Source organism: Kogia breviceps, chromosome 12 (genome assembly GCF_026419965.1).
Source record: "Kogia breviceps isolate mKogBre1 chromosome 12, mKogBre1 haplotype 1, whole genome shotgun sequence".
Lineage (NCBI taxonomy): Eukaryota > Metazoa > Chordata > Mammalia > Artiodactyla > Physeteridae > Kogia > Kogia breviceps.
In genome coordinates this window covers 95,619,636-95,757,756 of record NC_081321.1, presented here as the reverse complement: position 1 = coordinate 95,757,756, position 138,121 = coordinate 95,619,636, and the positions used below count along the sequence as shown (strand labels likewise).

General features: G+C 42.6%; 1 protein-coding gene, 1 non-coding gene and 1 pseudogene across 2 annotated transcripts; 2 read left to right on the top strand and 1 right to left on the bottom strand.

Annotated features, from left to right (window-relative positions):
• The first annotated feature begins 14,499 nt into the window (after window positions 1-14,499).
• Window positions 14,500-15,065, top strand: LOC131767293 (glycine cleavage system H protein, mitochondrial-like; annotated as a pseudogene).
• Window positions 15,066-32,848: 17,783 nt separating this feature from the next.
• Window positions 32,849-104,440, bottom strand: EP300 (E1A binding protein p300). The gene is made up of 31 exons (XM_059081018.2): window positions 103,802-104,440; window positions 82,269-82,906; window positions 75,932-76,108; window positions 74,209-74,470; window positions 72,746-72,859; window positions 71,575-71,820; window positions 67,481-67,574; window positions 66,773-66,910; window positions 65,010-65,127; window positions 64,174-64,348; window positions 61,709-61,786; window positions 61,136-61,245; window positions 59,644-59,781; window positions 58,753-59,190; window positions 57,147-57,326; window positions 56,781-56,925; window positions 54,758-54,876; window positions 53,322-53,561; window positions 52,813-52,901; window positions 50,645-50,725; window positions 48,661-48,717; window positions 47,980-48,057; window positions 44,045-44,112; window positions 42,724-42,874; window positions 42,457-42,603; window positions 41,680-41,793; window positions 40,533-40,698; window positions 39,575-39,739; window positions 37,818-37,979; window positions 35,363-35,644; window positions 32,849-35,149 (listed from the first exon to the last, which is right to left on the bottom strand). The coding sequence occupies exons 1-31, from the start codon at window positions 103,893-103,895 to the stop codon at window positions 32,942-32,944; spliced, it is 7,272 nt and encodes a 2,423-aa protein (XP_058937001.1). The 5' UTR covers window positions 103,896-104,440; the 3' UTR covers window positions 32,849-32,941.
• Window positions 104,441-137,032: 32,592 nt separating this feature from the next.
• LOC131767567 (U6 spliceosomal RNA) lies at window positions 137,033-137,135 on the top strand. The gene has a single exon (XR_009338771.1). It is a non-coding gene; the product is annotated as a U6 spliceosomal RNA (small nuclear RNA).
• The last annotated feature ends 986 nt before the right edge of the window (window positions 137,136-138,121 follow it).

The following is a 138,121-nucleotide window of genomic DNA, read 5'->3' as shown; positions in this document are numbered from 1 at the left end:
TCTAGAGAAGTTTATAAGATCAAGGAGCAGGGGCAGAGCATTAATGTTGAATAAATCAAAGGCTTGTAGGATAACTGCCTTGGATGAGCATAAAGCTCTGAAACTGAAACATCCTGTGACCTCATCTGAGCTCCTAGCTATTAGTTGGAAACAATACTTTTGCTGGATCTGCTTGCCCCTTCCCAACTCGCAACAACTGTGGCCCAGCAACCCAGATCACCAGGCCACAGCAGTTTTAACTCTTTATTTTTTAAATGGTTCTTGGTTTGGTCTAGACTATGAGGAATTCCTTAGGCGAAGTCAAAACCGGAGGTAGTCGGCTAGGGGGCGGCCTGAATTCTGAAAATTCCAACTGAATGTTTTGGGTTTTCTGAGCAACAATTATTTTGAGGGCATTGGTGATACATAATAATTTTTGTCCTTCCTATTGACAGGTTCACCTAGCAAATTACTGGAAGGAACATGAGAAATGTAAGTAGGGATTTTGAAATCTCAGTTAAAGGAACCGAAATTGTTTATTTGTAGAATAATGGCAGTTAATTTGGTGATACCATTTCTAGGTGTAGAGTTAATTGGCAGGTGCTTATCAAATGCCCTTTTTTGAGAGGTGTATTTACTAATACATGCAGTGAGGTCTAGGCAGGTGGCAGTCTGTCACCACAGACACTGACAGGTACCCTGAGAGATGCTATTTTTTTTTTTTTTTTTTTTTTTTTTGAGATGCTATTTTTGTTCAGTCCCCATTGGCCTGTGAAAGGGAAGAGGGGCCAAGTGTTTTCCACTGTCCGTGATGTGTGTCAGGTGTTTTCTGGGCTATGTCTTATCACCTATCATGTAACCTTGTTTTTCCTCACAGCAAACTTAAAAGGCAGGAGGGTTTTTTTTTTTTTTTTTGTCCTTTTAGAAATGAGAGTGAAGCTTAGGAAAGTTAAGTAAACCAGTCCTCTTGGTGCCGAAAAAACTTTTCACTAAACCACACTTTTCCCGTTGTTGATCGATCCGGGTTCAGAGTCTGTGAATATTTAATGAGAAGCTACTTTTGCCAGGTGCCTTTGAGTATTTTATTTAATCCTCATGACAACCCACCATGCTTTTTGCTCATTTCAGCTGATCACCTTAAAATCAATTAGGAAGCCTTCAAAAAAAAAAAAAAAAAGCCCAACCACACCTACAGGGCAGGAGATAAGCATTTATAAATCCATGGTGATGTTGTAGCCCCTCTTTCTAAATATAATGTGGTGCTCTGGAGACACCAACAGCAGTAATTCCTTTAATACAATCCTGACATCTCAAAAGGGGTGGTGCAAAACAAAGTGAATTGCAAGAGCACATTCTTCCACTGACAACAATTAAATCTGAAAATGTCACAGGTTTCCTGTGATAAGTGCACTCAATATTGATTAGTGGGACTAACCACTGATCTGACACTCGGACCAATTAGGTGTTACTTATGAAAAAACATCTGGTGGAGATTCCAGCATGTCCAGTAAGAAAGGTGATTGGTAGTTTGTTAAAAGGCCTTTGCCTTCAGGTGCTTAAATATGAACATAGAGGGAAATAGTGACAGAGGCCGCCTTCAGTATTTTAAAAAAATTTTTTGGCTGCGTTGGGTCTGTGTTGCCGTGTGCAGGCTTTCTCTAGTTGCGGTGAGCAGGGGCTACTCTTCGTTGTGGTGCGTGGGCTTCTCATTGTAGTGGCTCCTCTTGTTGCGGAGCACGGGCTCTAGGTGCGTGGGCTTCAGTAGTTGTGGCTCGCAGGCTCTAGAGCGCAGGCTCAGTAGTTGTGGTGCCCGGGCTTAGTTGCTCCGCGGCGTGTGGGATCTTCCCGGCCCAGGGCTCGAACCCATGTCCCCTGCATTGGCAGGCGGATTCTTAACAACTGCGCCTCCAGGGAAGTCCCAGCCTTAAGTCTTAACCCCCCTCAAACCAACCTCCACAACTCAGAGATTGTTTTAAAAATATAAATCTGATCAGGTCATTTTTTTTCTGCCTTTAGTGGAAAGGCACATTTTTTTGTTGTTATTGTTTTGTTTTTATTCATCCCGGACTTAAACAAATTTTTATTTTATTTTTTAATTTTAATTTTTTCGCAGTACGCGGGCCTCTCACTGTTGTGGCCTCTCCCGTTGCGGAGCACAGGCTCCGGACGCACAGGCTCAGCGGCCACGGCTCACGGGCCTAGCCGCTCCGCGGCATGTGGGATCTTCCCGGACCGGGGCACGAACCCGTGTCCCCTGCATCGGCAGGCGGGCTCTCAACCACTGCGCCACCAGGGAAGCCTCCACCCCCCAAAATTTTTTTATTGAAATATAATTGATTTACAATGTTGTGTTAGTTTCAGGTGTACAGCAGAGTGATTCAGTTATGCACATGTATACCTATTCTTTTTTAGATTCTTCTCCATTATAGATTATTACAAGATATTGACTATAGTTCCCTGTGCTATACAGTAGGACCTTGTTGTTTATTGGACATTTGTACAGCCAAGAAGTAGATCAGTGGTTGCCTGGGGTGGAAGTGGGAATAGGCATTGACTGCAAACAGCTAGGAGGGGTCTTTTGGGGTAACTGAGATCTAAAACTGGATTGTGGGGATGGTTATACTACTCCTTAAATTTGTTAAAAATCATTGAATTGTACACATAAAAGAGATGAATTTTTATAGCATGCAAATCATACTTCAATAAAACTGTTAAAAAAAACAACCCCTTTTTTGTTCCCCATGTCTTACCCAGTCAAGGCCCTGAATGCCTGGAAGTTGTCCACCCTCCAGCCTCTCCCGATGTGCCCGCCCTGTTCCTTGCATGTGAGCCATTCAGGGCTGATTGCAGGTCTTTGGATAAAGATTTGGTCATCTCAGGGCCTTTGCGCATGCTGCCCCTCAGCTGGCCTCTCCCCTCTGTCCTTATCTGCCTGGGAAACACTTTACTCTCTTCCTTCAAGACTCAGCTTGAGCATTTCCTCTGCCAGGAAGCTTTCTCTGATTTTTGCAAGCCAAACCAAGTAACACTGCTATTATTTTAAATTAAAAGTTGACACACCTGGTACCCTCACCAAACTGAGCCCTCTAACCATGATCTGTTCTTGTCTAGAGCCCAACAGGTGTGACACATAGAAAGATGGTTGAAGAAATACCTGTGTTGTCAAGGTCAGCCTTTAGCGCCTTTAGCGCCTACCGTATCCACATATACAGATGGGAGTGATCCGTTTGTCTGTTCATTCGTGAACATTTAGTGCCAAAGTACTTATCCCTCTGGATTCAAAAATGATTAAGATGAGACACTAGTCCTCAGGGAGTTCCCCATCCAAGTCCTGACCCTGCTCTGTCTAAACGGAGTGATCTCTGGCAGGTTACTTAATCTTATGTAAAACGGGTGTGGAGTAGTGCCTTCATCACAGGTGTGTTGAGAGGATTAGATGGGTTTTTACTGGTAAAGATCTTCAGGCAGGACCTGGCACAGTAAGTGCTCAGGGAATGTTAACTAGTCCTACAGGGCGTGGTGGGCTAAGGGGTCAGGGGACAGATTCCAGGGGAAGGTATCACCTGAGCTGGGTTGTGAAGAATAAGTAGAAATTACTTTACCCTGAAGCATGTTAAGTGAAGTTTTAGATACTTTGTTAAAAAAAAAAAAAAAAGACTCTCCGCTTTTTTGTTGACTGGGAAAGACATGGGGACAGACAGACAGGCTTAAGTCATTTGTACACACACAGGCAAAGATGAAGGACTCTGACCTTGGTGGTGGTACCCATTTTCATGGTTTGCCCCAGCCTCAATTTCCTAAGAAATCCTGTAGAAAAGTGTGGTGCAAACTGGAACTTATGTGCTGAATTCAGCCTGCAAAAGTGTTTTGTTTGGCTGGTACTGTGGTTATAAAATTTTTTGAAGTAATATTTAAATTTTGCAAAAAAAAAAAAATCTGGATTTCCAGCTTTTCTTTTTTAAAAAAATTAGAATATGTGGGGACACTGGTGCCTACACGGTGGGCAGCACTTGGCTGCGGCTGCTAGTTTTGTTTCCTTTAGACGGCATTTGTCCTCTCCAGCTTGCCAGTCTCCACTGTTTACAACATGCATGCATCTGTGCTGGCATCTGGCCACTGAAAGCATGTAAGTCTGTGACTGCTGGCTTGGAAGAAACTCTTGTTATGTATATAGTGTTCATCACTGAACAGAGCTACTGCCCCGGATACCTCTCTCCTTACTTTGTGGTTTAGAATGGACAGTCTAGGGCAAAGGATTCCTAAGAAACCATTTTCTTCTCCCAGTGTGCCAGCCCCCTGCTGACCAAGGCCGTACTTCTTCTTCTTCTTCTTCTTTTTTTTTTTTTTTTTTTTTACTGATTTACCAGTAAATCAGACAGACTTACTGATTTTGGCAGTGCCTTTTTTTTTTTGCTCACATTTTATTTTATTTATTTATTTTTTAATTGGAGTATAGTTGATTTTCAATGTTGTGTTAGGCCATACTTATTCTTTTTTTTTTTTTTGCGGTATGCGGGCCTCTCACTGTTGTGGCCTCTCCCGTTGCGGAGCACAGGCTCCGGACACGCAGGCCCAGCGGCCATGGCTCACGGGCTTAGTTGCTCCGCGGCATGTGGGATCTTCCCGGACCAGGGCACGAACCCGTGTCTCCTGCATCGGCAGGCGGATTCTCAACCACTGCACCACCAGGGAAGCCCCATACTTATTCTTAAACATGATGCATCTCTCCAGGGTTTGGGAGCATGTAAAAAACAATGGATATGGAGTAGAAAGCTTGGATCTGTTTTTTTGTTTGTTTTTTAAAAAATTTATTTATTTATGGCTACGTTGGGTCTTCGTTGCTGCATGCAGGCTTTCTCTAGCTGCAGCGAGCGGGGGCTACTCTTCGTTGTGGTGAGTGGGCTTCTCTTTGCGGTGGCTTCTCTTGTTGCAGAGCATGGGCTCTAGGCACGCGGGCTCAGTAGTTGCGGCTCGCGGGCTCAGTAGTTGCAGCTCGCGGGCTCTAGAGCACAGGCTTAGTAGTTGTGGCGCACGAGCTTAGTTGCTCTGAGGCATGTGAGATCTTCCCAGACCAGGGATCGAACCCATGTCCCCTGCATTGGCAGGCGGATTCTCAACCAGTGTACCACCAGGGAAGTCCCTTATTTTAAAAATTTTTAAAATTCTTCTCCCATGCCAGCGTGGCATGTGGGATCTTAGTTCCCCGACCAGGGATTGAACCTGAGCCCCCTGCAGTGGAAGCGTTGGAGTCTTAACCACTGGATCACCAGGGAAATCCCCGTTTTAAATTTTTATTATTAATTTTGCTATATCTTTATTTTTCTGATTTTCAAATAATACATAAAAATACATAACATGGAAATTTAGCCCCCCTCAAAATCTGTCCCCCTACACCCCATAATCACTATTAGCGGTCTGCTGTATTTTTTGCACGTTTTAAAAGCTGCTGTGTACTGAGTACTCAATGGATGGCCAGGCACTTGACTGAGCTCATTACATACGTTTCTTTTGCTCTTTGCAGCAACCCTGTGAGGTTATTATCATTCCATTTTACAGATGAAGACACAGATGAGGACCTAAGGTGAGTCTTAGGTTAAGTCATGTATTCAGGGTCGTGCAGTGAGGAGGCAGCGGAGCGCCCTCACTGTGTGTGTTCCAGCACATTTCCTTCCGATTCCAGAGCCCTTTCTCCTAACCAGCCCAGGGTGAAGCCTCCCTAAGAAGACCACCAACTAGGAACTAAACATACTCCCCTGGAGAAGTGTATTCATAAAAGTCTCCTCCTTCTGCGTTGTTCTCCGTTCATTAGATGTTTCCTGAATGGTGCTGTGCAGCGGTTTCAGAGGTGCTCTCGGTGCCTGCCCTCTGCGACTTCACAGGTGAAGATTATAGATCAATCTGTGAAGTATTGGAATTACGTGCAATTTACAGTGATAATAGAGAGGAGAGAGCAGTTCTCGGTTGGATGGGAAGGGAGGTGTCAGGATAAGTGATACTTAAGCTGTGCCCCGACAGATGAGTTATTGTTTAACAGGTGCATGGGGGTAAGAATACTTCGGCATAGACAAAAGCATGGTAAGTTGGAACAGTGGTTTATTTGGGGAACTGAAGTAACATAGCATGGCTGTAGGCTCGGACGTGGGAAGGGGCTGGTGGGGAGGCAGGCAGGATGCCGAGTGTGCAGGGCCTCTGGGTGTTGTTCTAAGACTTTGGGGTTTTGTCTGTAGGCAGGGGAGCCGTTGCAGTGATTCTGAAAGGGGAGTGACGTGACTGGTTTATGTCCGAGGTAAAGTCCTACAGCAGAGTGAGGCAGGGAGGCCAGGAAAAGAACAGGTGCAGTTGGTCCATTGGAATGAACGTGGAGATGTCCAGTAACTGAGCGCGGTGATAACCGCTGACGTTCCCTGAGCCCTTCCTGTGTGGTCAGATTCTGTGCGGAGTGCTCTGACTGGCTTCTCTCATTTAACCTGCACAGCTGCGCTTAAGCCAAGTGTCGTCCATCCCCCTTTCACAGGGGAGGAAGCTGCGAAGACGGCTTGTATAAGGTCACACAGTGGCTGTAGTGGTGGAGCCAGAATTCAAATCCACGACGGTCAGAATCTAAAGCCCTAAGGCTGCAAATCTGAATCTAAGCTGCAAATGTCAACACCTGTGACTAGTATGAGGCAGACTGTCCTGAGCTTTGTACAGCAGGACCTTTGTATGAAGTACAAGTCTAGTTGATTCTATATCTAAGACACATCCCAGATCTGTCCTCTTACCTCTGTCCCTCTCCTCAGATGCAGTCACCCTCATTTCTTGCCTGAAGTCCTCTTGTCCCTAAAACCTATTCATACAACTGCCAGACAGATCTCTTTAAAAAGTAAGTCAAACCACGCTGCCTTCCTCATTTAATCACTCCCTTGCTCCTCATCATTTTTTAAAAAAATATTTATTTATTTATGTATTTTGGCTGTGCTGGGTCTTAGTTGCGGCATGCGGGATCTTTGTTGTGGCATGCAGACGTCTTGGTTGCAGCATGCAAACTCTTAGTTGCGGTATGCACGTGGGATCTAGTTCCCTGACCTGGGATGGAACCAGGGCCCCCTGCGTCGGGAGTGTGGTGCCTTTTTTTTTTTTTTTTTTGGTGTGGGGAGCGTGGTGTCTTAACCACTGGACCACAAGAGAAGTCCCTCTCATTATTCTGAAATGAAATCTGATTCCTTACCCTGCTGACCTATAAGGGCCTACGTGATCTGTCAACTGCCTGCCTTGCCAGCTTCATTCTGCATCATTCTCTCCCTCTCTCACTGAATTCCAGCCCTACTGGCCTTCTTTCTGTCGCTGGAACATGCCAGATTTGTTCCTTGGGGAATTTGCTTTTGTTGTTTCTTTCTAGAATGTTCTTTTCCTGGATATTCTCATGTCTGGATCCTTCTTACCATTTAGGTCTTATTTTATTTTATTTCTTAAAGCAAATTTATTTTCGTTACTGGCTTTTTTATTTTAATTAATTAATTAGTTAATTAATTAATTTTGACCACACCGCATTGCTTGTGGGATCTTAGTTCTCTGACCAGGGATTGAACCTGGGCCCCTGGCAGTGAGAGTGCACAGTCCTAACTGCTGGATCACCAGGGAATTCCCCTAGGTCTCAGTTTAAATGTTATCTCCTCAGAAAGGCCTTTCCTGAGCCCCCAGTGTAAAGTGGTTCATGAAGCTCTCCATCACATCCCCCTTTTTGATTTTCTTCATTGAACTAACCACAATATAATATTCGGTGTTTGTTTATTTTCTGTCTCCTTCCACTAGGATAAAAGTTCCCTGAGTTGTAACAGCTAAAACTTACAGACTGCTTACTCTTGTTAGGCACTGTTATAAGTGCTGTAATACAGTAACTTTTTAAATCCTTATAGCAGTTCTAGGAGGTGGATAACTTTATTTTCCCCATTGTGCAGATAAGGAGACTGAGTCTTAGGTCGGGTAAGTAACTCGCCCAAAGTCACACAGCTACTAAGTGACAGAGCTGGAATTTGAGCCCAGGTGGTCTAGCTTTAGCATCCACACCCTCGTCAAGTGAAAGCGGGGACACTGTCTTTCCCACTTCTGTATCCCAACGCCTTGGACGTAGTATGGCATTTAGCAGGCTCTCACTAAAAATTGTGGAATGAAAGATTGTAGTCACAATAGAAATATAATTAATTATAAACAAAAACCTGGGAATTATCCTTGATTCTGCTCTCTCCCACTCACAGATCCATCCACAAGTTCTGACTGAACTACTTCTCACCACAAAACATATCCCGATATGTCCACTTTTCTGCATTCCCACTGCTACCATCCCGGTCCGGTTCACGACTGGCTTTCTCCCAAACTACTCCAACGACCTCCTAACTGCCTACCTAAATCGCTGGCCTAGGGTGACTCTTCTACCAAGTGATGGGTGTCTGCTGAAGCAAAGAGCCAGGTGTGTGATTAGGGCAGAAATGTTTATATATGCTGAGTGAAATTTTGCTAGCTGACTTATACCCTAGCAGTTACTGATCTGAGTGGGGAGTATTTCAGACCCTCTGTGTGTGGTTCTGCAGCTGTGTGTCGAGGTGCTCTGAGGCACGGCAGGGACCTCTCGGGTGCTGAGGGATGTTTTATTTTATTTATTTATTTATTTTTTTCTGAGGGATGTTTTAAAATCTTAGACGGAACTTAGTGTGTTGGTTTGCCGGGCTCCCCTGACAAATTACCACAGGCTGGATGGCTTAAACAACACAGTCCTGGAGGCTAGAAGTCCAAGATCAAGGTGTCAGCAAGTTTCATTTCTTCCAAAGCCTCTCTCTTTGGCTTGCAGATGGCTGTCTTCTTGCCGTATCTCACGTGGTCTTTCTTTTGTGTGGGCATATCCGTGTTCTAATCTCCTCTTATGAGGGCACCAGTCATACTGGATTAGGACCCGCCCATATGACCTCATTCTACCTTAATTACCTCCTTAATAGCCCTGTCTCCAAATACAGTCATAGTCGGAGGTCCTGGGGGTTAGGACTTCAACATGAATGAATTTGAAGAGGGGGCGCCATTCAGCATATAACACAGTGCTGCCTGACGCTACCCAGACTGCTAGCTTGAGGCAGTTCCAGCGCTGGCTCACACTGCATTCCTTCTGATAATGTCGTATCTTTGCCAAGCCAAGGTTTTGGAGGTGGTTGTGATAAAAAGCAAGTACTGTGTGTAAATCATATGTGGAAGCGGAAAAGAGTGGGGTGTCCAGTCTGATTCCGAGGTTTGAGACAGTGTGCGGCGCCCAAAAGGCACTAAATTGTTAGAACATAAATGCTTACTGAGTCTGGGGCTTCCCTGGTGGCGCAGTGGTTAAGAATCCGCCTGCCAGTGCAGGGGACATGGGTTCGAGCCCTGGTCCAGAAAGATCCCACATGCCGCGGAGCAACCAAGCCCATGCGCCACAACTACTGAGCCTGAGCTCTAGAGCCCACAAGCCACAACTACTGAGCCCACGTGCCACAACTACTGAAGTCTGCGCACCTAGAGCCCATGCTCTGCAACAAGAGAAGCCACAACAATGAGAAGCCCGCACACCGCAACGAAGAGTAGCCCCCACTCACCGCAACTAAAGAAAGCTCGTGCACAGCAACAAAGACCCAACACAGCCAAAAATAAATACATATATATTTTTTAAAAATACGTACTGAGTTTGTTTGGGCTTATCTACTTAATGACAGAACTATTAGGTATTTCTTTAGGCCTAGGGGCATCATGAAACAATTATTGAATCACTAAAGGCACATGAGTGGAGGAAATTTGGGAACCTTTATTCCAAATAAGTCAGTGGATCCTGGAGATCAAAAACACCAGCGTTAAGTTTTTAATTATACAGACTTCTCCAAGTGCTACCCCAAACTTACTGAAAAAACATTTGGGAGTTGAGCCCAGGATCCACTGGTTTAGCCTAACTCCTTTATTAAAGGCCCAGAAGGGGAAATCTCTTGCCAGAGGTCATACAGCAAGTTAGTGATCGAGCTGGGATTAGAATCCAAATTCTAATGGAATCTATCAGATTCTTCTCCCCTTCATCAGCATGTCTGAAGTCCATACCTACAAATGTTGTCACACCATCTGCTCCTTAAGCAGACATGGCCCTGACCTCAAAGGCAGATGGCAATTACATGGACAAACTCCATACTGAATACATCAGTGTGCGTACTAAAAATTTATATCATACAAGACCTACGTGAGGAAAACTACAAAACGCTGATGAAAGATACCAAAGAAAGATTAAATAGTTATTCCCTGTTTATGGATAGGAAGACTCATGATATCACGTCATGATATCAGTTCTTCCCAGCGTGATCTATAGATTCAATTCAATCCCAATCAAAATCCCACTAGGTTATTTTGTGGATATTGACAAACTCAATCTAAAGTTTGTAGGGAGAGGCAAAAGATCCAGAATTAGCCAACTCAAAACAAGAACAAAGTTGGAGGACTGACACTACCCAACTTTAAGACTTCCTATAAAGCTACAGTAAATCGAGACAGCGTAGTATTGGTTAAAGAATAGATCAATGAAACAGAATGGAGAGCCAGAAATAGACCCATATAAAAAGAGTCAAATGATACTTGGCCCAAGGAGCAAAGCCAATACAATGGAGCAAAGATAGTCTTTTCAACAAATGAACTGAAACATCTGGACATCACAGGCAAAAAAAAAAATGAATCTAGACAGACCATACACAGTTTGGAACGATTAGCTCAAAATGGATCATAGACCTAAATGTAAAACCGAAAACTATAAAACTCCTGGAAAGGACTTCCCTGGTGGTCCAGTGGTTAAGAATCCGCCTTCCAATGCAAGGGACGTGGGTTCTATCACTGGTCAGGGAACTAAGATCCTGCGTGCCACAGGGCAACTAAGCCCGCGCACCGCAACTGGAGAGAAGCCCACACGCCACAACGAAGAACCTGTGCGCTGCAACGAAAGATCCCGCATGGCACAACTAAGACCCCACACGGTCAAAAGTAAATAAAAACAAAAATAAACTCCTAGAAGATAGCATAGGAGAAAATCTAGATGATCTTGGGTTTGGCTATGACTTCCAAGATATAACACCAAAATCATGATCCTTGAAAGAAATAACTGGTAAGCTGGGCTTCCTTAAAATTAAAAACTTCTGCGCTGTCAGGAGAATGAAAAGGTAAGCCACAGGCTGGGAGAAAATATTTGCAGAAGACATATTTGATAAAGGACTGTTATCCAAATTATACAAAGGACTCTTAAAATGAAATAATAAGGAAATAACCTGATTATAAAGTGAGCCAAAGATCTTAACAGACATCTCTCCAAAGAACATATACAGATAGCAAATAAGCATATGAAAAGATGTTCCACAGCTTGTGTCACCAGGACAATGCAAATTAAAACGAGATACCACTGCACACCTATTGGAATGGCCAAAATCTGGAACACTGACAAAACCAAATGCTGACAAGGCTGTAGAGCAACAGGAACTTTGCTGATGGGAATGCAAAATGGTACAGCCACTTTGGAAGACAGATTGGCGGTTTCTCATAAAACTAAGCATAGGGGCTTGCCTGGTGCCACAGTGCTTGAGAGTCCGCCTGCTGATGCAGGGAACACTGGTTCGTGCCCCGGTCCGGGAAGATCCCACGTGCCGTGGAGCAGCTGGGCCTGTGCGTCCGGAGCCTGCGCTCTGCAATGGGAGAGGCCACAACAGTGAGAGGCCCGTGTACTGCAAAAAAAACCCAAAAAAACACAACAAAAAAAACCCTAAGCATAATCTCACCATATGATCCAGCAATTTCACTCCTTGGTATTTATACAAAGGAGTTGAAAACTCATGTTCACACAAAAACCTGCATACGATGTTTATAGCAGCTTTATTCATAATTGCCTAAACTTAGAAGCAACCAAGATTCCTTCAGTAGGTGAATGAATAAACAAACTGTGATCCATCCAGACAATGGAGTAGTATTCAGTGCCAAAAATAAATGAGCTATCAAGCCATGAAAAGACATGGAGGAATCTTAAATGCATTTTACCTAGTGAAAGAAACCAATCTGAAAAGTCTGCATACTGTGTAATTCCACCTATATGACATTCTGGAAAAGTCAAAACTATGGAGACAATAAAAAGGTCAGTGGTTGCCAGGGGTTGGGGGGAGCGAGGGACGAGTAGACAGAGCACAGAGGATTTTTAGGGCAGTGAAAATACTCTGTATGTTACTGTAATGGTTTTTTTTTTTGTTTTTTTTTTTAAATTTTGGCCACGCCGCATGGCTTGCAAAATCTCAGTTCCCCAACCAGGGATTGAACCCGGGCTTCTTTCCCTCAGCCTAATGCTTTTGAGATTCAGCCATGTCATATTTATCATAGTTTATTCCTTTTGATTGCTGAATAGTGATGCACTGAATGGATGGATCTCAGATTGGTTATATACTCACCATTTGTTGGGCTGTTTCCATGGTTTGGCTATTTTGAGTAAAGCTATCAACATTCACATGAAGGTCTAAAACTAAAAAATAAATTAAAAAAAAAAAACCAGGGCTTCCCTGGTGGCGCAGTGGTTGAGAATCTGCCAGCTAATGCAGGGGACACGGGTTCGAGCCCTGGTCTAGGAAGATCCCACATGCCGCGGAGCAACTGGGCCCGTGAGCCACAACTGCTGATCCTGTGCATCTGGAGCCTGTGCTCCGCAACAAGAGAGGCCGCGATAGTGAGAGGCCCGCGCACCGCGATGAAGAGTGGCCCCCGCTTGCCACAACTAGACAAAGCCCTCGCACAGAAACGAAGCCCCAACACAGCAAAAATAAATAAGTTAATTAATAAACTCCTACCCCCAACATCTTCTTAAAATAAATAAATAAATAAATAAATTTTAAAAATAAAAGGGAATCCCCTGGCAGTCCAGTAGTTAGGACTTGGTGCTTTCACTGTCGAGGGCCTGGGTTCGATCCCTGGTCAGAGAACTAAGATCCCACGAACATGCAGCGCAGCCAAGAAATGAAAAAACAAACAAACCAAAAAACCCCAACGTTCACATGAAGGTCTTTGTGTGCACATAGGTTTTTCTGTCTCTTGAGTAAATATCTAGAAGTGGGAGCCCTCAGTGGTGTGGTAAGTGTCTTTTAGAAAGAAAGAAACTGCCAAAGTGTTTATAGCATTTTACATTCCCACCAGCCGTGTGTGAGCGTGACTGTTTGCTCCATGGCCTTGACAATACTTGATCTTCTCAGTCCTTTTATTTTTATTTAAATTTTAAAAAAAAAAAATTTGGGTGACTTCCCTGGTGGCGCTGTGGTTAAGAATCCACCTGCCAATGCAGAAGACACGGGTTCAAGCCCTGGTCCGTGAAGATCCCACATGCTGTGGAGCAACTAAGCCCGTGCGCCACAACTACTGAGCCTGAGCTCTAGAGCCCGCGAACTACAACTACTGAGCCTGCGTGCTGCATCTACTGAAGCCCGTGCGCCTAAAGCCCGTGCTCCACAATGAGAGAAGCCACCGCAATGAGAAGCCCGTGCACCGCAACGAAGAGTAGCTGCTGCTCGCCACAACTAGAGAAAGCCTGCGCACAGCAACAAAGACCCAACACAGGCATAAATAAATAAATAAATTTATAAAAGAAAAAAAAAATTTTTTTGGCTGTGCCTGTGCAGTTTGTGAGATCTTAGTTCCCTGTCCAGAGCCTGAACCCCTACACTCAGCAGTGAAAGTACAGAGTCCTAACCACTGGACTGCCAGGGAATTCCCTTGTCAGTCCTTTTAATGTTGGCTATTCTGCTGGGTGTGTAGTGGAATCTCATAGTGGTTTTAATTTGCATTTCCAGAATTACTAACAATGTTGAGTATCTTTTAATGTGCTTATTGGGCATTTGTATACCTTCATGTGTGAAGTGTCCAAGTCTTTTGCCCATTTTTATAACTTGGGTTGTTGTCTTTTTTTTTTTATTACTGAGTTGTAGGAATTTTTAAAAGTGTAATCTGAATATAAGTCCTTTGTCATATATATGTGTTGTGAATATTTTTTCCCAATCTAAGATTTACCTTTTCTTTTCTTTTTTGAAGGGTATAAAATTTTAATATTGATGAAGTCCAGCTTATCAAGTTTTTCTTTTATGATTAGTGCTTTCTGTGTTTTAAGACATTTTTGTCTATCCTAAGTTTGCAAAGTTGAACCAACTTTGTATAACTGGTATAAACTCCATATGGATATGATTATCATTTTTATATATAGCTGGATTCAATTTGCTAATACTTTGTTTTACAACTCAGTAGTAATATTTTTTAATTTGCTAATTTTTTGTCTATGTTCATGAATGATATTACCTGCAATTTTCTTTTTATATAATGTCAGTTTTTTGTATCAGTTATGCTGGCCTCATAGAACAAGTTGGGAAGTGTTCCGTTCTCTTCTACTTTTGAAGGAGTTTATGTAAGATTGGTGTTTTATCTTCCTTAAATATTTGGTATGGCTCTGTATGCTGCGCGGAGACCCCCTGCACCGCTGCGAACATGGCGCTGCGAACACGGCGCTGCGAACACGGCGCTGCGAACACGGCGCTGCGAGCGGCGCGGAGCGTGCGGGCCGCGGTCTGCAGCCTGCGCGCGATCTCTGCGCCCAACGCGCCCTGCCCGCCGCGGCCCTGGGGACTGCGGGTGGGCGCCGGCCGGGCGCTGCGCGCGGGCCCCGCTCTGTTGTCGGGTCGTAAATTCACAGACAAAGATGAATGGGTAACAACAGAAAACGGTGTTGGACCTGTGGGAATCAGCAATTTTGCACAGGAAGCTTTGGGAGATGTTGTTTATAAACCATAGTCTGCCTGAAGTTGGGACAAAGTTGAACAAACGAGGAATTTGGTGCTTTGGAAAGTGTGAAAGCTGCTCGTGAACTCTCTTCTCCTCTATCAGGAGAAGTAACTGAAATTAATGAAGCTCTAGCAGAAAATCCAGGACTCGTCAACAAATCTTGTTATGAAGATGGTTGGCCCATCAAGATGACACTCAGTAACCCTTCAGAACGAGATGAACTAATGAGTGAAGAAGCATATGAGAAATACATAAAATCTATTGAGGAGTGAAAATGGAACCCCTAAGTAAACTAGTTTGAAACAACTTAATCTAGCACAGTTGTCTGAAATTAGTGGTGGCTAGATTTTTAAAAAGCAACTTTTAGCAGAAGAAACTACTTGCAACAATATTGCCTGAAAAAAATACTGCTTAACTTCCTAATGATCGCAGATAAACACTATACATCTTTTTCACAACACCCTGTGATATTTAGGCTAGTCTCCAGTTATAATACTCAGAATTCCTGAAATTATCTGTGATAAAACTAGTTATAAAAATTATGTAATTCAAGGATAACATTGTTATCTTAACCTTATATAATATTGTAACTTGCTTACAGCCATCCCTGGATTTGGGTCAAAATACTCAATGAACTTGCCACTGGAAATAAATGACAGTGGAGAAAAGTTTGTTAGTTATACAGTATCCAGTGAAGAACATTACTATCTTAATTTTGCAATATACTGTGTTTGCTGGTGCTATTTTTATACAGTGAAGCAACAGCCTTGCAGGAAAATAAGAAACAGTTTAATAATAAAATATTCAACTTCTTAAAAAAAAAAATTTTGTGTAATCACCAATGAAGCATCTGGGCCTGGAGTTTTCTAGTGGGAAGTTTGTTAATTATGAATTCAATTTCTTTATTATAGATCTTGAACTATTCATATATTTTATGTTTTTGTATGTTTTGGTAAATTATATTTTTCAAGAAATTTATCCATTACATTTAAGTTGTTAAACATATTGGCATAAGGTTATTCATAATTTTATCTTATTGTTCTGTAGGTTTTGTAGAGATGTCCTGTCTTTCATTACTGTTGTTGGTGATTTATGTTTTCTCTCTTTAATGAATCAAGAGATTCATCAGTTTTATTGGATGCTTATTCCATTTACCTTTAATGTAATTACTCATATGATTGGATTCCAGTCTGCCATCTTGATATTTGTTTTCTTTTTGTCCCCTCTGTTTTTTGTTCTTTTATTTCTCCGTTCCTGGATTGTTTGGGTTAGTTATTTTTAAGTAATTCGTTCTTTTCTTCTGTTGACGTTTTAGCTAGCTCTTTGATCATTTTTGTTTGTTTGTTTTCTGTACATGGGCCTCTCACTGTTGTGGCCTCTCCCGTTGCGGAGCACAGGCTCCGGATGTGCAGGCTCAGCGGCCATGGCTCACGGGCCCAGCCGCTCTGTGGCATGTGGGATCTTCCCGGACTGGGGCACGAACCCGTGTCCCCTGCATCGGCAGGCGGACTCTCAACCACTGCGCCACCAGGGAAGCCGTGATCATTTTTTAAGTGGTTACTTTAGGGATTACAGTATCCGTCCTTAATTTATCACAGCTGATTCACGTTTAATGAAACCTTACAATAGTATCGTTGTATTTACACCTTTATTGTCCTTTGTACTGTTGTCACTTATTTTACTTCTATAAATGATATAAACTTCGTGATCCACTATTTTTATTTTAAAAAGGCAATTGATTTTTTTTTAAACTTTTTTTAAAAAAAATATTTTTTAAATTTTGGCTGCATTGGGTCTTCGTTGCTGTGCGGGGGCTTTCTCTAGTTGCGGTGAGCAGGGGCTACTCTTCGTTGTGTTGCGTGGGCTTCTCATTGCAGTGGCTTCTCTTGTTGCGTGCAGAGCACAGGCTCTAGGCACACGGGCCTCAGTAGTTGTGGCATGCGGGCTCAGTAGTTGTGGCTCAGTAGTTGTGGCGCACGGGCTTAGTTGCTCCGAGGCATGTGGGATCTTCCTGCTCCAGGACTCAAACTCGTGTCCCCGGCATTGGCAGGTGGGTTTTTTTTTTTTTTCTGGTACGCAGGCCTCTCACTGTGTGGCCTCTCCCGTTGCGGAGCACAGGCTCTGGACGCGCAGGCTCAGCGGCCATGGCTCACGGGCCTAGCCGCTCCACGGCATGTGGGATCTTCCCAGACCGGGGCACGAACCTGTGTCCCATGCATCGGCAGGCGGACTCTCAACCACTGTGCCGCCAGGGAAGCCTGGCAATTGATTTTTTAAAAAAACTTAAGAAAAGAAAGAACAGTAGTTTTATTCACCCACATATTTGCCATTTTCAATGTGCTTCTTTCCTTTTTGTGGATCTGAATTGTTATCTCTCCCTCCAGCCTGAAGAATTTTCTGTAGCATTTCTTGCAGTAAGGGTCTGTTGGCTACAAATTATCCCGGCTTTTGCTTTTCTGAAAATGTCTTTGTTTCACTAAAAATTTTTGAAAATTGTGGCAAAAATACACATAAAATTTACCATTTAAAAAGATTACCATTTAATTTAATTTAAGTAATTTTTAAAAAATTTATTTTTTGGCTGCATTGGGTCTTCATTGCTGTGTGTGGGCTTTCTCTAGTTGCGGTGAGCAGGGGCTACTCTTTCTTGCGGTGCACGGGCTTCTCATTGCAGTGGCTTCTCTTGCGGAGCATGGGCTCTAGGCACACGGGCTTCAGTAGTTGCGGCATGTGGGTTCAGTAGTTGTGGCTCGTGGGCTCTAGAGCGCAGGCTCAGTGGCTGTGGCGCACGGGCTTGGTTGCTCTGTGGCACGTGGGATCTTCCCGGAATAGGGCTCAAACCCGTGTCCCCTGCATTAGCAGGTGGATTCTTAACCACTGCACCACCAGGGAAGGCCCAGATTTACCATTTTGAAGTGTCCAGTTCTGTGCCATTAAGTACCTTCACACTGCTGTGCAGCCATCACCACCATCTACCTCCAGAACTTTCTCATCTTCCCAAACTGAAACTCCATCCTCATTAGACAGAGTATGTATTGAATATGATCACATGAGTTTCAACAAGGATGCTAAGACCATTTTATGGGGAAAGAAGATTTTTCAACAAATAGTGCTGGAACACAGCATTGTAAATTAACTATACTCCAATAAAAATTAATTTAAATAAATAAAATTAAAAGAAAAAACAAATAGTGCTGGGAAAACTGGATCTCTACATACAAAAAAAAAATTAAGTTGGACCCTTACCTTTACGTCATACACAAAATTTAACTCAAAATGGACTAAAGAACTAAGAGACCTCAGAGATGTAACTATAAATACCTAAGTGATCTAATTATAAAGACCTAACAACTAAAACTATAAAACTCTTAGAAGAGGGCTTCCCGGGTGGCGCAGTGGTTGAGAATCCGCCTGCCGATGCAAGGGACACGGGTTCGTGCCCCGGTCTGGGAAGATCCCACATGCTGCGGAGCGGCTGGGCCCGTGAGCCATGGCCGCTGAGCCTGCGCGTCCGGAGCCTGTGCTCCGCAACGGGAGAGGCCACAACAGTGAGAGGCCCGCGTACTGCAAAAAAAAAAACCAAACAAAAAAACCCCCAAAAAACTCTTAGGAGAAAACTTCATGACATTGATTCAGCAATGATTTCTTGGATATAACACCAAAGCACAGGCAACAAAAGTAAAAATCCATTAATTGGACTACATCAAAATTAAAAACTTCTTTTCATCAAAGGACACAATCAACAGGCTGAAAAGGCAACCTATGGAAGAAAATATTTTCAAATCGTGGATCTGATAAGGGATTAATATTTCAGAATATGTAAAGAACTCTTACAACTCAACAAAAAACCCCCCAATTTGCCTGATTAAAAAATGGGCAACGGAGGGACTTACTTCCCTGGCAGTCCAGTAGTTAAGACTCCACACGTCCACTGCAGGGGGCACAGTTATGATCCCTGGTCGGGGAACTAAGGTCCCTAGCAAGACGCGTGGTGTGGCCAAAAAAATTAAAAAATTTTTAAAAGTTTAAAAAAAAATGGTCAAAAGACTTGAATAGATATTTCTCCAAAGAAGATATACAAATGGCCACAAGCACATGAAAGAGTACGCAACACCATCCTTAGGGGAGATGCAAATCAGAACCGCAAGAGGAAATAACAAGTGTTTCGGTTTTTTTTTTTTTTTTTTTTTTTTTTTTGCGGTACGCGGGCCTCTCACGGCTGTGGCCTCTCCCGTTGCGGAGCACAGGCTCCGGACGCGCAGGCTCAGCGGCCACGGCTCACAGGCCCAGCCGCTCCGCGGCGTGTGGGATCCTCCCGGACCGGGGCACGAACCCGCGTCCCCTGCATCGGCAGGCGGACTCTCAACCACTGCGCCACCATAGTGCAAAATAAAAATAGTAAAAAGAAAAAAAAGGAAAATAACAAGTGTTGGCGAGAGAATGGAGAAATTCAAACTCTTTTGCTCTGCTACTAGGAATGTGAAATGGGGGAACAGCCACTGTGGAAAACAGTATGGCAGTATTTCGAAAAACTAAAAGTTTCAGGGGACGTCCCTGGGCGTCCAGTGGTTAGGACTCTGCGCTTCCAATGCAGGGGGCTCGGGTTCGATCCCTGGTTGGGGAACTAAGATTCCACATGCTGTGTGCTGTGGCAAAAAAAACCCCAAAATGAAAACCCTAAAAGTTTCAGATTTGTGAGATGAAATGCGTTCTGCACGTTGGGTGCACAGCCGTGTGAATGTGTCTGACGCTGCTGAACGATAACACATACAAATGGTTAAGATGTTTAATTTTATGTTATGCATATTTTACCACATTTAAAAAATATTTGAGAGAGAAAAAAGTACACTAATTCCAATTTCCAGTTTTTGGTGATTATGAATAATGCTGCTGCTGCAGACATTCTCATACAGGTTTTTGTATGAACATATGTTTTCCTCTCTCTAGGGTAAGTATCTAGAAGTAGGATTGCTGAGTCATAAGGTAAGTGTATGTTTAACCTTAGAAGAAACTTGCGGAACTGTTTTTTGTAGTGGTTGTACATTTTGTCACACTAATGTGTGAAAGCTCCGATCGTTCCACATTGTCACCAGCACTTAGTATTGCCGTTTTTTCCGCTCTGTTCTAATGGGTGTGTAGTGATGATCTCATTGTGGTTTTAATTTGCATTTCTTAATGTCTAGTGATGTTGAATCTCTTTTCCTATGCTTATTTGCCATTTGTATGTCTTTTTTTGGTGAAGGGTCCAGATCGTCTACTCATTTTGAAAAATTGAGTTGTTTGCCTTGTTTCATTGAGTTTTGAGATACAAGTCCTTTATATACTGGATACCAGTTTTTATTGTGATATAATTGACATATAACAGTATATTAGTTTTAGACACATAAGAATTTGATGTAATGTATATATTGTGAAATAATCACCACCGTGATTCTAGTTAACATCCATCACCAACACGGAGTTATACATTTTTTTATTGTGATGAGAACTTTTAAGATCTGTTCTCTTAGCAACTTTCAAATATACAATATATAGTCACCCCACTACATGACAACCCCAGGACTTACTTATTTTATAACAGGAAGTTTGTACCTTTTGACCACCTTCACCCACCTTGCCCATTCCCCCCACCCCCATCTCTGGCAGCCACTAATCTGTTATTTGTATTTATGGGTGTTTTGCTTGTTTGTTTGTCTTAGATTCCACATCTAAGTGAGATCATAAAGTAATTGTCTTTCTCTGTCTATTTCATTTAGCACAATGCCCTCAAGGTCCACCCATATTGTCGCAAATGGCAGGATTCTCTTCTTTTTTAATGGCTAAACAATATTCAACTGTATACATATAACATATTTTCCTTATTCATTCATCCATCAGTGGATGGACACCTAGGTTGTTAATGTATCTTCACTGCTATAAATAATGCTGCAGTGAACATGGGGGTGCAGGTATCTTTTTGAGTTAGGGTTCATTGCTTCGGATAAATACCAGGAAGTGGAATTACTGGTTCATACAGTAGTTCTATTTTTATCTTTTTTAAGAACCTCTATACTGTTTTCCATAGTGACTGCACCGAGTTTACATCCCCATCAGTGGTGCACAAGGGCTCCCTTTTCTCCACCTCCTCGCCGACACTTGGTATCTCCTGTCTTTTGGATAACAGTCATTCTAACGGATGTGAGGTGATAACTCGTTGTTTTGGTTTGCATTTCCCTGGTGATTCGTGAGGCTGGGCATCTTTTCATGTGCCTCTTGGCCATCTGTATGTCTTCTTTGGAAAAATGTCTATTCAGATCCTCTGCCCATTTTTTAATTGGATTGTTGGCTTTTTGTTTTTGTTTTGCTGTTGAGTTGTATGAATTCTTTATATATTTTAGATCAAATATATGATCAAATATTTGATTTGGGAATATTTTTGACCCTTATCAAATATATGATTTGCGAATATTTTTTCCCATTTGGTAGGTTGCCTTTTCATTTTGTTGATGGTTTCCTTTGCTGTGTTGAAGCTTTTTAGTTTGATGTAATCCTACTTGTTTATTTTTGCTGTGTTTGTTTGGTTTTTGAATGCTGGTTTTTGTCGTATATGTGATTTACAGATATTTTCTTCAAATCTAAGGCTTGTTATTTCATTCTTTTTGCAAAGCAAGTTTTAAATCTTGATAAAGTCCAATTTATCATTTTTAAAGTCCTACTTACAGAGCTGTATCTAAGAATTGTTCACTTAACCCAAAGTCATGAAGATTTTCTCCTATATTTTCCTCTATGAGTCTTATAATTTTATGTTTTACAGTTACATCTGTGATCCAGTTTGTGTTAATTTTTGTGTTCAATGTGAGGTATAGGTTGAGGTGGTGGTGGTTGTTTTTGCATATGGGTGTTCAAATGTTCCAGCACAATTCATACTTTCTCCACTGAATAACCCCTTTGTGAAAAATCACTTGACCATGATCTATGTGTCTGTTCTTTGTCCAAAACCACACTGTCTTGATTACTGTAGTTTTCGTGTAAGTCTTAACATCAGGTAGTAAGAATCCTCCAATTTTGTTCTTTTTCAAAATTGTTGGTTTCTCTAGTTCCTTTGTCTTTCTACATATACTTTAAAAAAAATTATTTATTTATTTTTGGCTGCATTGGGTCTTGTTGCTGAGCACGGACAGGCTTTCTGTAGTTGCAGTGAGCAGGGGCTACTCTTTGTTGCGGTGTGTGGGCTTCTCATCGCGGTGGCTTCTCTTGTTGCGGAGCACGGGCTCTACAAGCACGGGCTTCAGTAGTTGTGGCACGTGGGCTCAGTAGTTGTGGCACATGGGCTTAGTTGCTCCGCGGCATGTGGGATCTTCCTGGACCAGGGCTCGAAGCCGTGTCCCCTGCATTGTCAGGTGGTTTCCTAACCACTGCGCCACCAGGGAAGTCCCATCATTTCTTTTCTGTGGTGGAAACAATTAAGAGCTTGTCTCTTAGTACCTTTGGAGTTTATAATACAGTGTTGTTGACTCTAATCACTAGCTGTGTGTTAGATCTCCAGGACCTGTTTATCTACTGGTTCCAAGTTTCTACCCTTAAACTACATCTCCCCAGTTCCCCTACCCACAAGCTTCTGGTAACTACCATTCTACTTTCTGCTCTTCAAGTTCAGTTTTTTTAGATTTTCTTCCTCCCTCCCTCCCTCCCTCCCTTCATGTAGTTGATTTACATTGTTGTATTAATGACTGCTGTACAGCAAAGTGATTCAGTTATAAAGATATATATACATTTTTAAAAATATTCTTTTTTTTTTGGCTGCCCCACGCAGCTTGGGAGTTCCCTGACCAGGGATCGAACCCATGCCCCCTGCAGTGGAAGCCCAGAGTCCTAACCACTGGACCGCCCGGGAAGTCCCTGATATTCTTTTCCATTATGGTTTATCATAGGATATTGAATATAGTTCCCTGTGCTCTATAGTAGGACCTTGTTGTTTATCCATCCTGTATATAAAAGCTGACATCTGCTCACCCCAACCTCCCACTCCATCCCTCCCCCAGCCCCCTTCCCCTTGGCAACCAGCAGTCTGTACTGTGTGTCCTTGATCCTGGTTCTGTGTCATAGGTAGGTTCATTTGTGTCATATTTTAGATTCCACATATAAGTGATATCATATGGTATTTGTCTTTCTCTTTCTGACTTACTTCACTTAGTATGGTAATCTCAAGTTGCATCCATAGATTTTAGATAAGTGATATCATAGAGTACTTGTCTTTCTCTGTCTGATTAATCTTACTAAGCATAAGTAAGCATAAATCAGATGGATCCTCAAGGTCTATCCGTGTTGTCAAAAATGGCAGGATTTCCCTCTTTCTTACGGCTCAATATTATTCCATCATATGTGTACACCACAACTTCTTTATTCATTCATCTGCTGGCAGACACTTAGATTGTTTCCTGAATCTTTTGATTTTATAGTTTATTCTGACTATCACTTCATTTTGTCTTTCTTAGTTCACCCTCTTTCTGTCTCAGTAGGCCTTCAATGCTTCATAAGTGGGCTATGACCAATGTCATGGTTAGGGTTATGAGTTGAGAGATGTTATTTGCTGCTTATTCTCACTTTTGGGTTAATTTCTGTATAGAGAGTAAGAAGGGTGATAAACTTCCCCCTCAAAAATGTCAGGCTTCGGTGAGATCATTGTATCACTACCGAACATTCATTCATAAAGTGAATTATCCAGTTTTTTTTCTTTCTATGTCTTTATCAAAAGATTGAAGGTGTGGGAACTCCCTGGTGGTCCAGGGGTTAGGACTCTGCGCTTTCACTGCCAAGGGCCCAGTTTCAGTCCCTTGTTGGGGAACTAAGATCCCACAAGCCTTGCAGCGTGGCAAAAAAAAAAAAAAAAAGATTGAAGGTGATCTTAGAGGTCTCTCAGTTTCTTCCGTTCTCAGTAGAAACTCACCACATCCTGAGGCAGCCCTACTTATCCTGGGACAAAGTTCGCTCGAGCCTACAACTAAGAACACGTCTTCCTCCTCTTACTGGCCCTTCAGACCCATCCTTTTGACTTCCCAGGCCTCCCACCTGAAGGCCAAGCTTCCCTAAACCTTCAGGTGGGGCCCTGGGGAGGTGGCCCCCGGCACAGCATCACCCTAGCTGGCCCTCCAGCTGGTCTGCGGGCTCTGTTTTGTTTAATTGTGATGTATAATTCACATACCATAAAATTGACCTTTTTAAAGCTTACGATTAAGTAGTTTTTAGTAGAGTCACAGATTTGTGCAACCACCACCAGTATTTCGCTTTCGTCACCCTAAAAAGAAGCCCCTACCTGTCAGCAGTCACCCCCCATCTTCCCTTCACCCAGCCGCCGGCAACCACTAGTCTACTTCCTGTCTCTCTGGATGTGCCTGTCCTGGACATTTCGTATGAATAGAATCATACAAATGTGGCCTTTTGTGTCTGGCTTTTCTCACTTGGCCTCATGTTTTCAAAGTTCACCCATGTTCTCACATAAATCAGTACTTCATTCCTTTTACTGGCTGAATAACAGTCCACTGTATGGATATCCATCCGTTGATGGACAGCTGAGTTACTTACTTATTATTTCAACTATTATCAATAATGCTGCTATGAACATTTGTGTACAGGTTCCTGAGTATGTGTTTTCAATTCTCTTGGGATATACCAAGGAGTGGAATTGCTAGGTCATGTGGAAACTCTATGTGTAACTTTAAAAAAATGTTATGGATAAATATTTATTGGGACAGATTTTCTGCAGTGTGCAAATCATTCGTATAAATACAAATGTTCAACTTTTTAGAGGAACTGCTATAGTTTTCCAAAGTGGCTGCATCATTGTACATAGCCACCAACAGTGTATAAGGCTTCCAGTTCCCCTGCATCCCAGCCAGCACTAGTTGTTGTCTGTCTTTTTGATTATAGCCATCCTAGTGGGTGTGAAGTGATAGCTCATTGTAGTTTTGATTTGCATTTCCCTAATGACTAGTGCTGTTGAGCATCTTTTCATATGCTTATTGGCCGTATTATATCATCTTTGAATAAGTAGCTATTCAAATCCTTTGCCTACTTTTTCATTGGATTATTTGTCTTTTTATTGTTGAGTGTCAGAGTTTTTATATCATCTGGATGCACAGACCCTTATCAGATATGATTTGTAAAACATGTTATCCTATTCTGTGGGTTGTCTTTTCACTTTCTTGCTAGTGTCCTTTGACGCACAAAAGTTTTAAATTTTGCTGAAGTCCAGTTTGTTTTTTGGGGGCAGTTGCTTGTGCTTTAGGTATCATATCTGAGTAACCTAATCCAAGATAATGGGGATTTATTCCTATGTTTTCTTCTATGATTTTTATAGCTTTAGCTCTATTTAGGTCTGTGATCTATTTTGAGTTAATTTTTGTATTTGGTGTGAGTTAGAGGTCTAACTTCACTCTTTTTTTTTTTTTAGGTTAAAAAAAAAAACTTATTTGGCTGTGCTGGGTCTTAGTTGCAGCACGTGAGATCTTTGTTGCTGTGTGTGAGATCTTTGTTGCAGCATGCAGGCTCTTTAGTTGTGGCATGCGAACTCTTAGTTGTAGCATGCATGTGGAATCTAGTTCCCCGACAAAGGTTGAACCTGGGCCCCCCTGCATTGGGAGCATGGAGTCTTAGCCACTGGACCACCAGGGAAGTCGCCTAACTTCATTCTTTTGAATGTGGATATCTAGTTGTCCCAGCACTATTTGTCGAAAAGCCTATTCTTTCTCCATTGAGTTGTCTTGGTATCCTTATTGAAAATCAGTTGACATGAAGTATATGGGTTTATTTCTGGACTCTCTATCCCATTGATCTAAATGTCTGTCCTTATACTACTACTATAGTCTTGATTACTGAATCTTTATAGTTTAAGTTTTGAAATTGGGAAGTGTTAGTCCTCCAAGTTTATACTTCTTTTTTAAGATTGTTGTGATTATTTTGGCTCCTTTGCATTTCCATATGCATTTTAGGATCAGCATGTCAATTTCTGCCAAAAAAAAAGCCAATAGATATTTTTGATAGGGATTGCATTGAATCTCTAGATCAGTTGGGGAGTAGTGCAGGCATACCTCAGGGATCTTGAGGTTTGGTTTCAGACCCACTGCAATGAAGTAAATATTGCCATTAAGCAAGTTACATGAATTGTTTTGTTTCCTAGTGCATGTAGAGTTATGTTTACACTGCACTGTAGTCTGTCAAGTGTGCAATAGCATTATGTCTAAAAAACAATGTACAGGGCTTCCCTGGTGGTGCAGTGGTTGAGAGTCCTCCTGCCGATGCGGGGGACGCGGATTCGTGCCCCGGTCTGGGAAGATCCCACGTGCTGCGGAGCGGCTGGGCCCGTGAGCCATGGCCGCTGAGCCTGCGCATCCGGAGCCTGTGCTCCGCAACGGGAGAGGCCACGGCAGTGAGAGGTCCGCGTACCGCAAAAAAACAAAACAAAACAATGTACATATATTAATTTAAAAATAATATATTGCTAAAAAATGCTAAGCCTTCCGTGAGTTGTAACCTTTTTGCTGGTGGAGAGTCTTGCCTCAATGTTGATGTGCAGACTGGTCAGGGTGGCTGGCGTGACTGGTAATTTCTTAAAATCGACAGCAATGAAGTTTGATACGTCAGTGACTCTTCCTTTCACAGAAGATCAGTTTCTTTCAAAATTGGAGTCAGTCCTCTGAACCCCTGCCACTGTTTTATCAACTACGTTTATGTAATATTCTAAATCCTTGTTGTCATTTCAACAATTTTCATAGCATCTTCACCAAGAGTAGATCCCATCTCAAGAAACCACTTTCTGGACTTCCCTGGTGGCGCAATGGTTAAGAATCCTCCTGCCAATGCAGGGGACACGGGTTCGAGCCCTGGTCCGGGAAGACCCCACATGCCGCGGAGCAACTAAGCCCGTGTGCCACAACTACTGAGCCTGCGCTCTAGAGCCCGCGAGCCACAACTACTGAGCCCAAGCGCCTAGAGCCTGTGCTCCGTAACAAGAGAAGCCACCACAATGAGAAGCCCGCGCACCACAACAAAGAGTAGCCCCTGCTCACGACGACTAGAGAAAGCCTGCCGCGCAACAGTGAAGACCCAATGCAGCCAAAACAAAAAAAACAAAAAAACCCCCACTTTCTTTGCTCATCCATAAGAAGCAACTCCTCACCAATTCAAATTTTATCATGAGATTGCAGCAATTCATTCACATCTTCAGGCTCCACTTCTAATTCTAGTTCTCTTGCTGTTTCCACCACATATGCAGTTCTTTCCTCCACTGAAGTTTTGTTTTGTTTTTAATTTTTGGCTGCATACGGTATTTGTTTTTCTCTTTTTGGCTGCATTTGGTCTTCCTTGCTGCACTCGGGCTTTCTCTAGTTGCAGCGAGCAGGGGCCACTTTTCGTTGCAGTGCACGAGCCTCTCACTGCGGTGGCCTCTCTTGTTGCGGAGCATGGGCTCTAGGCACGCAGGCTCAGTAGTTGTGGCGCGTGTGCCCAGCTGCTCCGCGGCATGTGGGATCCTCCCGTACCGGGGCTCGAACCCGAGTCTCCTGCATTGGCAGGTGGACTCTCAACCACTGCGCCACCAGGGAAGCCCCCCACTTAAGTCTTGAACGCTCAAAGTCATCCACGAGGGTTGGAATCAGTTTCTTCCAAACTCCTGTTAATGTTGATATTTTGACCTTTTGCCATGAATCTTACTGGCAGCTAGAGTGGTGAATCCTTTCCAGAAGGTTTTCAGTTTACCTTGCCTGGATCCATCAGAGGAATCACTGTCTTATGAAATGTAGTTCCTAAAAATCAGACTTGGAATTAGAAATTACTTCGTGATCCACAGGCTGCAGAGTGGGTGTGAGCAGGCATGACGACGTGAATCTCATTACGTCTCCATCAGAGCTCCTGGGTGACCAGGTGCGTTGCCAATGAGCAGTACTGTTTTGAAAGGGATCTTTTTGCTGAGCAGTATGTCTCAACTGTGGGCTTCAAATATTCAGTAAACTATGTTGTATACGGATGTGCTATCATCTAGGCTTTGTTTTTCCATTTATAGAGCACAGGCAGAGTAGATTTAGCCTAATTCTTAAGGGCCCTAGAATATCCAGAATGGTAAATGAGTGAGCATTGGCTTCAACTTCAAGTCGTCAGCTGCGTTATTCCCTGAGAAGGGAGTCAGCTTGACTTTTGAAGATGTGTAGCCAGGCACTGCACTGACTTCTCCTCTTTAGTTATGAAAATCCTAGATGGTGTCTTCATCCAATATAAGACTGTTTTATCTGCATTGAAAGTGTTTGGTGTAGCCATTTTCATTAATCATCTTAGCTAGGTCTTCTGGACAACTTGCTGCAGCTTCTACATCAGCGCTTGGTGTTTCACCTTGTACTTTTATGCCATGGAGGTGGCTTCTTTTCATTAAACCTCATGAACCAACCTCTGCCAGCTTCGGACTTTTCTTCTGCCGCTTTCACACCGCTCTCATCCTTCCTAGATCTTGCTCTGGATTAGACTTTGGCTTGAGGGAATGTTGTGGCTGGTTTGACCTTCTTTCCAGATCACTAAAACTTTTTTTTTTCACACCAGTAATAAGGCTGTTTCGCTTTCTTATCATTTGTGTGTTCATTGGAGTAGCACTTAGAAAATTTTTTTTTTTTTTTTTGGGGGGGGCTTCCCTGGTGGCGCAGTGGTTGAGAGTCCGCCTGCCGATGCAGGGGACACGGGTTCGTGCCCCGGTCTGGGAGGACCCCACATACCACGGAGTGGCTGGGCCCGTGAGCCATGGCCGCTGAGCCTGTGCGTCCGGAGCCTGTGCTCTGCAGCGGGAGAGGCCGCGACAGTGAAAGGCCCGCGTACCGCAAAAAAAAAAAAAAAAAAAAAAAAAAAAAAAAAATATATATATATATATATATATATATATATAATTTTTTTAAAAAATTTATTTATTTGGCTGCGTCAGGTCTTAGCTGCAGCATGCATGTGGGATCTAGTTCCCTGACTGGGGATTGAATCCGGGCCCCCTGCATTGGGAGTGCAGAGTCTTATCCGCTGGACCACCAGGGAAGTCCTTGGAGTAGCACTTTTTAATTTCCTTCAAGTATTTTTCCTTTGCATTCACAACTTGTCTGTTTGGTGCAAGAGGCCAGCTTTCAGCCTAATCTTAGTTTTTGTCATGTCTTCCTCGCTAAGCTCAATCATTTCTAGCTTTTGATTTAAAGTGAGAGATGTGCAACTCTTCCTTTCACTTGAATACTTAGAGGCCATCGTAGGGTTATTAATTGGCCTGATTTCAATATTGTTGTGTCTCAAGGAACACGGAGGCCTGAGGAGAGGGAGAGAGACGGGGGAACGGCCAGTCAGTGGAGCAGTCAGATGACAAACATTTATTAAGTTTGCCATCGTAGATGGGCGCCGTTCCTGGTTTCCCAAGACAGTTACAGTAGTAACATCAAAGATCACTGATCACAGATCACCATAGAAAAAATAATACTGAAAAAGTTTAAAATATTGGGAGAATTACCAATATGTGACACACAGAAATTAAGTGAGCAAATGCTGTTGGAAAAACGGTGCTGGTAGACTTGCTTGATGCGGGGTTGCCACAAACCTTCCGTTTGTAAAAAAAACGTCAGGGGCTTCCCTGGTTGTCCAGTGGTTCAGACTCAGTGCTTCCGATGCAGCGGGCCCTGGTTTGATCTCACGTGCCACACTAAGACCCCGTGTCGGTGTGGCAAAAAAACCCCAAACCGCCAATATCTGCAAAGTGCAATAAAGTGAAGCAAAATAAAACAAGGCAGGGGACTTCCCTGGCGGTCCAGCGGTTAAGACTCCACGCTTCCAATGCCAGGGACTCAGGTCCGATCGCTGGTCAGGGAACTAAGATCCCACATGCCACGTGGTGCAGCCAAAAAAAAAAAAAAAAAAAAAAAGAAATAACAAAAACCAAAGCATGCCTGTACTTTCTTAACAGTGTTAGGTCTTCCCAGTCTTCTTTTTAAAAAAATACTTATTTAATTTTGGCTGCGTTGGGTCTTCGTTGCTGCACACGGGCTTTCTCTAGTTGTGGCGAGTGGGGGCTACTCTTCGTTGCGGTGCGCGGGCTTGTCATTGCGGTGGCTTCTTTTGTTGTGGAGTGAGGGCTCCAGGCGCGTGGGCTTCAGTAGTTCTGGCATGCAGGTTCAGTAGCTGTGGCGCACGGGCCTGGTTGCTCTGTGGCACATGGAATCTTCCCAGACCAGGGCTCGAACCCGTGTCCCCTGCATTGGCAGGCGGATTCTTAACCCCTGCGCCACCAGTGTAGTCCCTTCCCAGTCGTCTGATCTGTGAACAAGGATGTCTTTTTATTTATTTAGGTCTTTAATTTCTTTCAGTTATGTTCTGTAGTTTTCAGTGTACAAGTCTTGCCCTTCTTTTGTTAAATTTATTCCTAAACATTTTATTCTTTTTGATGCTGGCCTGTGTGCTCTTTAAACAGGGTGACTTCATCATGAACATAACATTTCGGGAAACCATCTTTCTAGAGATTAGGTTCTTTGGTTGGAAAAGAAGCCTGGAACTTACCTTTATGATTCCCGTTTTTTCCCTTTCCGTTTTTAGTCTGTATTTTGAATTTGCTTGGAATAGGGCCCTGTGTCACAAGGGCTTCTCTACAGTGAGAGAGGGCAAGGATGCAGGGAAGGCAGGCTTTGGAATCCAGCAGACCTTTGGCTTTCTCTGGCTGTGTGACCTCGAGTACACATCTGAGCTGCCGTTTTCTCATTTGTCAGGCTTTGGAGCTGTTTTTGAGGTTTCAGTGAGCTAAGTAAATGGAAAAGCACCTGGCTGCTGCTTGGCCCCGCATTGGGCTCATTTCCTAGACTGATGTCTCAGAAACAGCCCAACTGGAAACTTGGGGCTCCTTTTAGCGCTTCTGAACTTTTCATTGTGATAATTTTCAAATACACATAAACATTGAAATCACCTTCCTGACTGTGGATTAATTCACATCTTCCCCCTCCTTAGCACCGCCTGTGGCCTGGCGAGGACAGCCTGTTTCCCCTCCCCATTTAATTATTCCTGCCCCCACTTCCTCCTTGCCACACTGGGGTGAAAACGTTAACACTTCAGTCCAGCTGTCTTTAGCCAAGGAGCCTAGGACTATGAACGCTGGGAATTTACTGCTTGGAAATGGGTTAGAATTCCCAATATTTCTCTTTTGAGGGCTCAGATCGACCCTGGGCCCCTAGTTGTGGGGACCATTATGGGGCCCTTTCTGTAACAGGCACTCAGCATCTTCTCTCTGGTCTCAGTCAAGTGGACCTGAAGCTGGTTTTCCCGCTAGGATCTGATTCTTCACTCCTCTGGGCAGGGTCCGTCCTCACCCCTCTCCACCTCTGCCCATTCATCTCCCCCGCGAGGTCCAGCTTCATGCGACCCTTCCCGGAAACTTCCCCGATCCCCACCAGCCAGAAGCTTTTACCCGCGCTCCCTATTTTATCTTGTTTAAGCATCATTCTGTCTTTTCTTCTAGCTCTTGAGCTGGCCAGCCTGAGGGAAGGGCTGCACCCTGTCCACGCGTGTTGTCTGGCCTGGCACAGGACATAGGTGTTGCATGTACATCTGCTGGACCACTGATCTGAGGCAGGTGGGCACCTGTTAACACTTTCTGGGGGTGGGTGCCAATTAATGCTGAGTGTGTGGGGAGCCCTGTAAGATGAGGGTGATTGGAAGACCATGAGGTTATCCACAGGGGACCACGGAAGAAGGACCCGTATCAAGCTGATAAAGGCCAATTAGTATCAATTCAATTGACAAAATTAACATTTAGCTGGTCTTTGTGTTTTCCCCTGAACTGTGGACAAATTTACCAGAATCTGTTTTTTTACATCTATTTTATCACAAAGTCACTTCACGTAATCGTTAGGGAGGGCTGTAAGCTAGTGCACGCCCCCCTCAACAACCTGGATCCCACACATCAGGCATTTAAACTGAGGCATTCTAAGATAAAGATGCAAGAAGTGAAACCAAGTCAGGTGTCTGTCTCACACAGTTTATTTAACAATAGGTAATAAGAAATCAAATTTAACAGTCTATACAGTGATCCAAAGTTCATATTTATAAGTAATCAACTTTAATCTCATGATTTACAAGTTGAGGGTTTTTGCTTTCTATTTTCAAGTTTTACAGAAAGTGTGTGTGTGTGTGTGTGTGTGTGTGTGTGTGTGTGTGTGTGTATGTGTGTGTTTTGGGGGTGGACAGGGTAAGGAGGAAGAAAGCAAGCAAAGGAGAAACCCCAGGGACATTTTGCATGTTAAAATCATCCCACTGGAATCGTTTCTTACCCTCTTTTTAATTTTTTCCTTTGTTAGATGTAAAAATAACGAAAAAAATTCTTTCAAGAAACAGAACCACAATATATAATACATCAATTTGGCAGCTGCCCCTGTATATTTTGAAAAAGTCATTTTTCTCTCTACATGTACAAATTACTTTAATACTTGAAGTTTTTACGATCAGACTTACGGAATAGAAAATTTTCTGGAGCACAAAAGTTGACTTGATGGGAGGAAAGGGGACTTTTTTTTCCTTTTTTTTTTTTTTTTTTTAAACATTTTTAAAAGAATGAACATCTTTGCACCCAGAGAAAAAAATTGGTATTTTAATATATATTTATATATATTTATATATATATAGAATGTAATTTTAAAGTAACATTAACCCCTTTTGTCCTCTGGTTTTAGAAATGTTCTTTTTTAACTCTTCCATAAAGTGAGGAAAATAGGGAAGAATGTCAACCATCTGCACCAGTAAATAATAACTATTAATATTACATATTTTCATTAATTTAAAAAAAATAATAAAACCTATTGGAGGTGCAAGGCAGGAGCATGTGGTTGGCTTCACAGACCTCAGCCTCCTCCCAGTGCACACTTGAACCAAACACACAAGGGAAAAAAAACCAAGCTGGTGGGGACCAGCCATAACAAAAATAGATTCTTTGTGTTCTATCAATCATCACCCCTCAGGTTCATTTCGCATGTTTGCTTTAAACCACAAACAGCTACCGCGCAGTTCTTGTGTGTTCCAAGGAAAATTGTCTTTTAGGCTAAGAAAGATTCAAAAAAATTGTTTTCAGTACAAAAAGTCTTAAGAGAAAATAATTTTTTTGCTCCCAAAATACTACAAGGTGTCTCTAGTGTATGTCTAGTGTACTCTGTGAGAGGTTTGAATTCAAGTCTGAGTTGTCGGTGCTGAGTCCCAGGTCCGTGGCGCTGGCACCATGGAGGTTTGCCATGCCTGGATTGCTAGTCAGCTGAGAGAGCATCGAATTCTGGTCCGGGCTGGCAAAATGCCCTTGTTCCATGGGGTTGCCCTGGGCAGCGACCAGTCCGGGATGTGGAGAACTGGTCTGTGGGGAAACGTGGTGTGGAGAAGGCTGAGGCTGCATCCGTGGGGAAGGGCTGGAGTGGGGGGGCTGGGACTGTGGCCGCGGAGAAGGAACAGGCTGGGGAGACCGCACTTGATTGGAGAGAGATGGGATCTGCTGGCCTGGAAGGTGCGGGGACTGAGCCTGACTCGGGAGCATATGCTGCTGGGGGCTCATGGGGTTGGGCTGAGCGGGTGACCCCATCTGTTGCTGAAGGAGTCGCTGCTGATAGGCCTGCAGACCGGCTCCTGCCTCTGGCCCCAGGGCCTGGGGGAGCTGGCCCAGCTGGCCCCCGCTCCCTTGCTGCAGGTGCTGCATGTGCTGCTGCATCCGGGGCGGCGGCGGCGGCGGCGGCGGCTGGGGGGCAGGGTAGCCCAGGCCCTGGGGCGGCTGGAACTGGCTGTGGCTGGCCAGCCCAGGCCCGACTCCCGGCCCCGCTCCCTGCTGCTGTTGCTGCTGCTGCTGCATCATCTGCTGCCGCCTCAGAATGTCTCGGAACTGCGCCGGCATGGTGCTGTGATTCATGCTCATCTGCTGAGCCTGGGGGCTCATCCCCCCCATGGGCGGTGGGAGCTGCTGCTGCGGCGCTTGCTGCTGGGGCAGGCCGGCCCTCTGGACGCCCGCCTGCATGGGATTCAAGTTCGGCATAGCGGGGCTGGAGTGGACCCCCTGCTGGCCCGGCATGGTGGGGGGCTGCAGCCCTGGCTGGCCCTGGGGCACGCCGGGCTGCCCGGGGAGGGGCTGCGGATTGGAGTTGGCGTACTTGGCAGCCCGCTGCTTGATGAACGCAGCCAACAGCTGGGGGTTGGCGTGAAGGATACTAAGCACCTGTTGCTGCTGCAGGGGGGAGCTGGGAGACCTGAGAGTCCGCAGAAGGTTTTGTAAGGCTTGTTGAGACACAGTGCCCGGTTTGAGAGGGCTCACACCTACCTGGCCCAATCCCGGTTGGGGAGCCATGTTCAGGGGCTGACCATGCTGTGACACTGACATCATGGCTGGCCTGGGCATCCCGGGCTGCAGGTGCTGGGGCTGAGGCAATCCTCCTTGGGCCCATGGTGGTGGCTGCTGCATCCCTGTGGGCCCCACCCCTGGCTCCAAATGCCCACCGGGACCTCTGGCCATGGGGGGTGCGTTCATACCCATGGGGGCCATCGGAGTCATTTGGGGCATCTGGTGCTGGATCGGCCTTTGAAAAATTTGCACATGGGCCATCTGGCGCTGCGTCTCGGCTGCCCTCTGAATCTGCATCGCCATTTCCACCGCTGCAGGCGGGGGTCCTGGAAGGGGTGGCTGAGCAGCCTGCGGAGGGGTCGGGGGGGTGACCTGGCCGGCCGCCTTGCCCTGGGACACCGGGCCAGCAGCCTGAGTCCTGGGCAAGTAGGGCGGCATGCTGGTGGGAGGGGTGGGCTGGGGCTGGGAGGGGGGCTGGGGCGTCTGCGGGGTGGTCGGCTGCTGGCCGGTGGGCGTGGTCGGGGTCGCAGGCGTCGGGGAGGGCAGGCCCTGCTGCTGCCCCACCACGCCAGCCCGCTGCATGCTGGCCATCCTCCTGCGGAGCATCTGGGCTTGCTGGAGCCGGTGCTGTAGCTGCTGCTGCCGGAGCTTCTGCTTGATGTTGAGGCAGAAGGGCACGGGGCACTTGTTCTCCTGGCAGTGCTTGGCGTGGTAGCAGCAGAGGGCAATGAGCTGCTTGCAGATGGGGCACCCTCCGTTGGTCTTCCGCTTGCAGCCCTTGGTGTGCTGCACAACCCGCTTCATCTTCTGGCAGGAGGGCAGGGAGCAGTTGGCATTTCGGCACTGGCAGGCGTGGACCAGAGACTGGATGCACCGCTGGATGCTCAGGCGGCGGGAGTCTCCCGGGCTCTGGCTGGCCGCGGCCTGCTGGTTGTTGCTCTCGTCATCTAACCCGAGACCGAGTTTCTCCATTTTGTGGTCATGGTTTTTAGTGTTATAGCAGGTGATACACAAATCATAATCCTGGGGGGAAGACACAGGTGCAGGTCAACTCTCCAGGATTAAAGTCATTCAAAAGTATTTACATACTCTGCTTGGACTAAAAAGCCCCGTTTTAGAAAAAGCCTCTAACCAACCACTCAGATTTGAGACCAGGCCCCGCCCACCCCGTCCTGTTATTCACCAGTGGCCCCGGAGCCCAGGAAGGCCCCCTGCCCCTCCCCCGCCGGGGCCTACCTCGCACACGGTGCAGTGCCAGCGCGTCTCCACGTGGTGCTTGCACTCGTTGCAGGTGTAGACGAAGCGGTCCTGGCTCTGGGTGTGCAGCTCCACCAGCATGCACATGGTGGACCACTGGGCTCTTCGGAGTGAGGAGAACTCCAGGTGCTTGTCCCTTGCGAGGGTGAGAAAGGCATCCCGCCCGTCCATCAGGTCGCAGGGGATGAGGGGGTCAGGGTCAACGATGGGAGGCAGGGAGTTGGCGGCGGGGCCGGCGATGAGACGGATCACGAAGAAGACCTGCAAAACAGACAGTCTCATCCTGACGCTGGCACTAGAGCACCACGGGGCACTGGAGCAGATGCCGCGGACGGGTTGGCCAGGCTGTGCACCTGGGGGGCCAGGATGCCTGGCTTAGTTCTAATGACCACCTCGCAAGGTCACATACACGTCATGGCCCTCTTTGTCCTGCTTCACTACCTCTGTGCTCTTCTCTGGGACTGTCTACGATGGGCTTAAAGAATCTACATCTTATGTTTTCTACCTCATTCAATAATTTCTTCAAAAGAAGACTGGTCGGGTACAGCACCGTACAGTGGACATTTTGCCTCAAAGTGGTCTACTTTCAAATGCAATCCATGGTTTAACCTGACTCTACTCATAAGGAAACAGAAAAATCCAAATTGAGGGACATTCTATAAAACAATTCGCCTGGAGTCTCCCACAAAATGCCCAGGTCATGTTAAGAAAATAAGGCCAGGAACTGAAACCTGGCAACTCGACATGGAGCAGGGGGGGCAGTCATGCGATGGCGGCAATGGGCGAAGTTCCCTGAGTGTGAAGCCACAGCACGCTTATGCGGAAGACGTCCTTCCTTCTTAGAAGGGACTTGCTGAAATAAAGGTAACGAAAATGTAGCAGAATGTTAACAGCTGGTAAATCTAAGTGAAGGCTATGAGAGGGCATCTTCTATATGACTTTCCTGTAAGTTTGGAGGAAAAAAAATGTTGGTAGGGGGGTAGGAAAATGAAAAGCAAAACCTCCTTCGTCCTTGCTCCAGTAATAGCACAAGTTGAAGCCTGTGCTGAGGACTCCGTGCTTCCACCGCAGGGGGTGGGGTCCCATCCCTGGCTGCGGAGCTATTAAGGCCCTGCATGCCACACAGTGTGGCCAAAAACAAAAACTTGAAAAAAAACAAAAAAAGAAAACATAGGACAAGAGTGCACACACTGACTAAAGACATAAAAACAGATGCCAAAAGTTAAAAACATCAAGGGAGGACTATGATGTGTGTCTGACCTTGTAATACTGGGTTTGATATTGTGGCTCAAAGAAAGCACTCATAAAGCAAGGAAGAGCATTTTGAAAATGTGATCACACACAGGCAAGTACTGGATCTAACAAGTAGGGAATGTCTGCAAAAGAGGGGCAGATAAAACCATCTGGTGACTCCCTAGGAAATCTTCACTATGGTCAACCATCCAGTAACAACCATTATGACTGATTCCACTGTATGTCACCCTAGAGCTAAGACAATACTTGAATTAACCTAAATTGACGACCTTAGATTCTAACTCCTAACAGGTGACTACTACCCACATCTTCTTCAGATGATGTATCCACAACTTAAGTCACACCTATTACGACATACGCTAAGGGCTTTTCCCAATTGCTGTTTGATAGAATTCTGTGACACTAGATATTGCTCAAAACAGCTGACAATCATTATCTAAGTGAGGCATCCACACCTTGAACCAAGCCTTCAAGTTCCCTCTCCACATAATGGGCTCTTCCTATAAGAACTTGACTATGATGTCTGAACAGAGTCAAACAGATGTTAAAAAAAAAAAAAAATCAAAAAACAAACTGACATGAATTACGCTTCAAGACTCCTCACCTTAGCAGTGATGACGCTGGGGGGAAGAAGTGCAACACACCCAGTTATATTCCCAAACTATCTACAACAATAAATAAACAATTTAAATAATGAAATAATTCGAAGTTTTAACTTTGCTGAGGTGTTACAGGTGCATATATCAAAGTTTCACTTTTCTTCAATTCTCTACACTTCCCAGTTCCCTTTCAGGAAGGCAAATATTCATTCGTTTTGCCTAAGTTCCATTAGAGTTCTAAGGAGCTTGGTCTAAAACAAAACAATAAAGATACCCAACAAGCCAATCTCCTGAACAGACAGAAATACAAACATAAAAGGATTACAAACAACAGGGTCAGACAAACTAAGCTTACACACCAGCTAGCGTTATAACAGCTACAAATCAAAGACGGCTTACCATTTCCTATTCTCACGACCCACTCTAGCCAGCAGCCTCTTTTTGCATTCTTTCCCCTCAAATGATTTTCTTCCTTCTGAATTTCAAATGGTCTGGTGCTCACGTCATAAATACCAACCACAGTGGGCATCCTTTGAGAACTGCCGCCCTGTGTTTTTCCACTCTCGGTGGCTGTAGCTTACCTCTTTATGCTTCTCCATGGTGGCATACAGTTTTTGCGAGAGGTCATTGGACACATTGGGCATGCCTGGCTTCTTCTTATTGCCCCTACTCAGGCTGCTCTTGTTTTTGCTAGTTTTCTTATTATTCTTCTTTTTAGCATTTTTGCTGTCTCCCTTTGTCACCTGCAGGTTAGCACAAGAGGACGAGAAAATGTTAACTATTTGTTAAGAGATTTAAGAAAAAATAATGGTAAAAAGACTCCATTTTTGAAACTAGAGATCATAACCTTCCACCTAACACCATCTGCTCTCTTCATTCATCCTCTCTTTTTTAAAGCTGTTATTTACAGTAAACTAAAGTTTACTAACGTTTTTGCACTTATTTTCTCCCAGTGAAGAATGTCTCCACTAATGTCTCTTCATTAAGACAATGGCAGCCTTAGCTTTTTGGCCAAAGAACCCTGCAGACCAAGGAGACACCTCAGGTGGACCAAGGCCGTCCCAGATGTGAGGACAAGAACAAGGAGTGAGTGGCAGCGTGGGGCAGTGAAGTGTGCATAGGAGTTAGGGAGCCAAAGGCCTTGGCTACATTTCCTTCCACCCACTTTCTAGAATTTTATGGGCCTACTATTCAAAAAAAACCTTGAAAAACATTCCATCAAGGAGTTTAAACTGCAGGCTGTAAAGGGTTCTTATTAGACTATTTAAGGGTGACTTTAATAGTTCAGACTCAGCAAGGGCAATCTAGATAAACTATGGGGAAATAAATGACAAGGAAAAGCACCTCAGATGATCCACCTACAACACAGGTTCTGTTTGGGGACTGGCAAACTCTGGCCCAGACCTGTTTTTTATGGCTAAGAATGATGGTTTTTATATCTATAAATGTTGTTTAAAGAAAAAAAGAAAAAGAAAAAGAAAAAAAAATGTGCTGGAGACAACATATGACCTGCAAGGCCCAAAACATTCATAATCTAGACCTCTGCAGGAAAAGTTTACCAACCCCATGCTCTAGATGGGTAATTTTCTCAGTCTTCCATTACTAGAAATCCAAGATTCCATTTAAAACTGAGGTCTGGTACTTCCCCGGTGGTCCAATGGCTAAGACTCCGCGCTCCCAATGCAGGGGGCCCGGGTTCGATCCCTGGTCAGGGAAGTAGGTCCCGCATGCCGTAACTAAGACTCTGCGGAGCCAAATAAATAAAATAAATAAATATTTTTAAAAAATGAGGTCTGGGAATTCCCTGGTGGCGCAGTGGTTGAGAATCCGCCTGCCAGTGCAGGGGACACGGGTTCAAGCCCTGGTCCAGGAAGATCCCACATGCCGTGGAGCAACTAAGCCCGTGCACCACAACTACTGAGCCTGCGCTCTACAGCCCGCGAGCCACAATTACTGAGCCTGCGAGCCACAACTACTGCAGCCCGCGTGCCTAGAGCCTGTACTCTGCAACAAAGAGAAGCCACCACAATGAGAAGCCCATGCACCGTAACAAAGAGTAGCCCCCGCTCACCGCAACTAGAGGAAGCCCGCACACAGCAATGAAGACCCCAAATCAGCCAATCAATCAATCAATCAATTTATATATTTAAAAAAAGAGGTCTGATGCTAAAAAAGGCTTAAGACCACTCAACTAGAACCACAGTAACTTATCTACGCTAATATTTCTTGCCCAACTTGAAGAGCTGAGAGCTTTAAGACCATGCTGAAAACTTAAGCTCACTTCTGTGTTATACATGAGAATAGGTAGAGGCTGGAAAGGGAAATGCAAAGCCCTCACATCTGTGCTTTCGTTGCTGGTGTTCTCCTCTCGCTTTCTCTCTTCCTCCTCTTGTTCCAGTTCCTTAATGCTCTCTTCCAGTACATTGGGCCAGAAATCACCTTCAAAGTAAGGCAATTCCTTTGCACTTGTTAATCGATCTTCAGTAGCTTGTTTAAAAATATCCTGTGAAAATATCCGTGTACAAATAGGAATTTATATAGTAAAAAAAAAAAAAAAACACCACATTTATTATACAGAAGCAGTCATAGCTAACGGATGCAAGAAACATGAAGAATCAGATGTGTCTTCTGGAAGATGGCAGAGATTTTATACCCAAGTCTGATGTCCGGGGAGACATTTAGTGTCACAAACAGTGAAGGGTCTGGTCTGAAATCAGTATTTCTGGTTCCTCTTTCCTCTACCCACAAGGACAGGGAAATTATCCGCCTTTACATAACCAAGTGGCAAACTATCCTGTCAGGAACAATGGCAAAGGCAGCATCATCCACACCGCGGCTTCTACCACTCGAGACAGAACGCAGTGTGACGGGAGGCACGCCCGCCTTGCACACACCCTTGAAGTACCAGCAGTTCCTACTGAGAAATATGTTCAAAACCATCCCGATTACAATTACTGGAAACCACATTGTTAAAGAATGATTTGCTGGGCTGCTTAGGAAAACACCCATTTCATGTTTCCTCCCCATGAGTAAAAACAGATAAGATATTTAGTAGTTCAAGTTTCTTATCATGAGATACCTACCCTACAATCACAAATGGCTATTAAATATTTTGCCAGATCCACTCATCTTAGTAATTCAGGAAAGAAAACACCTGCTATCAAATTAGCTTAATTTTACAAATTACATGGAAGAGGGAGAGCAAACAGAAGAGTTTTGTTAAGATAGTAAAAAGAGCAGAATACAGAGCAGCAGGGTTAGTCAAGCCACGGTTCTATCATCCCCCCACTCCTCACCTTGTAGTCGTGGACAATTCGCTCGGATACAGCCTTGTCAAGCATCTTTTTGTACCACTCCTGCAGTCGCTTGGGCTTAGGTATCTTCTGGTCGGGGGGGTGGCAATGGAAGATGTAGTCATCTCCCTCACTTGGGGGGCATGCCCAAATATGCCCCGTTGTATATCTAACAACACAAAGAGAAGGAACATTCAAGAGAAAGATCACCCATCCTAGAAAGAATGTTATACTTTATACTACAAAGTAGAGTCAGTACAGACACCAATGATTTCCCCAAGATAACACGAAGTGTGCAATCCACATCAAACCAAAAGTCTTAGTCCAGGACTTCCCTGGTGGCACAGTAGTTAAGAATCCACCTGCAAACGCAGGGGACGTGGGTTCGAACCCTGGTCCTAAAATATCCCACATGCCGTGGAGCCACTAAGCCCATGAACCACAACTACCGAGCCTGCGTGCAGCAACAAGAGAAGCCACCGTAATGAGAAGCCTGCACACCGCAACGCAAGAGTAGCCCCCGGTCGCAGCAACGAAGACCCAACGCAGGGAAAAAAAAAAAAAAGGTCTTCTAGGCCAGAACTAGGCATAAGCCTGGATCAAAAAAATCCCAAATTTGCATTTAAAGACCAAATAAAAGCTACAACGCAAAGGAAAATGAATCCATGTCAGCAGGAGGGCTAAATGAAATGCAAACTGTTAAGAGGAATAACCTGCAAGGTGAGGAGGTGAGGTGCTAAATATTCTCAAGTACACATGTACCTTGAAGGTAAGGAACCAGTCTGATGAATTTTTTTTATCTCCAGACCTTAGTGTGATTTTGGTTTTGATACTCAGGTGCAAAAGGACCAAGTGCAGGTTAAGGTTCTGGCCCTTCAAATCAAACTGTACCTAATAGCTTAACTGAACAAAATAAACTTAATCTGGGATGGGTGCAACTACTGTCAAAATATCCATTTCTTTCCCACTGGCAAAATTAACCAAAGGTCTCCAAATTATAGTTCCATTAGATGAAAGCCAAAGTTGAGGAAAAAAGACCAGAAGTCACATATTTGCATATATTATATCTCACCATAATATCACAGTGGTGATTAGTTTAAAACTAATTAAACAAGTTGTTTTTAAAACCAGCATTTATTTTTATGCTTACCCTAATTTCTTGACATATTCCAAATATCCAATTAGAATTTCATGATAGACTGCAGTCCTCAAGCATTTAGGACGGAAGAAGTGAACACTATCCAGGTATGATATGTATACCCTCCTATGCCAAACGAGGAGAAAGAAGCCAGGTCAAGTCACGCAACGAGTTCCTACTGATGTGGCTAAAAACACCTTCTCTCTTTTCTGTGCCCTTTGCTCACCCTGTCATTTTTAATGCTTATCACACAATATTAGTTATTTAGGTAAATGACTAGATTGTGAACCCGTTAGGGGGTTTTGTGGGCCTGTGGCTCTACTACAGTCTCAGCACCTAGCAGGGCCTGAGACACAGTATAATCAGTCAGTACTGAGCAATCCAAACATATTCTGGCAGCACTCTTATTCTGGCCTTTATACTATTTTGGAAATGGAGAATTCTAAACCATATTCTACCTCACTTGTAATGACATTCTTTCACGTACATCTCAGCAAGGTACTTGAAACAACCTAGACTTAATTACATTTTCTGAAAAGTCATTAGTTTGTTTCCTATTTTGTATTGTAGGCTGCTGTTCACATCCCTTTCCCTATTACTATGACCACACAAGAGCAGTATTGAGCAGTATTTTCTAGTTTTGTTTTTGTTTCACTTCAATATACACACTTGAAAACTTGCATTTCCAAAACAAGCACATCAAAGATTTTCTTGTCCATTATGCTTGTTTACCTTACTATAACTTCAAACTCCCACGCAAATTAGAAAGTAGCCACAGTAAAGTCTTACCTCTGGTTGGGCGGGGGGCAGTCAGAACCATACTCTTGAACGTGCATGCCAAAGAAACACAAGTCAACACCATCAATCTCCTCAAAGGCAAAGAGGGCTTTGGTTCGATACGGAAAGGATTCTGCCATCTCTCCACTATCTACAAACCTATACAATTCATGTTGGAAGGAAATACCACAACATTTCATTCAGATTAGATTCATCAACAGTAACTGTGTATGAGCAATTGTGGATCCACAGAGAAGAAAAGGAGAAATTATTAGGTACCTTGCTTTCATGCCTGGTTTGACTTCCACAGTTTTGTCAGAAGCATGAACTACTCTAACAGTGACCTCTCCTGACTCAGGGTGATTTTGTCGCCTCAGAAAGTCATTCACACGATTCTCCAGAAAGGTGCCAAGCCTGGTAGATGGCAACCCTAAGAATTTAAAAGTTAAAAAAGTTCAGTAGTATCTAAGGTGCAAATTTATTACTATCAGTCTTAAATACCAAATCTCATTTCTGCTTTTTCAATACTAACAAGATTACTTGCTAGATTTTGTTAAGTTAGCGATCTAGTCAATACTTAAAAAAAAAATTTAATGTGGAACACTTCACTAGTCTATCGTCCTTACAGAGCGCCATGCTTATCATCTCTCTATCATTCTGATTTCAGTATATGTGCAGTTAAAGCAAGCAGGGTAGTTAATACTTTTTAAATGTTATTTTCCCCAACTTTTTATTTTGAAAAATTTTCCTTTTCAGAAGAGTCAAAAAGAACAAACACTCACACGCACTTTGCCTCAATTGCAGTAATATTTAACAACTGTCAGGTGCTTTGATAAGCTTTACAGAGGATTAAAAGCAACCTGTAGATCAGCAAAAAACTGCAAAGGAATCATTCTACAAAACTAAAACTGACTGCCATCCCCACCCAACTGAAAAGATCAGACAGGTCTAAATGCAGTCCCGACTAAGGGTATACACAAAACTGAGGGAATCATTCATGAGATGGCAATTCTGGGCAAGTATTTCCACATCTGGCCTCCATCAACATACGTGTAGGAACAAGAAAAACACATATCCTCCTTTTTATAAATAACTAGGTCTAATGATTTTCACACCAAAAAGTACATTACAGTTCAACTTTAAGTACATCATGGAAAAATTATTTGGTTTTAACTTTGGTTAAATACTTCAAATAGGGGCTTCCCTGGTGGCGCAGTGGATAGGAATCTGCCTGCCAGCGCAGGGGACACGGGTTCGATCCCTGGTCTGGAAGATACCACATGCCGCCGAGCAACTAAGCCCATGCACCACAACTGCTGAGCCTGCGCTCCTAGAGCCCGCAAACCACAACTACTGAAGCCTGCGCGCCTGGAGCCCGTGCTCCGCAACAGGAGAGGCCACTGCAATAAGCCTGCGCACCACAATGAAGAATGGCCTCCACTCAGAAGCAAAAACCCAACGCAGCCAAAAAATAAACTAATTAAAAAAATTTTTTTATATTTCAAATAATGTTGAAACAAAATAATTCATTCTGGATGTTTATTTTTAACTATCCTTCAGTGAAGCTTTGCCAAATTTTACCTGTAAGAATGAAACTTACTTTTAGCAGAAAACTTATTTTCTTTTCTAGTTCGTGCAGTCTTCTTTAAACAGCCATCACAGACAAATCTAAAATGTAAACCAAGACTTTACTTAAACAACTTACACACCTGAAGAAACGTATGCTATAGGATCTATCTTATGTGTAAGGTTGAAATTTAAAAGACAATCTGGGAGCAATATTTCTAAATACATAACAAAGAGTTAATATAACCAATATACAAAGAGCTTTTAGAAAACATTTAGAGAAAAAGGATAAAAAACCTAATTGAGGACTTCCCTGGTGGCACAGTGGTTAAGAATCCACCTGCCAGTGCAGGGGACACAGGTTCGATCCCCGGTCCGGGAAGATCCCACATGCTGCAGAGCAACTAAGCCCGTGCACCACTACTGAGCCTGTGCTCTAGAGCCCGCGAGCCACAACTACTGAAGCCCGTGTGCCGCAACTACTGAAGCCCGCGCCTAGAGCCTGTGCTCCGCAACAAGAGAAGCCACCGCAAAGAGAAGCCCGTGCACCGCAGAGTAGTCTCCCACTCGCCACAACTAGAGAAAGCCCGCACGCAGCAATGAAGACCCAACACAGCCAAAAATGAAAATTAGAAACAAAACAAAACCTAACTGAGAAATAGACAAAAGACATGAAGAAATGTGAAGGGCATATAAATTAGCATACAAATGGGCATGCATGAGCAAAGACGTTGAAGAATCACAGATTAAAGCAGAAAATTTGTGTCACGGCCAATCACATTGGCAGCAGTCTATATGCTACCGGTGGGAATGTAAGTAAGTATGTTTTGAAAGCAGCACTAATATTTTTTTAAAAAAATATTTTTTGACTGCGCTGTGGGATCTTAGTTCCCTGACCAGAGATTGAACCTGCACCCCCTGCATTGGAAGCCCAGAGTCTTAACCACTGGACTGCCAGGGAAGTCCAGCACTAGTAGATTTTAAATGTATATTCTCTTTGTTCTTACAATTACAGAAGGATGTGTGCATAAGTAGAATTTCTTAGAAAAACTGGAAACTACATAAGTACTCATCAACCGGCTGGCTGATTTTCAGGTGCAAGGATTGCTGCAACTCCCTTAATTATCCTTACCCACTCCGTAATTAAGGAAAGCACTAAAAAGGCCTATCTAAAGACAAGCCAGGGCTTCCCTGGTGGCACAGTGGTTGAGAGTCTGTCTGCCGATACAGGGGACACGGGTTCGAGCCCCGGTCCAGGAAGATCCCACATGCCGCGGAGCGGCTGGGGCCGTGAGCCATGGCCGCTGCGCCTGCATGTCTGGGGCCTGTGCTCCACAACGGGAGAAGCCACAACAGTGAGAGGCCTGCCTACTGCACACAAAAAAATAAAGACAAGCCATATAAACATCAACTACTGCACTTTTCCTTAGTGTTTTTTTCTGGAAATTTGTTAATTAGCCTCTTCTTTCCTGTGACCTCCGAACTAGCATCAACTGTCAGTCCAGGGGACTTTCCTGGTGGTCCACTGGCTGAGACTCCACTATCCCAATGCAGGGGCCCCGTGTTCGATCTCTAGTCAGGGAATTAGATCCCACATGCTGAAACTAAAGATCCCGCAGCCAAAGTTCTTGCATGCTGCTACAAAGATCCCACGTGCCACAACTAAGACCTGGCGTAGCCAAATAAATGAATGAGTGAATGAATATTAAAAAAATAAAAATCACTGGAGGGAAAGCAACCTAGAAAATAAAGCTCTTAAAACAACAACTGTCCAGGAAAAGAGCAGAGAGAAGATATCCATTCTAATGAGTCACTTAATACACAGATACTCCCCCAACCCTTCCCTTGGAGCAGAGATGGGATCAGCCCCATTCCTGGAGAAAGAGAGGAAGCCCATAGCAGTAAACACGTTAAGTGTCACAATGGACAAAACTCCACTCACTGCCCACGAAAGGCACTGATGATGTGCACCCTGGGTAAATATGTGGAGAATATTCAGAAACAGCATGAGGCCCAAGAATACCTAGTTAATTGAAGGCTGTATCTAGTCATTTTCATGCAACTTTGCCTTTCACTGGACAACACCTAGTTAACTATTATCCAACTCCCCAAAAGATTTTATGTTTGCTTGCTTGCCTGCTTGTTTGTTTATTTATGGCTGCGTTGGGTCTTCGTTGCTGTGTGTGGGCTTTCTCTAGTTGTGGTGAGCGGGGGCTGCTCTTCGTTGTGGTGCACAGGTTTCTCACCGCGGTGGCTTCTCATTGCGAAGCACGGGCTCTAGGTGCGCGGGCTTCGGTAGTTGTGGCGTGTGGGCTCAGTAGTTGTGGTGCACAGGTTTAGTTGCTCCATGGCATGTGGGATCTTTCATGACCAGGGCTTGAACCCGTGTCCCCTGCACTGGTGGGCGGATTCTTAACCACTATGCCACCAGGGAAGTCCCCTGGTTAGGATGTGATTTTAAATCTTTTGGGGGACTCCCCTGGTGGCACGGGGACACAGCATTGATCCCTGGTCTGGGAAGATCCCATATGCCTCAGAGCAACTAAGCCCATGCGACAGGACTACTGAGCCTGTGCTCTAGAGCCCGCAAGTCACAACTACTGAGCCCACGTGCCACAAGTACTGAAGCCAGCGTACCTAGAGTCTGTGCTCCGCAACAAGAGAAGCCCCTGCTCGCCGCAACAAGAGAAAGCCCGCGCACAGCAACGAAGACCCAACGCAGCCAAAAAAACCCCATCCTAACCACGGTCACCATTCAGTATGCAGTTCAGTGCGATGTTCTCTCAGAGGCAGAAACAGAGATGGCTCCTTGGCAACCTGCATTATCCATACCATCTAGATTTTCTACTGCAATGTATGTAATGTTCAAAATCTAGCAGGTTTAATTCTGTCTAACACCTTGCTCATTTCCAGGTGCTACAGATTTCCTGTTACCCTCTATTGATAAATCTTTTGTATTTACTTTTTTTTTTTTTTTTTTTTTTGCGGTACGCGGGCCTCTCACTGTTGTGGCCTCTCCCGTTGTGGAGCACAGGCTCCAGAAGCGCAGGCTCAGCGGCCATGGCTAACGGGCCCAGCCGCTCCATGGCATGTGGGATCCTCCCGGACCGGGGCATGAACCCGTGTCCCCTGCATTGGCACGCGGACTCTCAACCACTGCGCCACCAGGGAAGTCCTGTGTTTACTTTTGATGCACAATGACCACCAAAGAATTTAAAGCAGAATAAAGTATTTGTATATGGATTAAAACAATGCAAATAAGAGAAATAGCTATATTTTTTGATTCTAGGTTAATATTTTAAAACTGGATTTTAATGATCTTTCCCCAAACCAGAATAATTCTAGGGACTTCCCTGGTGGCGCAGTGGTTAAGAATCCACCTGCCAATGCAGGGGACACAAGTTTGAGCCCTGGTCTGCGATTCCACATGCCGTGGAGCAACTAAGCCCGTGCGCCACAACTACTGAGCCCACGCAGCTAGAGCCCGTGCTCTGCAACAAGAGAAGCCACCGCAATGAGAACCCCACGCACCGCAACCAAGAGTAGCCCCCGCTCATTGCAACTAGAGAAAGCCCGCGCATAGCAACGAAGACCCAACACAGCCAAAAATAAATATTAAAAAAAAAAAAAAAAAAAAGAACCTGCCTTCCAACGCAGGGGCATGGGCTTGATCCCTGGTTGGGAAACTAAGATCCCATGTGCTGAGGGGCAACTAAGCCCACGTGCCACAACTAGAGAGCCTGTGTGCTGCAACTACTAAGCCCATGCCACAACTAGAGAGAAGCCTGCACACCACAGCAAAGAGCCCACCCACCGCTACTAATACCCGATGCAGCCAAAAATAAATAAACAAAAAAAAGAATAATTTCTAGAGACAGTAACTTTGAAGATAAAATATAATCATTATAGAAGAAAAACTTCCTAAAATTCACAACAAAGAAAAGTCTAGGGAAAATACTGATGTCTCACCCAGATGGCCAGATGATCTCATGATGAAGGACACAGATCTGATGCATCTTTCTTCCACACTCTGTACATTCAACAAATCTGGAAAGGAAAAGTCAAAATGTCAAGATTAAATCCAAAAATTTAACCAAATCAAAACTTCCAATATTTCCCCAATTTCTGACAATTCAAAAGATAGCCAAAATCACATCCAAAGAATTGAAGAATAGTTTTAAAAATCTCTTTGGTGTAACAGGTAGAGCAAATCTCAAAAGCAGTTTAGTCATGAAATATGAACTGTGACTATGGAATAAAAAGTGAAAGATCAAGGTGACTGCTGCTTAAACTTCCAAGTGAGTCTGACACCATCATATCCATTCCAGGAACGCCTAGAATACCAGTACATCTCTGTACCTCTGAAAGGCCTCACTATAAAGGAGGGGATTATGAACTCGTTTGAAAATACAGAGGAGGTAGCTTTGTGCTTCACTCAAGCCTATAAAACACCAAAATATTAGATAGATTTAGTGAAATGTAAATGAATACGAACCATATGTAAATTTTAGCATTGCTGCCATTTCTGTTAGATGTATGTTATAGATTTAGTCCAAGAATACAGAATCATCTCACTGGCTGTGCAAACCAAGAGAATGAAAGGAAGAAGGAAAATCCAAGTGTACTGACTACTCAAGGGGAACTACTTACAGTTCAGGGTCCAGAGTGTCATTTTTTCTCTTCGAAAATTGTTCTTTATTTATTGTACTAAGGAAAGAAGAGGGACACAATGAGAACAAGCAACACAGAAAGATTAGCAGTCTGACTACTGTTGTAATAACCAATGGACAAAAACCCCACCCTGTAAGTGGATTATTTAAATCTTAAGAATACACCAAGGATACAACAGTACATTCTTGGCTCCCACAAACTGCACATTTACATGCCTATGTTTTTGGAAAGGACTTTATAGTAAATCTGTTCCCATTTACGGGAAGAGGAGAACCCAGTAAGAACTAAAAACATGAACTTGTTCTTCTTTTCCTTTTAAAATCTTGCCTACTACTCTTAGTGTTAGATATTTACACCTAATAGCTTAATGTTCCTAGACTGAGCTACATATGAAAGATACTGTGTATAGAGGGAGTTAAACCACTATTTGTAAAAAATACTAAATTTTCAGGACAGTCTAGTCAAACTTTTTATATTAATAAAAAATTTCAATACTAAAAATACATATTTCAGATTAGAGTTAGCCAAAAAAGGGTATTCATTTAAAAATTTTCGCATGGCCTCCTACCCTGAAATCTAGCCTGCCACACTGCTCACAGCCTCACAAACACAGGAGCCAACAGTCTTATTCTCTACCTAGAACAAACTGCAGGCAGCCCAACTTTGACTACGGTGACTCTACCTCACAAAAATGAGGAATGAGGACATTTCCCCATTTAAACTGTTTTCTACTCGTTACAGGCTAGAGATTCATCGCTACCTGGCCTAAGGTCTTGCTACCCAAAGTGTGTTCTGAAGACCAGCAGTCTAGAAGGACCTGGGAACTTGTTAGTACCGCACACTCCCAAGGCTCACTGCCGACCTGAGGAACTGCAAGAGGGGTTTCTACACTCTTCACAGTCAAGAGTGGTGCTGTCCTAAGGTACAGAACATGTGGTTAACCACTCAATGGTACCCATGGTAAGGCTGCCTCCCTTTGCTGCATCAGACCTGACTTCCCTGGTTTAGCCAAGGTCAGAAAAATCTCTTAAGGTTCGAGGGGACCCAGTATCTACCTCCAGACCAGTACCAGACCCCACTATTATTATATGTCAATGGTGACTGAAGAAAAAGTACAACTTGAAAACCCAATTTGAAAACACTAACCAGTTTTTCTCAGAAGCCCTGTTTTTACTAGTAACATAACAATTCCATACTTTTGGGGGAAATGTTCTGAATTGACTTTATTATAGGTTAAACCGGAAGAGAAGAAGCTAAAGAATATTAAAAGGACACCAAATAATTCTTTATTCTTAAAACAGTCCAAATTTGAGTGTGTAAACTAAATCTTAGAGATTAGAAGTACTATGAGGCAGTTTAGGCTATGTTTGAAAATTTTTCATGGCATTTACCAAACCACAAGAGCATGATATCGTGTTAGTCCAACCAAGTCTGTTTCTAATAAATCACTCTCACAAACTCCTAAACCCCTAATGATGTTAAATGACACTGACGATTATAATGACTTTGGTATCGTTAACCTTTATGAGAAGGCTGTAAGGTGGTTATATTTCTTCAATTCCTCTCAAACTCAAAACAGTTAACAATGAAGTTCCCTTGCACTATGGCCTTTCACTTTTTAGGAGAAGCTGATTATTTCCCTATAGAGGAAATATATCTAAAATGACCATCCAATATTGATGTATTCCCTAGATCAGTACGGACACAACTTACTGCTATGATGGAAATGTTCTCTATCTGTGCTGACCAATATGGCAGCCACTAGCCACAGACTGTCTACTGAGTAACTGAAATTGGGAATTTTAAATTTTATTTACTTTGAATTAATTTGAATTTAAATAGCTACCTGGGGCTATACGATACTGGACAGCATAACCCAAGACCACTTAGAAGCCTGAGCATAATCACCTGACAACCAACTGAGAAATAAGAGAGTACTTTCCAAAATAATATAGTTACTTACGTTTGAGGCTGGGAAGGGTCATCCCCCAAAGAAACGCTCTCCCCTTGGATTTCATTGAAACACTTCTCACAGAAATGATACCTGTCGGCAAGAAGGCCATACTGGGGTGAACTGTTCCGTTCACACAACACAGCCCAAGCCAAGCAACGAAGCCACCAATCACAGCAGGCCAAGAGGGGGACGGGAGCAGAGAGCAGGTCATCAACGGCGACAAGGACATTCAATGATGCAGATTTATGGGCACCACAGTTTGGGTTTTGTTTTTGGTTTTTGTTTTTTGCAATCAAAGCCAAGTGCAGACAACGACAAGCATGAGGGAGGAAAAAAAAAAACACAAAACAAACGAAGAAATGAGGGATTGCAGGACAACAAAAAACATAAAAGCAAGACAAGACAACACAAAGCAGAAAGCCAAGGCAAAGCACAGATTAGCATTAAATATCTCAATGGGATCACAAGTAGCAAATGATTACAGCAAATAAAACAAACAAGTCTCACACAGACCTACACCCTTTCACTTTAGTAATTAATGCTATTTGATGCAAATAATCGAAAGTAGGATAAATATACTGTGGAGAGAACTACTACTCTATTACCTAAACATAGCAAAGAAAAAAACCTCCCCACTTCCAAAGAAAAAAATCCACTATGGATACAGTACCAGGAATCATCTAGAAACAACTGTGGTCTGAAAAAAACACCCTAAATTTCCTTTTGATCCCAAGGAAGCCACATAAGTACAATAAAAAGTCTGCACAAGCAGTTAAATACTGATTGTAGTCACCAACTGACATAGTTTAAGAGGGAAAAGGCAGTGGTGTATGCAGATACATGATTATATATTCCTGGGCGCTGTAGATTGGTGCTTAAAATCCGAAAAAGGTACACAAATGCCAAGATTACAGCATGCCAGCTGTCACTTGCTGTTTTGAACAACTTGAGCCCCACTTTTCCTAGGTTTTAAGGAGTAAAACACTACAGATTCTTACGACTACAAAGCATTAGGGGAGTGCACCTAACTTTTTGTAAATAAAACAAAAAGTTTAAGTGACTTTTTCAAAGCTAGAAATACATCTGTAGCACACAAGTTCAGCAAAAAAGGACCACCATGGGTTTGGGTCATCAAAGTATTGACTGTCCAGCCTTGCTTTTTTATTTACACCCCATGCCGGCTATAGTGTTGGCTGATTACACAAAATAAAAGACAAATCAGATTAAGACAGATTAGCAAATCCAATTTGTGTGATTACAGCCCTTATTTGAGCAGGAGAAAATAAGGCAGAAGTGTCTAATTTACTAGAAGCCTACCGTCCATGGTCATAAGCAAATCTTTCTAAGGAACAGTCTGGTACAGAGCACATTAAAAAATGTGCTCAACAAAGGCAAAGCAAATACCCTGGGATCCTTTGTTTTTAACATACTCCAAGAAAACCTTAGGTATCGGCTGCACACAAAAAGGAAACATTTCCTTAAAGATACAGCTGGCTAACAAACTTTCGGTTAAAGTTTTCTGGGTGGTTTTGGGAATGGCAATAGAGGACAGCAATTTCACAGGGAACAGACCAATTAGTTTGAAATTTTTTTGTTTTGCCTGAGGCTGTGGTGAGCAATAAAAGGACAGTGGGAAAAAAATATGGGGCCTGGGACGTAATCCCAGGTATGCCACCAACTAATAAAGTTGCTTAAATTCTTTTTTATTTATTTATTTTGTGTGTGTGTGTGTGTGTGTGTGGTATGCGGGCCTCTCACTGTTGTGGCCTCTCCCGTTGCGGAGCACACCCTCCGGACGCGCAGGCTCAGCGGCCATGGCTCACGGGCCCAGCTGCTCTGCAGCATGTGGAATCTTCCCGGATCAGGACACGAACCTGTGTCCCCTGCATCGGCAGGCGGACTCTCAACCACTGCGCCACCAGGGAAGCCCACTTCTTAATGCCTTGGGTTCCTACCTTATAAAAACAAGGGCCCAGACAACTGATACAAAGCTACTTTCTACTAGAAAATCGTTTAATTCTGCAAACAAAGGCAGAATGCAAAGACCAGAACTTGTGCTGTACAGTTGTTTTCAAGCAAATTACACATGAACCATGACTGTATGTGTGCTGGTCCATCCACATGTACGCCCTGGACACGCGGACACTCTGACCATGGTCCACACAGGTCGAGCTTACCTGTTCTGGTAACTGTAGTAAGTGGCATCACGAGGGATTGTGCATAACTGTTTGCCATAGCAACAGAGTGTCTGTGGAGAGAACTCCAACTGCAAAAGAAACCATTTGTTAAATATGGTTTGAAGGGCAAGCTAAAATATTTACACTGGCAAGTAAACCAGAAACAGAGTTAGTGAAGCCTTACTTCTCATTATATCTCTTATAATGGGTTATTTCAGTTTCCAAGACAGTTCACTGAACTAAAACTAATCGAGTTTGCTACTGTTTGATTCCACCACTCTGAGGTAAGCTTAACAGTCATATCCTTCCACCAATTACCAAAGAACTGAAGAGGACAAGAGGAGCTCAATGTGAATTGCCATGTACAGGAAAACTAGTACATGCCATGCCCTGTGCACCACAGGTAAATACGACCAAGTCCCTACCAAAGATGAACTTACAATCTGATGACTCAGGATTCTAACTGCCAAGTTTTCCATGCAGTTCTTATCTGTGCAAACATTTCTTACCTTTCTGCCACAGCAGTATCCAAGGCTTTGCATGACTGGGTCAATTTCTTGTTCAAAGACCTCAGACAGCTTAGAGCAGTATTTGTACACCCGTGATGTTTTCCGATTATATAACCAAGCGTTGTTGAACATAAGCCAAATGTCATCCACATACTGCCAGGGCTCCTGATACTGTCCAGTGTCTAACTTCCTTTTGATAGTAGAAAGATCCATGGGGCTCTTCACAATATCAAAGTAATCCTGAAGGGCAAGTGACACCAAACAACATTATCCAAAAGTCTCACTATATTCAAGGTCCACTGCATATCTTGCTATAATCACTATAAATTTTCTGGATAATGTTGAGTCTTTGATGTGTCTATTTCCAAAGAAATGATCAATGCCCATCACTTCTTTAAATCATTAGTCTACAGAGATATGAAGCAGCCAGGGGCAGAGAGAATAACAACTACTCTAGACTTTGTAGGAGCAAGCTGATCATCTACAGGAGTGATTCTGTATACTTTACCACAGTCCATGTGTGATCAACTTAAAAGACCAAGAAATCAAAGACCCTTCACATTTTAGTACTAGATGCGGCCTACAGATGAAACGAAGCCCAGAAAATATTGGTGATCCATCTAAGGACACAAAAAATATAGGAAAAAAAAAAGATTCTAACAGATTTTTACCCCTTGAAGCACTCCAATGACTTATCCAATACTTAAAATACTTAAAATACTCAAATGAAACCTCCGAGCAGCCTGGTGTATAAAGGCAACTTTAAAAGCAGATGAAGCTAATTTGGATCTATCTTTTCTATCATGAACTACTGCTACTCAAGTGATAAAAATAAACCATATGATCCAGCAATCTCACTCTTAGATATATACCCAAGAGAAATAAAAAGATACACACACAAATTTTTATGTAAACGTTCACAGGTGTGCTATCCTCAACAGCCAAAAAGTATAAACAACCCACATGTCTATCAACTAATAAACGGGTAAAGAGAATGTAGGCACATCCATATGATGAAATATTGCTGGGCCGTAAGAAGGAATGAAGTATTGATTTGTGCTACAATATGGACAAACTTTGAAAACATTACGCTAAGTGAAAGAACCCAGTCACAAAGAACCACATACTGTAAGACTCTCTTTGATGAAATGTCCAGAAGAGACAAATCCACAGAGGCAGAAGGCAGACCAGCAGTTGGTTGGTAGTAGGGGCTGTAGGTGGAAATGGGGAGTGACTGCTTATGGAAATGGGGTTTCTTTTTTGGGGTGATGAAAATCATCCAAAACTGACTGTGGTGATAACTGCACAATTCTGTTAATACACAAAAACCATTAAACTGTGCACTTTAAATGGGTGATTTGTACAATATGTGAATTGTATCCGAATAAAGCTGTTAACGAATTTAAAAGAAAAGAGAAGTACCACCACATACTTACAGGGATTCCTAGAAGCTGGGGGTCCACAGGTTGACGAAAGGGAAGGGATTCTGGATCCTGTCGGTAAAGTGCCTCCAATGTCGGCATCAGTGCCTGTCGTAACTCTTCAGGTTTGAAAACTTAAGAAGAGTATATTTGAAATTAGTTACCAATTAAGCAAAAGAGGAAAAAAAGTTCAAGTCAAAACTATAAAATATATCTCAAGACTCAGAAAACACAAAATTCCCTACATTGTCCCCATGAAATATCACTAAGGGTGTTTGTATTTCCTGGTTCAGATAGATCCTTTAAAACACCTTGTCTATTCATACCCTTCATGGCTCAGATAATATCTCAGTCAGAAACCCAGTTAAGATAGTCTTGACAAAGTAGAAGCATAATGCTAACTAAGCCTTCCAAACATTTATGAAAAGACTTGTCAGAATGTTCCAATTGTCAGAATGTTCCAAAAGATATGACAGGCGGGGGATGCTGTGAAGCAAGAACGGAAGAAGCCCTCCTTCCCAGTATCAGCATGTAACAAGTCAGAAATTAGACCTGGTATTGCCTTATCGCCAAAGGAATCAGAGCCACTGAAGGCCAAGAGTCCTTCACTGAAATACTTGATCTTTTAGAGCTTCAGCAGAAGACATATTTACTATTTTAATAGCAAATGTTAGGTTTCAGTCTAAAGAAATAACTAAATTGTTATTGCCAGAATGATGGACTCAGCTGATCAAATTATGCTCAAATGTGTTCTCAGTATGTCTCCCAAAAGTCAGGCAAGATTTGCTGGCATGTCCCAAATGGAATTAATTTAAACTACCATTTAAGAAGCTGGCCATTAAGGGTCCAGTTCAAGCTCTCTGAATCACTCTGAGCAGAGAGGCCTTATTATTTCTTCTATTTACAAATTAATTTTATCTTCTTTAATTATATCTGTCAGTACCTTGAGTATTTTTTCACCACATGGTGGGGGCTGACATGAAAAAAATCAGACAAATAGACGGGAGAATCTTCTTTGTCTCATACTTTGTTGTGCTTTGAGCAAATTTGTGAGATTAGCTGTTTTAAAAGCAGATTCCTAATATTAAGATTGGGCTTGTTGCAGCCTAGATCAAAATAACATCTCCATATATAACAAACATTCATTCATTCATTCACTGGCCATGCCATGCACATGCAGGATCTTACTTCCCCGACCCGTGGGGGATCAAACCCATGCCCCTGCAGTGGCAGCGTGGAGTCTTAAGCACAGGACCGCCAGGGGAGTCCCAACAACCTTATTTTTAAATGAAAATAATTTTTTAACCCCATCATTTTAAAGTATAGTGTATTCATGGAGCACTTTTGTACACATCATCTTCAGGAGCCAGCAGATTCCTCTTTGAGATAAGTCCTACCTGTGCCACTGAAGGGGCCACTAGAGCCACGAGAAGTTCTAGTCCTAAACTAGTTAGTAAACTAATTTCTGTGGGGATTGTTTAACACTCTCTGCTAAGCATTGCTGCTTGCCTGGCTTGACTCATTAATATTCAGTAGCATGGTTCAAAGCAGAGACTCTGAATCAGCCTGCCTGGGCTGAGTGAGCTAGGAAGTGTTACTTGACCTTGCTGAGCCTCAGTTTTCCTGCCTGTAGAACAGGGATCAGTAACCTCACAGAGGGGCTGTGAAGTTCTTAGATGAGACACAGCAGGTTGTGGCACAGTGCCTGGTGCATAGCAGGTTAACAAAAAATACTATTATTGCTATCATTTGCTGCATTTTAGTCAAGAATATTATTTAATAATTTCTGTCCTCTGACAAAGATAATTTTGAGAAATTGTTAGCCACCCAGTTGACTGTAGGAAGCACACATACCCAAAGGAAAGAAAATTTCTTCTCCAACATTAACAATAATGAAGAGAACAGGCCAAGGGCTCCAAGCTTAATGAAATCACATTAAAATTCAATTCCAAGGCCCAAGAAACCCAATCTCACTCTACTATACTAAGGTCTTTGGTTTTTTCTCTGCCTCCACAAACACAGAGCCTAAGAGACTCACTCTTCTTTTTTGACTGTCCTGGGGCTGGAGATGACTGGGCTGCTGAAGTACTTGGCTGGTCTTCCTCCTCTTTTGTTTCAGTTTTTAATTCAGCGCCTCTCTCTTCTGTTTCTGTAGGTTCCACTTTACAGTCTTCTGCTTTAGTCTAAAAGGCAAGGTAGGAATTTTTGGTTTTCCAAAGACATGTAACTGAGAAGCAATAACATCATTATCTTATTTACTCTCCCCTGTGGATATAGCTGAAGACCCTTTTTCATATGGCAATCAATAAAATGAGACCTAATTATAGAATACTTTCCTGTTACATGTTTGAGTTCCTAGACAGAGGTCCTAACCAAAAAACAGCAGAAACTGCTCTACTCTCACCTCTGGAATATCCTCTGGCTGAGTATCTGCTGGTTCTGGTGCATCCACTTCCATTTTAGCCTCCATTTTCACTTCCTGTGAAGGCTGCTTCTCAGGAATGGCCTGAGAATTCACTTCCGTGCTACTAGTAGATGGAGGGTTTGATACCTGACCTTCGATGCTTACAGCTGGCTGGGAAAGCTGGGTAGAAAGAGGGGGAAAAACAAAAAGTGTGCCTATTACACACAACAAGATGGCATGATTAACTACCTATTTTTACACTAGTGTCATTATACCCACTGATGGTGCTTTCACTTACTCGACCTATTTCGCCCCCTTGAAGTAAATTACACTCAAGAATAGGAGACTGAGGACTTGCAAATACCGGCTGGTTGGTTGTAGATAAAAGAGTAGGCAACTGTTTCTTCAGTAACTCATTCTGTGGCAGTGTGCCTGGGACGGGGGTTCCAGAAATGACTACCTCAGAGGAGTTCATGTTTATAGAAAAATGGAAAGAAAATAAGGATGACTGGCAGTCTTTTCTTTTAAACTTCTCATTAGAAAAGGTTTCAAATGTACAGAAAAGTAGAGAGAATATAATGAACTCCCACAATAAGCAGGTGTTTTGAACCATCACATTCTAATGGGATAACTAGCAATCTCTGTTTTTTCCCTAAGTCTTCCAATAAGGTATCTCATAATGAGAAATCAGTATTTTCAGAAACTATCCTACACAGAATTAAGTTTTCTTTCTGCATCCTGCCTTTCCTTACATATCAGAAGCTAAGATGAACCAGTCATGGATAAGCAACGTTTTATGAAGTAGCTATAACTCATGGGGAGCCTCAGTTTGCCGGTATGACCGAGAACTGAAATGTTAGTATCAGTGATCAAGTAGAAAGTTTTAGATTGTGACACATAGAGTTCTATTAGTAAGGATGCAAGTATCAGATGTGCATTTGCATCTCTACTATATAGATAACAAGCCTTTCACACAGAAGCTACCAGTTTGTTTCAGGCCCATAGTTTTCTAATCTCTTACATGATGAATTTTCTAACTTTGGCTAGTACCAGAGACACTCATAAATCGATGATTTCGTTCATCTACTCTTGAGTACATCAGTTCAGACTGTATGAAAAGATTCTTTAAATATCTGTAAAATTCACGTGGGGTTATTAAATGTACTGTCGATGCTCTCCCTTTGTCACCTCTCCTTACATGCCTTCAAGCCTCGGAATACAACATGACCATGGTCAACATATGATCTAAACAAAATCTTTTGAGCTCCTCTTATGTTAGGTATGACAGCAAGAAAAAAGAGAAAGAAGATCTGTTAACTATAAACAGATTCTAGTCTAGTTGGGGAGACAACAGTAAGAGAAGAAACAACACAGAAGAGAAACAGCACAGGGAATTCCCTGGCGGTCCAGTGATTAGGACTCGGCACTTTCACTGCCGAGGGCCCGGGCCTGGATCCGTGGTCGGGGAACTAAGATCCCACAAGCCGTGTAATGCGGCCAAAAAAACAAAACAAAAGGAAGAAAAGAATAAAGAAAACAGCACAGAAGCAGTGTAAAACTACAGCACAGCTGACGTGATACTGCTTAAAGCCCCGTCTCTGCTTACTGGAGTTGCCGGCTGTGGAGGCAGCAGTGGCGCTGTCGGGGTGGGCACAGAGGCTGCTGTACTCTGCTGGGACAGAGGCTGCTGCTGTGCCTGGTCAACTGAAGGAGCAGCAGGAAGTGAAGGTTGCACTTGGGGAGGAAGTTGCGTTGTTGGTGGTGTAGGCGTCTGTCTTGGAGGAGGATGTAGAGCCTGGGACTGTGGCCCAGGTGGCATGGCTGGAGGTGTAGGAACAGGGGCTGGAACTGCTGTTGCTGGTGGCTGCTGAGCCCCTATGCTTGGCGGAGTGTGGTGAGGGGTTGGGGTACGACTAGGTACAGGTGAGGGTGAGTTCTGATGCAGAGCTGGTTGAGGGAGAGGGGGACAGTGAATGTGGCTCCCTTGAGACCCAGGAGGCATTATAGGAGAGTTCACAGGGCAGGAAGAACTGGACATTTGTGCCTGTTAAAATGAAAAACATAACAAGATGCAATTCAGAACAGAATTGAAAATCCAACCAATACAGTATTTAATTAAGTAGACTTAAAAACAATCAGCAGAATGGCCTCAGCCACTGCAGAGGCATGGGACAGGTGAGCATGCAGTGTTTCCTGGCCGTCCTATGCTCTCTTCAGCCAGAGTAAATGAGTTCACTATTTTAAAAAATGGTTAAAACTATTTTATTTAAAATCTAATCTTTCTTACTTATTAGCAATCAATACCACTTCTGTGTCACAGAGTAATCTTTCATGTTCAGAATACCATGTCCATAACTGTTCTTATTAAAAGCTTAACCATCTATTTCCACCCATTATTTGCTGTCACCCTTCTCTGTAAAAACCCAAGTTAAGAGAAGTTTTAGGAATCACAGAAACAAGTTTTAAAAAAACAAAAAAACCCATTTTTGAGACATACTTGAGACACTGGTGCTTGACTGCCAGACGGAGCCAAAGGCATATTTGTTACATTCATTCCCTGTGTTGAGAACTGAGTCTGAGGAAGGAACTGGCTCTGGCCGGAAGGCTGCTGCATGCGAGGCCCATAGCCCATAGGCTGTACACACATACAAAAACAAAAACAAAAAAACACAGAGCACCAAATTGCTTTTTTTCAGTTACTCTACTATAGCTGGAATTACCAATTGCTCTGGCCCTGCTACGGGGAGGGTGAGGTAAGAAAGGAAGAAAGTGGTGCTACAACAGCTGACGCTCATGCCAAGATAATGGAGAACAGCCTCACAGCTCACCTAGTCCACCGTAAAGAAATTACACAAATGCACCTAGAATGATGCACAGAGGTAACTGCCTATACACTTCGTTTGTTTTCTAAGTGAGGAGAGTGAATCACAATTTCATGAGGTCTTTGCTTACATAGGTGGTATTGTTAAAGCACAAACCATAAGACTCCATAATGAGTAATTATGGATACCAAAGGCCAAGAACTTCATAGTCTAAGAAAGGTATTTGTTTCGTAGGTTAAAATGAAGAATAAGACCCCTCATTAAACACAGCAGCCTGGTGGTGCCAGACAACTCCAAAAAGGCTTAACAATTGATAGCACTAACTAACTCTGAGAGGCAGGGTAAGGGTTGGGGCCAATATGGAAAGCTGGATGACAGGTTTAGAATTTGCATAAGGAGCAGTGAGATGCTCAGAGGCCATCTTCTCCACTCTATAAAATCAGGCAACTGCCCCTCCATCACCCTTGACAGTTTCCTGCCTGGGTAGGTTCTGTGTTTGGGGAAGAGAGGTATTGTGGAAGAGAGATGACTGTGTCAGAGTATGCAGCCTACTCAACACTGAGACTCCAGGCAGCAGCGACTGGCTGCTCTTATAAGCTTTCTAGTACTGTGACTATGTGTGAACAGTATTTGGAAAGAAATCTTTTTTAGTTTTTATTTTATATAAATTATAATCAAGAAAGTCCTTAACGATACAGGATCCTATAATAAATATACTTTAGACACCTGCTTTTCCCACTTAAAGCTGTAAACACCTTTCATGCCATCATGTAAGTTCTGAAATTATTGCTTATGAAGCATTCCAATTTACAGATGTACCATAATTTAAACATAATGAATCCCTTACAGTACATTCAGGCTATGGCCTTTTCCTAAAACACAGTACATAATGTAGCATCCTTAATATGAATTTTCTTCAAATTACATCCTTTTACTGTCTCAGGAATTATTTCTGTAGGATAAATTTCTAAAAACAATGCATACAGGTAAAAGAGGTAGGTGAAAATTATGGACTAGTATTCTCTGCCTAATTGTGGTATATGGTTTAGTTTTAATTATTTAATCATTCTATATTAAGGGCAAATACAACAGAATTCACACACACACACACACACACGTACGTACGTCAAGTAAAGGCCAAAAAGATTACCCAGAGGTCAAACTTACCGGGTTGAGAGTTCCAGGTTGACCTAACTGTCCATGGTGCTGAAGAGGAGAGGTTTGCCGGGGTCCAATAGGGGGCTGGGGCATACTCATCTGGCCAAATTGATTCAAACCTGTGAATAAGTGTAAAATATTAGATCTGAACACCTTTATGTAATTGGAGAATAAAAGAGTTCTTATTTATGATTCTATGTCACTGTATCAGGACAAATAAAGGCAACTGCTTCCAACTGTGAATCTCTGTTTCATTCACAGTAGTCACAGAGGGCACTGTTAGTTAATGTATGGTCTCTGAACCAAATTTTACCATCTGGAATAAATTTCATCTTGCCTAGTTGTTTTTAAATGGATGCTTGATCATTTAATGTCTTTTGCCCCTTGACCTGTCAGCCAATCTGCTCTTCACCCTTTCCTTCCTCCCTGGGATCCTACTCTAATAAACGGCTTTCTGATCTCTCAGGCAGGTAATTATGATACCTGCTGCTGGCCTGCGGCAGGTGTAATCTTGTAATACACTAGGAACTCTGTTAAAAAAAAAAGCCATGGTTAAGTACACCGATTTCTTTCATAACTTACCAGGCTGTGGAGTTATCCGAGGCATCATCTGGTTTGGCACACTGCCACGGATCATAGATGGATCAGGTAGAGGGCCATCTAGAATGGAATACAGAAATGGTTAGAAATGCATCTTTTCAGGCAGCCATTCTCCTTTAGAAAATAAAGTGTACGTTACAGAATTCAGTCTGAATATCAAAAAAATAAAGCTATGAACTACACAGGAACCTGAAGAAAATGTTATTTCTGGAATACAAGAAAATGCCTCCAAATGGTTTTAGTACATTTCTTTATGAACCAGGGTGCTTTCAGCACTGACAGGACAATACTATAAAGCTCATATTTTAAAAGACTAATACAGCATTTAATATGCTGTTATTTGATTAAGCCTGATTATTTCATTGGTATGAAGAATACCTCTACAGACAATAGCCACAGATTTTGTCCAGTGACCAAGTTTGTGTACCCCAATGATGTTTTTATGCATACAAGCCCACTGTGAACACTGACTTTAAATAATACACATACTACACTGCTCTATATCTCATCACACACCTCTTAAAACACATACAAAAATAGAAATAACTAAGAATGATGAAAATATACATACGTATATACTCTAAATGTATATTAAGGAAACTAGCACCTTTAATATGAAAAGTTTCCTTGGTTTGCTCACTAATTATGTATATGGTATCGTCCCTTTTTTTTCGTTCTTTGAAGCTTCCAGGTACGGCTTCCCTGGTGGCGCAGTGGTTGGAAATCCACCTGCCAATGCGGGGGACACGGGTTCGAGCCCTGGCCCGGGAAGATCCCACATGCCGCGGAGCAACTGAGCCTGTGCGCCACAACTACTAAGCCTGCGCTCTAGTGCCCTCGAGCCACAACTACTGAAGCCCGTGTGCCTAGAGCCTGTGCTCCACAACAAGAGAAGTCACTGCAATGAGAAGCCTGCACACTGCAACGAGGAGTGGCCTCCGTGCGCTGCAACTAGAGAAAAGCAACGAAGCAGCAACAAACACCCAATGCAGCCAGAAACAATAAATAAAATTAAAAAAAAAAAAAAAAAAAAAAAAAGCTTCCAGGTAGTATTTACTTTAGAGACCTTTCTCATTTCATTTTATATTTTCTTCAATATTCTATTCTCTGTAGCACTTTTGATTTTTTGGTTTAAAGTTTAAAAAATTTGGATTCTTCTACAATTAATTCCTGTGTATGGGGTAAGACAGGAATCTCAGTCTATAAACATATACTTAGGGCTACTCAGTTCCATTAATATTTGTCTCTACCCTACTGCACCAGTACCATCCTGTTTTTATTTTAACATAAGACTACAGTTTAACATCTGATAAACTTTTAAGTTGGCTCAAATTTCTGAAGAATTCAAGTAAATTCTACCACACCCAAGTATCTCAAATTTGTCTACTTGTCTCTGTATCTTAGTTACTGCCCTAGTTCAAACCATTAGCACTGAGGCAGTGTCCACAACTCTAGTCTTGACTTTGTTTCTGAACAATGATTCTGAACAATTGTTCTTCTACCTACTCAGAAAATACCTGCATTTTCCCTTGCTAGTGGGGCCTCTGTGTATGCTGTACCCTCCGCCAGAAATGCTGTTCTCAATTCTTTTCACATCATGGCTCAATGAGAAAATATATCTAGCACAACACTGCAGCTAACAAATGAGGCTGCTAAAAGTTCTACATTTGACTACTTCAAGGCCTGTTGGGGTGAATTTCTCAGCCCACTTATAATCCACTAATGGCCTAAGAGTTGGTACCTGCTGGCTCATTTGGCACTATCTATAGATAGCCAGCTTTCCCTGACTCAAGAAACACAGGTTTTCCCTATCATAGCCTTTCACACATCATTTAAATAGCCTGTATTTTTCCTCACCGTTGTGTACCCACACCATATTTCACTGCTTGGAACCTAGTAATGAGTCAATAAATGAATAATGAAATGCATGATCATCTTGGCTATCCAGTTAATTCATTAGTTCAAGAAGGCTGGAACTGTCAAGATGAATTTCAAATGATGCTTCTAAAAAATAAACAGTTCTTAGCCTTTGAACATATTGCATCAAGAAGAAAGTGTGACAACGTAAGTAACATGATATTGTTTAGATGTATCAAAGCCAGTAAGGCATTTGAACCTTGCTCAGTCTACATCTATTGGCTGGCTGCCTGCCATATGCAAATCAGTGAAAACTTGTGGACTATCACACTTCCTAGGTGTCACTATGACAGAAGAATATCTTTGGCACTAAAAATGATGCCATATTGTCAAGTCATGTCCAGAAATCTTCAATATACTGTTCAGCTTTCTGTTTTTACTAGAGAATGAATTATTTTCTTTGAAAAGGCAAAAAAGAGTCATTTGAAAGCTCTAGAATAGTTATACAAGCTAATGCAAATCAGTGAATTTGGTTAGCAACCGTTTTATTTCAGTTTCTCCCCAAAATAAATATAATAAAAAGCACTTACTAGAAGTCATTCCTGGTTGTGGCTGCCCCATGTTCGGCCCTGGGTTCATGGAAACTGGCACCATGCTTGCAGCACTTGGTAGCATGTTCTGTTTTTGTAGTCTAGTCCTTCGTTTTTCTTCTAGTTCTTTCTGGATCTTATAGATCTTCTCAGCTAGCAGGTGGTAGTATTCCGCCTTTTTGAATTTTGAAAATAGAGATGAGGAAGAAAGAGGGACTACCATCAGGTAACAAAAAATGAACTAAGAACAGACATTAGCTTCATTTAAAAAGGTGGGCAGAAATGAAAATGGAAAAGAATAAATCTAATCTACCTTCCTACAACATTCCAAACATGAGCTCATGTTTGGAATGATCATATGAATAGCTGCTATATAATGAACCTACATAGTAAAGCATGACTGCTCAAAGTAGGTTTACAATTTACAGCATGTGGGAAGAATATGCTACATTTTGAAAAAGTGCCAATTTAGGGAGGAAAGTTCAACTGATACAGAAATACTACTTGAGATGAAAATACTAAGCAGCTGATTCACCATATTCTAGTGAAAATAGCACAGAGCTGGTAACAGCTCAACCACTTTTTAGCTGACAGAAGGACAACCCAGATAAAGTGCCACATGAGTACACTGTATTATTAAGAGGAAAAATGTAAGATTCTTGACGTACACTTTAAGAAAACTGCTTTGTTATCGTGACTCCACAGTGAGAATAAGACAGGATGGCTAAAGGGTGTCCTCTAAAGTATAGTATTCTGTGTATGTGCAACTAAGAGGAATAAACGAAACAGCCAAAAGAGGTCCACTTTTGCCTTGAGTAGAAAAAACAGATGCTCACTCGATTGTTTGCAGATTCATACATGTCCCCTTCCACTTTCCGGGCATATGCAACCAGGTTTTCCATCCGTCTGTCTTTTAAAGCAGCAGGATCCGGAGTAGGAAATATGGCTTGAACACTAGGAATAGAAAATCCTACCACTATTATATCATGTCATCATTTTTTTCCCTCACCATATAAGTACACAGTATTTTAAATGTCTTCCTGATTAGTATTTTCTCATTTTTATACAATGAACACTTAGGTAAAATTTTTAAATGAGGTATAAGATGTCTTCAAATATAAATTACTGACCAAAATGAAAGTGTCTCTCTGTGGTAATGAAAGGGTTTTCCTGATCAGAATTAAGAAATGACTCCATAAAAATACTCTCTGGTCCCAGTCACTCTAACGTAGAGCAAAACAATTATACTGTGCTATTTGCATAAAGGAAGTGAGAAAACCTGACCTTTGCCAAAGTACCAAGTAACAATAGCCTTAAGATCCTTCTACTCTCTTTATTCAGCTTAGTACAATTAAACCTAATAATCTCTACAAAATCTTAAATGATCAAAAACTTAAAGTAAAGGGAACAAAAATGCATAATAATTCTGCTAAATTCAATGTCTTTCGCTCTCTAGCAATTCCCTGCAAAATGCTTGGCACTAACTTTCCTGAAGGTTGACAAAATGTGATGTCAGCTACTAATTTTATCATCTGGACATCTCATGTTCAGTTGTGTATTGTACCTGAAATAACCAAGTGGAGAAGAAATAAATGGAAAATCCAAATTAGTAAAAAAATTTGCAAGCACAAAATAAACATTTAACATCAAGTCAGATGATCAATCCCAAATAATCTATTGTGATCACAAGATAAGTTTGTTTTGGTTATTCCTTATTAATTCAGTATTAAAATCTCAGAGTTTTCTCCTTGTGTCAAATTCCATTTCTGATGCTATCATTTGAGAATTCCTAAATGAAGCTCAAGTTGAATTAGTAGGCCAATATAACATAAAAATAAGAAGAAAAGAAACAGACCACATGGTTCTAAGCCAATAAAAAAATTGGATGAATTGAAGGAGATCCCTCTATTAAGTGTAAGGGAAATGAAAAAAGACTGATTCTTCCAAGAAAAAAAAAATGCTGCATTTTGCTTGAAGTATAAGCTCTCTAATCAGTGAGGGCAGAGCTCTACCTTTAGGATACTGGGCACATTACATTTTACCACTCTATATGCCTTCCCCCTCTTTCATCCAACAAGACAGTGCTTGTGAGGCAGTGTGCTTGGCATACATAAACTTCACACCAAACAGTGCAGGTGTATTTCACAAACTTCTACTATGTGCACATTTGGAGGACCAGAAGACCACAGAGAGACCACCCAAACAGATTCAATTTGTCAAGATAATAAAAGCTTTACCAAGGATAACAACAGAAGACAGTGTTGCCTCTACCATTCTAATGATCTAAAACCTAGCTTTTCTTTTAAAATTTGAGTTTTGTAAAGACAGTATTAAATGAATAAGTTTTAACTAATATAAATTGATTGTTGTCACTAGGCAGAATCATTCACACACCATTAAAGGCTGAAAGACGCCTAACAAATGATGGTGAAAAAGTTGAGAAGCAGAGAATAGGAAGCAGGAAAGCCATAGAAGTAGCAGCAGCAGCAGCCAGGCTATAGAAAAATCAGTAATATTTCTCTTGTGTTTAAGTGCCTGGCAGATTGGTAGCATGTTGACCTGGTAACTCCTTATGAATAAGACAAGCCGACAATCTTACAGTTTGTGAACAAGATGATTTCGAAGATCCTGAGTAATATCTTCATGCCATTGTTTCCGAATTCCAGTACTGGATGGTTGAGCTGCTGTTGGCATAGGACCCAGGGAGGCCACACTGGCATTTTCACTCATCATTGGGCTTTTAAAAGGAGCGAAATAGTTTTAGTGAAGAAGGGTAGGAGAAAGAGGATCTCATTTAAGTAGAGCTGACAGTGATGACTGCAATAGGACCAATACACTATGACAAGTCTATTTACACATAAAGAAGTCTGGGGGAAATGGTGTGTATGTATTTGTACTTGTGTGAGGGAAAAGAGTTAAACCCACAACATTTCTTTGTGTGGAGGGATAGATGATGTCTTGTGTTTAAAAGACTAAGTCTTATGTTATAAGACTAAGCTGTCACTTTGACACAGCTTATCCCAGGGAATCCACTGGGCAATGGACTAATTGTTAACACTGGGATAGTGCAAACTCGTTTTTTAAGCAGCTGCATTTGGAAGTTTCTACTGTATTTGGGAAGGTGTCAGTTACCCCAAACAATTGATACAATTTCTAAAGAGGTTATAGAGAGCCTAAAGAATAAACTCAAACATATTATGTCTTCATTCATCAAGGATATCTTCAAATCAAGCAAATTAAAAAAACTCAAGGAATTCTAACAAGTGTCTGAAATCTGACAAAGGGCACAACCCGAGATAAAACTTACTTTTGAGAATTTATGGCTGAATGCAACATCGAGTCAGAAAGAAGATTCGACGTTTGAACCCCTACACCTCCATTTACTCCCATAGGACTAGCACCTAGGTCAAAACAAAAAGCAAGACAGAGTATTTTAAATACCAACAACAACAATAAAAACAACAAAAATGGATGAAGAGAAAGGAAAAGCTATGAAAGTACTAGAAGAAAATATCACAGAAATTTTTATCCTTTCAAAGTAAGACCCAAAACAGAAGTCTTAAGGACATTTAGAAATTTGAGTAATAAGTAAAATAATCACCATAGACAAAGTCAAGAGACAGAAGACAAATGGGGGAAAAAATGCTGGCATTGTATATAATAAATAATCATTTGCGATATAATTAGCAACACATATATAAAGGCTAATACACAAAGTACCTTTACAACCTTTACAAAAGATGAAGAATCCAAGAGGAAAGGAATAGGCAATTTACATAAAAAAGAAATACAACAGCTTTAAAAGTATGCAAATATGCTCAACTGCATTTAAAGTAAAACTTAAAGTAATATATTTTTCATGTATGAAAATGTGAAAACTTCTTTTTTTCTTTTGGCCGTGCGGCTTGAGGGATCTTAGTGGCTTATGGGATCTTAGTTCCCCAACCAGGGACTGAAACTGTGCCCCCTGCAGTGGAAGCGTGGACTCCTAACCACTGGACCACCAGGGGATTCCTGTGAAAACTTTTTATAAAGTCTGAGAATACCAAGTGTTGAGAAACGTTTGGGAAAAGAAGCATTTTCAATAAAAATTCATAGATGTGTAAACTGACCCACTCTTGGGAGAGCTATTCGGTAACTGCTAAACAAATGAAAAAATGCATGCATATATTCATTGACTTAGGATCTCCACTTGATATTCTGTCTTAGAGTTATACTCATATATGTATGGACAGACATAAGAGTAATGATGTTAAAAGGAGCTAAAAAACTAGAACCAAAATTGTTTAGGGAACTGAATTAATATATGCAGGTGTTTTCATAAGCACAATCTATGTAAGGACATGTATGATGACCCCTAGGGAGGGGAATGAAAAACAGTGTTTGGGTTAAACATTTTTAATTGAATACTCCTTCAAATTGGCTTGAATAGCTCTATGTACATATATTAACTTTTTTGATTAATGATTTTAATGAATATTATTTCTTTAAAAACAAAAAAAACAATATTTACACTAAACCAGATTTTTGTCTGGTTAAAAATTTTTTTTGATATACAATTCTATTAATATACCCTCCAAGATATTTTTAAAAAAGAAAACAAAAACTTCCCTAAAATGAAAATTATTGACTAGATTTCTAGACAGTGCCTAATAAAAATCCTGTTGCCTTCTTTCATCACGTTTCCCAAATGCTTAGGCAGAACTCTGCTTCTGACATCATCAAGGCAGGCTCTAAAATGTAGTTGCTGGTAGTAGTCTACTTGTCACTATGAACACTCCACGTGTGAATACTCATTTTTAGAAAGATTATGTACCCTTAACACAGATTTGTTTTACTGGTCACAACAATAAGGTAAAAGAAAAAGTGATTACACTATGTATCAATTTGCTTATCTTACTGCCTTCTGTGGTGCATGAAAACACAGCCCAACATTCCCTCTGAAGTATCTGGGTCCATTACTGCAAGTAATGGCTCCATCATAACTTGAGAAGGATAACCCTTACACAGGTTCGCATTCAAGACCCTAAGAGTGAGCATTCACTTGAGAATACAAAAATGTAGGAAGAAAGACACTACTGGCACTGACAGAGTAAGTCAGAAAGAAAATGAACAAAAAAAGAATTCAAGGCACCTAATGTTCAGTGAGTACATACATACATACATATATATATATATATATATTTTTTTTTTAAAGCCCTAGGGGGAATCCTAAGCCCCAGGAGAATACGTATTTTTTCTAAGCCCTAACAAAATCTTTAGAGAATAAGTGAATTCAATAGAAACCAGAAGATTAAGAATGTGGTCAAACATGGTCATGGAAGGCTTACAGTAAAAAGCTCTAATTTGGAGTTCTGGAGTGGATTCCCTCTTCTCCTCCCTGCTACAGAATCTCTATAACCTGATACACGTAGCAGAGATCTTGCTATTTTGTCTATTTAGTCACTTACCTGCCCATCCAAACTAGAGATGTTTCAAAAGTAGGGATCATGCCCCCTTTAGTATGTTTTTTTTCAGCACACAGCACATCTAAGTGAATGCTGTTTTTATTCAAATGCCCTTGTCAATCACAGGTACCTAAAATTTGTAACTCTGAGAATGTCCCTGCATTACAGGACTTTGGTATAAAAGGAAAAATTACTTCAAAGGAGGCCTCTGACTATCTGGCTTGTGCATGAAGAAAAGATGACATTTTACATTTGTTTTACACCAGTTTTCAAGATGAGCTCTAACACAATAAAGAAATATCTGAGGTATTCTAAAAGTACTGGCTCACAATGATGGTTATTACCAAAAAGGCAACGTTAACTCCATAACAAGAAATAAATGGAAAAACCTGATTAATCTTAATCCTAAAAAATTTTTTAAAAAGACACTGAGAAAGGGGGAAAAAGAAATCCAAGAAGCTAGTTAACTTTCAAATAATTTTGTGGGTACATATAAATGTACATACAAATACACAGATGATACAAGAGAAGATGACAAGAACTAAACTGGTAATTATACACAAAAACTTGAAAAAGTAATTGCAAACAACCAATTACAAAAATGAAAATCTAGGTCAGGGGTAGATAACTGCGTTGGGTCAAGATCCTAAAGCTCAAGGAAGACACACTCTACATAACTTGGAAAGAGAGGAAAAAAAGGAATCATAAGTCAGAGGAGGGAGGGAGGGAGGGAGATGGAAGAAGGGGAAAATGAAGTCCTCAGATCTCTCTTAATAAACAAGAGCTTGAAAACAAGCCTGAAAAGGCAGGAATGCTCTTCATTCCAGTCTTTAAAACTCCTTTCTCAATAACTGTTTAACAAGTTAGCATTGCTTGTTATGAAATAGTGTACATTTCCTTAAGTTAAAAATAAAACTCAGTAAGATTTACCTTCTTACAAGAGTAGCATGCCCAATTTTCTCATTTAGAATCAAACAATGTGCAGAAACTAAAGCCTACTGCACTTATTAGTAGAGGGATGAAAATGGGTTTCAAAGGAAAAAGCACGGTAGATTATTCCAAATTAGACAGTTGTCTAATTACAGAAGAACTTCATCATCAAGAACAATTTTAGAATAAGAGCCAAGTAATTAAAAGTTATGGGCTTACCTGTGCTGGGTATTTAACTATTTATACAAAACTGCTTAGATGTTCAATTGCCTGACAGTAAAGGGATGGTCATAGGGCAAATCTCCTTTATTTTAGCATACAGTTAGAGAATAAAAACCACCCCCAAATTAGGATATTAGAACACTGCTCACACTTCCCCTTCCCTCTCAGTTTTATCATAGGAATAGGTTAGGAGAACAAGTGTATTCGACAAACTATTTCAAAGGCAAATGACTACTGCTGCCAGATATGTAGAAATCTATATTAACAATAACCAAACATTTCAAATCAAAAGAATACTACCAAAAGAATACTTCGAGCCAGAACAGTTTCTTTGTGCCATCTAAAATATCAAAAAATTTGGAAACTTCAATGTCCACCTGTAACACACTGTTCTATGCAACAAAATACTATACAAGTATTAAAATGGATACATTAGACACGGAAACTGAAAGATGTCCACATTGTGTAAAGAAATAGTGTGTTGTAACACATGGGATCCCACTTCTAGAAATATAAACTAATAATTGCATAACAGGATTAAGAAGGATATAAACCAATAGCAGTTGCCTCTGGTATGTGGATTACAAGGGGATTTCTACACTATAATCTTTTAAAAGTTACTTCAAAAAATTAATCATGTAACAAAAAAAGTAAGAGAGGGAGACAGGGAGAGAAAGACAATAAAAGAGACAGACACACACACAGAGAGACTAAAATAAACTAAGAAGTTAACCTTGTATATTGCATGGTATTTACACACACAACTGGCATCACACCTGTCACTAGGAGGACACAGACTTACTCATGTTGCTCATGGGCCGCATCCCCTGGGGAGACTGTCCAGACTGCTGGTTCTGCTGGTTCTTTGCTTGCACCTGGGGCTGTGTTGGCATCTGATTTACTTGATAGGGTAGTCCAAGGGCTGCATAAGCCCTTTCTATAGAGCTGGGATCAATCTGACTAACAGTGCTTAGGCTGGGAGTAGACTGTTGACCCACCCCTAGAGAGCTAGTATTTCCAAGTCCAACTGGTGCTCCAGTCAGAATTGCTAGAGAAAACAAAAGAAACAGTATTAAAACATTAAAGATGGTGAGAAAGAAAACACTATGAAGCCTGAGTGAATTTTAAACACAAAATTATTGTTACGTGATTATGAAATACACACATCTTGTTTCCCATTATTTCCTTGAAAAAATTTCTAGACGCAGAACTGATTGGTCAAAGGGGATCATTGGCATGAAAAGCTTTTGATCCAAAATACCCAAAAGCCTTCCCACAGGCTATATCAATATTCCCATCACAGTGTATGAAATGACTCAGAGCCACACAAAAGCCAACACCAGGTAGCATCATTTCTATCAATGTGACAGGAGAGAAATGGGACTTCATTTCATTCCTTAATTTAATAGGGAACTTTTTGGTATTTCCTCCCTCTAGCAAACTATTTCCTAATCCCAATTCTCTACTGGGCTATTTATGGTTTCTTCATTAATTTATGGAATTTAATTACTTTTAAAAACATGCTATATATACAGTTCCAAATTTATCTTTCAATCCTAAATGCTAAATGTTTTGTTTTTAAAGGACGTGTGGTGACTGCACTTTCTACTTTTGACTTGTCTTTCCTCTAAGAAAAGCTTATCACCCCAGGTTTCTAAAAATAATCTCAAACTTTCTTCTTTCTTTTTACATTAATTTCAAATTATCTAAATATTTAGATCACAGGTATAAACGAGTAACTTGCCCAATGTCAAAGCAATGTTCTTTCTGGATCTTACTTTAGGTAATAAGTACTTCCATTCTAACCTTATTAATATGAAGTTAGTGGTAAGTGGAAATAATCTAGTACGATAGCACTAGGCAGTCACAGGAACTTCACACACAATCAAGAGGTACTCTATATCTCACCAAGTTGCGTTGGTGAGTCTAAGAATACTTCTGATATAAAAGCTTCAAAAGATTTAGTCACTTACACTGTTGATTTCTCTTATCTCCAGCATTTTTAAGGGGTAGACACACAGGACAATCATGCCTTGTACAATTCTTCCAATGTGAAATGATTTGTCGAGAAGATGCACAGTGTGCCACTAAAAAGAAGAAAAATGATTCTTTTTTCAAATGCAGGTTATATTTTTACATTACTATTAGCTAACTTATCGATCACACAATGAGTGCTACAAATGTTACTAACTCATTGCATCTTCATAACACCTCTATAGGGTAGTTATTAATCTTCCCATTTTATAGTTGAGAAAACAAGCAAAAACTGGTTAAGTAATGTGTACAAAGTCACAGAGCACCCAAAGTGGGATTCAAACTCAAGTGGTCTGGCTTCCAGAGCCCCTATTTTTCACCACAAAGCTGTGCAACCTACTTTACATTATAAAAACCTGGGGACTTCCCTGGTGGCGCAGTGGTTGAGTATTCGCCTGCCATACAGGGTCATGGGTTCAATCCCTGGTCCAGGAAGATCCCACATGCTGCAGAGCAACTAAGCCCGTGCGCCACAACGACTGAGCCTGTGCTCTAGAGCCCACGAGCCACAACTACTGAAGCCCGTGAGCCACAACTACTGAAGCCCACGCGCCTAGAGCCCGTGCTCCGCAACAAGAGAAGCCACCGCAATGAGAAGCCCGCACGCCACAACTAGAGAAAGCCCCTGTGCAGTAACAAAGACCTGATGCAGCCAAAAATAAATAAAAAACAAAACAAAACAAAACAAAAACCTATAAAAACAGATTTCTCTTAAAAAAAAATGGTACAAATGAACTTATTTACAAAACAAATATAGTCACAGGTGTAAAAAACAAACTTATGGTTCCCAGGGGGGGAAAGGGAGGGGGAGGATAAACCCGGAGATTGGGATCAACAAATACACACTACTATATATAAAATAGATAACTAATAAGGACCTACTGTATAGCACAGGGAACTCTACTCAATACTCTGTAACGACCTATATGGGAAAAGAATCTAAAGAAGAGTGGATATATGTATATGTTTAACTGATTCACTTTGCTGTACAGCAGAAACTAACACAACATTGTAAATCAATTATATTCCAATAAAAATTTAAAAAAACCAACAACACACAGATTTCTAAATGACTCTATAAATATACAAATTGTATTAAGTTGAGTAACATTCTTTTAGTATTGGCCTACATGATAGTTAGCAAACCCTCAATAATATTTAAAGCTATGCTGGGGCAAATAAAAGTCAGTATCACCCCAAAAGGGAAGAATCTAAAACTTCCTCTCCTACCACATCTCTAGATACTCATTCACAAAATGATACTGAATTTTACCATAACTTAATACAGAGTAAGGCATTATCAGTAAGGAGTCTCAAAATAAAAGAGAGAAAATGTGATCAGCTCTAACTGTAAAAAAAAAATTATAACTGCTGAGCACAAAAACCCTTTGAGCGCACTCACCTTGGCAGGACTTGCCTGACTGGCAGTGTGTCATGTGGTTAAGGACGTTCTTCATTGTACGACAGTGGGGAAGGTTGCACTGCCTCACTTCCCCATTGGCCTGCTCTCGCCGCTGGCACTTGTGAGCGTGCAAAAGGAGAACAAGCTGCTGCTGGATGAGCTTGCGCTTCTCTGGATCAGCTGTGTGTGCTCCAGAACCCATCCCTTGGGCCACCGGAGTCACCAGGCCCGGCTGCTGGACCTGCGGGGTCTGCTGCTGGCCCTAAGGGATAAAACAATAAAGATGCATTTGATGATAGGTGTCATAGTGTGCTACCTCCTTAATAAATACGGACTTGGGAGATTTTCGAAGAAAACCTTTAAGGACAGTCTACCATGTACCAGACCCAATTTTTTGACACAGGGGATTCTACGATAAATGATGACTTCTACCAATAAGAAGCTCAATTTAACAAGAAAACAAATTGCTACATTAGCAAGCAATATAATCAAAATATAACATACAGAGAGCAAAAGAAAGAGAAAGACAACTGTAAAACAACTATACTCCAATAAAAATTTTTTAAAAATGTATTATTTGAATTTGGTTGCTCTGAAGCAACTCTTCTGAAAACAGAAAGAGAAGGACATGGTAAACTCCAGTGCGAAGTGGGGAAAGGAAGGGATCTGTTGTGAAGAGCGTGTTCAAGTTAGGTTTTGAAGAACAGTAAAGAGCTTCTTGGCAGAGCTGGCAGGGGCCTTTCAGGTGGCGAAAAATTAGTTTCTGTAAACCCTGGAAGAAATATGGTTTTTCCTAATAAAAAAGTAAACATTTCTGGAGGCAGAAATGCCATATTTTATTCATCCTTGTCTCCAGTACTTGGCGGAGTATCTGAAATATAGGCATTCAATGCCTATGGGACACAAAGCAAAAAACCTGAAACATCTGAAAAGGAAATAAAATTCCTATAGGACAATTTTTTCCAAAGATGGGCATGGACTACTTGATACATTTACAAATAGAGATAGTTTTACTTTCAAAAAAATAGCAATGTTAGAAGCTTTGGAGATTTTACCATAACAAAAATCACTGTTAAAAACAATTTGTGGGCTTCCCTGGTGGCGCAGTGGTTGAGAATCCGCCTGCCGATGCAGGGGACACGGGTTTGTGCCCCAGTACGGGAAGATCCCACATGCCGCGGAGCGGCTAGGCCCGTGAGCCATGGCCGCTGAGCCTGCGCGTCCGGAGCCTGTGCTCTGCAACGGGAGAGGCCACAACAGTGAGAGGCCCACCTACCGCAAAACAACAACAAAAACAAACAAAAAAAACCAATTTGTAACTTTGAAAGGGAAGTTACTTCTGTGTTACAGTATCAGATACAAATCAGTAGATACGGTGACTGAGAGTTGGAATCCCTTTTCAGAGAGTCCTTCCCAAGAGGAAAGAGGTTCCACTTTTGTATCCTACAGAAAGAATTGCTCACAAGGAGAAGCTGCATATGGCAGGACCCCAAAACTTTCATTGTAGCAGTCCCACTTGCTCCTATTTGGACAGCATCCTTACTGGTCAATACTGCAAGTAAACACCATGTGAAATGGAAGGAAGGCACAAGCTTCCTCGATCACAGGGGCCATCCATTACATCCTACTGTGTATAGTATAATAAAAGACATAAAAGCTTTAACACAATTTTTCTGTTAAAAGTGTCAGATGGATGACAAATCTGTAAACAATTACTACCCACCATGTTGGGCATTCCTCCACCAGGAACTGCCTTTTTGTCCATTGCAAATGGAGATAAGCTGTTTGGTAGTACAGACTTTGTCGGAATCTGTAGACCAAGGCCACTGGCTCCAATCTGCTGTCCAGAATTCTGAGTGTATGGTGAACCGTAAGGATTAGGGTTGTTCATCATTCCCATCTAAGAACAAGAAACAGAAGAGAAATTAAATCCTATTCCCCACACTAATGGGACTTTACTATTTCCTTTCCTTTTCTACCTCCTAATTTACAAAGACAATTTTAAAAGAAACTCTCTGTATACATAAACAGACTATAATCTAGGGGCCTGAGGTACAGTAAATTTAGAGCTGTTTGCTGAGATAAACGTTTTAGAAAAATGTATAAGCGTCTTCATTTAGCTATATCTACTAAGCAGGCTCTGCCATTCATCTCCACTTTTAATGGACTAAATAACTTTCATTTAATGTGCAAACTATAACTTAATAAATTCAACTCAATAAACCATCTAATCCTTAAATATATTAGAGAACTTGATAGATCAAAATGCTTATTCCAGCATTTTGTTTATATAAAAGGTAGAAGATTGGTAGTTTGGGGGGGATATGTACTTTTTTACTTAGGGACACGGTAGAACAGTGATTTTAAAACTTGTTCAATCTGAATCCTTTAGATATAGCATGCAAACTTCAAAGTCTGCACTATTTCTTGCTGTCTTACACCTAGCTGCTTTATTAAATTGCCTCCTTGGCTCTTAAAGTAATCTGAGTGTATATGCAATCCCTATGTACTTTATTTATTATTATTTTTTTTGCGATACACGGGCCTCTCACTGTTGTGGCCTCTCCTATTGCGGAGCACAGGCTCCAAATGCGCAGGCTCAGCGGCCATGGCTCACGGGCCTAGCTGCTCCGTGGTATGTGCGATCCTCCCAGACTGGGGCACGAACCCATGTCCCCTGCATCGGCAGGCGGACGGACTCTCAACCACTGCACCACCAGGGAAGCTCCCTATGTACCTTAAAAAGTAAGTTTTGGGAATTCCCTGGCAGTCCAGTGATTAGGACTCCACGTTCCCAATGCAAGAGGGCACAGGTTCAATCCTTGGTCATGGAACTAAGATCCCACATGCTGTGTGGTATGGCCAAAGGGAAAAAAAAAAAAAGAAAAGAAAAAAACCTAAGTTTTTCCCTGTGTTTATGTAAGTCCATGTGGAACCATCATACTGTATAATGATTAACTTAAAGAACAGAGCATTAATTATTCAAAAACCAAGTGTTTTACTGATAACAATGATGCAACTTACAATTCTATCCTTCCACATTAAGACCCCACTGTAAGTCAATCATCACCTACTAGCAAGCACTCAGAATGAAAACTAATGACACTACAGCTACTGTCCAATTAAAAGGAGTCACACTAGATTTCTATATCCTTCTCAGGCAGATCCAATTCTATCAAAGGGTCCCTCAAATTCTGCCTCTAGCCACCCAATCCCCATCATTCCCATGTATCCATGCCCACTGTCACTGTCTTACTTCAAAGCTCTTCATCACAGCTTTTGTAGAGTGTGACTAACAGGCTTTCTTGCCTTCTGTCCTCACTTCTTTCTACTCATAAGGGGGAAAACCATGGTATACCAGACCTTTCATGATCTTCTTGAGAACTGACTACTTCTCCATGGTATCCTCTCTCCTATACTCATTAACTTGCAAACCTGAGAGGATCATGCTTCTTGAATTGCCAGCATTTGCTTAAGCTTTTCCCTTTCCCTATAACTAGGCAGTGAGTGGCACACCCCCCTTTCCTATTTTTTACTCCTGAATGCTAACCTGTAAAGGAAATAAAATATTAAATTCGCAAAGAGGCAGGGATGATGATAGGGAATGAGACTGAGGGAAGTGGCACAGTGTGGGTGAAAGCATAAAAAAACGAGGCAGCATGAATGGGAAGCATCCAGAGTAAAAAATTTATTCAGTCTCCAATAACTGGAATTTCCTACATGAATCTAGCCAGTAAGATTGTAGGGACAATCAAATACAAAAACAGGCTTAAATGCAAAGTTCAGGTTTCTTTTGGTAGTTTCCAATGTGGCTGGGAGTGCTGCTGCTACATATTGCTTTTAAAGTACTAATATTTATACAAATATAGTTCCAACAGTATGCTCGCCTACACCTGGAGGAGTTATATTTTACTTGTATTTCTTATTTGCATGGAAATTCATGGTAGACATAAAATGAAAGCTATTTAAGAGTCCATAATTTATATAGATAAAATGCTGGGATTTGTAAGATGCCTTGATGTCTCCTGTTAATAAGCGTAATCCCTTCATCAAACACATCCTAGCAGAACCTGGTCCTTCACACATTTGTTCACATAGATATTGCCTTGACTGCCTACACTAACCGAGTTTCAATTCCTGACATTGCTTGTTCCCTCAATCACAATGCATTACCTAGAAACTCCAAGTTCACTCTGTAGCAGACTACGGTCTCAAATATACAGATAGCACTAACTGCTGGTCAGCTGGCAGTAATTCATTCCTGACACTTCTGGTCACTCTGACCAACAAAGACTCTTGGGCTTTCTGTTTACCTATCTCCCTCAGAGTTTCTGCTGCCAGTGTTAGAAAATGAAATGCAACCAACCCCCCCACCGCTACCCTTTCTATTTAGCCAACCCCCAACTACTCCCCCACGAAATAGAATAGGAAGGGAATATACTGTACTTAATTTCTGCTACACTGTAGTTATTTGATCTTGTTCCCTTCTCTATAGCTAATGTGATCCAGATGTCCAACTACCACCTACCTGAACAGCAACGATACAGATCTCCACCTAAACTGAAAAGGCAGAGGACCAGAAAGCCACAAACAGTTCTAGGCAACTAAAACCAAAGGACCTGCAGGGGACTATTTTATCTTTCTTTAAAAATAAATCTGACACTACAGGTTGTTTCTTAGTGCTCAATACATTAAAAGGGAACACAGGAACACATAAGACACACCATGGTACCAAACACTGACAAATAAAAAAGTAGTGCCCAATATACAACAAATATAACAGTTTAGGAACATTTAACATTGGGACAAAAATCCCTTAATAAGACTTGCAGGCATCAACAGTAGTGCACACCGATACTAAATGTAAAATGTGACTCCCTGATTCAACAAATAATAACAAATTAAACTACATCCTGACATGTCCTCCAGCCTATCAGATTTGATAAATACATCCATATCCAAGTCATTCACCAGGCACTTTGTTAACCATGGCGGGGCAGGGCAGCATGTACAATGATAAACAAGGAAGACGAGGGATCTCTCAGAACAGAACCAACAACCAATCCTAAACGTTTTCTAGACTGAGTGAGTGCTATTACTCTTATACCACTGCCTTAGTTAAGGGGGGCATCATCACCCCACAGGGACTATTTTTCAAATTGATATTGTACACCTAAAACCATACCCATCTAGATTGTAAATTTGGGAATAAGATCCTCCTCTTTAGAACCCATCAGGATATGGCATTAAGATCTGTCTTTTCTCTCTCAACATGGATTCTTCCTCCCTGTCTTACACTTAATACCCTCTTAACTGGTTCTTCCTACGTGCTTCACTCCTTGCCTTGCCTATCCAAGAACACACAAGAAAGACAAAGATGCAACAAATCAATCATTGCTCTTACTTTAAAATTTTATAGGTTAAACACTCTTTAATATAACATGCCAAAGCACATCACAAACTGATGTTAATTTTAAGAGAAGAGCTCCAAAAGTAACAATTTACATCAACTTTCAAATATAAAATATAGGTGGGACTCATTTAAAACAAGTAAATATTTTAATAATTAAGTTTTTATATCTGAATTGCCCCTTTCCATGAAAATATAAGCTCCACAGGGACAGGGATTTTTGTCTGATTAATTTACTGCTATATATCCAGCCCCTGAAACAATGTTGACACAGAAATTTGTGATTTAGATTAGAAATAGGACAGTGCCCCACTCTCAACCTAGGCCTTCTCCCAATGCGCCTTTCCTTACTTTATTTTTCTTCACAGTACTTACCTGGAATACTATGAATTTATATCTTACGTGTACACTAGAAATTAAGTTCCGGGCTTCCCTGGTGGAGCATTGGTTAAGAATCCACCTGCCAATGCAGGGGACACGGGTTCGAGCCCTGGTCCGGGAAGATCCCACATGCTACAGAGCAACTAAGCCTGTGCGCCGCAACTACTGAGCCTGCTCTCTAGAGCCCACGAGCCACAACTACTGAAGCCCGCGTGCCGCAACTACTGAAGCCCATGCACCTAGAGCCCATGCTCCGCAACAAGAGAAGCCATTGCAATGAGAAGCCCGCGGACCGAAACGAAGAGTAGCCACCACTTGCCGCAACTAGAGAAAGCCCGCATACAGCAACAAAGACCCAAGGCAGCCAAAAATAAATAAAATAAATTTATATATATATAAAAAGAAAGTAAGTTCCATGAAGTGAGTTTATTCACTGCTCTGTCTTCAGCATCAAAGCTAGGACTCAATAAATATTTGTTCAGTCAAAGTTTAATGTCTGTCATCCCTGCCCCCCCACCCCCCGTATAAACATCAGGAGGGCAGGGACTCTTCACAGGCAGGTTCCTAGAAATCTAGAAGAGGTACCCAATAAATATTCTACCTTCTTGTTGGTTCTCACTCCAAGTGTTCTAAGTAAACCACATCAAAACAGCAACATAAAAGTGCCAGAAAGGGAGAACCTATAGAGTAGATAGTGATGCCAAACAGAATTTTTTTCCTAAGTCAAGATGTCAATATTCTTTATCCTGTAGCAAAAAAAAATATTTAAGGGCTTTCATTTGTCTACATGTGACCTCAGTGCCCCCACTCCCAATTCATCCGTATGTCTTCATTTCATCCTTGAACTCTCACCATCATTATTCTCAGGAATACAGAAGTCCCAATGCCTGCTCAAATTATTCCTCTTACAGAGCAAGCTTGCTCCTGACTCCTTGTGAAAATCTCTCCCATCTCTAGTATCACCTTCCAAGCGAAGCCATCTCTTTCACTCAACAATTATTTACTAACTACGTGCCAGGCACTGGCAACCATAGTGTGATACCATTTTAAGAAAAAGGAATAAAATGTGTAGGAAAAATATGGAGGAATAAACATCCAACATATGCTTATAACACCTTAATTATACATACAGAGTACACATTTAAAAGGTTTTTAAAAATATATTTAGCATTCTCTACTTAATAAGGCTAAGAAAGTAGGCTTTTTAAAAAAGAAAAGCCTTTCGGACTTCCCGGGCAGTCCAGTGGTTAGGACTCTGCGCTTCCATTGCAGGGGGCATGGGTTCGATCCCTGGTCAGGGAACAGAAGATGGAGCAAGAGCGCCAACACAGCACTCAGGACAGGCCCAGGGATGGGGAAGGCCAAGAGAACAATTCACAACACATGGCCCCTCTACGAAACACAAAACCTGTTTTTCTCTAAACCTTTCAAATAACAGCCAACATCAGGATAATTGGAAGACCTGGAATGTTGGTTGAGGCTTTATAGTAAACTAATGCACCTTAATTTCCATCAACCATTAAGAAAAAAAACAACACATCTCTTAAAAAACAGGGACATTCCTTGCCTGCCAATGCAGGGGACATGGGTTCGAGCCCTGGTCTGGGAAGATCCCACATGCCGTGGAGCAACTGGGCCCGTGAGCCACAACTGCTGAGCCTGCGCGTCTGGAGCCTGTGCTCCGCAACAGGAAAGGCCATGATAGTGAGAGGCCCGTGCACCGCGATGAAAGTGGTCCCCACTTGCCGCAACTGGAGAAAGCCTTTGCACAAAAACGAAGACCCAACAAGCCAAAAACAAACAAATAAATAAAAATTTAAAAAGAAAAAAAACCCCAAAAACCAGGGACATTCCAAGCAATGGGAGCAAATAAAGTCTACCTGAAGATAATATAATGCTGGCTATCTCAAAACTGTGTTGTTTTTTTTTAAAGGAAGGCTATGAAGGCTAAAATTAGATGAATTAGAAATGAAATAAAAATATTCTAATACTTATTCCCCAGGGAACAGGAATTAGCTGGCAATCATTTGTTAAAAAAAAAAAAAAAAAAAAAGAAATGTATTACTTACATTTAATATAAGAGCTTCATAAAACTTGTGACAACACAGTAGATCCCTGGCATATAATATGTGGGAAATGATACATGATGTAAGAAGATTAAACATGAACAGTAAAGAATAAATGAATAACTGACCTCAAGCCCCCCTCCTCCATCACTGGAGCACTGAAAAACATACTGACGGTACACAGAAACCAGAACTGCACTTACCTTAAGAGGCTGGGGCCCTCTCAATCCTGTTTGTCCTCCCATCTGGGGAGAGCCTTGCTGCAGTGGCTCGGTCATTAAGTTGCCAGCGTTTCCCATGCCTGGGTTTGGGTACTGCATATTAGGTCGCCCCCGGCCTGCTCCAATTGAACCGTTCATGACTTGATTAGGCAGCATCCCCTGTCCATTGCCTGCAGTCAGCATCCCAGGATTCATGCCAGCATTCATCCCCGTGTTCATTCCCATGGCAGGCTGATTTACTGGACTGTTCATCATACCCGTTGCAGATGGTGTGGGACCCTGATTCGGTCCACTAGTGCCCATCCCCATGTTGGGAGAAGTCAAGCCTGCCTGTGCCATTGGGCTTTTGACCATGCTATTTATCAAACCTAATCCAGGACTGTTCTGTTGGGCCTGGCTGGCCATGCCTTGGCCTGGGCCACTAACCCCCATGTTGAGGTTAGGGGAACTACCAGAACGTAGCAATTCTGACAGTTGTTTATGTTTAGAGGCTGCATCTTGTACCATGCCAAGGCTCGTCTGAAGCTGACTAATATCACCACCATTGGTTAATCCCAATTCTGTAGAGTTGATTAATTCATCTGGTAAGTCGTGCTCCAAGTCAAATAGAGAGCCAAAATCTAAAAACAAAGAGGAAAGATAAAGGTTAAAGTATGACAGAGTCAAAATTACAAAGTTCTCTATACTTTGTTCTTGATAAGCATTAAATATCATTTCTAAACCTCACTCCATGGAATACTATCTATTTGTATTAGTTTTTCATATTATACTAAAAAGAGGGTGTTTTATATATATATAAATATATAAAAATTGTCACGCCAACAAATTTGAACACTTATAGACTGTACCTAAAATAAGACCAGAGAAAAGAGGAATACATCCTAGTACAACCCGTTACATGAGTTGCCAAAAGTCTGTATTGACAATCATGAAAAAGATACACAATTAAGTTGTATAACAGACCTCCCTGGTGGCACAGTGGTTAAGAATCCCCCTGCTGGGCTTCCCTGGTGGCACAGTGGTTGAGAGTCCGCCTGCCGATGCAGGGGACATGGGTTTGTGCCCCGGTCCGGGAAGATCCCACATGCTACGGAGCGACTAGGCCCGTGAGCCATGGCCACTGAGCCTGTGCACCACAACGGGAGAGGGAAAGGCCACAACAGTGAGAGGCCTGTGTACCGGGGGGTGGGGTGGGGGGGTGGGGTGTCCCATGCCAATGCAGGGTACACGGGTTCGATCCTTGGTCCAGGAAGATTCCACATGTGCACAGAGCATCTAAGCCCACGAGCCACAACTACTGAGCCTGCAAGCCACAACTACTGAGCCCGTGTGCCTAGAGCCCGTGCTCCGCAACAAGAGAAGCCACCGCAATGAGAAGCCGGCGCACCACAACAGAGTAGTCCCTGCTCGACACAACTAGAGAAAGCCCGCGCACAGCAACAAAGACCCAAAGCAATAAAAAATAAATAGATTTTTAAAAATGTTGTATACTATTCCAGAATTCCTTAGAAGAGCTTAAAATAACTTATCTATACACAAAATAAATTCAGAACAAAAGATTTAAAATATAATAATAATAATAAAAGACAACTTATAAAAAAGATCTCTCCTTTGTAAACCATTCAGTGTAAGCTCCAGGAAAACAGGAGCTGCTTACCACTCTTTACCAAATTCCCATCACACAGTGCCTGCCACAAAGCTGAATGAATTTGCTTTGACCTGACTTCAGACTACAGATTAGTTTTCCTTAACCAAAATCTAGCTGAACAGGATGCAAAACCATGCCTCTAGTTTCTTCAACAACCGACAAACCACTACCATTCCACCTCTGCCCCATTCCTGAGAAACAAGATGCAAAAATTATGGATTAACCTAGGTTTCTCATCCTTGGCACTATTAAACATTCTAGGCTGGATAATTCTTTGGGGGTAAGGGGAGATTGTCCTATGCATTGTAAGATACTCAGCAAATCCCTGGTCTCTCCTCTTAAAACCAGTATTAGCTCTAACCCATTTGTGACATCAAAAATGTCTCCATGTATCACCGAATGTTCCCTGGAGGTGCAAAACTGTCCCTGGTTGACCTGTTGACAGTACTAACTCATTATATAGATTGAGGTGTTTTGAGTTTTAATTCTCCAAGTAGTTTTAACATTAAAAGGGCACTTCTGGCTATTTAAAAATTAAATATACTTGAATCTACAACCGATAATCCTATTAAAAATAACCCATCCATCAAAGACAAGATACCACTTTAGTAATGATCGCGTTGGTCCAATTACCCTTGGTTCATAAGTGCAATTCTTCCTCTATGTGTCCTTCCTGTTCTTTTGCATTCTACCATGGCACTGAAATTAACATGTGTGTTCTATCTTTCTCTCCTCCTCTCCTGTCGTCTCTTCCCCATCACCACCCCTCACCCCACCTATGCACCCAGACTGTAACTCCAGGAATAACATGTCTTACCACTTACATACCAACTCCTTGCCTAATGCCCAACAGAGATAAGCAATTGGTCATATTTTAGTTGAACTGAATTACATCCCAGGATCTCAGGACATGATTTAGAGTCCGGATTTTTACAGAATTATTCTCTTTCCTTTGGAAAAATCATGTGCCCCTCCATCATAGAAATAAAATGTCTTATGAATAGTTGTGGAACATGAATAAGGTTTCAAATAAAATTTACCTGACATCACTGCTCAAAAGGCAACTGCTTAATATCAATATAATGATATATTTCCTTCAATTTACATAGTTCACAATATTGGAATCATATATACTTTTTAAAAAATAAATAAATAAATTTATTTTTGGCTGTGTTGGGTCTTCATTGCTGTGCACGGGGGCTTTCTCTAGTTGCAGCGAGTGGGGGCTACTCTTAGTTGCGGTGCGTGGGCTTCTCATCACCGAGCACAGGCTCTAGGCACGCGGGCTTCAGTAGTTGTGGCACGTGGCTCAGCAGTTGTGGTTCGCAGGCTCTAGAGCACAGGCTCAGTAGTTGTGGCACACAGGCTTAGTTGCTCCGCAGCATGTGGGATCTTCCCAGGCCAGGGCTCAAACTTGTGTCCCCTGCATTGGCAGGTGGATTCTTAACCACCGTGCCACCAGGGAAATCCCTATATATACTTTTAAGCGATTTTGCATTCTACTTTCCCCCTGGAGTATACAAGGAAACATTTCATCATCAGCATATTTTTAGTGTTAAACATTTAGGAAAAAATAAAAATAATCTCTACCTATTTAGAAACTTAAAGAATACACATGGGGTATTCCGTGGCAGTCCACTGGTTAGGACTCTGTGTTTTCAATGCTGAGAGCCCAGGTTCAATCCCTGGTCAGGGAACTAAAATCCCACAAGCCGTACAGCACAGCCAAAAAAAATAAAAAAATAAAAAATACACAGGGACTTCCCTGATGGCACAGTGGCTAAGACTCTGTGCTTCCAACGCAGGGGGCCCTGGTCAGGGAACTAGATCCCACATGCATGCCACAACTAAGGAGCCCACATGCCACAACCAAGGAGCCAGCGAGCTGCAACTATAGAAGCCCGCCTGCCACAACTAAGACCCTGTGCAACCAAATAAATAATATTTTAAAAATTAATTAAAAAATAAAAATACAGGGCTTCCCTGGTGGTACAGTGGTTGAGAGTCTGCCTGCCGATGCAGGGGACGTGGGTTCGTGCCCTGGTCTGGGAAGATCCCACATGCCCCGGAGCAGCTGGGCCCGTGAGCCATGGCCAACGAGCCTGCACGTACAGAGCCTGCGCTCCGCAACGGGAAAGGCCACAACAGTGAGAGGCCCACGTACCGCAAAAATAAAATAAAATAAAAAATAAAATACACACATATGTAAGTGATAAAGGAGAAATCACAAACTGAGAAATAAAAATACTACATTTTAAAACTTAAAGGTTTATGTTAGAAAATAAAGCTTGAAATCAACAAGTATTCAAGTTATTATGTTAAAAAAAGAACAGTAAGAAAAAGATGATCAAATATAAAAAGCAATTAAACAAAATAGAAAAATGGACATAGAACCAAGAGGTTATTAACAAAATCAGAATTTGGTTCTTTGAAGAGAGTAATAAAAGATAAACTTCTGGGAAAATTAAGGAAAAACGACAATAAAAAGAGAAAGTGGTCCTACTAATCAATTTCACACAAAAAAACTGAAGAGAGAAAAATGAATAAATTCCTCATAAAATACTCAATAAACCTCAATCAAAAAGAAATTATATAGGATAAGTGTCCTAGCTTCTCCAACAAATCAATGGCATAAAAGGGGGAAGGGAAAAAAAAAGAGAATGAGAGAAGCTGTTATCATTCAACAACCAAACACACCTTGTTTGGATCCTGATTCAAACCAACTGGAAATACATTTTAAGAGAATCAGGATAATATAGACTGAATAGTGGGTAATATTAAGAAATTATTAATTTTGTTGGGTATGACAATAGCATAGTTAAGTTAAAATAAGTCCTAAGAGACATATATTTAAGTATTTCTAGTGAAATGACAAGTCTGGGATTTGCTTTTTTTTGCAGTACGCGGGCCTCTCTCACTGCTGTGGCCTCTCCCGTTGCGGAGCACAGGCTCAGCGGCCATGGCTCACGGGTCCAGCTGCTCCGTGGCATGTGGGATCTTCCCGGACCGGGGCAGGAACCCGTGTCCCCTGCATCGGCAGGCGGACTCTCAACCACTGAGCCACCAGGGAAACCCTGGGATTTACTTTTAAAAACTCCAGAAGAAAAAAAAAAGGGTGGGGTGGGGGATGGACAAAATGATCAGTAACTTGAAGTAATAGGCACATGGGAGTTCTTTCTACTGTTCTACTAAAGTGAATTATCCCATTTTAAAAACTTTAAAAGGAGACAGAGAAAGCCTGAACAAACCTATTACTATTAAAGACTCATTGGTTAATTTTTCCCATTAAGACCAGATCTAAATATTTTTACAGGCATGTCCTACTGAATTTTCAAGGAAAAGACAATTCAACCTTATACACTTCTAGAAAATAGAAATACTCTAAAAACCACACATGGCCAGTAAATGAATAGGAAGTCATGAACACAGAAGCAAGAATCCTTAAAAAAAAAGAAAGAAAGAAAAGAAAGAAAAGAAAGAAAGAAAGAAAAAAAAGAAGAAGAGCAAATCAAGTTTATCAGTGTTTTACAGATGTAATATCATGATCGAGTTGGGATCATCTCACAAATCCACAAAGAGGGGGTCTGCATATTCACCATAGTAACAGAGGAGAAAGAAAACATTAGATCTATCTCAATGACTATAATAAAAGCACTGGATAAAGGTCAATACCCAATCACAATTTTTTTTTTTTTTTTTGGACTGCTTTGGGTCTTTGTTGCTGCACATGGACTTTCTCTAGTTACGGTGACAGGGGCTACTCTTCCTAGTGGTGCACGGGTTTCTCATTGTGGTGGCTTCTTCTTGTGGAGCACAGGCTCTAGGCACGTGGGCTTCAGTAGTTGTGACACAGTCCCTAGGACAGGGGGGCTTCAGGAGCTGTGACCACAGGCTTAGTTGCTCTGTGGCTGCAACTACTGAGCCTGTGCTCTCGAGCTCGAGAGCCACAACTACTGAAGCCCATGAGCCTAGAGCCCGTGCTCCACAACGAGAAGCCACCGTGATGAGAAGCCTGTGCACCGCAATGAAGAGTAGCCCCCACATGCCACAACTACAGAGAGCCCGCACACAGCAACGAAGACCCAACGTGGCCAAAAAGAAAGAAATAAATTAATAAAAATACTGATGGGAAAAAGGATATATGTATATGGATAACTGAATCACTTTGCTGTACACCTGAAACTAACACAACAGTGTAAATCAACTATACTCCAATATAAAATAAAAATGAAAACAAAAAAAACTGATGGGAACTTCCTTAAACTGGTAAAAAGGTCTCTTCCAAAACCTAAAAACTGACAGCAAATATGGATAATGGACCAACATTAAAAGTAGCCTCTTTAGCATCAAAACAAGACAAAGATACCCATAACAACCACTTCTATTCAGTGTGAACTGGAGTCTCTAGCCAAAGAAATAACATAAGAAACACTCATGAGTCAAGACTGAAAAGGAAGAAACACAACTTATTGTATGCAAATGATATAACTGTCAACATGCAAAACCCAAGGCAAAGAAGTAGAAATAGTGAGAGGGTAGCAAGGTGAATTAACATACCACAAATAAAGACAAATTAAATTGCACTCCTATACATGAGCAAAAAATGATTAGAAATAATTTTTAAAATACAATAGGAGAAAAAAGATCTGACAACGTTATTAGAAAATATGTGTAAACTGTGAAACTAAAGACCACCTAAACAGGGCTTCCCTGGTGGTGCAGTGGTTAAGAAGCCGCCTGCCAATGCAGGGGACAGGGGTTCGAGCCCCGGTTCAGGAAGATCCCACATGCCGCGGAGCAACTAAGCCCGCGTGCCTAAAGCCTGTGCTCTGCAACAAAAGAAACCACCGCAATGACAAACCCACGTACCAAAACAAAGAGCAGCTCCTGTTCACCACAACTAGAGAAAGCCTGCGTGCAGCAATGAAGACCCAACACAGCCAAAAAAAGACCACCTAAATAAATAACATCACAAAATCACAAGGTGTCTGGGTACAAATCCTCAATGTTATATAAAGACATCAATGCTTCCCCAATATTGATCTAGATTCAATGCAATGCCAATCAAAATTCTAACAGTTTGGACTTCCCTGATGGTGCAGTGGTTATTCATCCCCCTGCCAATGCAGGCGACAAGGGTTTGATCCCTGCTCCGGGAAGATCCCACATGCCGTGGAGCAACTAAGCCTGTGCACCGCAACTACTGAGCCTGCGTTCTAGAGCCCGTGAGCCACAACTACTGAGCCTGCATGTCTAGAGCCCGTGCTCCGCAACAAGAGAAGCCACTGCGATGAGAAGCCCGCGCACCGCAACGAAGAGTTGCCCCCACTTGCCGCAGCTAGAGAAAGCCCGCGTGCAGCAACAAAGACCCAACATGGCAATCAATCAATCAATAAATTCTAACAGTTTTTCAAAGAACCAGACAAGATGATTCTAAAGTATACAAAGAAGAACCTAGTTTCCACCTCTGTGTAACAGGAAAGTACCCACTTCATAGGTTATTTGTGAGAATTCAATGAGTTAATGTAAGTATTTGGAACAATGCCTGGCATATATTAAGCACTATGAAAATGTTCCCTCTATTATTATTTAGTGGAATCATCACTCTATTAGGAGAAAAGAGTAGCTCATAATAATGAGAACAAATTTTTATCAGGCGCTTTCAATGTGTCAGGCATTGTCTCTGTGGCTCCTCAATAACTGTATTATTCTCATTAATCCTCTAACAACTTCAGAAGTAGTTAACAGCCACATATATAGAGTCCATTAAGGAGAAATCAATTTCAGTAATACCAAAGTCTTACTCCAGGCCCTAGTCTTGAGGACTTTAATCTAACCTGTACTACAGCCAAATCTGCTGCACTTGGTTGCTGTTTCATGTTTATTATGCAAAACATTTAACATCTCATTACAAAGTTAGGCTCCATTATGAATCATACAGGAAGGCTGGCATTGGTAGACCTTGACAATAAAGGTTATAGGGTTGTTTTTTAATGGCAATTCTGTATTTTCAACAGACTTAATTGTAGTGTCCACTACAAAAGATCCACTGAGGTTTCAACTGAAAGACAGATTCAAGTACTGTTTCCTAAGATGGCTCACTTTGTTACAACCTCAACTATGCACTCTGTATCTTCTATCTTTTGTTATAGCTAAGTATTCATATCCATCTTACTTCTTTACCAAATCGTAAGTATTTGAAAGATAAGGGTCTCATTTAACAGATATTTACATTTCCCATAGCACCTAGCACATGCTCAAGGAGTAAATTTGATAATAAACATTTCCAGCAATTCTGCAATTGCATACTGTAATTATTTATACCTAATTGGCGGTTCACAAATTTATAAAAGTTCTCTTAACCTTTCCTTAAAACTTGTAATTTTCAATGACTATATTAATTAGATTTGGAAGATTATGTAAAAAAGTCATATATACTTTGACCCATGATTAAGCAGACCTTATTATTTCATTTGATATCACTGACTGTCGTTATTACTCCTAAGCTGTTCTGATTGTGCCTCAAAGTTCTGGACATTTACGATTCCTAAATGCCATCAGTCATCACTGGTATGTAACCTGGCACAGCTCAAAGGGTCCAAGTACCTGGATTTAAACCCAATTCTACAAGATGACTTCATTTACCAGTTACTTTCCAACTGTGAGCTCATGTTACTTCTTCTATCAGAAGGCAGTAGAACTTATTCTACCTCCTTCATGGAGTTGTTTGAAGAACCAATGAGATGGGTCTTAAATATTTTAATAGATTCTAAAGCATATAAATTATGCGTCTATAAAAAATGTGTAAATTTATTAACCTCCCTTTTAAAAGTTAAATACACCAGGTGGGATAGAGCAAAGGATCCTTTATGATCATCTAGTAGTGTTTATTTGGAAACACAGACAGAATAAAAAGCAGAACCATATTGGATGAGGAGGAATTGGGAGAATGAAGATGGATTTTCCTCAGGCCTCTTAGAACACTGCCCCTCCCTGGGAGGGCCCAAGTTTGAAAGTTACTGATTCTTTCATATTATAGATGCAGTAACTGATGCATCACTGGCTTCCCTAAGATTGCACTATTCTGTTAGTGAATATGGACTCTATTATAAAGTCCCTGGATCCCAGTCGAATATTCTTTCTATGTAAGTAAGCAAACAGACTTCATTTTTAGCAGCTGTTTTAGATTATTCAACATTATGAGAACTATAACTTTTCTAAACATTTTTAAACTGAGAAAACAATTTTTTAAACAAAATTTAAGTATTTCCAGACTAAGAAAAACTACTCAAACTGTAAATAATCAATTCTATACTGGTAGGATTAAGAGCACTAAAGCGTAAAAACCTAATATGTGGATTTTATTTTAGCCATCAAATTTCCAATCTTTCCCCATTAGGTCCTTCTGCAAGGGGCTTCCCCCCCAAAAACCTGGCTGCAAGCTCATGAGCAGCATATTGGAAAAAGGCTACTAAAATCAAGAGACTATGTATTTAACCAGTTTGTCATAAATAGCAAATAAAACCCAATGGTCTAAAACTAGTAGAAAAGCAAGTCTCAAATTAAAAGCAATATGTATGAAGATGCAAGGGAAAAATAATTAGAAATGTAAATGTCATAATTTAAACAAATCCTACTGAACAGTGGGTTTTAGTACTGATCATCCTCAATCCACCCCTTTTACTAAGCTCCTCAGGTTCTTCCTTTTTGTTCAAGGAAACGGAAAAAAATAAAGGTTCAAATAAATCACCTTCTCAGGCCCCCATCTCAACTTGCTCTTCATAGGGATTAGTTCAGATCAGTTGAATAAAATTTACATGTTCAATAAATAAAAGAAGCAACCTAGAGGGTCCTACACATAATAGCTTGGGATTTTTACTGTAGAGAGAAAATTGATCTACTAAAGAATTTTAAGCAGAAATATGATATGAACAAATCTGCATTTATTATAGTCCACTGAAACAAACAAGATGAAGAATAAATTGGACAGACAAGTCTAGAGTCAGGGAGACTAGTGAGGTGGCTGCTGCTAAAGGGACATCAAAGAGGCTAATCAAAAGCCTCTCTGACTATAGTTAGGGAGTTAAGGAGAGAAAAAAAAGAATGACTCCTAAGTTTCTGGCTTGGATAACCTAAGAGTACAGTTACCGTATGGGCAATCAGAGGAACACATAGCAATGTGAGAGAGAAACGTGGAGCTTAAGTCACCACTGGACATTAAGGGGACCACTGGAAATGCCAGTATTTAAGAGACATGATCTTAACCTGCAAAGGATGCTAAAATTCAACATTCCCCAGCCCATCCACCAGGAATCCTGGAAATCAGTTTCCAAGAAGGAAATGTTAGTGGTGTTCCATGCTTGACAGAAAATTCACTAAATGTAGATAACAGGAGATATTTAGTAAACTAGGTAACAACAAAAGCCAGATTGCAATGGACTGAGAAGTAGAAAGTAAATGACAGCGAGTACTTCTTCTAGATATTAAGGTGAGTTCTTACATATTTGATTTGCTGACCCCCCCTTTCTCTTTGATTAGACATTTACAAATCTGAAATGTATTCCATTACCTTTAAACTATCCTATGACAAACATTTCAAGACAGTATCACAAACAACTTGAAATGAACAAACTCACACTATCTCCAGTAAGACATCTCCTGCTTACTTTCTAAAATATCAACTAATTAACATCATCAGCAGGCTACTTCTACCAAATAGTTTATTGACAAATTCCCATATATGGTTCCCAGAGGCTCAAATACAAAATGACTTTGAGTAAAATGTTTCTTCAGGACCTCCCTGGCGGTCCAGTGGTTAAGACTCTGCTCCTTCTGCAGGGGGGCACAGGTTTGATCCCTGGTCAGGAAACTAAGCTCCTGCGTGCAGTGCTGAGCGGCCAGAAAAAGAAAAAAAAAAAAAAAAAGAAAAAAGAAAGTTTCTTCATCTGAGTGTACATTCAGTCCAAACATGGTGACACAAAATGTGACTGACAGGACAGAAATAAATCTGATTTGAAAAGTTTAGCACAATACATTAGGTTTATCCAATGAACTGTGTATTAGAAATGTGATAATTTAAACAAAAACGAATTTGGATTGAGCACGTGGGAAACAAGTCAAAACATCCTTTCATTATTACATACTGATTCTGTAGGTCACCCTTGGTGTCTTCTTAGTTCTGTTGGTCCTCACAGCAGATTTAGCTATATCATCTCTTGTAAAATAAATACTCAACTCACTTAGCCTTTCCAAAAAAATCAAAAGATCAAGATAATTCCATGATACATGAGAAATTAGACAAATGTTCCCCACCATGAAATATATAAGTAAAGTATAACCTTCAAAATTAGGATTACTAACAATATAATCCCAAACACTGCACTAAGTATAAACAAAAGATTTTTAAAAGTTACAAACTAGGATGCAAAACTGAAATAATTTTGGCTCAAAATCTAATTCTACTGAGTAACAGTACCTCTTTCAGTTACAAATTTTTTTCCCATTTAGAAGGCTCAAACATTATTTGCTGAATACACAGGCTTATTTTTGTACTTCAGGTAAGCTGAATTCAAATAAAAACTCAGTTGGGTTTTAAACTGTGTACATTAGCAAAATACCCATATGAATTACTCTAAAACTAGTCAATTCTCAAGTATCCGTTTAAAAGACAGAATTCATCCATCAACTCTCCTCCTTTCAGTTAGTTTTCTCTGTGGAATTAAAAATGCTTTTAAAAAAATGAACATTCCAGATCTCAAAACCTTTCTTTCATCCCAGTGGTGAGACCAGAGGACGAGTAGGAACTAGACAAGTGAAGAATGGAGAAAAGGAGGACAGGTGAACAACTCAAGCTGAGCCACAGCAATTGAAGTAATTCAAAGGACGGGGAGCCAGGTGAGTGATGAGGTGGGCAGAGATCTGAGATTTAAAAAAATAAGGATTAGAGATGAAAGTCAAATCTACAGAACTTTAATAATTCTGAAAACAGGTTGGCTAGACATGAAAACTATCAATCTCACAAAGATCTCTCCTTATTGGTTTAGGGCACTTCTACTCTCACATTAACTCAGCTGTTTTGGGTGCTTAACAAAGCATGAGGTTTTAAAACACCTTGGCCTTTAAAATGAGGCGATTTTGTAAATTTCATGAATTTATCAGGTTAAAATAACCATCCTAACTTTCATCCAGTATTTTATTTCAGAAATGGTATTTAATACTCCGTAGATGAAGCACAATTAACCTAATCATAAAAAACCCACTTATCAAGGAAGGAAAGGTGCATAAACACTTAAAACTACAACACTGAATTTGAAGGACACTAAGAAAATGTAACGAGGGCTTCCCTGATGGCACAGTGGTTAAGAATCCACCTGCCAATGTAAGGGACACGGGTTCGAGCCCTGGTCCGGGAAGATACCACGTGCCACGGAGCAACTAAGCCCATGTGCCACAACTACTGAGCCTGCACTCTAGAGCCCACAAACCACAGTTACTGAAGCCCGTGCACCTAGAGGCCATGCTCCGCAATAAGAGAAGCCACCGCAATGAGAAGCCCGCACACTGCAACGAAAAGTAGCCCCCACTCGCCTCAACTAGAGAAAAGCCTGCGTGCAGCAACGAAGACCCAACGCAGCCCCCCCCCCCAAAAAAAAACCCACAAAACCAAAGAACAACAACTGGTAACAACCTGTGGATTACATACAAATTTGATCAAAGATGATAATCAATATTAAGTTTCACAGGATCACACAGCTATGCATGTTGGCAGCTGGTGAACTGTGAAAGCTAATAGAGCCAAAGGGCAAAAGTACAGGTTAATTTTCAAAATATGCATTTTTAAAAATTAATAATTATTTAATTAATTGGTTGACTTTTGGCTGTGTTGGGTCTTCGTTGCTGCACGCGGGCTTTCTCTAGTTGCGGCAACGGGTGCTACTCTTCGTTGTGGTGAGCAGACTTCTCATTGCAGTCAGTGGCTTCTTTTTGTTACAGAACACAGGCTCTAGGCGCGTGGGCTTCAGCAGTTGTGACTCGTAGGCTCTAGAGAGAAGGCTCAGTAGTTGTGGCGCACGGGCTTAGTTGCTCCGCAGCATGTGGGATCTTCCCGGGCCAGGCTCGATCCCGTGTCCCCTGCATTGGCAGGAGGATTCTTAACCACTGCAACACCAGCAAAGCCCGAGTATAGTAACATTTTGAGAGAAGCTTTGCAGTGAGGGTTGGATTTGTTTGCCTAATTGGGCAAGGGAATGCCTATAGGTGATCCTAGACGGTGAAACTATCGTACCATTTCTTTAAAAAAAAAAAAAGGTCTCCTAGAAATGGTGTATCTGTAAAGGGAAAGGGGAGAAGTGACTTTTTAAAAAAATCTGCTACATTTTCTACATGTATGACAACTGGTAAACAAAACTTGGATCTTAAGAAAATAAACAATTCACTTTGTTAACTACAATTTACCAAAAACTTCAAAGACAAATGCTAAGCGCATTTCAAGAGATAAATGACAAACCCTAGCTCTTCTGCCATTAGGTTCCCTCCCTGCTACTGATGCTGTGCAGTGTCACTAGCATTACTCTTTCCCTGACCATATCACTCTTCTCATAAAATTTTTATCCAGATGGTGAGATGAATGTCAAACTCCTTAGCATATTTGTCTTTCCATATTAGGACCCTAACATCCTTTTCCATCTGTCTTCCATGAAAACATTCCACCGTATACTCTGTTCCAGTCACATAAAAACCACTTGTATTTGTTCCACCTGAAATACCACTCCAACTTCCGCTACTTTTTTTTGGCCACACTGCATGGCTTGCGGGATCTTAGTTCCCAAGGAGGGACTGAACCCGGGCCCTCAGTAGTAAAAGTTCTAACCACTGGACCACCAGGTAATTCCCAACTTACAAGAAAAGGTAGGTCATGCTCTCCTACCCCCATTCAAATATACATTTTCTATATGAAGTTTCCCCCCAATACTCCAAACACATCCTGTCAGAAATAATCCCTATCCTCTGCCTTTATCTAAAACATTTAAAGCTTATCAGAGTATAACTTACGGGAAAACTGTGTGGATATGTGTACTACCAACTCCACCAAATCCTAAAGGCTTTGAGAGCAGAAACTGCACCTTGATTCATCTTTACATTCCAAATACCTAAAACTTGGTGGGTAGTCAATGTTTCTTGGCTAGACTGAAAGGTGCTCCAAATGAAAATAGTGGCTACCCAATTTAGGAGAATACACAACTTCAAAATATGCAAATTTAACTCATCACAACCCCTCCCCTCATCCATATCCATACACAAACACTTGTCTAAGTATCGAATAAATGACATCCTCAGCGATCCTGCTACCCAAGCTTGAAACTTGGGAATTACCCTTGATTCCTCTATGACGATATCCTGACACTAATTAATCCCCGAGCTCTGCTGACCCACCCATGTTCTCTCAAACCTTTTCACTTCTTTCCATGTACTAATCCAGGCCACCCTCATCACAGCTGGAATTCTGAAACAGTCATCTCACTGGTCTCCCTCGCCTATTTGCCCCTGTTCCTTTCCGAACCATTCCTTGCTTTAGTCAATCATCTAAGGTACAATTCTGTCCATCCATTTAAAAGAGCTAAAAAAATCTAAACTCCAATAAGCAGTAACTCCAATAAATCCTGCAAGATTGGCCCCTTGCTCACCTCTAGTTATATTTCTTGCTATCCCCCAGCCAGATGAAATTTACAGATTCCATGACAGACCATCTCTTGTTTTCAACCTGGGCTCACTCTTAGAAACCCTATATCCTTCAAATCCCAAGATCAGACACCGATTTCCTCAAAAAAAGCCACTAGAGCAACAGTAGCTACAGGTTAGGTACCCGTTTCTCCCACTGTACATTGTGCAAATATAACACTGTACACTGTACATATACAACACTGGTCACATCAGACTTGAATGTCGTTCTTTCCCCTTATCTACAAACCCCAGGAAGGAAGGGCCCATGTCTTTCTGGATCACCAGAGTATTCCCTGTTTGGAGATGAAACGCCGGGCATACAGAACACGTTGGTCCAATACAGGACAACTGGCAGCTTGTCAACTCTTTTAAACTAGCATTTTTCAAATTGTGAGTCACAAGCCATAGTGGGTCATGAAATCAATATACTGAGTCACAACCACCACTTTTTAAAAAATGAAATGCGATAGAAAATATCAGAGTATATTATAAGTAGTAAGGCTAGGTAGGATAAATATTGTTTGCGCACTTGCTGAGACAGGGTCTCTGGTTCTCCATGTAAAATGTAGTTCTTACTTGGGTGTGGTAAAAAAATATTGAAAAGCTCTGCATTGCCCCTTCTACTTTTCTTCCTCCTCCTTTAAGAAAGTCTTCTTTTAAGACCCAGATAATGCACTTCCCTGGTGGCACAGTTGTTAAGAATCCGCCTGCCAATGCAGGGAACACGGGTTCAAGCCCTGGTCCGGGAAGATCCCACATGCTACAGAGCAACTAAGCCTGGGCTGAGCCTGCACTCTAGAGCCCGCACCCACAACTACTGAGCCTGCATGCCACAACTACTGAAGCCCGCGCACCTAGAGCCCGAGCTCTGCAACGAGAGAAACCACTGCAATGACAAGCCTGCATACCGCAACAAAGAGCAGCCCACACTCGCCACAACTAGAGAAAGCCTGCGCACAGCAACGAAGACGCAACACAGCCAAAAATAAATAAAATGATTTTTTAAAAAAGACCCAGATAAACAAATAAAAAATAATGCTCAACCACATGATTCTTTAGAAAAAAGCCATTCTTATCTTGAGCATTTCCAATAAGAACAATCTGCTTTCTTATTTCTCATTATGCCTTAAATATTTATGTTCATTTCAATTACTTACATATACAACACTCCCCTATGTGACAATATATATACTTTTATTTTAACCTCTGCTGCCATATTCTCATACTCTCAAAAAACTTAATCTTTGAGTAGATGATGTATACGCTAACTCTGCATCTTAAAAGGCTCTGTAAGCCTTACTTTTAAGACCACTCTCAACTTCACACATTTGGTTTTCTCTTTACCCAATCTATCTGTATACCCATTAAAAAAATGTAGCACTGCTTTTTGGGGATATATTTAGCAGTAAAGTTAAAAACAGTTAACACTTAATGAAAACATACTATGCTGCAGCAAGCACTATTCTAAGTATTGACAAAGAGAATTCTCATTTACTATTTATTCCTTACCACAATCCTACAAGGTGGGTACTACAGGTAAGGAAGCTGAGACAGAGGATTAAGTAACTGGCCCAAGGTTCACAGGTAATAAAGGCAGGTCTGGGATTTTAACTCTACTCTGACTCCAAAACAAATTCTCTCACCACTCACTTTTTTCCAGTAGTTTAAATTTTATACTCTCTCTCAACTAAATTACTCCTAATTGTCTTTTGAGGCATTTATTTAAAAAGATCTACATCTAGGGACTTCCCTGGTGGTCCTGTGGTTGAGGCTTCACCTTCCAATGCAGGGGGTGCGGGTTTGATCCCTGGTCAGTGAGTTAGGATCCCACATGCCTCATGGCCAAAGAGCCAAAACATAAAACAGAAGCAATGCTGTAACAAATTCAATAACGACTTTAAAAATGGTCCACGGGCTTCCCTGATGGTGCAGTGGATAAGAATCTGACTGCCAATGCAGGGGACACGAGTTCGATTCCTCGTCCGGGAAGATCCCACGTGCCGCAGAGCAACTAAGCCTGTGCGCCACAACTACTGAGCCCGTGTGCCACAACTACTGAAGCCTGCGCTCCTAGAGCCCGTGCTCTGCGACAAGAGAAGCCACCACAATGAGAAGCCCACGCACAGCCATGAAGAGCAGCCCCCACTCGCCCCAACTAGAGAAAGCCTGCGCACAACAGAGATCCAACGCAGCCAAAAATAAATAAATAAAATTTAAAAATAAAAATAGTCCACATCAAAAAAATCTTTAAAAAGATCTACATCTAAAAACAAATGATATCCAAATTGTTCAGAAGAGGCTTAAAACCTCAATGTTTATTCTCTTAAACATTTTTTGAGACCTGAGCAATAAAATATTTTACCATTAAAATTTCAGAAGAAAATTACCATCCATTTCATGAAAAAAAATCATCTGCAAAAGCCAATGTTTTAAATATTTTACACGTGGCATAATTTAAGTTTCAACCTGCCCATTAATTTCTCTAATGCTTGCCACACTAAAAAAAACTCAACTTCAGAAATTCTCTAAAGAGGAACCCTAAAATTTCAAAAACACACAAAACAAGTTGTCTTATTTTTCCATTAATTGTTAGGTGTAAGAACTGGCAGAAAAACTCTTGAATTGTTTTTGTAAATATACCAGGACGAAGCACTTTACACTCCCACTTGTATCTGCAACATTCTTCCTACTCTTTTTTTCTTTCCTATTTACCACTTAATGTCCTTACAAACACCACTAGGCACTAATTTTCAACTTCTTGTTTTAATCCCCCCCACACACACTTTATAGCACAGACTAAGGAAAAGATAGAAAGCAAAGTAAAACAGAGAAAACAATGCCAATAGGCAACCAAGGCAGAAACCTTTTCCTCCCTCCCCATCATCCAATCACTGGACATGCAATACATTTCTTACCTCTGTAACAGAATATGAACTCCAGCTGAAAAAGGGAACCCTTGTTGTAACACATACAAGATTTACAAAGTAACAAAAGTCACCTAACTCACTATCCACCACAGGTAGCGTTCTTGAAGCCCTATAAATGAACTTACAAAGCCTTAAGAGTAAGCAATTGCCAGAGTTCAAGACACTTAGTAAAATGTTTTGCAATTGAACAGAGAGGTCGGCAATACCTCGCTGAACCAAAGAGCAGTAACTCAAAAACTTCAGAAGCAGAACTCTCATGTAAACGCTGATGCCCGAAAAATAAAATTAAAACACAGTATCACAGGTTTAAGAGCTAACAAAGAAATGATCTCCAAACAAAAAATTCTAGTTACATGACAAATCACTACGACACAATGGTGTTCTGAGAAAGTAAAACTGACATTTAAAAAATCCTTGCCAATGGAATATCACTCAGCCATAAAAAGAAACGAAATTGAGTTATTTGTAGTGAGGTGGATGGACCTAGAGTCTGTGATACAGAGTGAAGTAAGTCAGAAAGAGAAAAAAATACTGTATGCTAACACATATACATGGAATCTAAAGAAAAAAGATTCTTAGGAGCAGGACAGGAATAAAAACGCAGATGTAGAGACTGGACTTGAGGACACAGGGAGGGGGAAGGGTAAGCTGGGAAGAAGTGGGAGAGTAGCACTGACATATATACACTACCAAGTGTAAAACAGCTAGTGGGAAGCAGCTGCATTGTACAGGGAGATCAGCTCTGTGCTTTGTGACCACCTAGAGGGGTCGGATAGGGAGGGAGACGCAAGAGGGAGGAGATATGGGGATATACGTGTACATACAGCTGATTCACTTTGTTATACAGCAGAAACGAACACCACATTGTAAAGCAATTATACTCCAATAAAGATGTTAAAAAAATTCTTGTCACAAAAAATCTACTGTGTACACTAATCTAGTGGTCAAAATGCAGATATATCTGCCCTGTGCCTTCAAAATGAAAACGGGCATAAAATCCAAGCCAATTTTGACACATTGGGTACACAGCAGGGCCACAAAACCATACCAAGACCAGAAGAATCTTTTACCCTACTAAATATGCCAGATCCTAATGCTGTCACACCTCTTTCCAGAGTCTGTTCTTTCAGCCCATACAGCATCAAGTGTTTACAAAGCAGTGACAACATGTCCTGTGAGCAATGAAGGCAATATATCATCCTCATCACTCAGGTTATTATCAGAAACAGGTTCAAGAAATATGTGAAGGACAATGTATTAACTATTCTGGTCAGTAATTTTACCAAAAAATTTTTGCAAATGGCTTTTATGATGGGGTGGTAGTGGAGGTGGTAGGACAGAAAGGCATTTGATTCCTCAAACAGTTTTGATCTAACCATGCCAAGTTAAATAATATTTTCAATGGATCAAGTGCAAAGATTGAAACAGGAACATAAAAATGCAAAAGTGGTAAGTCTTTCTCCCCATTCTAACATGTAAAACTTAAATGTAATTCAAATTATTTTAATCAACCTAGAAATATTTTAGAAGAATCTTTGAAAATTAAATAAGTCATTTTTATTCTGCATCAGTGGATAACCTTAGAAAATCAAATTTTAGGATTTAAGCACTAATTTGTTTTGTAACACTTTAGCATGTCAACCCAACTGGGTTCCAATTTTCTTTCCTATAAAACTGGCACATGCAAACACTCTTAGCAGGTACACTTACACTACTAAAACTGCAAGCCTCAATCATTTAAAAAAAGTTTCTGGAGTCTAGAATTTCGGGATAATTTTCAATAGTTCTAAATAAAACTAATCATCAAGTACGAAGGAATAATTTACATTCACATTTATAAAATATGTGGCAACTCAGAAGTAAAAATGCAGAAATGACAAGTTTAAAATGTAATGTTTTAAAAAATGAAGAGTCTCTGTTGAAAGCTGACTGCAGCCGTATACTTACATAGCACTTATACAGTGCTAGACGCAAATCAAAATCAAAATGTAATGGTGCTCAACTTGAACTTCACAGGGGGACAGTATATTCTTAATACTCAGTTCTCCCCTTCCCCCATCAAAAAATCCAAACTGGTTAGGATTAAAAATTGGATACCAAAGAATTCCTGGAGTAGAATCTTGGGGGGGGGGGCACAAAAATCAACCTACACTACAAAATTTAGAGAAAGATAAACTCTTAGGACTAAGACTGAATTAATCTCAATGCTGAGGGTGTTTTATTATAAAAACCCACTCGATACATTTAGCACTGTTACAATTACTCAAAGATATTTCAAGTAGCAAAACAGTTGCTGTGCATTACTCAGGTGAGACACTACCAAAATGAGTTAAAGTTACCAAATACACAGATCAAATATGGAGATGGCACCTGAACAGAGATATCTGAACAAGAGAGCACAGTCTCCCCTTCAGACCTTTCATTACTTACTCTTAAGACTAAACTGCTCATATCAGGAGTCATCAAAACAGTACAAGTAAAAAGTTTTCTCTACAATATTCCCAGTCACTGGCTAACTCAAATGTAAAATCCTTGACCTTATTACACAAGAACTAAAGAGCAAAAACCTCCACAATACACAAAAACTAAAGAAACAAAACAAAAATCTACAGGTGAAAAGTGTGTCTAAAGGTGATCTAAAAGTCCTACCGAGTGACATTTTAGTAAGTACAAAGGAATACAATACTCCATATGTGTATTATTGTGAGAAAAAAACACAGGTTAAAAAAAAAAATCCCTGAAGACTACAGAAACTTCAAGGAATGAGGACAGATCAAAGTTCATGTACAAGCCCGAAGCAGAGGAACTCTGCAAAAATCCTCAATCTTTGCAGGTTACCTTAAACTCAAGATACATCTTTCTTATAAAAGCAAAGAATCCAAAGCATTTGCCATATCCTTACGTTTTTCACCCACAGAAACGAAGCCTACTTAGAACCATGCTTCTTAGAAGTTCTCTACAAACTCAAAGGGTACATTTAACTCCATTATGCACTCTCACTGGCAGATGGAGGAATGACGTTGAGCCTGTTTTCTCAGGGAGTTAAAGAGATGCTCCGTAGTACGGGGGAACATCTTGTAGACTGTCAGATGGCCAGCCATTCTTCATCTTCATTACCCTGGCACCTCAAACAACTAAGACAGCAAAAGAGAAGGTCGGTGGCCATCAGGATCGTATCAAACTAACTGTAAGAAGGGAATGATGGAAAGAAGTCTCCCTGAATTTCTCTTGACAAAAGGGCTAGTCCACAAATGAGTTAAGTAAAAAATTTAAAGAGCTTTTTTAAACTGAAATCTGGATCTCCACATATGTTTAAAGTGTAAAAAAGACAAAACACACAAATACAAAACCTACTGCACATTTAAAATTCTTGCATTATCAGTGTGTGTTTGCAGTTCAGGACTGGGACTCGAAAAACTTTTAATCTTGATTTCCAAGTACATAACTCCATAAAATCAGTTAGTACCCCAGCCAGCCCTCCCCAAAGAGAAAGTAACTGCAAACTGCAAAGAAAATGCCTCTGCTCTCTCCCAACCTAAAAACCCCAGAGTTTCAGACGTTTTGGTCTGGGACCAAAGAAATGAGATGGAAAATGAACAGCGCTCCATATTGATTTTTAAAGCAAATGGGGGGGGGGGGCAAAAAAGCTGGGAATGGTAGGTAAAATAATTCATAGCAAATGCCGGTTTTGACGTTTAACTTCACGTCAAACCTGAAATCCTGGATCACACACACACAAATAAATAAAACCAAGATTTTTTTATACCCTCATCCTCAACAGAAAATCTTATGTAAAGAGAAATTCTTGAAAAGTAGAAAGCAGAGGAAACGGGACAAGTGCGATCAGGAAGAAAGGATTCACGAGTCCTCATTTATCAACAACAGAAAAAGTAAAATTGCAAAAAAGGCCCTTACACTCAAATGCACGGGCATTTCCAAAATTAAACTGCATGGGAACAATAAAGGCCATTTCTGCAGCACCACTCAAGAGCTCTAATTCCAGAACACATAGCGATTATGACATAGTATTGCAATAAATGTATTAGGAAGCAAAGAAAATGGTTGGGCTACTGGACGCCTTCGACCAGCTCATTCAAACACCTTTAAAATCAATCAAGAGGCAGAGAACTAGGAAGAGAGAGAAAGAAAATATGGACGAATAAAGCTACGAGGAGAAAAAATTAAGGAAAAGGTGGAAGGCCAGGGTTCCCAAGACTAACCTGTGCCATCGCTGGCGGACGCCGAGAGGGCCGGAGATGAGAGTTTAGGCCGCTTGGCTGAAGGCGGCCCCGGTTCCACCACATTCTCGGCCATTTTTAATTCTTTCGGAGATACGGGCGAGGAAAACGAGAATCCCCGGAAAATCTCTTCTTCAGGCCTGGGTCCCCGCCCGGATCCCTGGGGTGGGCTTGGGGGGCTCCGCCGGCCCCCGAAGGGGGTGGGGGAAGTTCCTTTTTCTCTTCGCCGGATCGCGGTGGTTGAAGAGGGATGCGGGCTCGATAGAAAAGGTAGGGGCAAGTGCGAGGGGCCGGGCCTGAGCCCAGGCCCGGAGGAGGACACAGGCACACAAATGCGCCGAGCGCGTCCGCTGCGGCGAATCCCCGAGAACTCGCGGCTCTAGAGGCGCAGTCCCCGGCCCGCCACGGCCGGCCCCTGCCCAGCCGAGGTGTCTCGGAGCTCCGCCGCCGCCATCAGCTTCTTCCTCCTCGGCGCTGTCCTCCTCCTTCTCATCGCCACAAGGAGGCGGGGGCGAAAAGGGGGGAGAGGAGGAGGCGACGAGAGACACTCACCTCCTCCCGGTGCCCCCTCCCGGACCTGAGCCCCCACCCTCCGAACCCTCCTCTTGCCGCCGCGCTCCGCGCCGCCGCCGCACCGGCCCCTAATGGCCGCAGAGAGCTCGCCCGAGCCGAGAGCCAGGCTGGCGCCGCCGCCTCACATCGCGCGGCGGGCGGCGGAGGCGCGGCGAGGACGCCGGGCACGGAGCTCGCCGGCGCAGAGGGCCGAGGGGGCCGGGCCGAGCAGCGCCGCCAGCCCGCGCCGACGCCGAGGCCACCGAGGAGGCCCCGCTCAGGCGGGCGGCGCAGGCGGCTTCCTCTCGCGTCGCGCTCTCCTCCTTCGCCCTCCCTCCCGCGGAAAATAAATAAATACGGCCGCTGCTACGGCCCCCACCCCCGGCGGCCAGATGCCGGGAGCGCCCGCCCCCCGGGGCTCCGCTCGGGGCCGCCCTCGGCGGCGGGCGAAGGCGCCGCGGGGCGCGGGGTTATGTAATGGTCCCCCCTAGGCGTCGACGCCGGCCCGGCTCCCGGGCCGCGGTGGGGGTGTGTGCAGGCGGGAGGGGGCTGGGGGTCGCCTCAACCCGTGCGCCCCGGGCCCCCTGCCACTGTCTCGGCCCCTGCCGCCTCTCTCCGGCCCGGCTCCCCTCCGAACTCTCGCTCCCGCAGTTCGCACTCAGCCCGGCACCCCGCTTGCCCACTCTCGCCCGCTCCCTCTCGCCCTCTCTCCCCCCCAGCCTAGCACACAAACAAGATGGCGGCTGTTGTTTCTTCCCTCTGTCGAATCCTCCTTACAGGCTAGCGGTAGCAGCGGCGGCCGGAAATGAGCCAAGGGGGGGGGGGGTGAAAAAAAGGGGAGGGGTTGGGCCTCCGGAGGGAGGTGGCAGTGGGCGGGGCCTGGGCTCGAGCCGCTCACACAATGGGGGAAGAGGACCCGGGGGCGGGGCCGGATCCAATCACGGGATCCGCCCAAGGCCCCAACGCGGTTGGTGCTTCCGCAAACTCCCCCGGCGTCACCCGGTGGCTCCCTTTAAAGGGGAGGATTTGAAGGGGGGGGTTAGGGGCGGGTTTGGGATCTATTTTCAGTCGGTGGACACTTACGGGGGACTGTGTCTGGGTTGGGTCTCTGCGTAGAAGATCGGTGGGAACTGGGGGCGACGGGGCTGGCAGCTACTCGGGGAGGGCGCCAAATCGCCGCACAGGTGGCAGAATGGGAACGCCATTGGGATGGCCCTGCGCCCCGGGCCCTTGGGCGGCCGGACTTCCGAACCCCGTTGAATTTACCAGGCAGGGGGAACCCCGCCGCCCGGTATTCCAGGCCAGAGACAGTGCGTTCCTCTCCATCGCTTTCCCAAAGGGAAGGGCTCACGTCCAAAATTCACACCAATTACGAGTTGTTTACTTTTTCTCTTAATTTTACAGTTTTTTGACAATGAACATATATTATTTTGATAACCAGGAAACAAAAATCACAGCAGTGGGAAGATGTTTTAATACGAGATCTAAATTCATTTCTTACCCACCGTGTATCCACATTACCCCTACTAGTTTGCACTCTCACCAAAGGAGCCTTGAATTTTTTTTCTGAACCACATCCAGGACCTGATGACATTTTAGGGTGTTTCTTTTAATCCACTCTCAAACCAGCTTAAAAAAAGACCATGTTTAGGCAGTGCCTTAAAGATAACGTAATTAGGGGAAAAAAGCAAAAACATACTGTGCTAAAAGGTAATGTAAGGATGGAAAAAAGCAAAAATGTAACGATGAAGGAAAATGCTTGAATATAAATAAAATGTGGTGTGTGTGATAACAGTTTTGCAGAGGAGGGCCTTGCCAGCATTCTTTCACGTTCCTACAGGTTACAGGATTCCTCTGTGTTTGGCCTTGGGTAAATTGGTGGCAAGATCTCCCCAAGGAAACCCCCAAACCAGTATCTATGGAGATAGTTAAAAGCTTTTAAACATATTTCAGATCTCATGCTCCTTAGGTGATGTATGCTTATTGTCCAGTATACTTTGGTTTTTGTTGATGCTGTTTATTGCCTTTTAAATGAATGAATAGGAGAATAAATAAAAACCTAGGAGTGAAAATCTTAATGAAGCAACTCAGGTTGCCAGCAAGGATGAATTCTGTCCTGTGATTTCAGGCCTAATTTACCCCAAACTGCAGTGGAAAACCAGGCAAATTGAAAAGGACAGTACCGAGTTACCCTAAAGTTGTTACAGGATGGATTCACCATGTTGGGCTAAGGTCAGAACTGGCCTTCAGGAATGATTCAATTATCTTTAATAGTTTATACCCACATTCACAGTAAAGAGGACAGAGGAAAGGTGGACAACACCTGGAAATTTCACCTGTAATTTCTTCGTGGGAGGTGGCTCATCCGATTTTTTGAAGAGTTCCTGACCTTTGGGAAAAGATTTGCCTAGTTTTGGCAGAGGATGCAGCTTGAGGCTAAACAGCATTCAAACAGCCCTGGCCCATCTAGCCCCAAATACTGTGGGACTAGGTACAGGAAACTTATCAAGGAAGATCTGAGGAACATCTCATGAGAAAATTCTGCAGAGAGGAGTCAGGGGCCATGGACCTGCCCTGAAGGGAAGGCTCTGCCTGCTGTGAATGGGGAATTCTGAAGCGTGGCACTCCTGCCTGGGATTGGCTCCTCTGGGTCTTTACCCTGAGTCTGACACTGAAGTCAGTCCTGCTGGGAGTAGCTGGAGGAATGTTATCAACACAAAAGGCAATCAAGGTGAAACTGCAGATGTTTTCAAAAACACAGAATTGAATCTTCGCTTGGATTATATCTAGCCTAATCAAATGAAAATTTAATCAATTGTGGAGTGCTACATGTAGGCGAAGAGAGTGTTCCTGAAGAAGAAGTTGCCTGTTGGTGTGGTGGCTGGTTGGTGGGAGAGAGTGGGGAAGGGAGACACACCAGACAGTAGAGCCTGGCAGGTAAGAAGTCAGCCAGGACTGGGTTTAAATTCCGCCTCTGTCACTTGGCAGCTGTGTGACTTGGCTCCTCATTGGGAAAATGGATTTCTTGATTAGACCTACTTTACTGCTGTGAAGACTAAACAGGATAATTCATGAATAATGCTTAACACAGTGCCTGGCATACAGTAAGTACACAATACACCTTAGTTGTTTCTGGTCATTCCTTCTAAAAGGGAAAAGGTCTTACCTAACTCAGAGAGTTGCTAGGAGAATGAAAATGAGATCACTGCATGTAAAGTGATTAGCAGTGCCCAGAGCCTGGCAATTGCTCCTGGGCTACCACACTGACCTCTCCATAGTCAGAAGGAAATGTCTCACGGGGTCGTCCAACTCCTTTAAGACATTCTCTGTTCACCTGGAAACATCTGATCACTAATCCAGCTTCCCAGGTACCCTGATTGCCAAAAGGAGACCCCTAGATAGTGGCACAAGAATAGGAGAAGAATGGTTTTACCCCAGGGTGAATCCATCAGTTGCGTCTGGTGGAGACGCTACCCATATGACCCACTGGCACGGTAGCCTTAGTTCATCCCTGCCCGCTTTCCCCAGGATCTATACCTTTTGCTTTGTGTTTCTTATTCCTATGTCCCTCTATTTGTCCCCACTGTCCCTCTATTTGTCCAGCTGGATATCTGGGGACCATCCATGAATCCACATAGTCCTCCCTATTCCTTCTTCCTCACACACAGTCAAGTCCTGTGGATTCTACTTCCTGAATTATCTTCCAAATCAAGGATGTTGAACCACGTGCAAGTATTGCCTATTCACGAAAATTAAAAAAAAAAAAACAACAAACCCTTGCTCTTCCCTGGCGGTGCAGTGGTTAAGAATCTGCCTGCCAATGCAGGGGACACGAGTTCGAGCCCCGGTCCGGGAAGATCCCACATGCCGCGGAGCAACTAAGCCCGTGCGCCACAACTACTGAGCCTGCACTCTAGAGTCTGCGAGCCACAACTACTGAGCCCACGTGCCGCAACTACTGAAGGCCGCGCTCCTAGAGCCGGTGCTCCGGGACAAGAGAAGCCACGACAACGAGAAGCACATGAATCACAATGAAGAGTAGCCCCCGCTGGCCACAACTAGAGAAAGCCCGCGTGCAGCAACAAAGACCCAATGCAGCCAAAAATAAATAAATAAAATAAATAAATGAATGAATCTTTACAACACAACAAAACAAAACAAAAACCTCTTAGAGGTGTGGCCTCAGCAAAGTTTTTTCAAAGCACTGTCATCAAGAGAAAAGTGGTTCACGAACTTGGGTTGCTCCTGCACATCCTTCACAAGGAATTATTGATTTATATGTTATATACTCTTGTAAAGTGTTGTCAACATTTTCAAGAACACTATTTATTTTTGTGGCCGGGCCGCATGACATGCACGGGATCTTACCCTGACCAGTGATTGAACCTCGTACCTCTGCAGTGGGAGTACAGAGTCTTAACCACCGGACAGCCAGTGAAGTCTCCACATTTTTTTTATAGCACACATTTAATAAGATCTGTTCTTTAAAAGAAATTTTTTTTTTCTTTTTTTGTGGTACGCGGGCCTCTCACTGTTGTGGCCTCTCCCGTTGCGGAGCACAGGCTCCGGACGCGCAGGCCCAGCGGCCATGGCTCACGGGCCCAGCCGCTCCGCGGCATGTGGGATCTTCCCGGACCGGGGCACGAACCCGTGTCCCCTGCATCTGCAGGCGGATTCTCAACCACTGCGCCACCAGGGAAGCCTAAAAAATGTTTTTAATAGCCGATATTGGCAAGGATGTGGAGAACCGGTGCTTTCATACACTGTTAGTGGGCATAGAGCATGGTACAAACATTTAGGTTCATACCAAATGTTTACAGACTTTGAAAATCCCAGTATCTCTAGGATGTATTCTACAAGTACACAGAGATGAGAATGCCCCTACAGCCTTGTGACAGCCCCTACCCCACCCAAAAGAGGGGAGACAAACCAACAGCCCATCTCTATGTAAATGGTTAAAAACAAAAACAAAACAAAAAACTATGGATATGATACCACTTACATAAAGTATTGGGAGGAGTCAAATTCATAGAGACAGAAAGTAGAACGGTGGTTGCCAGGGGCTGGGAGGGATGGGGAGTTAGTAGTTAAAAGGTGTAGAGTTTCAGTTTGGGAAAATGAAAAACTTCTGGAGATGGATGGTGGTGTTGGTTGCATAATGGTGTGAATGTACTTAATGCCACTAACTGTACACATAAAACTTACAATAGTAAATGTAAATGTTATTATGTAAATGTTTTGTTATTTTACCAAGGTTTATTTAAAATTTTTTAAATGGTTAAAATGATAAATTTTGTTTCATATATACATTTTGTTTTAAAATATAGATGTGTATATATATATATTTTTACCACAGTAAAAAACAAACAGGCTTGCAATGATGGGGTATCATGCAGTCATTTAAAAACTAGTAGGTAGATACGCAGTACCATAGAAAGATATCCATATATTGCTAAGGACAAAGAGAAAATTATAGGACAGCAAGTAAAGAATGGCTCTATTTTCACAAATGTAATTAATAATAATAATGGGTTAGAAACGGAGTGAATATGCACCCAACTGTTACCAGTGTCGGGGTGAGAGCAGTGATCTGGGGAGATTTCATTCTACGTTATGAATTTTGTGGTGTGTGAAATCAGAACCCAAAAGTGTTTTTTCAAAAACCTTCAATAGTTCCTATTTCCCGTTAGGGTAAAGTTTCACGTTCAAGAAATGGCCCTTGCCTACCTGTCTCATTCCTCTCAACTCCCCTCCTTGCAGCCAAGTGGAATCATTTCTTTTCTGTTGTGCCATGCTTTCTCTGTCCCTGGGACAGTCACACGTACATTCTTTCTGTCTGAAACACCCACCGCTCTCATCCCTTTTCCCCACTTAATTCCCAATCACGCTTCAGGTCTCAGCTCACACATCCCTTTTCCTGGAAAGTCCTCCCCCATCCGCCCCCCACCCCCGGTCCAGGTTACCGACTCCTCCCATGCCCTCCCATGGCAAGCATCCTACACTTCTAAACTGCCCCCCGTTTCACACTGTTACAGTCCCTGTTGGCCTTTCCCTGTGGCAGCAGGAAGGGTGATTATGTCGTCCATCTCTCTCTCCCCAGCTCCTAATTTAGGACCTGATGCATAGTTAGAACTCAACACAAACTTCTTGAACAAACTAATGGATACCATTGACTTGTGAATCTGGTCTGGGTGGGTGGGTCTCCCTGCCCATCCTCATCTGTTCTTCTGCAGCGACAAGGATTTTCTGGCCCTGAAAAAGAGATGGTCTTTTTTCTCTGGCCATCCGGGTGCCAGCCAATCTTCTGCTTTCCTGAAGTCTTGAATGTCTTGACCTGGATTGTTTATAATGACAACAGAAGGAGCATGTTTGTATTCATTAATGATCTGGGAAACTGGGGCTCTAAAGCAAGTAAAATGTCCTTCATGAGACCCCAAACTGAAGCAAAGGGAAGGCTTGAGCTCAGGTCTTCCAGCATCACGTACAGGCCTCTTAGCACTGAGCACTTAGGGTGGGAAGCAGCTTCCTCATATCTCTGGCACCTCATACAGGAACTGCCACAGAATTCATAGCCAATGAGTGTTTGTTGAATGAATGAATGAATGAATGAATGAATAAAGGAAGAAGAAAGTTCTATACATAAACACACATTCATAGTATCTCTTGTCTAAAATCAGAACACAGAGTGCCAAAGCCACAAAAGCAGCCACAGAACTTGTAATTGTCCTTGTCATTAGGCACAGTGTCCCACCATTAAGATTGAAGTGGACTAGTCTAAGGTAACTGAGGAACTTGCGTTCCTTATACCCTGAAGCAGCCTTTACTGAGCATCTTCTCCGTGCCCAGCACTTTGCTGGATATTGTGGATTCCAACATGGGAAAAACACTATTCCTCTCCTCTGGGCGCACTATCTGGTTGGAAAGAAACTCATAGAGGTAAAGTTCCTGGACAGAGCGATAGAGGCTCTCTCAAGGCAAACACGGATGGTTAATTCATGAGCCAAAGCACTTGTCACATTGGTGCCTGGACGCTACTCACCAAGCCTGGAGCATATGCTAATGAGAACAGCCAGGAAGGAGAGGATACCAAAAAAGTGGGCTTGGCCAGGCCACAAAGGACCCTGTGTGCCATGCTGGGAAGTTTGGGCTGAGACCTAAGTCCTGCTTTTTTGTTTGGGTTTTGTGGTCATTTGATCTATGAATTAGCACATCTGCACAGGAATTCAGTGGAATATTAAAATGTTAGTAGTATTGCAAATAAAAATTTGATTGACTGCAAAATAAGAAAAACGATGACCTAAAATTTGCTACTTTGTATTCTAAAAGGGAGCTCCAAAGGATGGCAAAAGAGACAGATATACAAATAAGATGTTTTCAATGCCTTGTACTCCTAAGTTGAGTGTAACTATCACCAAAAAGTGTGGGCTTATCAGACTGTGACGCTACCTAAAGGATCTCAAAATAGCTCTGCTCTGCTGTCTGCGGCAGACAAGGTTCTGCTCTATTCGGCAGTAGCTCATTCTTTACTATTGTTGCTATGTGACAAACTATTGGCTCTCAGTGTTCATCCAAGCCTGCTAGAGAAGGAGGGCAGGCAGAGGGCTCTGAGAGAAACATCTTTCCCAGAATCTAATGTAACAAACGTGTCCTGAGCATTTTCAAGATTCCCGCACGGTCCCTGGCCCTGAAGATACAGATATCCAGTTCAGTTCAGTGACCCTTTATTGAATAACTCCTATATGGGAGGCACTGTGCTGGGCTCCAGGGCTAGAAAGATAAATAAAATTCCCATGGTTTTGTCCTCAGTTGCTCACTATCTAATGGGAGAGATAGTTTTGTGAACAGGAAACTACAATCTAACATACAGGATGCAATGAAAGAGGCTTGGATGCTGTACAGACACTCAGAGGGGGTGCTTCAGGTGAGGTCAGCTTTGGACGTGGTGATGTGTTTGTGGGAACCCATATGGAGATCTCCCATGGACAGCTGGATGTACAGGTCTTTAGGGAAATCAAACTCGGTCCTTGCCCTGGAGGGTCTTGCTATGGAGTGAAAGAGACAGAAATGTGAATGCAATAGATCAATCACAGTACTCTGTAGTGAAGGCTAACACAGGGGTTCACAAATTGATGGTATGACTACCTAGGAGGGGCTGAGTCTTGAATGATTCACAGGTGGTTACCCTTGTTAAAAAAAAAAAAAAAAGGAGAGGCCTTTGTGAAATAATTGAGCAACTCCTGTTTGGCTCTGCAGTCTAGGCACAGGTAAGAGGAGAGTGCCCAGAGCTGGCACAGCAAACATATAGCATAGAAGCTGGACAATGGCCGCTGGTAAAGTGGCTTACTGGGGAGCTGAATGTATCACCTGGTGACATAAGATGTTTTGGGGTGTTGAGGTCATTAGAGGCGGACAAGGCAGCAAACCCGGTGCCCTCCACTCCGCCAACCTACAGACATCTCATTCTGTAGGACTTCAGGAACAACTCCATGAGACTCAGGTGAAATACCTGCCTTGTTCTCCTACCTGAAGCCTCGCCGCAGGTTTATTCTTTGCACTACTTCTTTGGCTCATCTTGGCATAAATCAAAGTCAGAGCAATTTCAAGTCAAGCCCAAATCAATATTCTCACTCATCCTTGAACATGAATTAAATTCTGTGCTTTGACCCAACTCAGCTTTCTAGGTAAGGGAAACAGACTCTGTAAAGGCCTGATGAAGTCACTGTTGCCGTAGCTAAAAGCGTGTAGAGCAACTCATAGGAGATTCATGAAGTCATGTATTAATTTATCAAAGTTGTTTGAATTGGCACCTCATGTGGCCAACAAAGGGTTAACTTATCCACAGGGCTCTTGCAAAAAGATAGAGGAAAAAAAGGTAGAAAAAAATTGGGCAAATAACCCTCCTCAAACAGTAAAGAGTTGTGACTGACAAACCTTAAGGTGACTCCCAATAATTCCCACCTCCTGGTGTGCGTGCCTCGGTGAAATTCCCTCCCCCGAAGTGTGGGCAGAAGCTGTGGCTCACTTCTAACCAGTAGAATCCGGCAAAGGTAACGGGATGACACTCCCAGATCATGGCGTGTTACGTATGACTGTATCAAGAGCAGCCACGTTGTGGAAGCCCACCTGGCAAGGGACTCTGGGTGGTCTCGAGGAACTGCAGGAGGCCATTAGCCAACACAAGGCCGGGGCCCTCAGTCATACAGCTACAAGGAAATGAATTCTGCAACCACCTGAATGAACTTGGAAATAGATTCTTCCTCAATGGAGCCTCCCGAAGAAAATGTAGCCCAGTCGACACTTTGTGCAGCCCTGGGAGACCCTGAAGGACGGACCCAGCTAAGCTAAGCCTGGACTCCTGACCCACAGAAACTGTGAGATGATAAATATATGTATTGTTTTAAGCCACTAAATTTGTGTAACTTGTAATGTAGCAGTAGAAAACTAAAACAATACAGGAAAGGAAATACCAACAGGACTTTATTTTAATGCAGATGAATGTATGTATTTTTGTATTTATTTATTATTTATTTAAGCCTCGTTGGGTGGCTTGTGGGCTTTTTAGTTCCTGAATCCTTGGCAGTGCAAGTGAAGATCCTAACCGTTGGGCCACCAGGGAATTCCCCATGCAAATGCATTTTTAGGTAGGTAATATATTAACATGGTTTAGCACTGTAAAAGTCATCTTTTTCGTCCTACTCTTGTCCCCCAAGTGACCCAGTGCCCCACTCCAATGACAATCTTTGTTACCAGTTTCTTTCATATGCTCCCAGAGCTAATCAGTGCACATACGAGGAAACAAATGTATATTTCTTTGCCTTTTTTAAACTATTTTCTTTTAGTTAAGTGGTATTATACATATGCTATTCTGAACCTTTATTTTTATTTTTATATTGCGAAATACATCATACCCACAGAGGAGTGTATGAAACATATACATACATTTTAAAGACAAAGCCAACACTTGTAAAACCGTCATCCAGGTAATGAAATAAAATAAAGCCAGTATCTTAGCAGCCCTGTCCCTGGCTGGGTGGCCTCTCCTATCACAAACCCCTTGCTTCTCTGAGGACGTAACCACTACACTGACTTCAGTCATTATCATTCCCTAGTCTTTTTATTTTATTTTATAAATTTTATTTATTTATTTTTAGCTGCGTTGGGTCTTCGTCTCTGCGTGCGGGCTTCTTCTAGCTGCGGTGAGCGGGGGTTACTCTTCACTGCAGTGCGCGGGCTTCTCATTGCGGTGGCTTCTCTTGCTGCGGAGCACGGTCTCTAGGCGCACAGACTTCAGTAGTTGTGGCTCGTGGGCTCTAGAGCGCAGGCTCAGTAATTGTGGTGCATGGGGTTAGTTGCTCTGCGGCATGTGGGATCCTCCCGGACCAGGGCTCGAACCCGTGTCCCCTGCATTGGCAGGCGGATTCTTAACCACTGCACCACCAGGGAAGTCCCTGTAGTCTTTTTTTTTAAAAATTAGTTTATTTTTGGCTGCGTTGGGTCTTTGTTGCTGCACGCGGACTTTCTCAAGTTGCGGCGAGCGGGGGGCTACTCTTCCTTGCAGTAAGCAGGCTTCTCATTGCAGTGGCTTCTCTTGCTGTGGAGCACAGGCTCTAGGCACTCGGGATCTAGGCGCGCGGGTTTCAGCAGTTGTGGCACGCGGGCTCAGTAGTTGTGGCTCGTGGGCTCTAGAGCACAGGTTCAGTAGTTGTGGTGCACGGGCTTGGTTGCTCCGTGGCATATGGGATCCTCCCGGACCGGGGAACAAACCCATGTCCCCTGCACTGGCAGGCGGGTTCCTAACCACTGCGCCACCAGGGATGTCCCCCGCCTAGTCTTTTTAATATAGTTTTTCCTCCTATGTTTGCAGACACTGTACAGTAGTTTAGCTCCACCCATTTTTGACCTTTATATAAGGAGAATCATGCTCTTCATTTGTGACTTATTTAGCTCGCATTTTTATGCACCCTGGCCATGAGGATGAATGAAGTTGTGAGTCGTTCATTCTATTGCTGTATGGTTTTCCGCTGTTAAGAACAAACTACAATTTATTTTTCCATTCTACTATGGATGGACATTTAAGATTTTAAATTTTTGTTCCATTGGGAACAATTCTGCTCTGAAATTCATTTACATAACTCCTGGTATACATGGGCAAGGCTTTCTCAAGGAGTGTAGATACCAGGAGTGGACTTTCTGGGATATAGGGCATTCATATCTTCAGTGTTTCTGAGCAGTTTATCAGTTTATACTCCTGCTGGCATGGTATGAGAGTTCCTATTCCTCCACGTCATTGAGGACATTTGGTATTGTCAGACTTCTTAATTTTAGCTACTCTGGTGGGAATGCAGTGCAGTCTTGGTGTGATTTTAATTTATATTTCACTTAATGCCCATTAGGAGTTCTTTTATGAACTGCCAGTTCAAGCTTTTGTTCAATTTTCCCTCGGTTTGTTTGTCTGATTGATGATTTGTAATTTCCCACTTTGTCTTTGTCCTTTAACTTTGCAAATGGATCTTAAGTATATAAGATGTTCACCTTCAATTATGAAAAGAGATGATAAAGCTATGATGGCGTTCTTTTTGTTATTCTCAGATTGGGCAAAGATCAAGGAGTTTGATAATATTGTGTTGGCTGGCATGTGAAGAATGTATAGTAGTACATTACAGACAGGTGTGTGAATTGGTGAACGTCTACGATATCAGCGTGGCACATCTAACACACTATGAAATGCATGTGTGCTTTGACTCAGCCATTTCATTTCTAGGAATTTATCCTGTGATATACAGACGTTCCCCGACTTATGATGGTTCAACCTTAGGATGGTGCGAAAGTGACGCTCATTCAGTAGAAGCCATACTTCAGATTTTGAATCTGGATCTTTTCCCGAGTTAGTGGTATTCGGGAGAATTGCTCTCTCGGATGCTGGGCAGGGCGGCAGCTACGGCTCCCAGGCAGCCACGTGATCTCGAGGGTAAACACCCCATACACCTACAACCATTCCGGACCCAGACAGCCACTCTGCCAGTTTTTCACTTTCAGTACAGTATTCACATAATGACACGAGATAGTCAATACTTTATTATCAAATAGGCTTTGTGTTAGATGATTTTGCCCAACTGTAGGCTAATGTAAGTGTTCTGAGCACGTTTAAGGTAGGCTCAGCTAAGCTTGATGTGTTATAGGTTTAGGTGTATTGAATGCATTTTTAAAAATAAAGTTTATTTATTATTATTATTATTATTTATGTTCAGCTGTGTTGGGTCTTTGTTGCTGCACGTGGGCTTTCTCTAGTTGTGACAAGCAGGGGCTACTCTTTGTTGTGGTGCACGGGCTTCTCATTGCCGTAGCTTCTCTTGTTGTGGAGCACGGGCTCTAGGCACACGGGCTTCAGTAGTTGTGGCTCATGGGCTTAGTTGCTCCGCGGCATGTGGGATCTTCCCGGACCAGGGCTCGAACCCATGTCCCCTGAATTGACAGGTGGATTCTTAACCACTGAGCCACCAGGGAAGTCCCTTGAATGCAGTTTTGACTTATAACATTTTCAACTTATGATGGGTTATAGGGACATAACCCCACCTTAAAGTCGAGGAAGGTCTGTATTCGCTTATGTGTGAAATGACACGTTCAAGGTTATTCAGGGTAACATTGTTATAATAGCAAAAGATTGAAAACAACTTAAATACCTAGCGGCTAAGGACTGCTTCAGTAATTTATGATGGGGCTTCCCTGGTGGTGCAGTGGTTGAGAGCCCGCCTGCCGATGCAGGGGATGCGGGTTCGTGCCTCGGTCCGGGAAGATCCCACATGTCGCGGAGCGGCTGGGCCCGTGAGCCATGGCCGCTGAGCCTGCGCGTCCGGAGCCTGTGCTCCACAACGGGAGAGGCCACAACAGTGAGAGGCCTGCGTAACCGCAAAAAAACAAAAACAAAGGAAAATAACTTATGATGCATCTTTACAAAGGAACATGCAGATTTTTAAAAATTTATACAAGCTAAAAAGGAATATCTTTCAAGATACATTGTTAAGAAAGAAAATAGCCAGGTGTAGAACACTGTGTATAATATGCTACAGCACCTACAGTATATATGCACATATGCTTGTATTTGCAAAGAATATTTTGAAAGGATCCTCAAGAAAATAGATATGGGTGATTGGGGAATTAGGGTGGAGAGAGACTTATTTTTACTGTATGTCCCTTTGCACCTTTTGGATTTTCTACTAAGTGCACATATCACCTACAAGTAAGTTAAATAATTTTAAAGTATTGAGCTCCGATTATGGGCCAGTTCTGTGCTAAACCCTAGAGATATGGTGGTGAACAAAACAAAGACTTTGCCTTGTGGAGCTCCTTGTCTAGTGATGGGTGACTGTCACTGAAACCATCATTGGGGTGATATGTGATGAGTGCTATAATAGGGGACATTGAGGCACTTTGGAGGAAAGTGACACAAAGCAGGGATGTCTAACAGAGCCTTGCAGGTGGGCAGGCAGCCTGACATTTACGTGAGGAGCAGAAAGAAGAGGGAGCCAGCCTGCAGAGGTGGCTTACAGAGACCACAGTCCCCAGCAGAGGAAACAGCATTTATGGAGGGAGAGCAGAGCTCGGTCCTTTTGAGGAACTGAAAGAAGTTCGGCTCAGCAGGAAGTTGACAAGAGCGCAGTTGGTTTTCAGAAAAAGCCACAGTAGAAGTATAGGGAAAGGATTGAAAGGGGACAAGAGTGAGGTCCAGAAGACTGGTTAGGAAACTTCTGCCGTCATCAGGTGATAGGGGACAAGTGGCTGGATCAAGATGGTGGCCGTAAGGATGGAAAGGATGGGACAGATTCCAGAGATATTGAGAATATAAAATTTACAGACCTGGTGGTTGGATGACAGGGTGAAGGAGAGAGAGGATCAGTATAACAATAAAGGCTAATATTTGGTAAGGATTTACCACGTGGTAGTACCTTCCCAGCCCTTGGCGTGACTCCATCATTCAGCCGTCTCAGTGATCTGGAGAGGTAGGTCTGCCACGATGAGAGTGTACAGATTTAAAGGAGGTTAAGGAACTTGCTTGAAGTCACATAGGTACTATGTAGCAGAATCAGCATTTGAAGCCATATATCTGGCTGCCAAGTTCATGCTCTTGACCCATCTCTTAAGGGTGACTCCCAGGTGTCAGGCTTGGGCAAATGAGTGGTTGATGACGCTATTTATTGAGAGCAGGTTTGAGGAAGAAAATGGGCATCTGATTCTTCTAATTTAAGGTCTCTGCAAGACCCTACCTGAGTAGGTTAAGTACAATAGGCAGTTTTACATATAAAACTGGAGAAAGTTCTGGGCTGGAAATTTGGGTATCATCAGGATACAAATAGTGCCTGAGGTCAAAGGAGTGGATGAAATTAGACTGAGACAAACTAAGTAAGAGCAAAGAGGAGCCAGTACACTTTTTTTTTTTTTTAGCAAGGAAGTCACATCATCAAATCTTGTTTATAGGAAGATAACTCTGGTAGCAATGTAGAAGATTGGCTGATTTGGAGACATACGTAGTAGAAAATCCAATACATGTGTTCATGTTATCATTTAATCATCTTCCAAGCATCACCACACACTTTGTGCCAGGGATCACCAAGCCCAGGGTACACAGAGACAAACCAGACCCTGTCCTTGACCTTGTGAGACTTTGGGCCCAGGAAGGAGTGAGATTAGTGAACCTCTTGTTACAAGAGGAGTAGGTGGGCACAGGGTGCTGTGGGAGCACAGAGGAGGGAGGGGAAATCTAAATCCACCTTGGGCAGGGGGTTCCATAATAGAAGACATGGCTAGGGGTTTCCCTGGTGGTCTAGTGGTTAGGATTCAGCACTTTCATGGCCAGGTTCAATCCCTGGTTGGGGAACTGTGATCTCGCAAGCTGTGCGTCGTGGTGATACACACACAAAAGAAGACGAAGAAGCAGAAGAAGAAGCAGAAGACATGGCTAGAGGTTCATTACTTCTTGATGAACAAGTAAGAGACACCTAGATGAGTAACAGGTAGACCATTGCAGGCAGAGCCAGCAGGGTGGGTGAAGGTACCATTAACTTAAAATGCTTCATTCAGTAAGTTCATGGGATTCAGTGAGACTGGGGCAATGGGTGCCTGTGTGGGGAAGGGAAGTAGATAAGGCTGCAGATCTGGATAAGCTCCTAAAAAGCTGGGGTGTGCTTAAAGAAGGAGATTGAATTTTATCCTGAAAATAGTGGTAAAACCTTGGAGGTAAGCAGGGAGGTTATGTGATCCGATTTGCCCTTTAGAAAGATCCCTGTAGCTGCAATGTGGCGAATGCGCAGGAGAGGCCAGATGACCAGCAAGAAAGATATAGCTGGGAGGATGCTGCAGTGGGAGTGGGGAATGGTGGTAGTGATCCAGGTAGAAACGATAAGGACCTGAACTCAGGTGTATGTACTACTCAGCTCTCTCTAAGTTATGCTGCGTAACAAACAACTTTAAAATCTCATGGCATATGGCAACATCTACTTATTTTTCCCTCATGTAACATGAAGGTTGCAGGTTGGTTGGCTATCCCTCTGCTAGATGCAGCTGCACAAATCTTTTCTTTCTGGAACCCAGGACGAAGGAACAGCCACCTTCTGAGACATGTTGTTCTCATAGCAGAGGGTGGGAGAAAAAGCCCCCCGGTCAAGCCACACAATTGCGTTTAAAGCTCTGCTCATTTGTGACAAAGGTCACAAACACTTATATCCCACTGGCCAAAGCATATCAAGTGGCAAAATCCAAAGTCAGTAGACCAGGGAAATTTGTTATGTGTTGGATGGAATGAATGATTATGAACATATAAGACAGTTGATAGCAACCTGTCATTGAGGACAGAAAGGAAAAATTGATTAGGATCTTGTCATTTGGTGGGATTTGATTGGATGTGGGGGATGTGCCAAGGATTACCTCAGGTGGTTTAGTCAAAGGTGGTACCACTCAGTGAGAAACGGGATACAGGAAGAGGAACCTTGTAATAGATGATGCTCTCAGCATCAAATCTGCCTTCTTGTGATAATGGTACCCTGGTTTTGCTTTAAGGGAACCATTCCTCCCCCACTTTCAACCGTTACGCTTCGGGTGAAACTTCTTCCAGTCCCTTACCAAGGGTGGAGCATGTGACCTAGTCTTAAGCCAATAAGAACATTCTGTACTCTTGAACACAATAATCAGTTCAAGATGGGGTTCATGACACAAATCTGGTCAATCAGAGCCAATGAGGCTCGATTTTAGGTCTTTAATTTGCTGACTTGAATGAGAAAGGCCAGAGGTATGGCAGCACCACGGGAATGGAATAGAGCCTAGGAATAGAGTCAGTACAGAGGAAGCAGGGCAGGGAGAAGATAGGAGACTGGTTCCTGGTGATACCACCTGAACTTTGACCAAGCCATATGTGGAGCAATCACAGGGAAATATGAATTCTAAGCCTCAGAAACCCAGAGGGAAAAGCTGGAGAATGAGTGGTTCACGGAGGTAAGAATAATCCAAGCAAGAGATAATGTGGAATTGAAATAAGTCAGTGGCTTTGGAAATGGATAGAAAGACTGAGTGAGAAACATGTTTGAAGACTATGGAATTTGTTGGCTCACAGCACATGGGGGTGAATGGAGAGAAAGGTGAAGAGGATAATGTACTAGGAGAGAGCGAGAAATATTTGGAGAGATGGTGAAAGCATTGAGATCAAGAGTACGGGGCTTCCCTGGTGGCGCAGTGCTTAAGAATCCACCTGCCAATGCAGGGAACACAGGTTCGAGCCCTGGTCCGGGAAGATCCCACATGCCGCGGAGCAACTAAGCCCGTGCGCCACAGCTACTGAGCCTGCGCTCTAGAGCCCATGAGCCACAACTACTGAAACCTGCGCGCCTAGAGTCCGTGTTCCGCAACAAGAGAAGCCATTGCAGTGAGAAGCCCGCGCACCGCAACGAAGAGCAGCCCCCTCTCGCCGCAACTAGAGAAAGCCGCGCACAGCAGCAAAGAACAAAAGCAGCCTAAATAAATAAATAAATAAAATTTATTTTTTAAAAAAAGAGTACAGAAAGTGGGGCATCCTTGAGGGTCAAAGAATAGGTTCTGTTTTGGACATGTTCAATTTGTGGTGCCTACTGCGGACAGAAAGGTTGGTGTGGAACATGATAAACAATGGGTCAAGAATGGAGATGCAGACTCAGAAAATGTCAGTATATACTTAAGAGTAGAAGCTAAGGGGTAACTGAGCTTTCCCAGAGAAAGCTGATAAAATCGGAGTGGAAGAGAGTCATAGGCCTTGAAGAATCACATCCTTTAAGGAGCTGGCAATGATGGTGGAGAAGTAACAAGACTGAGAGGCATGACTTGGGAAAGGGAAGCGCAAAGTGCTGCAGGCACCAAGGGCTCAGGGGGTCTCCGGAAGTAGGGGGCTTTCCTAACACCCCCCTCTCCCATATAATCTATACCCAATCCATTGGCAAATGTGATCGATTCTAAAATAAATCTCGGGCTTCCCTGGTGGTGCAGCGGTTGAGAGCCCGCCTGCCGATGCAGGGGACGCGGGTTCGTGCCCCGGTCCGGGAGGATCCCACGTGCCGCGGAGCGGCTGGGCCCGTGAGCCATGGCCGCTGCGCCTGCGCCTCCGGAGCCTGTGCTCCGCAGCGGGAGAGGCCACAACAATGAGAGGCCCGCGTACCACACACACACACACACAAAATCTCAAATCTCTCCCCTTATCTCTGTCCCCGCTGCCAGTGTGTGGTCTAAGCCACCATTTCACCTGCATAAGATGACGTATTCACTGGTCTTCCTGCTGCTACTTTTGCCGTCTGTCAAAGCAGTTCTTCCATGCGGAAGCCCGAGTGTTCTTTGCAACACGTTAATTGAATCAAGTCACTGCTCCAAGCCCTCCAGTGGCTTCTGCTGTGCTTAGAACGAAGCCCACAGATGACAGGGAACCAGTGGAGGGCTTTAAGTAGGGGAGTGACACAATCAAAGTTTTGAGAATTTGGAAAGCATCTGAAAGTTAATGGCCTGGCGGAGTGGAGAAAGAAGAGAAGCAGAGAGTCCAATGAGGAAGCTGTTATACGATGAAAGAAAATATAGAGGGGATGGATTTAGGGAATATTTAGGCAGTTGAATCTGTAAGGTTGGTGGTTGAATGGCTGGCTCCTTGAGGCTTGAGGTTTCCAGTTAGGGGACGATGGTGCTATCAGCCAGGAATAGGAGATGGTGGTGCATCTGAGCAGCTGTATGCTGCAGGGGCAAACTGGTCTGGCTTAAAATTCAGGGTCACCCATCTCCCTGGGCCTTCAACAATGCTGAGAATATTACCAAGCATCTCTGGTCAGCTCTCTCTCCAGGTCTCCACAAGACTATTGCTAATCTTTTTTTTTTTTTTTTTTCTGCTAAACTATGTACTCCTTTGCCTTCCTCTTTTACGCTCAGTAGATGGCCTTACTTCCTACTGCACAGAGCAAAAAGATAAAGCATCAGAATACAACTCATCCACATCCTTAGGCCTGGTGTGTACCCCTTCTCTGGTTTCAATACTATGGCAGAGGGCTTCCCTGGTGGAGCAGTGATTAAGAATCCACCTGCCAATGCAGGGGACATGGGTTGAAGCCCTGGTCCGGGAAGCTCCCCCATGCTGCAGAGCAGCTAAGCCTGTGCGCCACAACTACTGAGCCTGCGCTCTGGAGCCCATGAGCCACAACTACTGAAGCCCACGTGCTTAGGGCCCGTGCTCCGCGACAAGAGAAGCCACCGCAATGAGAAGCCCGTGTGCACCGCAACGAAGAGTAGTCCCTGCTCACTGCAACTAAAGAAAGCCCACGCGCAGCAACGAAGACCCCGCACAGCCCAAAATAAAAATAAATAAATAAATTTATTTTAAAAAAATACTATGGGGCTTCCCTGGAGACGCAGTGGTTGAGAGTCCGCCTGCCGATGCAGGGGACACGGGTTCGTGCCCCGGTCCAGGAAGATCCCACATGCCGTGGAGCGGCTGGGCCCGTGAGCCATGGCCGCTGAGCCTGTGCGTCCAGAGCCTGTGCTCCGCAACGGGAAAGGCCACAACAGTGAGAGGCCCGCGTACCGCAAAAATAAAAAAACAAAAAAACAAAAACTATGGCAGAATGGACAAAACCCTCCCTAGATGAGAAGAGAAATTTGGGAAATCAGAGATCTAGTCCAGAATGATGCTATCCCTCCCTGGTAGCTCAGATGGAGGCATTATCATATATTATTTTATGAAAAAAATCCCCAGGAGGAAAGCAAATGTATTTGGGGGACAGAAAGGCCAAGGAATTTTTATCATTTCTCAGGGAAAAGGGCAAAATCATATCAATCAAAGGAAATTGTGTTTTTCACTGGCCTAGACAGTGTGGAGTTGGAAGAAATGAATTCTGTGGTGAGAGGGTGAGTTTGCTGTTTGGTAACTGAGGAGCGAAACAGCTACAGCTATGGCCTAAGATTTTACCTCCCTGGTAAGAGTCCAGAGCACTCCCTCACAACCCTTATTCCACTTGGAAAGTAGTAGACACCCAAGCAGAAGAAGGTTCCACTGACATCCAACTGGAATGTGACACCAGAAGAGCTACTCTCCTGCCTGGAGGGATTGGGAGTCCCAAGCTGCAGGAATGGGGCTCAGAGTAAGAAAGGGCTTAGGGAAGAGGCTGCAGAAGAGCCAGAGGAGAGCACGAGGGAGGAAACAGTTGACTGAAAGGGAGCCCTTCACTCCTCCCCAATCTCATTTTCTGGGCCCTCCTCCTCTGCCTTTAAAATGCTGAGTGGAGGGACTTCCCTGATGGTTCAGTAGGTAAGACTCCGGTCTCCCAATGCAGGAGGCCTGGGTTCGATCCCTGGTCGGGGAACTAAGATCCTGCAAGCCATGTGGCACGGCCAAAAAAAAAAAAAAAAAAAAAAAAAAAAATGCTCAGCTCCCCAAGACTTAGACCTTGGCCACCTAATACCACTCTCCATCCCTGGGCAGCCTTTCAGTACCATCTCTACATATGTCCAGTACATGTTTGTTGAATGAATCGTGCACAAATGAAGGTGAAGATCTCTGGAGCAAGATGATGTTATGGGGTCAATTGTGTTCCCCCCAAATTTGTAAAGTCCCAATGCGCAGAATCCCAGAATGTAGCTTATTTAGAGATAAGCTCTTTAAAGAGGTGATTAAGTTAAAATGAGGCCATTAGGGTAGGGCCCTAATCCTATATGACTAGCTTTCTAATAAGGAGAGGCAGAGACACCAGCGACTGGAGCACACAGAGAAAAGGCCATGTGAGGACACAGGGAGAAGGGACTGTGATACTGTGATATAAGAAATGTATATTTGGTCTTTGTCTCCAGTTCATGGCACAGAATTCCTAAAACCCTGGGTGATGGGGGGAGAAGAGTGTCTTTTGTTATTCATAATAAGCTTCTTGCAATCATACCTGAGTTTATGCTAATGATGTACTCTTGGTGGGCCCCCTGGGTAGCTTCAGGAGCTACCAGAAGCCCACCAAGCTTGGGTAGCCCCTTACCAGAGGAGTCAGCCACGGGATTAGAGAGTTGGAACTTTCAACTCCATTTTCACCCACCCACTTCTGGGGAGAAGGGAGGGTCTGGAGATTAATCACCAAAGACCAATGATTTGATCATGATTTGGCTGCGTTGGGTCTTTGTTGCTGCATGTGGGCTTTCTCTAGTTGTGGCGAGTGGGGGCTACTCTTCGTTGGGGTGCGTGGGCTTCTCATCGCGGTGGCTTCTGCAAGCTTCAGTAGTTGCAGCGCATGGGCTCAGTAGTTGTGGCGCATGGGTTTAGTTGCTCCGCAGCATGTGGGATCTTCCTGGACCAGGGTTCAAACCTGTGTCCCTTGCATTGGCAGGCGGATTCTTAACCACTGAGCCACAAAGGAAACCCGAAACATTTGTTTCTTGAAGTTTCTGTAGGTTAGGAATCCAGGAGCAAATTAGCTGGATGGTTCTCTCTCAAAGGCTGCAATTAAGGTACCAGCTGGGGTGCAGTCATCCCAAGACTCTACCAGGGTGGCGGTGGGGGAGAGGGATTTGCATCTGAGCTCACTCATGTGGCTATCGGCAGGCCTCAAAAGTTTCATTTACAAAAAAAAAAAAAAGAATTAAAAAAAAAAAAGATCCATTTCCAAATTCCCTCAAATTAGGCTCTGCATGAGACAGCCTCACAACACGGCAGCTGGATTTCCCCAGAGTAAGCCATCCGGAGAAAGAGAAAGAAAGCACCCAAGACAGAACCACCATCTTTTCATGAACTAATCTTGAATGTAATATTCTACCACTTCTCCTGTATTACCTTCCCTAGAAGTGAATAAGTAAATCCACCCCATGCTCAGGGAGAGGGTGTTACACAAAGATGTGAATACTGGGAGGCAGGGATAACAGGGAGTCATTATAGAGACTGCCCACCACGGGGGGAATGTGCTCACCTCTTTACCTTTTCCTTCTGCCTGCTGGCTAGAAGACAGAGATGGTGGCTGGAACTTAAGCAGCCACCTTGTACTGTGAGGTGATCTTGGAAGTGGAAGGTGTAAATGGCACAGCAAAAGGATAGAAAAAGAAGCCAGGGTCCCTGTCACTGTGGAGAACTATTCCCTCCATGTGCTGTGTGTCTCTCAGTTTTTATTTAGAGAAAGAAATACTCTTAGGTTGTTTAAGTCATTGTTATTTTGGATTTTCCAATTGCTGCCAGCCAAACCTAATCCTAAGTGATCCAGGTTCTCTTTGGTGTGGCCCCAGAAACCACTCCAATTAGTAAAAGGGCTGCTTTCTTATTATTTCAATGCTTTAGATATGATCATTACACTGACTTGCTCTTTTTTTTAAAAAAAAAAAATTATTTATTATTGATCTTTTTATTTTTGGCTGCGTTGGGTCTTCTTTGCTGTGCACGGGCTTCCTCTAGTTGCGGCAGCTTCTCTTGTTGCGGAGCATGGGCCCTAGGCGCTGGGCTTCCTTAGTTGTGGCACATGGGCTCAGTAGTTGTGGCTCACAGGCTCTAGAGCACAGGCTCAGTACTTGTGGTGCACGGGCTTAGTTGCTCCGTGGCATGTGGGATCTTCCCAGACCAGGGCTTGAACTGGTGTCCCCTGCATTGACAGGCAGATTCTTAACCACTGTGCCACCAGGGAAGTCCCCAAGGGCTTGCTCTTGTTGTATGTTCGTTGAAATCACTTTCATTCTCTTGCCCTCTCCTTTAAGTTCAGCCCCAAACTGTTCTGTGTTCCCTCACCTTTGATTCATCCTCTCTCTCCTTTCAGCTATTTTCCCATCAAGAGGCAGACACTTGGGGCTTCCCTGGCGGTCCAGTGGTTAAGACTCCGCTTCCACTGCAGGGGGAGTGGGTTTGATCCCTGGTCAGGGAACTAAGATCCCACATGAAGCCAGGAGCTGCCAAAAAAAAAAAAAATTAATAATAATAATAATAATAAATAAAAACAAACTAACAATAAAAACCCACAGCATTTTTTTTTAAAAAAGGCAGATACTTGAATATATTTGTAGAACGTGGAGAAGAAATTGGCATAGAGAAGGCAATTAAAAATCCAGAAGGGAGTCAGGAATCCCTGGCAGAACAATGCCCCAGAGCAGGGGTCGGCAAACAACAGCTGCCAGTTTTTGTAAATACAATTTTATTGGAACACAGCCCCACCCATTCGTTTACCTATTGTCTATGGCTGCTTTCTTGCTACAAGGGAAGAAAGGCACGCAAAGCCTAAAATATTTGCTATCTGGTCCTTGACAGAAAGTCTGCTGACTCCTGCCTTCCAGGAGGCGGGGGCGGGGGTTGGGAGCACAGGAGTCCGAGGTGCCGGGGAGGCTGGAGAGATAATAAATAGTTCAGGAGAGTGACTGTGCGCCCTAGCCCAGCAGGAAAAGCAGCATTAAGATTAAGGTGAGGCCGAGAGAAAGGAGAGAGATTCAGGGTGGACAGAAGGGGAGGCTGGACGCTTCTGAAAGGCTGAGGGCACGGGTGTGTGTGTGTCATCCCCTGGAGCGGGTGTTAACGACTAAGATGACCCAGGTGCTGAGATCCTCATGGCAACCGAGGCTTTCCTCCGGACCCCACCCCCCCACCCCCGTCAACCACGAGCACAGATCTCTGGCCCCTTTGTCTTCCATTGTCTGCCCCTGCCCCGGGCCCAGATGCCTGAGTTTTCGAAGAGTGAACGGTGACCGGAGACGGCATGAAGAGACCAAGAAATAATGGCGAGGAACTGGCGGGAGCAGCTTCAGAGTGAGAGCCCCGGGCGGAAGAGGTGAGGGAACCCGGAGGAGCCTCCGCTCCCGCAGCTTTGGGGACACCGCCAGCTTCTCCAGCCCCAGTGAGAGCAAGCTGCTGGAAGTGCGGGTCCGGGCTGAGGGCTTTGTTTGCCGTGAAGGGGGAGCAAAAGGCCGAGGAGAAAAGGAGGGAGGAGGTGTGATGGGTGAGGGAGCTTGAAATAGCCTCTCGTTGAGCAAAGCAAAGAAAGCAAGGCAATGGGTTGGATTTCCACAAACTTAACTCCAAGATCAGTAATATGTAACTATCACATTTCGAGCATTAAAACAATCAGGGACTAGCTACGGAGAGTCCCTGTAAGAATTAGGAGCAGAAAACCTCAAAACAAACAAAACAAGAATTAATTTTTTCCTCTGGTGAAAGTCCAGAGGTAGTTGGTCCATGGTTGGCGTTAGCGATTCCAGCCGCCAGCAGAGGCCCAGGCTCGTTCTAACCGCCCTGCTCCATCCATCTTCCTTTCCTAAGTTATCTCTGTTCTGAGATCTAGCAGCCATAACATTTCCATTCCAGTCAAGAGAAGGAGGAAATGGGAGAAGGAGGTCCCTAGAAGGACCCTTCCCAGAAACTGCAGCTGCCTTTACATATCCCATTAGCCAGGACTTGTACACAACTACACCTTGCCACAAGGCAGTCTTGGAAATATGAATTTCATTCTGAGCAGACATATGCACACCTAAATTTTACAGACCAAGTAGAGAACATCTACGGGGAAACAATTTTCTCTGCCACATTCCATCCTTATATCTATATATACAAAAGACGACCATACATCCCAGACTGCATGGGAGAGTCACGGTTTACACTGTTATCCCACATAATTATTAACAGAATTCCTTTTCACTCAAAAGTCAAAAAAACAAAAAAAAAAAAAAAAAAGGAAAAAGCTTGGTGGTTCCTCAAAAAGTTAAACATAAAATTACCATATGATCCTGCAATTCTCCTTCTAGGTATATACCCCAAAGAATTGAATGCAGGGGCATAAACAGATACCTGTACACCCATATCCATAGCAGCATCATCCATAATAGCCAAAAGGTAGAAACAACCAAGTGTCCATCAACAGCTAGATGGATAAACAAAATGTGAAATATACATACAATGGAATACTATTCAGCCATTAAAAGCATGAAATACTGACACCTGCTACAACATGGATGAACCTTGAAAACATTATGCTCAGTGAAAGAAGCCAGTCACAAAAGGACAAATACTATATGATTCCATTTATATGAGTTACCTAGAACAGGCAAATTCATAAAGACAGAAAGAAGCCATATAAAATAATTTATGCTGTATTTATATATACATTTATCTAGAATTCACATACTTTCTAGAAAGTGCACACTACTGTATGGTGACAGAAGTAGATTGGTTGTGGCCTGTTGGGGGGTACAAGGAAGTATAGGAGAGGAGGACCACTAAGGAACACACAGAAGCTTTGGCAGAAGTGATGGATAAGTTCATTATCTTGATTGTGGTGACAGTTTCATGGGTATATACAGGTATATACTATGCCCAAACTTTTCAATTTGTACACTTTAAATATGTGCAGTTTTGGGCTTCCCTGGTGGCACAGTGGTTGAGAGTCCGCCTGCTGATGCAGGGGACACGGGTTCGTGCCCCGGTCCGGGAGGATCCCACATGCCGCGGAGCGGCTGGGCTCGTGAGCCATGGCAGCTGAGCCTGAGCGTCCGGAGCCTGTGCTCCGCAATGGGAGAGGCCACAACAGTGAGAGGCCCATGTAACGCAAAAAAATAAAATAAAATAAAATAAAATAAATAAATAAATAAATATGTGCAGTTTTTTATATGTCAATGATACCTAAATAATGTTATTAAAATAAACATGCACACATAATTTCATTAACATATGAATAAATAATATTTAAAATAAATTTTTAAAAAGTGTCCTAGTTTGGATGATAAATTAAATGGTTACCCGATATATATTCTTCTCTCCACTTATGAAACACATTCACCTGCTCCCCAATAGAGAAACCCCCCAAATCCCACTGTGTCCAGCTCAAAGTCTATAACCTAAGTCTATAACTACCCACTGGGTCCAGATAGAGGTGCAACCTATAAACTAAAAGACAAACTGTCTTTAGATATGTACTAGTGGAGTAGGAACAAGATAACCACAATAAAAATGACTGTTCTGAAAATGAGAGAAATGTCCACTATCCCCCAAGGACACAGGAGAGGTTGATGTTGGGGAGATGCCGATTGGGGCCGTACAGTTTTCAGTGCCTGTGTCACTGCTGGTGCGGGTTTGTAGCCTGGGAATGGCTTCAGGGTTGAGTAGTCACAGATGTTTTCAGGCCAAACTGGTGGTTACTTGGGTAATACAGTAGCCCCCCCTTATCCACGGTTTCGGTTTCACTTACACTTTCCCTGGTTTCTGTTAGCCAAGGTCAAATGCCATCCGAAAATATTAAATGGAAAATTCCAGAAACAAACAGTTCATAAGTTTTAAATTGCACACCGTTCTGAGTAGTGTGATGAAAACCTGCCCAGTGTACCTTTGTGCCGCGGGGACATGAATCACCTGTTTGTCCAGTGCATCTGCACTGCATATACTTCCCGCCCCTTAGACATTTAGTAGCCTCGGTGATCAGATCGACTACTGTGGTGTCTCAGAGCTTGTGTCCAGGTAACTCTTATTTCACTTAATAATGGCTCCAAAGAGCAAGAGCAGTGACGCTGGAAAAAACAGTATGTATAGTGTTCAGTACTATCCATAGTTTCCGGCATCCACTGTGGGTCTCGGAACTACCCCCCACGGATAAGGGGGGGACTACTGTTTAATTCTTTCACTTAGCAGCCTTCCAGGCTATTTGCTTCATGTGCAAATGACCGCAGTCAAAGACCTCACCTAGATAAAATTTTTAGGCCGGGAGACTTTGGTCTACAAATGAGCCTCTGTGCTGAGTTTAATGGCAGCTGCTTTCAATGCTTCTAAAACAGGGTGGGAAGGCAAATTCCTTAATCCCATTTTTTGCCTTCAGGCTCCTGGCCTCTGGGGGAAAGTTAGCCTTATCTCTCACTACTGCTCCTAAGCCGCTCCTCATAATTGCCTAGGTTTGAAATACCAAAGCAGAGGGCTTCTTTCAGCCCCGATTGTCTCCATGTTAGGGGAACCCTTGGACAATTTGGACTGGGGGCTGCCAGCAGAGTACATTCCTTTCTATCTCTGCTGAAGACTGGAGGTGCTTCTGTCTGTGTGTGCCCTGCTCTCTGAGGACTCTTGAAAGCAGAAAACAGCACCCAATGCATACGATGACTGAGTATTCCCTAACAGTTCTCCAGTATTCCTGCCCCATCTGGAACTTGCCTTTCAAGGGCGGCCGGCACTTGTGACCCATTAGTGTGTTGTGAAGTCAAGTGGGTCACAGCCAACTTTTTTTTAATGAGGTAGAATAGAATAGAAAATATCAGATGCCTGCAGCCCAGGGCAGGAATAGAAGCTCTACTCCACGAAATTCCCTGCTCAGCTGCTTCCAGATCCCTGGGTCACCCTCCATTGCTTACGGGTGGCCTTCAGCCTCAGGCACCAAGTTAGTATCTGCAGACCAGGCAGAAGTTTGTCAAAAGATGGAGAAGTAGGCAAAGGGTGCACTAACAGTCTTTTATTTTCTGTTCCTAGAAGCTGCTATATAACACTTCTACTTGTATCTCATCAGCAAGAGTTTAGACACATGGTCACATCTAGTGCAAGGAGGGTGAGAGATGTTATGTTCATTCTGGGTGACCATGTGCCCATTTAGTGATATTGCAATAGGAAAAAAGGAGAGAGGACGTTCATTATAAGGCTTCATGTGTAGATTCAAGGCATCACGAGGGATAACCAATTCTTTCTGGTTTTTTTTTTTTTTAACCAGGGATTTCTTTCAAAACTCTCAGAGCTATTCCCACATGGCTAGAAGAAGATACCTTGTTCTCCGTCTGCATTTGACCCATTTCCACCTCTTCGACCACTAGATATAGTGCTTAAACTTAGAAGTAGAGTCAAGATTCCTAGGCTCAAATCCAGGCTACCCCACCTATGAGCTGTGCGACTTCCGTTGGCAAGTTATTTTAACTTAGTCTTAGTTTCCTTGGCTGTAAAATGATGGATACCAATAGTATTATAGCAGAGTATTTTTACGAGGATGAAATATGAATTTGCATGTAAGGAAGCAGAGTGCCAGGCACGTGATAAGCTCTTAACAAATGATAATTCTAATTTTTTTTTTTTTTTTGGCTGCGTTGGGTCTTCGTTCCTGCGCGCAGCCTTTCTCTAGTTGCGGCCAGCGGAGGCTCCTCTTTGTTGCGGTGCACGGGCTTCTCATTACAGTGGCTTCTCTTGTTGCGGAGCTCGGGCTCTAGGCGCGTGGGCTTCAGTAGTTGTGCCTCGCGGGCTCTAGAGCGCAGGCTCAGTAGTTGTGGCGCACAGGCTTAGTTGCTCTGCGGCATGGGGGAATCTTCCTGGACCAGGGATCGAACCCATGTCCCCTTCATTGGCAAGCAGATTCTTAACCACTGATCCACCAGGGAAGTCCCAATAAATGATAATTCTAATTTATTATTCAATAGCCCCTTGCTGCCTGAAGGCTTAACTACTCAGCACATGAGAGTCTTCTAGAATGTGTCTGTGGTGCCCCTAGTGGGTCCCATTCCTCATTGTATGGTCCCTCATTTTTATTTATTTATTTATTTATTTATTTATTTTTTGCGGTACGCGGGCCTCTCACTGTTGTGGCCTCTCCCGTTGCGGAGCACAGGCTCCGGACGCGCAGGCTCAGCGGCCATGGCTCACGGGCCCAGCCGCTCCGCGGCGTGTGGGATCCTCCCGGACCGGGGCACGAACCCGCGTCCCCTGCATCGGCAGGCGGACCCTCAACCACTGCGCCACCAGGGAAGCCCTATTTATTTTTTAGTAACATTGTTTCCAATTAAAAAGTAATGCAACCCAACCACCTCACCTCTAGGAATCTATCTTAATGAGAGACTCGCATGACTGCACAGAGAGGTACCTGATGTGCTGCCACTGTAACTGCAACGAACTGGGAAGCAACCATCAATAAGAGAATATTGCAGCAACGTGGATGGACCTAGAGACTATCATACTGAACAAAATCAGAAAGAGAAAAACAAATACCATATGATATCACTTACATGTGGAATCTAAAATACGACACGAAGGAGCATATCTATGAAACAGAAACAGTCTTACACACACGGAGAACAGACTTGCGGTTGCCAAGGAGGTGGGCGGGGGGAAGGACTGGGAGTTCGGGGTGAGCAGATGCAGACTAGCATATACAGGACGGACAAGCATTTAGGTCCTACTGCAGAGCACCAGGAACTATATTCAATATCCTGTGATAAACCATGATGGAAAATAATATATAAATGTATAACTGAGTCACTTTGCTGTACCGTAGAAATTAAACACAACATTGTGAATCAACTATACTTCAATAAAAATTTTTAAAAATTATGAAACAGCCAGAGCTCTGGAATCCCATGAAGTCATTTAAAAGTCCTAGACTGGGGACTTCCCTGACGGTCCAGGGGTTAAGACTCCGTGCTTCCACTGCAGGGGGCAGGGGTTCGATCCCTGGTCAGGGAACTAAGATCCTGCAAGCCCCCCCCCCAAAAAAAAAGTCCCAGACTGACTTCCTCTGACACCACTCTTCCTCTATCTCGTCTCCAGCCTTCCTGAGGGGTCTCAGACTTTCCACTCTTGTTCCTATTGTGAGACTTCTACGTAAGCCTGTTCTTCAGCTTGTCAGGTTCTGTCCATGACGGATTTCATTTGGATATGGCTTTGCCTAAACCACTTCTTTCAATCTGAAGGAGTCTCTCAGCCTATCTCTAGCACATCACCCTGTTTTATTTCTCAATATAGCACTTTCCCTTAATTAATTAATTTACTGTTTGCCTCTCCCAACTGGAACATATATGCCAGGAAGGTAGTGCCCTTGTCTTGTTTACCATTCCGACAAAAACTGAGCCTGCTGCATAGTGGGGATTCAATAAATATTTGTTGAATAAATAATATTAGCTATACTTATTAAGTACTTTCTATTTTCTGGGCATTGTCCTACATCTTTTAAGTATATTAATATATATAGAATTCTTACAACAATTCTATGAAGTATTTACAATTATTATCATATCATTTTACAGATGAGGCATTTGCCTAAGGCCAAGCAGCTAATAAGTTGCAGAGCTGAATTTCAACCCAGAGAGTGGGTCCCGATCTTATGACCTTAACCCCTACACAACATTGCCTCTTAAATGTCAAGAACCAAAATGTACATAATGTAGCTAAAGCAGGGCTCAGGGCAAAATTTATAACTGTAAATGCCTACATTTAAAAAGAAGAAAGATCTCAAATCAATTACTTAAATGTCCGCCTTAAGGAACTAGAAAAAAAAGAGCAAATAAAACTCAAAGCAAGGAGAAGGAAGGAAATAATAAAGACTAGAGCAGAAACAAACGAACTAAAGAGCAGAAAAACAATAGCGAACATCAACAGAACCCAAAGTTGGTTCTTTGAAAAGATCAACAAAAGTGATAAACTTTTAGTTAGACTGACCAAGAAAAAGGAGAGAAGATTAAAATGACTAAAATCAGAAATAAAAGAGAGGACATTAATACTAAACTTACAGAAATAGGAAAGATTATAAGAGGATACCATATGGGGAGCTGCTGATCAAAGGGTACAAGCCTTCAGTTATAAGATGAAGAAGCCCTGGGGATCTAATGTACAGAATGGTAACTGTGCCTAATGATACTGTTCTGTGTACTTGAAGTTTGCTAAGAGAATAGATCTTAAGCATCCTCACCACACACACATACAAGAAAAGTAACTGAGGTAATGGATGTGTTAATTAGCCTGATTGTGGTAATCATTTCACAAAGTATACATAGGTCAAATCATCATGCTGTATACTTTTTTTTTTCCCATTTTTTTGCCACACCACAAGGCATGTGGGAGGTTAGTTCCCCAGCCAGGGATCGAACCCATGCCCCCTGCGTTGGAAACGCAGAGTCTTAACCACTGGACCTCCAGGGAAGTCCCATGTTGTATATTTTTAATGTATACGATTTCATTTGTCAATTATACCTCCACAAAGCCAAAGAAAAAAGGAAAAAAAAAAGAATACTATGAACAACTGTACTCCAACAAACTAGATTATTTATTTATTTATTTATTTATTTATTTATTATTTTCTTGCAGTACGCGGGCCTCTCACTGTTGTGGCTTCTCCCGTTGCGGAGCACAGGCTCCGGATGCGCAGGCTCAGTGGCCATGGCTCACGGGCCTAGCTGCTCCACGGCATGTGGGATCTTCCCAGACTGGGGCATGAACCCGCATCCCCTGCATCGGCAGGTGGACTCAACCACTGCGCCACCAGCGAAGCCCCATACTAGATAATTTAGATAAATTGGGCAAATTCTAGAAAAGCACAAATATCAAAACTGACTCAAGAAGAAATTGAAAACATGAATTACAAGACATCAAATTAATAATTAAAAACTTCCCACAAAAAATGTCTTGTCCCAGATAGCTTCACTGGTGAATTCTATGAAACAGTCAAAGAAGAATTAATACTAATTATGTAGGTTGAATAATGTCTTCCCCAAAATACCCATGTCTGTTGCAATTTGAAGAATCTATGAATGTTAATTTATATGACAAAGGGATTTTACAGATGTGATTAAGTTAAGAATCTTGAGATGGGGAGATCATCCCAGATTATCTGAGTGGACCTGATGTAGTGACAAAGGTCCTTCTAAGAGGGATGATGGAAAAGTCAGGGTTAGAATGCCATGTGAAGAAGGAAGCAGAGTCTAAAAAAGAAGCTACTACCCAGCTGGCTCTGAGGATGGAGGAAATAGCCATGAGCGGCTTCTAGAAGCTGGAAGAGGCAAGGAGCAGATAGATTCTCTCCTGGAGCCTCCAGAAGGAACCAGTCCTGTTACATCTTGATTTCTTACTTTAGAATCATTTCTGGATGTTGAATCTGCAGAATTGTAAGAGAATAAGTTTGTTATTTTAAGCCACTAAGTTTGTGGTAATTTGTTACAGCAGCAAAAGGAACCTAGTACACCAATCTTCCACAAACCCTTCCAAAAACAGAAAAGGAGGGAAAACTTCCCAATCATTGCATGAGGCCAGTATTACTCTGATACGAAAACCAGACAAAGACATCACAAGGGAAGAAAACAACAGACCAACATCCCTTACAAATTTAGACACAAAAATCCTGAACAAAATACTAGCAAAATGAATCCAACAATATATAAAAAGGAAAGAATGAATATATGTGTATCACTGAGTCACTTTGCTGTACAGCAGAAATTGGTACAACATTGTAAATCAACTATACTTCAATAAAAAAAATAAAAATTAAAAACATATAAAAAGAATTACCATGGTATATAATTATACCATTATACCATGAACAAGTGGGATTTATCCCAGGAATACAAGGTTGGTTTAATATCTTACGCAGAAAAAATTTAACATGTGGAGCTTCAGACTGCTATCCTTAGAAATGCCTGCTTGCAAGGTTGGCCCTTGGCTGGCAACTGGGAATGTGAATTTAAGGACTGGTAAGAGTAGCTCACTATGCCTACACTATTTATACGAATCATGTGGTTTATGCTAAATACCTGCTTTCCTTCTGGGAGTCTGGAATTTTGGTACGTGCTAGACAAAGGATGCCTATATGACCAGCCTTTATTAAAAACCCTGGACACTGAATTTCAAATGAGCTTCCATGGTAGACAATATTTCACATGTTGTCAGGACTTGTTGGAGGGATTAGGTGTGTCCTATGTTGACTCCACTGGGAGAGCACTTTGGAAGCTTGTGTTGGTTTCCCTTGGACTTTGCCCCTTGTGCTGTTTCTCCTTGCTGATTTTGCTCTGTATCCTTTCACTATATAATAAAACTTAGCTGTGAGTATGACTACATACTGAATACTATGAGTCCTTCTTGTGAATCATTGATCCTGAAGGTGGTCTTGGGGGTTTGAAAATCAATTAATGTAATACATCACATCCATAGAATAAAGGACAAAAACCATATGATCATCTCAACACATGCAGAAAAAAGCACCTGACAAAATCCAACACAGTTTCATCATAAAAATAGTTAGCAAACTAAGAATAGAAGGGAGTTTCTGCAGCCTAATAAAGGGAATATATGAAAAAATCCATAATTAAAATCAAACTTAATGGTGAAAGACTGAATAATATCCCCCTAAGATCAAGAACAAGACAAGGATGTCCACTGACATCACTTCTATTTAACATTGTTTTGGAGGTTCTAGCTAGGCGAATCAGGCAAGGAAAAGAAAGAAAAGTCATCCAGGTTACTCGCTTCAGCAGCACATATACTAAAATTGGAACGATACAGAGAAGATTAGTACGGCCCCTGCATAAGGATGACACACAAATTCGTGAAACGTTCCATATATATATATTTTTTGGCCATGCCCTCAGCAATGAAAGCATGGAATCCTAACCACTGGATCGCCAGGAAATTCCCAAAGCATTCCATATTTTTAATTATTAGAGAAATGCAAATCAAAACTACAATGAGGTACCACCTCACACTGGTCAGAATGGCCATCATTTTAAAAAATCTACAAATAACAAATGCTGGAGAGGGTGTGGAAAAAAGGGAACCCTCCTACAATGTTAGTGGGAACGTAAATTGGTGCAGCCACTGTGGAAAAAAGTATGGAGGTTCCGCAAAAAACTAAAATTAGAGTTGCCATATGATCCAGCAATCCCACTCCTGGGCATGTATCCGGAGAGAACTCTACTTCAAAAAGATACGTGCACGCCTATGTTCATAGCAGCACTATTCACAATAGCCAAGACATGGAAACAACCCAAATGTCCATTGACAGATGAATGGATAATGAAGATATGGTACATATATACAATGGAATACTACTCAACCATAAAAAAGGAAATAATGCCATTTGCAGCAACACAGATGGACCTAGAGATTATGATACTAAGCAAAGTAAGTCAAAAAGAGAAAGACAAATACCACATAATATCACTTATATGTGGAATCTAAAATATGACACAAATGAACTTACCTACGAAACAGAAACATATTCACAGACATTGAGAACAGACTTATGGTTGCCAAAGTGAGGGGTTGGGGGAGGGATGGACTGGGAATTTGGGATTAGCAGATGCAAACTATTATATATAGAATAGATAAAAAACAAGGTCCTACTGTATAGCACAGGGAACTATATTCAATATTTTGTGATAAACCATAATGGAAAAGAATATGAAAAAGAATATATATATGTATAACCGAATCACTTTGCTGTACAGCAGAAATTAACACAACATTGTAAATCAACTATACGTCATAAAATAAATAAATAAAAAGTCATCCAGATTAGAATGGAATAAGTAAAACAATCTCTATTTAAAAAT

What these genes read in the sequence shown, in the direction of transcription:
- EP300 (XM_059081018.2), bottom strand. Translation starts at nt 103,895, where the DNA reads ATGGCCGAGAATGTGGTGGAACCGGGGCCGCCTTCAGCCAAGCGGCCT. An exon ending in ATGAATCTGCAAACAATCGA is followed by an intron (nt 64,349 to 65,009) that starts GTGAGCATCTGT and finishes AAATTCAAAAAG; the next exon opens with GCGGAATACTACCACCTGCT. An exon ending in AGGACAGTCAAAAAAGAAGA is followed by an intron (nt 54,877 to 56,780) that starts GTGAGTCTCTTA and finishes ACTCTTCTTAAG; the next exon opens with TTTTCAAACCTGAAGAGTTA.